Raw genomic sequence first — 140513 nt, 5'->3', positions numbered from 1 at the left:
ACTGTTCTGTTGTGAAGCACAGAGTAGCTATGGCAAAGATAGGTCCAAGATCTTTGTGCATCTGCACCTCCACACCTGCAGGTAGGCCCGCTCCTGTAACAATCAAAGCATATGCGTTTTGAGAATGTACTTTATTCTCACATCACAGATAAAAACAGATTGCTGTGTATTTTTAAGTGTAAGCGAGATGAGACTATACACAACGATTACATTCATGGCATATTACGCCACATCACAGTTTTTTTATTTGTAATTTTATTTATTTGTAGGGGGTGGATCAGCTTTAATATTGCAGATAGATTGTTGCTTCCATCAATGTAATTGTCTGCATCATTTCCAATCCTCCATATATGTTTTTGGGTAAATATATATACAGTTGAAGGTTTACATACACCTTAGCCAAATACATTTAAACTCAGTTTTTCACAATTCCTATCATTTAATCCTAGTAAAAATTCCCTGTCTTAGGTCAGTTAGGATCACCACTTTATTTAAAAAATGTGAAATGTCAGAATAATAGTAGAGAGTGATTTATTTCAGTTTATTTTTTTTCTCAGTGGGTCAGAAGTTTACATATACTCAATTAGTATTTGGTAGCATTACCTTTAAATTGTTTAACTTGGGTCAAATGTTTCGGGTAGCCTTCCACAAGCTTCCCACAATAAGTTGGGTGAATTTTGGCCCATTCCTCCTGACAGAGCTGGTGTATCTGAGTCAGGTTTGTAGGCCTCCTTGCTAGCACACGCTTTTTCAGTTCTGCCCACAAATGTTCTATAGGATTGAGGTCAGGGCATTGTGATGGCCACTCCAATACCTTGACTTTGTTGTCCTGAAGCCATTTTGGCACAACTTTGGAAACATGCTTGGGGTCATTGTCCATTTGGAAGACAGATTTGCGACCAAGCTTTAACTTCCTGACTGATGTCTTGAGATGTTGCTTCAATATATCCACAGAATTTTCCGTCCTAATGATGCCATCTATTTTTTGAAGTGCACCAGTCCCTCCTGCAGCAAAGCACTCCCACAACATGATGCTGCCACCCCCATACTTCACGGTTGGGATGGTGTTCGTCGGATTGCAAGACTCCCCCTTTTTCCACCAAACACAACGATGGTCATTACGGCCAAACAGTTATATATTTGTTTCATCAGACCAGAGGACATTTCTCCAAAAAGTACGATCTTTGTCCCCATGTGCAGTTGCAAACCGTAGTCTGGCTTTTTTTATGGCGGTTTTGGAGCAACGGCCTTTCAGGTTATAATGATATAGGACTCGTTTTACTGTGGATATAGATACTTTTGTACCTGTTTCCTCCAGCATCTTCACAAGGGCTTTTGCTGTTGTTCTGGGATTGATTTGTACTTTTTGCACCAAAGTACGTTCATCTCTAGGAGACAGAAAGTGTCTCCTTCCTAAGCGGTATTGTCACGCCCTGGTCTTAGTATTTTGTGTTTTCTTTATTATTTTGGTCAGGCCAGGGTGTGACATGGGTTAATTATGTGGTGTGTTTTGTCTTGTTTTTTTTGTAGGTATTGGGATTGTGGTATAGCGGGGTTATCTAGAAAAGTCTATGGTTGCCTGAAGTGGTTCTCAATCAGAGGCAGGTGTTTATCGTTGTCTCTGATTGGGAACCATATTTAGGCAGCCATATTCTTTGAGTGTTTCGTGGGTGATTGTTCCTGTCTCTGTGTTTGTTTGCACCAGATAGGCTGTTTAGGTTTTTTCACGGTTTATTGTTTTTGTATACTGTTTGTGTTTTCATCTTTATTAAAGATGTATACAAATAACCACGCTGCATTTTGGTCCACCTCTCCTTCACCGGAAGAAAACCTTAACAGGTATGACGGCTGTGTGGTCCCATGGTGTTTATACTTGTGTACAATTGTTTGTACAGATGAACGTGGTACCTTCAGGCGTTTGGAAATTGCTCCCAAGGATGAACCAGACTTGCGGAGGTCTACAATTTTTTTCTGAGGTCTTGGCTGATGTCTTTTGATTTTCCCATGATGTCAAGCATAGAGGCACTGAGTTTGAAGGTTAGCCTTGAAATACATCCACAGGTACACCTCCAATGTTGTCAATTAGCCTATCAGAATCTTCTAAAGACATGACATCATTTTCTGGAATTTTCCAAGCTGTTTAAAGGCAGTCAACTTTGTGTATGTAAACTTCTGACCCACTGGAATTGTGATACAGTTAATATAAGTGAAATAATTTGTCTGTAAACAATTGTTGGGAAATGACTTGTCTCATGCACAAAGTAGATTTCCTAACCGACTTGCCAAAACTTTGTGGAGAGGTTGAAAAATGAGTTTTAATGACTCCAACCTAAGTGTATGTAAACTTCCGACTTCAATTGTATCTATTTCTCTATATACACATATACACTAAAAGTTTGGTGTCACTGAGAAATGTCCTTGTTTTGAAAGAGAAGCTATATTTTTGTCCATTAAAATAAGATCAAATTGATCAGAAATACAGTGGAGACATTGTTAATGTTGTAAATGACTATTGTAGCTGGAAATGGCAGATTGTTTATGGAATGTCTACATAGGCGTACAGAGGCTCATTATCAGCAACCATCACTCTTGTGTTCCAATGGCACGTTGTGTTAGCTAATCCAAGTATATCAATATAAAAGGCCAATTGATCATTAGACAACCCCTTTTGCAATTATGTTAGCACAGCTGAAACTGTTGTCCTGGTTAAAGAAGCAATACAACTGGCCTTTTTTGATAAGTTGAGTATCTGGAGCATCAGCATTTGTGGGTTCAAATACTGGCTCAAAATGACCAGAAACAAATAACTTTCTTCTGAAACTCGTCAGTCTATTCTCGTTCTGAGAAATGAAGGCTATTCCATGCGAGAAATTGTTAAGAAACTGAAGATCTTGTACAATGCTGTGTATTACTCCCTTCACTGAACTGTGCAAACTGGCCCTAACCAGAATAGAATGAGGAGTGGGAGGCCCTGGTGCACAAGAATGGTGCAATATTAATCCCTCAACTGAATATGTACCTTTTATGCCATATCTTTGGTGACTGATTTTGAGTTTCTTAGTCATTTGAATGGGCATAGTTAGAGTGCCACAATACTGAAATGCAGCAACTCAAAATGATATCAATTATGTTAATTGATGCATCATAAAGTATGTTTATTTAGTTGACCAATCAAGTTCAAATTACTTTTTTTTTTTTCATATCCACTTCTAAAATGCATTGCCAAAACATGCTCTGCACGCCGGTTGAGAATAGGTTTAAAGGGTTTAGATATATTATGTTCTATATGGCTTAATGTGTTACTGCATTCTAGATGCAAGCCATAACCGGTGTGGTTTTGCTATTTATCTCAGTCTAAACATTCAGTTGTGATTTTCAGGTGCTCTGTGCCAAAAGGGGAAAGTCTTGATTCCCAGCGGTATAGAGGCTCTGAGTGGACCGTATGTGCTCATTCCATGTAGATTTACATTGGAGCCTAAATTTGAGACATCCCTCTCTCGTCCATGTAAAGGAACATGGAACAGAAGATTTGTGAAACCAGTGTTAATGGCACCCACAAGAGATGACTTGCTTGAGAAGGACTGCACCAGTATCCTGAACATCCCTTATCCCACTCCCTACCTATCCCAATATTTCTTCAACCTTGACAAAAGTCTTCCATTTGTGTTTCCTGAAAGCATCAATATTGATGTTAAAGGTACATTATTACTGTTTAAAACAGTTATGTGTTATTTCTGGTGGTTGAGGTTAGTTACTGTGTTCACATGTTTATGCAGGTGGTTAATTAAGTGGAGGAATGATCAATTGGGTGGAGAAAGAGTGTCTAAGTTGTCACTAAATTCAGGAATACTACTTCAGCAAAAATGACACAAATGCTACTCAATACATTTTCATGCATTAGAATATGCCAATTATTTGTGCCATGTCAGTTACAGTAATACATTGATGTAGCCTATGTCTGCTTGTGTTATAAACTAGATTACATCTTTATCTCCTGAAGACACTCCTCCCCAGCCCACTCTAATCCCAGCTACAGTGAACGTGAATGCGAGGGAATCAGTGAGTATGATCTGCTCTACTGTAGCCCCCTGTCCCATTCTCCTTCCAACTGACATGGACCCCCAGACTAGGTGACAGTGTGGAGAAGAAGGAAAAACAAGAGACTGGACCAAACTGAAGTCATGAGTTTTACTCTGACCTTCTACTGCATCATACCTCCATCATGGACAGACAATCTTCTGCACTGCTCTCTACAAACGAGAAGCTGGCAACAGTGATGTACCGTCTGAGAAAGGTCTCACAATCACTGTTCGATGTATGTCCAATTGTTATTCTGGTTATAATGGAATAAGTTAGGCCACATTTGTGTTGATAGGAAAGTCATGATGTTTTTCTTTTCCCCCAGACCCTCCCAAGTACACCTCGGTGTCAGTCCGTCCCTCTGTGTTAGAGGGCAGCTCTGTGACTCTGACCTGCAGCAGCAATGCCAACCCAGCAGTGAAGACCTACAACTGGTACAGAGTTCATGGAAAACTGTTCACATCACCGGGGTCTAAAAGAGTTCGTACTCTCCAGGTGTCTGCAGACAACAGACAGTTCTACTGTGAGGCCAGCAATTATCTTGGATTGCATTCTACTATCATTCAACTAGGTGTGCCATGTACATAAAAATAAAAAAAATAAAAACTATATTGTAGCATGAACCAGATTGACCCACTGCTAGCAATGGGTCAGGGTGAAATGGTGCCCACCACAAAATTTAGTTAAAAAATGGAATTTTCTCTAACTTTTTACAGCCCTTCCCAGGAACACATTAGCATCAGTCAGTCCCTCTAGTTCAGCGGTAGAGGGCAGCTCTGTGACTCTGACTTGTATAGCAGCAATGCCAACCCACCAGCGAAGACCTCACACCTAGTACAGAGTCAATGAGAGCAAGATGGTCCCAATGGATTCTAGATCTCAGTTTCTGGTCCTGCAGGATATCGGTGAGAGTTCTGTTCTGCTGTGAAGCACAAAATAGCTATGGCAAAGATAGTTCCAACTTCTTTGTGTATCTGCACCACTGCCCCTCCACAACTACAGGTAGGCATACTGCTGTAACAATACAAATGTACTTTATTTCCATCATAGACTAAACAGATTATTGTGTATAATTAAATTTATTAAGATTATGCTATTACCTTTATAAATTTGTTAAGACTATTGGTAAACATACAAAAAGTAAAGAGACTGGATTTGGTAAGTAACAAACTCATATCAGTTTCATCCATAATCTGTGGAATGGTCATTGTCCTGTGGATTCTATAAATATATCAGGTAAAATGGACTTACTGTAATTGCTAAGCAAGTAGAATCTTGTATTTCATTATTTCATGGACATTCTTCAGAAATAGTCTTTTATATATAAATTATATATATATATCATCTTGGTTAACCCAGAACTAAAATCTAGCGTAATTTGGTCATTGGTAGTCTGTGAGAAATGAATATATATATATATATGGTAATATATCAGTTTCAATATTTCCGTTCCAATCTTTCTCTTCATCTCTATTCACTATCAGATTATCCAGAGGACTGAAGGTATGTCTGTAGCACTTCATCTAGAAATTACATAATAATTGGTCATTTCTTTTTGTCTGTACAAGTTTTGAACACAGTAATAGGTATCTTATTGTAATTACCTAGAAATTACATGGTAGTAGTCTTTATGTTTTATTTGCCTGGTGCTTAAATACTGTATTACAGAATTACCTATTGTGTGACATGTCCCCATGTCTGCCAACAGGCAGTAGGTAACACATACGCCACACTACAGATCTCCAACGTGACCTCTACTTGTGAGGTCATACAGGCAAAAGCACTCTTTAGGCTAGTATTAGTGATTTGCACACCAAAGAAATCAAAGTAGTTCTAGCACTTTTGGAATTGTGTATACAATTATAATTTATTTGACCACACATGACATACGCGTGTGCATGGATGCGAGCATGCACGTGTTTGTGTGTGTGACAGAGGAACGAGTGTGGCTGCAGAGGAGCACGGACAGAGCCCAGTGGCAGCGATATGTGAACGCTGCAGAGGGGAGAGCGGCAGTATCACCATGAGCGTAGCTCTGCATTCACGGTTTCCGCTCAACCTGAGAGACGTGAATACAGGGACTGTGGTAATAGACCTCATCAGAATCGTTTTAATCTCAGATAAATGTAAATAACAAGCTTAAATCAAGCTTTTCACCTTGTCATCTCCAAATATTTTAGTTTATCCATCCATTTCCACCTTTTATGTTTCTTTCAGTTCATGTGTATTTCAGATTTTATTGCAAATTTCTATACAGCCGTCTACAAAATATCGCAGCACCCCCACCCCCAAAATACTTCCCGTGGCTAAGCAAGAGGGAACTACGTATAAACATGTGAGTGTCCCTCGTGTTGAGGGTCAGAATGGCGGTTGTGTTGTTGAAAAAACCACACTACCCTCCTGTGTCCAATAAGAAAACACACTACCCTCCCCTGTGTCCAATAAAAGACCACACTACCCTCCTGTGTCCAATAAGAAAACATACTACCCTCCCCTGTGTCCAATAAAAAACCACACTACCCTCCTGTGTCCAATAAAAGACCACACTACCCTCCTGTGTCCAATAAAAAACATACTACACTACCCTCCTGTGTCCAATAAGGAAACACTTTCCCCTCCCCTGTGTCCAATAAAAAAAACACACTACCCTCCCCTGTGCCCAATAAAGAAAACACACTACCCTCCCCTGTGCCCAATAAAAAACCACACTACCCTCCCCTGTGCCCAATAAAGAAAACACACTACCCTCCCCTGTGCCCAATAAAAAACCACACTACCCTCCCCTGTGCCCAATAAAAAACCACACTACACTCCCCTGTGTCCAATAAAAAACCACACTACCCTCCCCTGTGTCCAATAAAAAACCACACTACCCTCCCCTGTGTCCAATAAAAAACCACACTACCCTCCCCTGTGTCCAATAAAAAACCACCTTCCCCTCCCGTGTCCAATAAAAAACCACCCTCCCATGTGTCCAATAAAAAACCACCTACCCCTCCCGTGTCCAATAGAAAACCACCTTCCCCTCCTGTGTCCAATAAAAAACCACCCTCCCATGTGTCCAATAAAAAAACACCCTCCCCTCCCCTGTGTCCAATAAAAAAAACACCTTCCCCTCCCGTGTCCAATAAAAAACCACCCTCCCATGTGTCCAATAAAAACCACCTACCCCTCCCGAAAAAAACCACCTTCCCTCCTGTGTCCAATAAAAACCACCCTCCCATGTGTCCAATAAAAAAACACCCTCCCCTCCCCTGTGTCCAATAAAAAAAACACCTTCCCCTCCCGTGTCCAATAAAAAACCACCCTCCCCTGTATCCAATAAAAAAAAACACAACCCTCCCCAAAGCAAAAAATAAGTTGCACGCTCTCCCCTATTTTGGTCCTCCCCTCCCCTAGAATTTTTTGTACGGTCCTTAAGTCACTTTGGATAAGAGTGTTTGCTAAATGGCATTTATAATATATATACTGTATATATTATATACGCAACAATGAAGGGTTTACAGTGCCTTTCAAAAGTATTCACCCCCTTGCCGTTTTTCCTATTTTGTTTCATTACAACCTGTAATTTAAATGGACTTTTATTTGGATTTCATGTAATACACAAAATAGTCAAAATTGGAGAAGTAAAATGAAAAAAAATGGAAAAGTGGTGCGTGCATATGTATTCACCCACTTTGCTATGAAGCCCCTAAATAAGATCTGGTGCAACCAATTACCTTCAGAAGTCAATAATTAGTTAGATTGCACACAGGTGGACTTTATTTTAAGTGTCACATGATCTGTCACATGATCTCAGTATACATACACCTGTTCTGAAAGGCCCTATAGTCTTTAACACCACCAAGCAAGCGGCACTATGAAGACCAAGGAGCTCTCCAAACAGGTCAGGGACAAAGTTGTGGAGAACTACAGATCAGGGTTGAGTTATAAAAAAAGATCAGAAACTTTGAACATTCCACGGAGCACCATTAAATCTATTATAACAAAATGGAAAGAATATGGCACCACAACAAACCTGCCATGAGAGGGCCTCCCACCAAATCTCACGGACCAGTAAAAAAGAGGGCATTAATCATAGAGGCAACACAGAGACCAAAGATAACCCTGAAGGAGCTGCAAAGCTCCACAGCGGAGATGGGAGTATCTGTCCATAGGGTCACTTTAAGCCATACACTCCACAGAGCTGGGCTTTGCGGAAGAGTGGCCAGAAAAAGCCATTGCTTAAAGAAAAAAATAAGCAAACATGTTTGGTGTTCGCCAAAAGGCATGTGGGAGACAACCCAAACATATGGAAGAAGGTACTCTGGTCAGATGAAACTAAAATGTAGATTTTTGGCCATCAAGGAAAATGCTATGTCTGGTGCAAACCCAACACCCCCCCATTACCCCGAGAACACCATCCCCACAGTGAAGCATGGTGGTGGCAGCATCATGCTGTGGGAATGTTTTTCATTGTCAGGGACTGGGAAACTGGTCAGAATTGAAGGAATGATGGATGGGGCTAAATATAGGGAAATTCTTGAGGGAAATCAGTTTCAGTCTTCCAGAGATTTGAGACTGGGATGGAGGTTCACCTTCCAGCAGGACAATGACCCTAAGCATACTGCTAAAGCAACACTCGAGTGGTTTAAGGGGAAACATTTAAATGTCTTGGAATGGCCTAGTCAAAGCCCAGACCTCAATCCAATTGAGAATATGTGGTATGACTTAAAGATTGCTATACCCCAGCGGAGCCCATCCAACTTGAAGGAGCTGGAGCAGTTTTGCCTTGAAGAATGGGCAAAAATCTCAGTGGCTAGATGTGCCAAGCTTATAGAGCCATACCCCAAGAGACTTGCAGCTGTAATTGCTGCAAACGGCGGCTCTACAAGATATTGACTTTGGGGGAGGGATGAATAATTATGCACGCTCAGTTAAGTTTTCAGTTTTTTTGTCTTATTTCTTGTTTGTATCACAATAAAAAAATATTTTGTATCTTCGTAGTGCATGTTGTGTAAATCAAATTATGCAAACCCCCAAAAAATCTATTTTAATTCCAGGTTGTAAGGGAACAAAACAGGAAAAAATCCAAGTGGGTTGAATATTTTCACAAGCCACTGTATAAATTGTGTAGGGAAACATTTATATCAATTCATCATCAAAGAGACTTTTATTAATTTTTGAATTGTACATTTATGATATCCACATTAAAGTCTGCTTTTAAACCTTCTTTGAAATGTGGCCCATTGAGTAGTAGCTATGGAAAGCAGGAAGTTATGCAAAATGTCAAATGTGTAATATCCATCAGCCACATATGTCTTGAACAGTTATTGCCCCATTAATCTGGAACTCGTTGTAAAAACTAAACTTGAAACTTGAATATTTCATTACATTTGTGTATTTAAATATAAAAAGGAGAAGTAAAGAGAAATATTGCAAGGGGCTATAGCTTTGTGTGTAACTTACTAGCCACTGGATTATATATTTGTATACATTTAAAGGAATCAGCAGATGTTGCCCTCCTTGTGAAGCTTGATATATCTCACTAGTAAATTTGAGTTAAAAAAATCTGATGATAATTTGATATTACAGAGGAAGGCTAGCGCTTGGGGGTTGACGCTTATTCAGTGAAGGAAATGTCTGTGTCTTGCAAACAGCAGCGCCACTCCTTCTTACTGTCTACTACAGTGACAGGCAGCTGGACAACAGAACACAACTTCAGGTGTCATCTATAAAGCCTGAATTGTGCATTGGATTTGAACAGATGACCATCGCGTGAATACTGGTAAGAGGTTGCAGACACTATTTCTGTTTGTACTATTTCTGTTATGGTAATTAATGCGACTGTTATGGTTTTGCTATGTGGAGTGCAACATGTTAAAGTGTATGTTGACAGGTGTTGATATTTTCGGATGAGTTGGATTTGGGAACACATTTCAGATATTTATTGCATCAAATTAAAATCGAATTGTAGATATTGTCAAGTTCAACTAGGTTACATTTTCTTTAGTGTGGCAGGTATAGGCTAAATCTACATTTTCCCAAAATCAACCTAATCAGCTCATAGCTCTATACACTTAATACATTTCTATTGGTCAGTATTTTCAATGGAAATGAATATACACCCAAAACATGAACCTGTTTGACTTTATTATGCTCAATTTAGGTATTTATACCTACTCAGAATCAACACCTTCTTCATTGGCTTTAGGGTATAATTGAATCATGTATTTTTTATTCTATATTTATTATGTGAGAAATATGTTCATATTACTATGATTCAAATCTCATTCTGATACAAATGATTGTGGTGTAGCCAACATGTCAAATAAAAAAGTAAGAAAACTCACAATGTCTTGTGGAGAATAGGGTCAATGTGGTTTCAGTACTCTACACTCAATCTGTGTGGAATCATTCTATTAATGACAAATCAAAACTAAAATGTCAACATTTTGATGTGTTTAACTTTAATTAAAAGTTATTTTCACTGTTAGTTTTATGTTTAAAAAAATAAATAAGACAATGTTCTGAATGTGTGTGTGTGTCTGTCTGTCTGTCCAGACAGTGAGCTCATCTTGCCATTTCTGATACAGAGAATCATGCACATCACAGGAGCTGAAAGACTCATCCTCATTGGTTATCTACTGCAAGGTGGGTCGCTGTGGGAAAGGCTGGGTCTGATGCACTGCTTTCTGGCGTCTCCCATTGCACGTTATCATTGACATTTTATAGGTTATCTGTAGCTAGGCTTCCATCCAATTGGAGACACATTATCATGTGAATATTTAAAAATCTGCATGAAGAAAATATGAGAATGCGATGGAAACACTATGAACTTTAGATTTTTATTTGGTACTTGAAAATGTAAGAAAACAAGTACATGTTGTGTGCACTATGTCATCTTGCACTGATTTCTATCTGCAACAAGTCCATTTGGTGGAAAAACACCACTGGTGGGAAATTGCACATATTTTCTTTATCGGTTTTTAGAATATTCACATGAAAATGTGTCGCCAATTGAATGTAAACCTAGCTACTGCCCTCATTATTTATTTTTTATACGATATGACTCTACTCTCATGAAAACTGGATGGAAACATGGTTAGTGTTCTGATCCTTATTAAAAGCCCAGCGCAGTCAACATTCAGTTTTTCCTGTGTTTTGTATCATATTTATACAACAGCTGATGAACTAACACTGTAAAAATGTGATTGGTGTTATTTCCTGATAGTTGCTGGTTGAAATTCAGGACCTTCTAAACAGCAGGTTTTGCGTGGGTGGAGTTTTGGCTTCGCTGGTGACATCACCAGGGGGGTCAAGTTAATAGGTTTGAAACGCTCTTTGTTATTGGTCTATCTGCCAATAACTTCGTTTTAAGGTCGCATATACATTCTCTGCTCAGGTGGATTGATCCACACTGTGGTTAATGCACCATTTTGTTCCCTTCCCAACTCCAAGACAGTCCTAGCAAAATTCTTGCTTCAGAAATATATATATTTTTTTAACTAGACAGTAAGTTGCTTTATTGTTAGCCAGAAATAATGTCAAATTGAGATAAAAACATTTGCACTTTGTTTTTAAAGCGATAGTTTATACAATCCATGTCTACTAGCATTGCTACATCCCCCCAAAATACTAGCCAGATCATTCTGCACATGGCTAAATAACTAGCCCACTTTTACGGTTTGTAGGGAAAAACAACACCCTAGTGAAGTTGAAAAGAACCTAACACCCAGTCTAATAGTTTGTTGTGTGTATTTCAGGTGTTCTGTGCCTAGACTTTGCAGCTCTGATGCCTCAGAATATAGAGGCTCTCAGTGGATCTTGTGTGGCCATTCCCTGCTCATTTACACTGGGATCTGGATATGAGTCGTCCCTCACAGCTTCATGTAAAGGAATATGGAGGAAAGGGTGGAGAAGAGTACACGTGTTTGATTCTAGTCTCACAGGAACAGGCTTAAACACCATTCAAGGGAATCTAACTGGGAACTTGCAGCAGAAGGAATGCACCACCATCCTGAATGACTTCACATCTTATTTCAATGACTACTTTTGTTTCAGACTTGAATGTGACAATGCTCTGAAATATAATTTTCCAGGACGTGTCACAATTGATGTTAAAGGTAGAGTATCATTAAAATATGCTATTTCTGTCTTGTGATGTGTTGTGTTCACTTAAGTTGCAGGTTTGAACGGGCTGTATTTAATGTACTGCTCATGTAATAAAAGTCTTTCTTTTTTTTTACTCCCTCAGAGTATCCATCCAAACCCACTCTAAGTCCAGCAACAGTGGATGTGATGGAGGGGGCCTCAGTGAGTTTGATCTGCTCTGCCGCAGCCCCCTGTCCCTCACTCCCTCCAACTCTGACATGGACCCCCACACTGAGTGACAGTGTGGAGGATTTGCAGGAGACTCCGAATCGAGTCATAACTTCTCTCCTGAACTTTACCGCTTCACATGTCCACCATGGAGAGAAGATCTCCTGCACTGCACTGTACAAACGACAAGCTGGCAAGAGTGATAAATCATCCAAAACTGATCTGACAGTCACTGTTCTTTGTAAGTTGATTCATGCATGGTAAGTTTGATTCATGTATGGTAAGTTGTTTATTTCTATAGAATTTGACAACTTTCTGTGCACTCTCCCTCAGACTCTCCCAAGAACACCTCAGTATCAGTCAGTCCCTCTGGTTCAGTGTTAGAGGGCAGCTCTGTGAGTCTGACCTGCAGCAGCAATGCCAACCCAGCAGTGGGGAGCTACAACTGGTACAGAGTTATTGGAGAACAGGTTTCAACAGTGGGGGCTAGCAGAATGCTAACTGTCCAGGCACCAGCAGATGACAGTTACTTCTACTGTGAAACCATCAATGACCATGGAGCCGAGAACTCATCTGTCGTTCAACTAGATGGAATATGTATGTACACAATGAAACCAAATATGAACAATATTTTCAACGATGGACAGTATCATAACACACACTAAATTGACTCTTGACATACAATATCTATTGTTTCTTTCCCCCAGACCCTCCCAAGAACACCTCAGTGTCAGTCAGTCCCTCTGGTTCAGTGGTAGAGGGCAGCTCTGTGACTCTGACCTGCAGCAGCAATGCCAACCCAGCAGTGAAAAACTACACATGGTACAGAGTCAATGGGACTGAGGCTGTCACTTTAGGATCTGGAGAGAGCTTCACCTTAGACAGTAAAGCAAGTGATAGTGGGGAGTACTGCTGTGAAGCACTGCATGCCCTTGGTGCGGAAAAAGCCACAGTTGTTCAGCTGGATATTCAATGTAAGTTATATACATTATACTTTTGCAATGGTATGATAAGGGATGTAGTTTAAGGATTTTGGGCACTGGCCAGCCACATTAGTAGACTGCAATTTTTACTAGCCCGGGTCCAAAATATGTGCCACGCAATATTTGAAAAGACAAAATGTCAGTAGCTGGCAGGCTAGTCGGGCACATTTTCTAGTAGCGCGGTCTGAAAAGTACTAGTCACGGGTTAGTGTGCTAGCTTAATTTCCATCCCTGGGTATAATACAGTATAGCTCCTAGTGTAGGGCCAGAAACATACAGTAGAAGCATCAAGACGCTGCTAACACTTTACCATAAGGCTACATTATTTGGCATCAACTAATGTATCGTTAAATTGTGTCAATGCATTTGGTAATCATTTACTAATGGTAAAGGAACATGTCATATTTAAGCCATCATTTTGAAACGGTACATCTAGAACCTTTCACTAATATAGTTGATTCTAATCCATAACCTTATTGTAAAGTGTTACCAAGATGCTGTGTTACCAAGATGCTATAAACAGTCTATTTATAACTGGTTGAATATGACTCTGTGTTGAGGCACACATCCAGCTGCTGTGACCAGCCACACCTGGTGTGTGGCCAACGTCTGGGTCATGGGTTCACGCCAGTGCCCAGACTGTCTGGTCCAATGACAGTGAGCCATTGTCCTGTTGCGTGACAACCATGAATCTTTACTGTGTGTGTGTGTGTGTGTGTGTCAATGGACCTCCATCACTGAAGCCTGTTGTTGAGTTTGTATGGCAGTGTGAATATGTTTATGCATGGCTGTTTGTTCTGTATTGCCATTGGCAATCTAGTCAAGATTTGTGTTTTATCTCAAATGAAGGGTTTCCGAAGACAAACCTAGAAATCAAAATTATTATTGCCCAAATCCAGCCTCCATTTACAATCCTGCAGCGTGTTTATGTGGCCTAGTAAACACTTGGAATTACGGTCCAAAAGGGTGCCAGGTTTGATTGCCCTAACTTAGCCAGATCATTGCCATGAAAAAGCTAGACCTAGCCTATCAAGTTGGATACAGCCCACTTCTGGTGTAATTCAAAGTAGTAACTGGGCCACATCTACAGTATATGCCAGCCCAAGTTTGGCCCTTATTGTGGAAAGGATCTGGTTTAGGTATGGCAACTGAATCTGGCTCACAGCTGGCTTTATTGTATAGAATTACAGACATGTAGCATGGGAAGTATGGATAGGCAGACTAACACCACTGTTGAGAAGTGTATAATACACTGTTTTCTTCTAGATCCCCCCAAGAACACCTCAGTGTCAGTCAGTCCCTCTAGCTCAGTAGCAGAGGGCAGCTCTGTGACTCTGACTTGCAGCAGCAATGCCAACCCACCAGTGAAGAACTACACCTGGTACAGAGTTGAGGGATGGGAGAAGGACATTGTAGGGTCTGAAGAGAACCTCAACATCTTCAATGTAACCAGGCTTTCAAATGAACAGTACTACTGTGAGGCTCAGAATGTCCATGGACTGCAGAACTCTGAGGCCATCAATATCGATGTGACATGTACGTACTGTATAGTATTTATTCTACTGATTTATGAATCACAATCATTCATTAATGTGAATGAACTATTAACAATAGTTGTGTCCCCCCTGTCTGTTCGGGGTAGTTGCTTCAGAGATCCAGAACACCTCTCGCTGCATCAGGATTTCAGCTACATCTCAGATCAGATGTTTCTGTGATATCTTTGGAAACCCTGCTCCCACAGTGGTGTGGCAATTGGCTGGAGAGTCTGTCAATCACTCCACTAACACCATCATCAGGGAGGAACCAATGGGCTTAGCAGGCCTGAGGAGCTCCCTCACCATCCGCCAATCACAGGAAGAGGAAATACCGAGTCTGATCTGCCTCAGCTCCAACATTGATGGTTTTGACAGCTTCTCATTTAACTTAACATCAATGGAAACATATGAAGGTACAGATGGGAGATGTTTGTCCTGCTTTACAACAGAACTAGTTCCTAACAGTCCCCCCGGTCCCACTAACCATACAAGAGCTTGGAACTATAAGGGTCTATCTTTATTTTTGTCAAAATTGAGTTATTGACATAGCCTTGTTCTGTTCAATGTTCTCTATGTATATAGTAAAAATACCCCTATTCATGTTGTTCAGTTCAAAAGAATACAAGATAAAAAATGTCTGACACCATTCAAACCAATGAGGATTCGGAACTTTAAAGCCAATTATCTCAGAAACATCTTTATGCAGATAGAACCTCATAGTCCCAAGCTCTCACATCGCCAAATAAGACGGATATTTAATACAAAGAAGGAATGGCGGTGCTTGTTTTACACCTCATTTGTTTTCTCTATGTTGTGATTGTGCAGGTTTCCACCTAATCTCTCTGTTGATCGGGGCTGGTGTGGGGGCAGGGGTGATGATGCTCCTATGTACCCCACTGCTTCTCATCTGCAAGTAAGTGACTGACACAGGGGCCAGGGCAGGTACGAACATGTAAAAGACTATTTGGATAGATTGGTCCAATGTTTGTCTGGACTGGTATTTGACGACATTATCTTAACATCTCTGTTGTTTTGCTCTTGGGCATAGGAGAGCCAGGCAATCACCAAACAAAAGACAGGAGGACACAGCAGAGTTCATAGTGACTGATGAGGTAAGTAACTACACCGACATTCCGACATTGCACATGCGTATGTGCTCACAGTCTTAACAATGTGGAAAGGCATTGATATACATATTTCACAGGAGACTGTGCATGATATTACATATCCTAGGTGCCACACACATTTCAGCACTGGTGTTGTTGTTGCAGTGAAAGATGGGAGGTAGCTTGGCTGGTGGAAATAAAAATGTAAATATGCAAAACTGTGTGCATGAAGAGGAACTCAAGTCAGTTTAGGCTGCAGTGGTTCATTACTGTAATTGAGTCTTTTGCAGCCATATTGTCTGGATCTCATGTTAAACAACTAACGAACAACTAGCCCTTTCCTATCCCGTGGTTGATTTGCTCATATGATTGTTTTGCATTGTGTTTTGTGTGGAAACCAGGCAGTTACAGCTAATAGGAGTCCACACAAGAAAAACTCTGCCAGTTAGCTTATAAACCCGTCTAATGTGATGCTTACCCCTCAGGCCCTCTTTCAGGAAGAGGACAATGTCTATGCCAATAAAGCCATGCTGGATGAGGCCCTCGGGCCCAACAGGACAGTGGACAGGGAAATTGACGACACAGACCTACTCCACTACGCCAACTTGAACTTCTCCAAACTCCAGGCCAAGGTGGCCAAGCAGGGGGAGGGGGAGGGAGAGATCAGGGGAGTCGCCTCCAAAACGGCAGAGTATGCAGTGATCCGTCTGCACTCCACAGGTAGTATCGAGGGAGGGGCTGGGAAGAAGGAGGCCAATCCTGCTCTGGAGCAGGGGGATCAGGCTGTAGACCATGGAGCTAAAGTCTTAGAAGAAACTCAGGCAGGGCACGAGAGTGATGGGGAAGAAGAAGTTGCAAAGGATTCTGCGCTGCCAGAGCTACAGGGCATGACTAATTCTGCCCTCAGGGTCCAGGAGTCTACAGAGGCTCCACTGGGACAATCTGAGCAGCACAACACAGCAGAAACCGCTGTGGATGAGGTGACACTGCTTTCTGAGTAGAAAGATTCATCTAATGGTGAAGAGGAGGTAAGGTATGGGAACATATGTCATGGTCAGGTCATATCTGAGGCAAATTAGGGAAAATCTCAGTTAGATAGGAGGAAGAGGAGGAGAGTATAAAGGCACAGTAAGCTGCTGTATAGAGGGAGTAAAGCTTATGTGCAGATAAGCTAGTGCAAGGTTGTAAAAAATCACCCATAATGCACTGCAGAGACATCATCGTCACCTTTCAAACTGTAGAAACACTATGTCCACCTTTTTTTTAACACCAGTTAGTCTACAGTGTCTGTTCATTAGTTAGATTTTGATCTCTATATATACAAGTATGTGGACACCCCTTCAAATTAGTGGATTTGGCTTCAAATTAAATCCAATTAGGGAATACATTAGATTTGGTCCTGCTGATCTACACAACCAACTCCACATTTTCAAAGTGAAAGAACAATTATACAATTTTTTAAATTTACAATTTAATAGAACATAAAAAACAAAGATGTCTTGATTGCGTATGTCTTCACACCCCAGAGGTAATACTTGGTGGAAGCACCTTTGGCCGCTATTATAGCTGTGAATCATTTTGAATAAGGATCTACTAACTTTGCACAACTCTTAGGGTAACACATACCCATTGTTTTTGTCAAAATAGCTCAAGTTCAGTAAATATGGTTTGGGAGTCATTGATGGACTGCAATGTTCAAACCTTGTCACTGATTGTAAAAGCAGATATGTCAGTACAATCCACAATACTTGAAAATGCAGAGGGTTTCACTCTGTGTTGTGTAGTTCTGGATTTGGCCTGTGGTTTTTCATTTAGGATAAAAAGTGCATTTATTTTCCGTGTTTTCTTGCAGTATTACTTAACAGCCTTGTAGCAAACAGAATGGAGGATTTGGAGTGTTTTAAAAAAAAACACAGGCTTCCTCCTTTTTACTTTTCTATACAGGCCAGTAATGTGGAGTGAATGCAATGTTGTTGATCCTCCTGTTTGTGGCAGCAACATTGTGTTATTGGTATGCTTGACCCCGGCAGGGATTGGGGAGTTTGTCAGGATCATAATAAATATGAAAGTAGCAAAGCCCAGATAAAACGTTATAGAAACCCTCCCAGTCTTCTGAATACCAAACACTGGGATAGAGTTGTATTTTTCAGCGAGTCAATTAGACACATTTTAATCTCAAAGACAAACAAGAATGGCTTTCCAATAGCTGTTGAGTGTTTCTGAATGGTCCAGTCTCAGTCCTGACTTAAATCTGCTGGATTCAATCCAGATTCAATCTGTATCGCCGAAGTCAAATCAAATGAAAATCAAATCAAGAAGCTGATTTTCAGTCTCTCAGTCGCAGCTTTGATGCACCTGTACTGTCTCCGGAAGATCCATGTTAAAGCTTGATTGAAATTTAAAGGCAATGTTCCTGCGTTCGCGGAGACTGCATTCACGTTAAACGCGGCAAATGTCGGCTTTATCTGAAATGACATTTTTAAGTAGATCTTCTGTGATACTTCAGTGATACGGATTGAATCCAGCCCAAGGTTTGAATATTGCTGTCCATCAATGACTCCCAACCAAATTTACTGGGCTTGAGAAGTTTTGACAAAAACAATGTGTATATGTTGCCCTATGAGGTGTGCAAAGTTGTTAGAATCTAATTCAAAATTATTCACAGCCCTAATGACTGCCAAAGGTGCTTCCACCAAGAATTTACTCTGGGTTGTGAAAACATATGTAATTAAGACAGCTCCTTTAAATGTTTTTATTTATTAATTTGGAAAATGTTTTATAATTTTTCTTTCACTTTTAAAATGTTGTGTAAGTTGTGTACATCCGTAGGAAAACAATCAAATTTATTTTTTTTAAGGCAGCAAAATGTAAAGACTGTGCAGGGGGTGTGTAGACTTTCACTAGGCTCTGTGTAAGTTATTTTTATTCTGACTTTTTAACTGTGTTTTTATAGATTAGTGTCATTCCTTACATACATTTTCAATTAATTCAATTTAATCTCGCAACAGTTTTTAAGAGTGTGATATTTTTGTTTGTTTTCCCCTGAGTTGTTCCGCTTCTATGAATATGTAACTTAGTGTTACAGAAAATGTGTATTTATGAACTTACAAATTGTGTGTGATGGTTAAGAATCACTTCAACATGTTGTATTTTTGTTATTAATGTTTTTTTGTGTTTAAAAAAAATGTATTTGCAATGAATACAGGTGAATATAGGTTACAAGCAGTCAGTAATTTCAGCATGACGCAGTAATTATGTAAAGTAAGAAGACAGTAATGATGTACATTACAATGTTGAACAAATATTAAAACATGGTGTCAGTTGCATAGCATCTACACAATAGCACATCCTGAAATATGGGCAATTCCTAAACAGTGAAGCATTTCTATTTTGACAGCCAAGTAAGCACATATTGCATTGATGTAACACACGATGTTCAAACCCACTTTGAATGACGTCAATAAATTCTGTTTCCTGCCATTTTGGTCTTGACTGACTTATTATTTAAAAGTACAGTTAAGGCAACAACCGGCACATGAATGTGTTTTTATTGCTAACAATCCAGATATAAAGCACTAGTCAAAAGTTTGGACACACCTACTCATTCAAGGGGTTTACTTTATTTGTACTATTTTCTACATTGTTGAATATTAGTGAAGACATCAAAACTATGAAATAACACATTTGGAATCATGTAGTAACCAAAAAAGTGTTGAAAATATATTTTATATTCTTCAAAGTAGCCATCCTTTGCCTTGATGACAGCTTTGTACACTCTTGGAATTCTCTCAACCAGCTTCATGAGGAATGCTTTTCCAACAGTCTTGAAGGAGAGTGGGGCAAAAAAAGTATTTAATCAGCCACCAATTGTGCAAGTTCTCCCACTTAAAAAGATGAGGCCTGTCATTTTCATCATAGGTACACTTCAACTATGACAGACAAAATGAGAAAAAAAATCCAGAAAATCACATTGTAAGATTTTTAATGAATTTATTTGCAAATTATGGTGGAAAATAAGTACTTGGTCACCTACAAACAAGCAAGATTTCTGGTTCTCACAGACCTGTAACTTCTTCTTTAAGAGGCTCCTCTGTCCTCCAAAAAATAGTAAAAATAAAGAAAAGCCCTTGAATGAGTAGGTGTGTCCACACTTTTGACTGGGTGTGATACAAATATTTACAGATATTTACAAACCTTAATACTTTTTTTTGACTATGAATGAAACTTCCTCTGATATTTTAACATCAGTATACTGGGTTGTGTAGTCTTCTTCATCTGAGCTGCTGCGGCTTGCCCTGCAGTGGCGAGGGTCAGAACTACAGACTGTCTGGTGTCCTGGCTTTGCTCTCAACGTGACCTCAGAGTAGCTGATCTCCACGTCATCCTCACTTCTCCCTGTCTCTGTGTCCATGTTTGGCTCGATGGTGGGCTTCAAAGCACACGCTTTCTTAATGTTCTCGTAGTCATCGCATTTATCAGTCTAAATATAGAAAGAGATTTATACAAAAAGGATCCCTAATGAAGCAGCTCAAATGTTGATATTTTGTAAACCTGGAGAATATTAACTGTCTTGGGCAGTCAGATTTTTTTGTAAATTATTTTTAACAAATATCTTAAGGCTGTGTGAATTAATTGACCTTTTACAAACTATCAAGTGCTAACATCAAGGTCCAGTAAAACACATGAAGTCATTTTCCATTTTCTTTGCGGTTGTGATACTCCTTCTGCTACTGCTGGACTGTCTGTACAAACGTCCTTCTAAACGTTCTCTTGCTTTTTTTCCCATCAGTATTTCTCCTACTACACATTTTCTATGATGTAAGATGCACCACCAATAGAATTACATCATTTACAGGATATCTGTGTACTCTTACCTCAATATTCTGTTTCAGTAACTGTCACGGATGAATAGGAGTGGAATGTTTGAGTCAGGTGCAGAGAACAGAGGGTTCAAGAAAACTAGGTAATTTATTCCGGCACAAACGGTCATGCCCAAACACAGGGCGGGAAACCCTGACCAACCCAAAACACAGGGTAAAACGGTCCGGAGCACAAAACCACATCCAACACAAAACACAGGGTAAAACAGTCCGGAGCACAAAACCCCATCCAACACTAAACACAGGGTAAAACGGTCCGGAGCACAAAACCACATCCAACCCAAAACACAGGGTAAAACGGTCTGGAGCACAAAACCACATCCAACACAAAACACAGGGTAAAACAGTCCGGAGCACAAAACCCCATCCAACACTAAACACAGGGTAAAACAGTCCGGAGCACAAAACCCCATCCAACACTAAACACAGGGTAAAACGGTCCGGAGCACAAAACCCCATCCAACACTAAACACAGGGTAAAACGGTCCGGAGCACAAAACCCCATCCAACACTAAACACAGGGTAAAACGGTCCGGAGCACAAAATCCAACACTAAACACAGGGTAAAACCAACCCCACCAACACTAAACACAGGGTAAAACGGTCCGGAGCACAAAACCCCATCCAACACTAAACACAGGGTAAAACGGTCCGGAGCACAAAACCCCATCCAAACACTAAACACAGGGTAAAACGGTCCGGAGCACAAAACCCCATCCAACACTAAACACAGGGTAAAACGGTCCGGAGCACAAAACCCCATCCAACACTAAACACAGGGTAAAACGGTCCGGAGCACAAAACCCCATCCAACACTAAACACAGGGTAAAACGGTCCGGAGCACAAAACCCCATCCAACACTAAACACAGGGTAAAACGGTCCGGAGCACAAAACCCCATCCAACACTAAACACAGGGTAAAACGGTCCGGAGCACAAAACCCCATCCAACACTAAACACAGGGTAAAACGGTCGGGAGCACAAAACCACAGCCAACCCAAAACACAGGGTAAAACGGTCCGGAGCACAAAACCCCATCCAACACTAAACACAGGGTAAAACGGTCCGGAGCACAAAACCCCATCCAACACTAAACACAGGGTAAAACGGTCCGGAGCACAAAACCCCATCCAACACTAAACACAGGGTAAAACGGTCCGGAGCACAAAACCACAGCCAACCCAAAACACAGGGTAAAACGGTCCGGAGCACAAAACCACATCCAACACTAAACGTGAACATAAAATAATCCCGCACAAACTAGAGCGGGCCTAACAAGCTTAAATAGACTAGAAAATCAAGAAAACACAAATAGGAACAGGTGCAACTAATAAGACTAAACTAACAGAAAAGGAAAAAGGGATCGGTGGCGGCTAGTAGGCCGGTGCCAATGACCGCCAAAGCAGGGGAGCCAACTTCGGCGGGAGTCGTGACAGTAACAGTGGCGTTTTGGTTTGTTAGTATATTTGCAACAAAGTGATTATGACACATCACTTCAAAGTTTCCATTCAAAATGTTCAGTTTAACTTTATATTCAGTTGAACTGACATGTGGTTACATAGTTACAGAGTAACTATTCAAAAAATTCAATTGAATCATAATTTGACTAGTTTCCTTAAAAAGCACTCATTATTATATGCAGGCCTATCTTAGCTGCAGTTACAGTGTAAAGCTGAATAATAACATTCTGGTGATCAAAGAAGTTACTGTGTAACTTCATGGCATAAGGGCTAATGTGTGATGTTGCCCATTGTTTTGGTTTACACATTTGTTATTACAGTTGACTGACCTTTTCCTTCAGCTTTGGCTTGGCATCCTTAGCATTGACGTCACCCTCTCTCGCTTGGTCTCTAGGACCCAAGCTATCCCTGGAAGACAAGTTGTGTCATTGTAAGCATTTGACTCATATTTGTTGTCGCATCAGTTTATGTACGTTTTGGTCGACTACTAGAGTCATTTTCACAGTAGTGGTTTCAATACATTACTACATTAGTGTAGGATAATATAAATGTATGATGTATTTTCTGTCATTTGTATTTTTTCCCACATCATATGCATTCACTGTTTGGAATGACTGAAGAATGCTCTCTATGGTACTGTAGTACGGTGTCCATTTTAGGACACCATCAGCCTCATAAAGTTAGGCTTGAGCCTGGGGGTGCCCTAAAATGGATACCGTACTGTAGCTGTCAATGTAAAAAAGTATTAGTATTATTATAATCATTTTGTGGTACTTTTTACCCCTTTTTAGTGATATCCAATTGGTAGTTACAGTCTTGTCTCATCGCTGCAACTCCCGTACTGACTCGGGAGAGGCGAAGGTCGAGAGCCATGCGTCCTCCGAAACACGACCCCGCCAAGCACTGCTCGTATAACCCGGAAGCCAACTGACAGAGGAAACACTGTACAGCTGGAGACCGAATTCAGCGTGCATGCTCCCGGGCAGCTACAAGGAGTCACTAGAGCGCGATGGGACAAGGACATCCCGGGCCGGCCAAACCCTACCCTAACGACACTGGGCCAATTTTGCGCCACTTCATGGTCTCCTGGTCGCGGCCGGCTTCAACACAGCCCGGGATGGAACCCAGATCTGCAATGCATTAGACCGCTACACCACTCGGGATGCCAATGTGATGTGTTTTAATTTGAACCTATTCCGGTTTCATCTGCCTTCCTCACATTCTCAGAAAAATTGTCAATCTTACATCTCCTGGCCCCTGAATTGCAGCGAGGCATAGTTGACTTCATGTTCCTGTGTGTGTCCTGTGTGTCCATCTTTGTTTCTGATTGGATGGCTAGGTGAAAGACCCTGAATAAATTAGACGGAGTACATTTAAATAATGTCAAGTATTGAAATAGTTCATTCATTCCTTCTCATTCATAACTGTACAATGTATATGCTATGCTCCGTCATTCATGACTTACTGAGTACTGAATACTGAATGATTGTAAATAGTCATTGATTGACTATAGAGCTACAGTATATATAGCATATAAAGGCCTCTTTCTTCCATATTTAACCCCTTCAAAAACATTTTTGGATTTCTCTCACCTGCTTTCCACCTGGTACCTTCAGAACACTACGCAGTGTACATGTCAGAGGTCGAACTTTAAAGAAACAACAAACTAATTGAATCACTCTGCCAAGGCTGACAGGACTATATATCTTCCTTTAGATGTTCAAACTGAGACAGAAAGTAGTGGTGATCTACAGTAACTAGTATAATGGAATGCCATTGTGAGTGAGGGATGTCTCCCTGTATGTCTCCCCATCTAGACGTGTGTGTCTGTGTGTGTGTGTGTGTGTGTGCATGCAAATGTGGGTGCTTATATGTGTGTTTGTCTACAGTGTGTTCTTGTCTGTGTGACACCATGCCTGATGCTCTTACGTGCTGTCTGGACCCGACGTCCTGCTGGGATGGGGATGCTGCGGTTGGGGTAGGGGCTCTGGGTGGTACGGGCCGTCTGGTCACAGCTGATCTCTGCTGCTCCCCGGGGGGTCTGATGCTGCTGCACCCCCTTCACTCACCAGGTTCTCACTTGTGCCATTACGCCAGCCCTGACAATGACACACACCCAAGTAAGAAGACACACAGGCATAGGTGTACACACACACACACACACACACACAAACATGCACAATTAACTAGGGGTTTTCACAAAATGAACTACAAAATAAATAGAAGAGAATAATGCAGTATTTGTGAAATGCAACAGTACCAGAAAACCAAAGTGAACACAACATGGCAGTTTATTTGATGTCCCCTGCTAGATCGATTTGTTTCTCTTGTGTCTGAAAAAACGCTAAACAAAAAGTGAACATTTCACACAAACAGTGGTGTTGTGGTGAGTTTCCTGTCATTGCTGACTGTAGTCAACTGGTGTGATAAGAAATATATGTATTTTATAAATAAGAGGAGTGACGTGAGTGAGTGTTGAAGGAGGACTCACGTGTAGACCAAAATGATGAGTAAAAGAACAAGCGGAACACAGCAGAAACGAAGGACGAGGGAGGACATGGAAGACACTTCCTGTGGTGAGAGAAGAGAGGGAGGAGACATGATAAAGAGAAGTGTGTCAATATTGGACCATTCAGACATTTTGGCTACAGTCTGGCATTTTGTGTAGAACTGTGACTAAATACCAATGCCACCAAAATGTTGTTACATACTGTCTTACTGTATGCATACAACCAATTTCACATCTTGAAGGATGGTTTTTAAGACCTGTATCATCATTGATTCACACATTTAGGTAGCATATCAGGGGAGAATGAGATATGCAACACTCTTAGAAAAAAGGTGCTATCTAGAACTGTGAAGGGTTCTTCGGCTGTCCTCATAGGAGAACCCTTTGTAGAACCCTATTTGGTTCCATGTAGAACCTTTTCTACAGAGGGTTCTACCTGGAACCAAAAAGGGTTATCTTATGGGGACAGCTGAAAACCACTTTTGCAACCATATTTTCTAAGAGTGTAGGCATCATTTGAATATTAAAAGTGAGATAGAAATACTGAGGTAAAAATGTTAACCAGTTGTGAATAAGTCACTGCATTCTCTTTTGATTTTCCAAAGTGGCTGTCAGTCACTATGCACTCACGGTTGAGAAACAGCTTGACTCTTTCCGACCCCCCCCCCCATGTCATTGGTGGCGACACAGTAGTACGTCATGTGCTTGTCCGGGTGGACAGTGATGTTCTGGTGATTGATGATGAAATGCTCCCTTTCCTCAACCAGCCTGTACCACTTGTAGCTGTTGAAAGGGGGGTAACTGTGACAGTGGCAGGTCAGTGCCACAGGGCTTCCCCCATCACTCTGCCACCTATTGGTCATGTTGTGAACGACCTCTGTGAGCTTTGGCTTATCTGTGATGGAAGATAATGGAATAAAACGATTCTTATACATTTGAATAGAAAGATTTTGTCTTTAGTTATACTATTAGAATAATATCAGTTCAGGCTCTACACAAATAACCACACATGTCTTTATTCCACACAGTTATAGAGGACCTGAACACATTTAAAAGAATGACTCTGATCTCAAATGTAGATCTGAGAGGATTGCAGTAGGCAGTATGGTTCCTCTCCTTCTATCTTGCCCTCTGATAGGCCAGGTGGAATTATCACCTTATTAATAACATCTATTCATTCCTCTCAGATCTACATAGGGTGTTTGTCCTAGGGGAAGTTGTCATGAAGCATCGACAGAGATGTACTCACACTTGACTTCAACTTCAACCTGTTGGGATTTAGGCAGTACACCTGTACAGTACACTATGGGATGGGGCTGTGGACATCACCATCAACTTCTGGACCAGCCCCACTATCCTGGTCTCTCCTGCGCTGATCTGGATCCAGGTGTAGGTGTTTGCATGGAGGCTGGAACGAGCCATGCAGGTAAGAACCAGCTAGCTGTTTTCAGTCAGGACCGTGTCAGGGTGAGCAGAGGTCGTCACATATTTGGGGCTGTCTGTAGGTGTCATAGTAGAGAGAATGCATCATGGAAAATGTTTATATTGGATATCGAACATGTTTTAATATTTCATCATAATGAAAATAGAATGATGGTGATGATGCTGCATTGTACTCACATGTAATCTCCAGCTCCTGCTCTGTGCTGCTATTCCCCTCAGAGTTCTGGGCTCTACAGGTGTAAACTCCTCCTTGCAGAAATGTAACATTTAAAAGAACCCCAGACAACATTGGTAGAATGTTGGAGGAACCCAAGAGCTGGTTGAGGCTGCATTTGAAGAGGGGAGCTAGACATAGGTGAGTCAGAGGGACGAGGGGTCCATGTCAGAGTGAGCTGAGAGACTGGGAAACTCTACACGGTGCAGGTGATACTAACCAGGTGGCCCTCCTGGGCAATACGCACCATAGAAAGCAATGGTTTGGTTGGGCCATCTGTGGCTAACTAAAAAGCAGCATTCCCCAAGTGAGGATGGCTTTCACTTCAGCAATAATAAATTCATGAACTTCTTTCAGGAAAAGATCATGATTATTAGAAAGCAAATGACGGACTCCTCTTTAAATCTGCGTATTCCTTCAAAGCTCAGTTGTCCTGAGTCTGCACAACTCTGCCAGGACCTAGGGTCAAGAGAGACACTCAAGTGTTTTAGTACTATATCTCTTGACACAATGATGAAAATAATCATGACCTCTAAACCTTCAAGCTGCATACTGGACCCTATTCCAACTAAACTACTGAAAGAGCTGCTTCCTGTGATTAGCCCTCATATGTTGAACATAATAAACGGCCCTCTATCCACCAGATGTGTACCAAACTCACTAAAAGTGGCAGTAATAAAGCCTCTCTTGAAAAAGCCAAACCTTGACCTAGAAAATATAAAAAACTAGCGGTATATATCGAATCTTACATTCCTCTCAAAATGTTTAGAAAAAGCTGTTGCGCAGCAACTCACTGCCTTCCTGAAGACAAACAATGTATACGAAATGCTTCAGTCTGGTTTTAGTCCCCATCATAGCACTGAGACTGCACTTGTGAAGGTGGTAAATGACCTTTTAATGGCATCAGACCGAGGCTCTGCATCTGTCCTCGTGCTCCTAGACCTTAGTGCTGCTTTTGATACCATCGATCACCACATTCTTTTGGAGAGATTGGAAACCCAAATTGGTCTACACGGACAAGTTCTGGCCTGGTTTAGACCTTATCTGTTGGAAAGATATCAGTTTGCTCTGTGAATGGTTTGTCCTCTGACAAATCAACTGTACATTTCTGTGTTCCTCAAGGTTCTGTTTTAGGACCCCTATTGTTTTCACTATATATTTTACCTCTTGGGGATGTCTTTCGAAAACATAATGTTAACTTTCACTGCTAATGCGGATGACACACAGCTGTACATTTCAATGAAACATGGTGAATCCCCAAAATTGCCCTCGCTAGAAGCCTGTGTTTCAGACATAAGGAAGTGGATGGCTGCAAACGTTCTACTTTTAAACTCGGACAAAACAGAGATGCTTGTTCTAGGTCCCAAGAAACAAAGAGATTTTCTGTTGAATCTGACAATTCATCTTAATGGTTGTACAGTCGTCTCAAATAAAACTGTGAAGGACCTCGGCGTTACTCTGGACCCTGATCTCTCTTTTGACGAACATATCAAGACTGTTTCAAGAACAGCTTTTTTCCATCTACGTAACATTCCAAAAATGATGCAGAAAAATGTATCCATGCTTTTGTTACTTCTAGGTTAGACTACTGCAATGCTCTACTTTCCGTCTACCCGGATAAAGCACTAATTAAACTTCAGTTAGTACTAAATACGGCTGCTAGAATCCTTACTAGAACCAAAAATGCGATCATATTACTCCAGTGCTAGCCTCCCTACACTGGCTTCCTGTTAAGGCAAGGGCTGCTGTTTTACTGCTAACCTACAAAGCATTACATGGGCTTGCTCCTACCTATCTCTCTGATTTGGTCCTGCCGAACATGCCTACACGTACGCTATGGTCACAAGACGCAGGCCTCCTAATCGTATCCTAGAATTTCTAAGCAAACAGCTGGAGGCATGGTTTTCTCGTATAGAGCTCAATTTTTATGGAATGGTCTGCCTACCCATGTGAGAGACGCAGACTCTGTCTCAACCTTTAAGTCTTTACTGAAGACTCATCTCTTCAGTGGGTAATATGATTGAGTGTAGTCTGGCCCAGGAGTGTGAAGGTGAACGGAAAGGCTCTGGAGCAACAAACCGCCCTTGCTGTCTCTGCCTGGCCGGTTCCCCTCTTTCCACTGGGATTCTCTGCCTCTAACCCTATTACAGGGGCTGAATCACTGGTTTACTGGTGCTCTTTCATGCCGTCCCTAGGAGGGGTGCGTCACTTGAGTGGGTTGAGTCACTGATGTAATCTTCCTGTCTGGGTTGGCGCCCCCCCTTGGGTTGTGCCGTGGCGGAGATCTTTGTGGGCTATACTCGGCCTTGTCTCAGGATGGTAAGTTGAAGAAGATATCCATCTAGTCGTGTGGGGGCTGTGCTTTGGCAAAGTGGGTGGGGTTATATCCTTCCTGTTTGGCCCTGTCCGGGGGTATCATCGGATGGGGCCACAGTATCTCCTGACCCCTCCTGTCTCAGCCTCCAGTATTTATGCTGCAGTAGTTTGTGTCGGGGGGCTAGGGTCAGTTTGTTATATCTGGAGTACTTCTCCTGTCTTATCCGGTGTCCTGTGGGAATTTAAGTATGCTCTCTCAAATTCTCTCTTTCTCTCTTTCTTTCTCTCTCTCGGAGGACCTGAGCCCTAGGACCATGCCTCAGGACTACCTGGCATGATGACTCCTTGCTGTCCCCAGTCCACCTGGCCGTGCTGCTGCTCCAGTTTAAACTGTTCTGCCTGTGGCTATGGAATCCTGACCTGTTCACCGGACGTGCTACCTGTCCCAGACCTGCTATTTTCAACTCTCTAGAGACAGCAGGAGTGGTAGAGATACTCTTAGGGCTTGGGACTATTTTTTCAACGTTTTGTTAAAAATCGCGCAAACTATCAACGTCCTGCTACTCATGCCAGGAATATAGTATATGCATATGATTAGTATGTGTGGATGGAAAACACTCTGAAATTTCGAAAACTGGTTAAACCATGTCTGTGACTATAACAGGACGTGTTTAACAGGCGAAACCCCAAGGAAAACTGTTCACCCTCAAAAAAAGAAAAATCAAACCTGCCAGTTGGCTGTATTGTCTATGGCAAGGGAAAATATACACCTCCCAGTTTTACAAGTCCTACAGCTTCCACACGATGTCGCCAGTCTTGGCAATTTGCTTGAAGTTGTTCCTTGGTCAAATGAAGAAGAGGCACACTTCATATCATCCGGTACACGACAGGATGTTTTGGAAGAGAGAATATCGACCATCATTTCAAGACGTGGAGCTATTGAATACACATCGCCCCGCGATCAATTTGATCGATTATTAACGTTTACTAATACCTAAAGTTGGATTACAAAAGTAGTTTGAAGTGTTTTGTCAAAGTTTATAGGCAACTTTGTTAATTTAAAAAAATTACGTTGCGTTTTGTAAAGCAGTTTTTTCCTGGATCAGACGGGCTTCATAAATTGATATTTTGGTTATACATGGACGGATTTAATCGGGAAAAATACCCAATTGTGATGTTTATGGGACATATAGGAGTGCCAACAAAGAAGCTCGTCAAAGGTAATGAATGTTTTATATTTTATTTATTTCTCTTGTGTAGCGCCGGCTATGCTAATTCTTTTGTTTACGTCCCCTTCAAGTATTTCGGGGTGTTACATGCTATCAGATAATAGCTTCTCATGCTTTCGCCGAAAAGCATTTTAAAAATCTGACTTGTTGGCTAGATTCACAACGAGTGTAGCTTTAATTCAGTACCCTGCATGTGTGTTTTAAGGAAAGTTTGAGTTTTAGCGAGTACTATTAGCATTTGGCGTTGCTTTGTTAATTTAAAAAAATGACGTTGCGTTTTGTAAAGCAGTTTTTTCCTGGATCAGACGGGCTTCATAAATGGACATTTGGGGTATACATGGATGGATTTAATCGGAAAAAAGACCCAATTGTGATTATGGGACATATAGGAGTGCCAACAAAGAAGCTCGTCAAAGGTAATGAATGTTTTATATTTTATTTCTGCGTTTTGTGTAGCGCCGGCTATGCTAATTCTTTTGTTTACGTCCCCTTCAGGTATTTCGGGGTGTTGCATGCTATCAGATAATAGCTTCTCATGCTTTCGCCGAAAAGCATTTTAAAAATCTGACTTGTTGGCTAGATTCACAACGAGTGTAGCTTTAATTCAGTACCCTGCATGTGTCTTTTAATGAAAGTTTGAGTTTTAGCGAGTACTATTAGCATTTGGCGTTGCGCATTTCCATTTCCTGTTGGCTAGGTGGGACGCAGACGTCTCACTTATCCCTAATTAATGATCAGCTATGAAAAGCCAACTGACATTTACTCCTGAGGTGCTGACTTGCTGCACCCTCGACAACTACTGTGATTATTATTATTTGACCATGCTGGTCATTTATGAACATTTGAACATCTTGCCAATGTTCTGTTATAATCTCCACCCGGCACAGCCAGAAGAGGAATGGCCACCCCTCATAGCCTGGTTCCTCTCTAGGTTTTGGCCTTTCTAGGGAGTTTTTACCTAGCCACCGTGCTTCTACACCTGCATTGCTTGCTGTTTGGGGTTTTAGGCTGGGTTTCTGTACAGCACTTTGAGATATCAGCTGATGTACGAAGGGCTATATAAATACATTTGATTTGATTTTGATTTGTGGAGAGGAGGAGAGTTTTGAAATAACCACCTGTTCAAATGTTTGTCAGAGAGGACTGAAGATACGATATACACATTTCAAATATGAACACAAACATGAATATAGAGGCTGCCGTGTATAAAAGTCCTCATGAATAAGCTAACCAAAATATCTTATATAATTATATAATATATAATAATAATTTTTCTTAGTCCAAGATTGCGTAGCAGTCGGACATCTGTTTTTGTCTTGTCCCATCCAGTGTATATATTGTTTTCTTCGTATATATTTCGCATATATTTTTAATCCCACTTTCCATCTATGGACTGAACATACTCTCCTGCAACCCGCCTCACCCAAAGTGGTACGGATCTGCTATTTTTATACTTTAGAACGGGAACCCACACCAGAAGCTAGCCAGCTAACTAGCTAGTAGTCAGTTACCCACTGCTAGTGTGGGTGCAAATATAACACATAGACAAATGCATAAGGTGCTAGGATAGCTGGACATACCAAGGCCAGAGGGATATACAAAGGAGGGGGTCAGTCAAATGACTAACTGATGACCAATAGACATAGTTCGCATATTGTTAGGACGTAGAGATGCAGAAGGAATGACAGAGAAGACACATAGTCTGTTGCTCTGAGATAAAGACACACATACATAGTAACATATTGAGCTAAGTGCAGAGCCAAAGCATAGTGCTGTAAAATAGAGGAATGTATAGTATTTTTAGTATAGCTGGACACGCTAGAAACTGAGGAGACACATAGTCGGCTGATCCTAGATAATACACAAACAAAAGAATGCATTTAGTTAAGTGCAGGAACAAAGCAAGGGTCTTGTCATCATTATAATCTGACGGAAAGCAGGTATGGGCGTTATTGAGCTGAACAAGCAGGATGCACGGATTGGAATGTAACGTAATTTACATGTGGGATGGGCTCATATGCAATATGTGGATAAATACTGGAGCCAGGGCTCTGGAAAAGGTGTGTGTTCCGCGGAGCACTCCGACTTGTTATACTCTTGTATTAAAAGTCTATAATTGAATTCAAAGTTCTTCATTGTGTCATATTTGAACCGGTTTTCTACTACAGATTTGGCGAGCTTTGCCAGGAGAGTCAGGGACTGAAAAACGTTCTTGGCTGGCAGCGGGATCTTTGGACAATCTGGGCAAACAAGGGTGGCCACCCAGCTATTAAAAGGTAAGACGACAGTAAAATGTTTGCGTAGATCGCTTCAGAGATCCTGCCTCAGCAAGAGGAAAGTCAAGTAGGTCTCTCTCTAAAATGTCCTAAAAATTATAGAAACGAAGGAACTTTTGAATTCAATGAATTGCATGCATGTGTGTAAGCTTGGGAATTGTATAGCAAATCATGTCTAGTGAGTAAGTAGGCGGGGGCTGTGAACTTCGCTGGTGTCGGGTGTGTTATTCGGCATGCTGGGGTTGGGCGCAGGGCTGCAGCTACCTGCTTATAAGGTTTGAATAAAATAAGTAGTTATAGAAATCCTGCGATACCGCTTCAAAATATTTACCTGAAGGACTGTATGGGTAGGCTACTTTATTGATAAGTAGATAGGGAAATATTCGTGGATACCGCTCCATGAAAGAGGTCTGAAACGGACGGATATTTAGAACACAGGAAGAACGCTAGCCTGATTGTGCGAAGTTCAACTGAAAAAGGAAATCCTGCGATACCGCTTCAAAATATTTACCGGAAGGTCTGAATGGGTAGGTCACTTTATTGATAAGTAATCCTGCGATACCGCTTCGAAATATTTAGCTGAAGGACTGTATGGGTAGGCTACTTTATTGATAAGTAGATAGGGAAATATTTGTGGATACTGCTTCAAAGAAGGACTGTACGGGTGAATATTTTTTCCGGAATGGAGCGAGCGGTCGCATCCGCACTTCGGTCCGCAGGTAGTATAACTTTTCATTACATTTCATTACATTTCATTATAGTACAACGGTTTGATTTGTCTAATCTTAGCAATTTCTTCTTAGCTAGCTACATAGCCGTCTTTGTATCAAAGATAATTGCGTAATTATCGTATTTCGTCGTCCTAACGTAGTCTACACTGCTATCTGCCCAGCAGCTAGCCAGCTAGCAAACGTCCACCGTCTACCGAATAGCAGCACTGTAGAAACTATTACACTCAACTGAACGACTTGATTAGTGTAGTGTTAGCTAGCTACATAGTTGTCTTTGCTGTCTTCGTATCCAAGATAATTGTGTAGTTTAGAGTGTGTAGTTTTAGAGTGATTATCTTAATAGGTTAGCTAGCCAGCTATTTGTCGTCCTTAACGTAGGAGACACTGCTAGCTAGCCAACAGCTAGCCAACGTCTACCGAATAGAACTTCCGCACTCAACAACCCGGTCGCATTCCGCTTCGCTCCACAGGTAGTATCATATTTTCATTTAATTTCATTACAGTACAACGGTTTGATTTGTTTGATCGTAGCTAGCTACATTTTCTAGGTTAGCTAGCCAGCTATTGTCGTTCTTTTAACGCAACGTAACGTAATCAACACTGCTAGCTAGCCAGCTAGCCCCCGAATAGCAGCACTGTAGAAACTATTACACTCAACGGAACGACTTGATTAGTGTAGTGTCAACAACGCAGCCACTGCCAGCTAGCCTACAAAGTCAACAACGCAGCCACTGCCAGCTAGCCTACTTCAGCAGTACTGTATCATTTTAATCATTTTAGTCAATAAGATTCTTGCTACGTAAGCTTAACTTTCTGAACATTCGAGACGTGTAGTCCACTTGTCATTCCAATCTCCTTTGCATTAGCGTAGCCTCTTCTGTAGCCTGTCAACTATGTGTCTGTCTATCCCTGTTCTCTCCTCTCTGCACAGACCATACAAACGCTCCACACCGCGTGGCCGCGGCCACCCTAATCTGGTGGTCCCAGCGCGCACGACCCACGTGGAGTTCCAGGTCTCCGGTAGCCTCTGGAACTGCCGATCTGCGGCCAACAAGGCAGAGTTCATCTCAGCCTACGCCTCCCTCCAGTCCCTCGACTTCTTGGCACTGACGGAAACATGGATCACCACAGATAACACTGCTACTCCTACTGCTCTCTCTTCGTCTGCCCACGTGTTCTCGCACACCCCGAGAGCTTCTGGTCAGCGGGGTGGTGGCACCGGGATCCTCATCTCTCCCAAGTGGTCATTCTCTCTTTCTCCCCTTACCCATCTGTCTATCGCCTCCTTTGAATTCCATGCTGTCACAGTTACCAGCCCTTTCAAGCTTAACATCCTTATCATTTATCGCCCTCCAGGTTCCCTCGGAGAGTTCATCAATGAGCTTGATGCCTTGATAAGCTCCTTTCCTGAGGACGGCTCACCTCTCACAGTTCTGGGCGACTAACCTCTGAGGAAGTACAGTTCCCGCTCAGCCCAGTCAAAACTGTTCGCTGCTCTGGCCCCCCAATGGTGGAACAAACTCCCTCACGACGCCAGGACAGCGGAGTCAATCACCACCTTCCGGAGACACCTGAAACCCCACCTCTTTAAGGAATACCTAGGATAGGATAAAGTAATCCTTCTCACCCCCCCCCCTTAAAAAGATTTAGATGCACTATTGTAAAGTGACTGTTCCACTGGATGTCATGAGGTGAATGCACCAATTTGTAAGTCGCTCTGGATAAGAGCGTCTGCTAAATGACTTAAATGTAATGTAAATGTAAATATGTAGAAAAAGGAAGAACGCTGGCCTGATTGTGCGACGTTCAACTGCAAAAAGAAATCCTATAATCTAGATTTATGTTGTGGAAGGGAATTAAGTCCAGAGAAAGAGACTGTTTTGTTTTTAGGTAAAAACAAAAGGATTGAATGAATGAATGGAAATAAACGAATGAATGACAAGGATTGTGCTGTCTATAACATTTGAACTGACTTAAATGGACCTCAATTAGACAGAAGTACTGTGATTAAAGGAAAATATGAATGTTTTTACAGCCATAACACCGAAGGGATTAATGTAGGAAACACCACTGTAGAATGTGATACTATTTGGGTGCTAGAGACTGCAGGGGTTAGTAGAGATAAAGGGTTGATAACGAATAGAAAAGGGTTGTGTGGACTTAGCATTGGGGAAATGGGGAGCTATGTTTGCTAGGATGGCCATTATGCTGGGAGGGGGGGTTATTGGCTCTGGGTATTGTGTTTTGTTGTGTTTTACCCTTGGTGAAATCATTTGTGGTCCAGACAACGGTTAAACAGATGTCCATGAGTAGAGCTGACCCTCCGGTGATAGTTAATCCTGTGCCAGGGAGCCCAGGCCACTATACTGATGAAAATGGACAGTTATGCAATACGGTTGGTGGACCCCTTGACTGCCCCTTTGGTAATCCAAACTGCCTGTATGGAGTGGTCCCTGGAGGTGGTTACGCTTGCCATGGTTTTCATAGGGATGATTTACCTATATATACTGTCATTCCGAATTTATAAGAAAGTCTACTGATACATATCTACAAAAAGGGTATTTTCCATAGTAAATACAGGGGTACTATGTATGGTTTTAATATATCTATTTTTGCTTATGGCCTTGTGTTAGTGTATGTTTTGTTGAATATTTTTATAGGTATATCGATGAATATATCTGATTTCTTTTAATTAAAAAGCTAGTTTTGCCTTCTAAATTTTAGGTTAATTTCAAAACATGAAGGTAACAGTGGGATATCCCGGTTACAAGTGTCTATGAACCATGTCCTTAATCTTTTAACAGAGGTGGGTATCATGTTTGTTGGAGAGGTGTCTGAGAGGGAGGATCATGTTGACAGCTTAAATTTAGAATGATGTTGTGTCAATTTTATTTTGAATTATTTTTTTCTTTTTCACATAACTGAGATAGCCTTGCCTAAGGCTTTGTACTTACGTGCTCATGCTTCAACAAAATGTAATGTATTATTTTTATTGTTTCTATACTTAACTGGATCTTTTACTCTTATGAAATACTAGAGATGTTTGGTCCAGTTGGTTTATATATTTTACTATATTTTATTGTCTATCACAGGTATTCTCATTCACCGTCCTAGGGTTATATTTGTATTATTATGGGGCTATTTAGCCCCAGAGGGGGGATTTGTGGGTGCAAATATAACACATATACAAATGCATAAGGTGCTAGGATAGCTGGACATACCAAGGCCAGAGGGATATACAAAGGAGGGGGTCAGTCAAATGACTAACTGATGACCAATAGACATAGTTCGCATATTGTTAGGACGTAGAGATGCAGAAGGAATGACAGAGAAGACACATAGTCTGTTGCTCTGAGATAAAGACACACATACATAGTAACATATTGAGCTAAGTGCAGAGCCAAAGCATAGGGCTGTAAAATAGAGGAATGTATAGTATTTTTAGTATAGCTGGACACGCTAGAAACTGAGGAGACACATAGTCTGCTGATCCTAGATAATACACAAACAAAAGAATGCATTTAGTTAAGTGCAGGAACAAAGCAAGGGTCTTGTCATCATTATAATCTGACGGAAAGCAGGTATGGGCGTTATTGAGCTGAACAAGCAGGATGCACGGATTGGAATGTAACGTCATTTACATGTGGGATGGGCTCATATGCAATATGTGGATAAATACTGGAGCCAGGGCTCTGGAAAAGGTGTGTGTTCCGCGGAGCACTCCGGCTTGTTATACTCTTGTATTAAATGTCTATAATTGAATTCAAAGTTCTTCATTGTGTCATATTTGAACCGATTTTCTACTACACTAGCGGTCATCACCGTTAACTCGGACATCAGCCAGCCTCAGCCCGGTCAATTCCTGCCAGTATGCACAGCGTGATATCAACCCAGAGCATATTGGACTGCTTTTTCTCAACCACATCTCCGGATTCCTACCGCAAACTCTGCACCTTTACACCGGACCATCACAGCTAGCTAGCTGCTATCCGAGAGGCTACTGCTGGCTAACGTCTCTGTCCCGAAGCAAGCATCAGATAGCCTGGAGCTAGCCTCGAGTTAGGCCCATCTCCCAGCTAGCCGAAGAAGTTCATCAGCCAATTCTTGGGCTAAAATACTTTGTTTGCCAATTGGCCTGGACCCTTTACTGTAGACACAGAGCCCAGCCGATCCATCATGACTGGTCTACCGACATAACCGTCCGAGGTGGTTTTAACAGGCTCTTCCGTTGCGACGTCCCCGGATGCCAATCTGCTAGCCCCGGCCCGCCAGCTGTCTGAATCACCATGTCTCCAGCTCGCCTAGTGTAGCAGCACTACTGAATTGGCTCCCTGACTTGTCTATTGCTACTCACTGGACCCGATGATCACTTGGCTACACATGCCTCTCCCTCATGTCGATATGCCTTGTCTATTGCTGTTTTGGTTAGTGATTATTGTCTTATTACACTGTAGAGCCTCCAGCCCTGCCCAATATTGTCACATGCGGTGACCTCACCTGACTTAACTGGTGCCTCTAGAGACAAAACCTCTCTCATCGTTACTCAATGCCTAGGTTTATCTCCACTGTACTCACATCCTACCATACCCTTGTCTGTACATTATGCCTTGAATCTATTCTTCCGTGCTCAGAAATCTGCTCCTTTTACTCTCTGTTCCAAACGAACTAGACGGACAGTTCTTATAGACTTTAGCCGTTCCCTTATCCTACTCCTCCTCTGTTCCTCTGGTGATGTAGAGGTTAACCCAGGCCCTGCAGCCCCCTGCACCACTCCCATTCCCCAGGCGCTCTCATTTGTTGACTTCTGTAACTGTATAAGCCTTGTTTTCATGCATGTTAACATTGGAAGCCTCCTCCATAAGTTTGTTTTATTCACTGCTTTAGCACACTCGGCCAACCCGGATGTCCTAGCCGTGTCTGAATCCTGGCATGGGAAGGCCACCAAAAATCCTGAAATTTCCATCCCTAACTATAACATTTTCCAACAAAATAGAACTGCCAAAGGGGGCGGAGTTGCAATCTACTGCAGCGATAGCCTGCAGAGTTCTGAAAAGCTATCCAGTTCTGTGCCCAAACAATTCGAGCTTCTCCTAAAAATCCACCTTTCCAGAAACAAATCTCTCACCGTTGCCGCTTGTTATAGACCCCCTTCAGCCCCCAGCTGTGCCTTGGACACCATATGAGAATTGATTGCCCCCCATCTATCTTCAGAGTTCGTACTGTTAGGTGATCTAAACTGGGACATGCTTAACTTGACTGCCCTTGATCAGCACAAAAACATCTTTTGGCGTTCCGCATTAGCATCGAATAGCCCCCGTGATATGCAACTTTTCAGGGAAGTCAGGAACCAATATACTCAGTCAGTTAGGAAAGCTAAGGCTAGCTTATTCAAACAGAAATTGGCATCCTGTAGCACTAATTCCAAAACATTTTGGGACAATGTATAGTCCATGGAGAAAAAGAGCTCCTTCTCCCAGCTGCCCACTGCACTGAGGCTAGGAAACACTGTCTGTCACCACCGATAAATCTACGATAATTGATCATTTCAAAAAGCATTTTTCTACGGCTGGCCATGCTTTCCACCTGGCTACCACTACCCTGGCCAACAGCTCAGCACCCCCTGCAGCAACTTGCCCAAGCTCCTCCCCCAATTCTCCTTCACCCAAATCCAGACAGCTGATGTTCTGAAAGAGCTGCAAAATCTGGATACCTACAAATCAGCTGGGCTAGACAATCTGGACCCTCTCTTTCTAAAATGATCCGTCGAAATTGTTGCAACCCCTATTACTTGCCTGTTCAACCTCTCTTTCGTATCATCTGAGATCCCCAAAGATTGTAAAGCTGCTGCGGTCATCCCCCTCTTCAAAGGGGTAAACACTCTAGACACAAATTGTTACAGACCTATATCCATCCCGCCCTGCCTTTCTAAAATCTTTGAAAGCCAAGTTAACAAACAGATCACTGATAATTTTGAATCCCACTGTACCTTCTCCACTATGCAATCTGGTTTCCGAGCTGGTCATGGGTTCACCTCAGCCACGCTCAAGGTCCTTAATGATATCATAACCTTCATCGATAAAAGACAGTACTGTGCAGCCGTCTTCATTGACCTGGCCAAGACTTTCGACTCTGTCAATCACCGCATTCTTATCGGCAGACTCAATAGCCTTGGCTTCTCAAATGACTGCCACGCCTGGTTCACCAACTACTTCTCAGATAGAGTTCAGTGTGTCAAATCGGAAGGCCTGTTATCCAGACCTCTGGCAGTCTCTATGGGGGTACCACAGGGTTCAATTATCGGGCCGACCTTTTTCTCTTTATATATCAACGATGTCGCTCTTGCTGCGGGTGATTCCCTGATCCACCTCTACGCAGATGACACCATTCTGTATACAACTGGCCCTTCTTTGGACACTGTGTTAACAAACCTCCAAACGAGCTTCAATGCCATACAACACTCCTTCTGTGGCCTCCAACTTCTCTTAAATGCTAGTAAAACTAAGTGCATGCTTTTCAACCGATCGTTGCCCGCACCCACCCGCCCGACTAGCATCACTACTCTGGACGGTTCTGACTTAGAATATGTGTAAATGACACAATCATTTCCCTAAGCTAGAAATGCAGAAATATTTTTAGAGGAAAACATAATAAAGCTTACCAGCTTGTTTGCTGCATTAACCAAGGTTGCATATCTTCCAAGTCTTCATTGTCTTATTTGTCCATTCATCAGTTGCCTTCATTTTTTGGGCATCTAACTTGACCTTTAGCTTTATTGTTGCACCACAGAACAGGCACTTCTTTGATGAGACTCCTATTGATGTGTTACAACTAGGACACAGCTTACAGCTGGAGCCAGGAGCCATTCTGCATGAAAGGTGGATACGAAAGTGTCAGAAAGAATAGCCCTATACACATAACTTTGACTGATGGAATGCACCAGGGGAGATCCACTCTGGCACGGGGCTTGAATTGTGAGATACGAATAGCAATTCATAAAGAGAGTTTTGCCAACTAAGGAGATGACGTTGAGTTCACATTAAACGTCAAGCCCTGACCCTTCTCAACCCCATTAAAGAAGTGCTGTGTGTGTGTTTGAAGGTGACATGGGTTTCAATGACTGAGTCATATGGGTCAGATCAGATAATGGACCTTGCCTGGTACTAAAACTAAGCTTGATGCTTTAGTTATTTTCTGTTTAGTGTTTTTGTTGCACCTTACAGAACTGTTCGTTTGTCGGTTTGTTGTGTTTGTTCAGTATTCATCTTCATTCAAATTATTATGAATACGTACCACACTGCATTTTTGTCCTCTTCTCCTTCTTTCGACGACACATGTCACACTGTAATGTAAAAATGTGTCATACTAACTGTTGACTACTATTGTAACCTAGATATAGGTTACCTGCCATAGCCTCAGGTGCATAGTGAGTGTTGTTAGTTGACAGATTAAACAGTACCTGGGCCAGTGGGATTTGGTTACTTATTTTAAGCTACAATTTTTTGAATAATTTACTCCAGTTGGTTGGCATGTTTAAACAACCACCTGGTTTGGTTTTTGAAAACACAAGAAATGGGAAGAAAGCTGAATTAAAAGAGAAAAGGTCTCCACTTAAAATGCAGCCAGAGGATGGATGGAGAGAGAGAGAGAGAGAGAGAGAGAGAGAGAGAGGGGGAGAGAGAAAGAGAGAGAGACAGAGCGAGCGAGACCAAGGACCTGTACTCTGGAGCGGGATTGATTTGGAGGTGGAAGGTCTGTCATGGTCTGGGGCGGTGTATCACAGCATCATCGGACTGAGCTTGTTATCATTGCAGGCAATCTCAACGCTGTGCGTTACAGGGAGGACATACTCCTCCCCCATGTGGTACCCTTCCTGCAGGCTCATCCTGACATGACCCTCCAGCATGACAATGCCACCAGCCATACTGCTTGTTCTGTGCGTGATTTCATGCAAGACAAGAATGTCAGTGTTCTGCCATGGCCAGAGAAGAGCCCAGATCTCAATCCCATTGAGCATGTCGGGGACCTGTTGGATCGGGGAGTGGGGCTAGGGCCATTCCCCCCAGTAATGTTCGGGAACTTGCAGGTGCCTTGGTGGAAGAGTGGGGTAACATCTCACAGCAAGAACTGGCAAATCTGGTGCAGTCCCTGAGGAGATGCATTGCAGTACTTAATGCAGCTGGTGGCCACACCAGATACTGACTGTTACTTTTGATTTTGACCCCCCCCCCTTTGTTCAGGGACACATTATTCCATTTCTGTTAGTCACATGTTTGTGGAACTTGTTCAGTTTATGTCTCAGTTGTTGAATCTTGTTATGTTCATACAAATATTTACACATGTTAAGTTTGCTGAAAATTAATGCAGTTGACAGTGAGAGGACATTTCTTTTTATTGTTGAGTTTGGCTCTATTAGGCAGGGGTGTCAAACTCATTCCACAGAGGACCGAGTGTCTGCGTGTTTTTGGGTTTTCATTTCAATTAACACCTCGACAACCTAACCAGGTGAGCGGAGTTCCTTAGTAATTCGTGACCTTGATTTATCAATCAAGGTTGGAGCAACAACCTGCAGACACTCGGACCTCCCATGGTAGGAGTTTGACACGTGGATTAAAGTAATGAACCACTCAAACTAGTTTAATCAGGTGTGTAGATTTCTAATTTCCTTAATGTTGTGGCTCTTGTCAAATACTTTCTGCAGCACACACTACAGGTCAACATGAGCTGCCAAAATTATTCTGACGTGTGCCAGGCCTTCCAGTCCCAAAATAGAAGGGATTTCGACCGTCAAGAGCCCCCCTCCACCCTTCTAATTTCCCGCATTTTGTGGCCAGAGTCAAATACTTTCCATAGAACAAACTTCACATCAGGGTAGGATACCCGAAATTAATAATTAATGTGTGTGTGTGTTATATTAAACATAGAGGATGAAGTCAAATGTAGGCAAGCAATAAACATTTCAGAACAACTACTAGTCGAATAAGACATCTGAAGACAGTAGCCTAAACATTGGATGTAGGCTAAACATTGGTACCGCTTCTTGAAAATAGAATTGTGTAGATATGTTAAAGAAACCAAACATTTGTCAATGTTATATTTTATTTTGTGCATTAATTTCATTCTTACTTTATTTACGACCAGAACCGTAATAATAATCACCATACTTACTTCACAAACAATAATTATACTAGTTGACTTTACGGACACACAGTAGGCTACTGACACTCGCTCCGCGGTGGTCGTGAATGGCTGGACACCCTGCGACCCAGACCCTACTGTTGTCTATTACACATACTAATGCCTCGTTCAAATGCTATCGGAGTTCTCGGAAATTCCTAGTTCCTACTGGGATGTTTCACTTGAATGACCCCCCAAATAGGAATAACAAGTGGGAAATGAGAAAATTATGTTGCCAATCTTATTGGTTTAAACATTGTTCCGAATTCAAAAGCACTTGAACACAATCATGTCGGAGTTACAACTTTCCATTTCCCCATTTCACACGAAAATGTGAAGCCAGCATAATACAGCGTTTAAGTGCTCGTCTGTACTAGGAAACTGACATTCTGACTTGCTAACTGTTTGAACGCGTTACAGTAGCCTAAGTTTATAACATGATTGGCATGACCGTAATAATCATCATGGAAAGGCCTTGGAAGTGCCATAAGTGTAAGCCAAAATAATTCATGATTTTACATTAACTTGTTTAACATGTAATAAATGTATTATGAAGACAATTGTGTAATTTAGGCTCCACGAAATATGTAATGCGTAATGACGAAAATCGTGTACTGTTGCCTATACGAAAAAATGCCCTTTCTGATTACAAGTGCACCAGTATCCCAAAGTATTAAACGAAATCAAGCATAGAAAACAGCATTGGCATTAATAAAACAAATTTTTCCCCACGAATTAAGTCGCACGTAATGTGTATATTTTCTCACAAATTCTGTTCAGCAAGTCTAAAAAAGTACATATAGGCATACAACTATACATTTTAAAACAGGATTAAATGAAGACAACATTTTTGTATATTCATAACGACGAATTAGGCATAAAGAAGAACAACAATTAAATATAGGCTATCGTGTCAATGGTTGTTGCAAAGGCTTGTGTGGAGCCTAGTGGTTAAATTAGTCTTTTCGAAGGAAATTAAGTAGCACATAAATTCGTGTCTTTTCTCACGAATTAAGCAACACAAACACGCACAAAATTAGCTGAAATGCATTATGTACACAAATGCACGAATTGAATGTGAGATTGTGTTGCCACCACTCATGTTATCTACATTATTAAATGTCCATGTGGGCTGTGCTATGTCGGTAAAACCCTATCGTTCTCTCAAACAGAGAATCAGTGAACATACAAATTCAATTAGGAGAAACGACAGGGATTATACAGTCGCAGTACATTCTAATGACCTAAACATGACATTTCTGCCTTTAGATTTTGTGGCATAGAGAAGGTTAAGATATCAGACAGGGGAGGTGAGATTAATAATACTCTGAGCAAAAGAGAATGTTTTTGGATTTTCACCCCTCCATACACTATTTCCTTAAATTCTTAAATTTGAAATGCCTGTGTATTTGATGTTGTACATTTGAAAATGAATTATGCCCCTATTTCAGATTACTCTGACGTTTTTCTTACACTGTACCCAAGGATTTATGAAAGCTTGCTTGGTAGGTTGATGTCCTCATTGTGGTTTTACAGACGTGTTTAATACGTTTTATGTACACACTTTATTCGAATATTTATGAAATGCATATTGTTATATTTGGTAGCAGTGATTTGTTTTTCACCTCGCCTCCAACCCCATTCGATGCGTGGAACGGATGTGGGTGGGGCTAGGTCTACATAAGGGTGCTATTTTAAAAAACTCACAAAAGTTTATTAAAGATCAGTGGTACTATCAAGAGCAGTGTGCGGGTTACTTCCTTTCCCTCATACATTTATAAATACACACAACCATCAAAAGTAAGGTAGTGCCTCAATAAATAGGTTTAGGGTTAAATCAAAATGCCAAAACATGAAAGGACAGAGGAGAAAACCTCTACTTCTCCAAACCATGTCTTTGTCAGTCCTTCCCCATGGTGACACAAGACAGAATCATTACAAAATTAACATTACATTAACTTCCTTAAAAAATATGTATAACCCTCCCAAAAATACTTGCTTCGGCTGACACAGGGCTGAAAAATAAAGAAGTACCAAAACTATTACCTACAGTAGATTGAGTTAAACAAAGTCTCTGTATCATCACAAAACATTCAGTCTGGAATATGAGAAAACACAGTAGTGCTGTATAATAGAAGCCATAGTACTGTGTGCTATCTCCCATGTTTCTAGACAAAATTGCTGTGTCACTTTCCACCAAAAATAGCCTTGACGTTGGAGTAAAGCGCTGTATCTTCATCTGTCTCTCGTACTGGCTTACCGTTCTCTTTCTCCACGTCCTTCCCTATCATCTCCTCCCCTTCCACCTCTTCCATCACACCACTCCCCTCTCCACTATCTTTTCCCCCCTCATTCTTCTTCTCTCGTTTGATTTCGACGTAATCTGACTCTGTGGTAGTGGTCTTCTTCTCTGCCTCCTCAGGTGTCTTCTTCTTCAGTAGGGAGTAGTTGATACTGGCGTAGTCCACCTCTTTTGGTTCTTCCCCTGGGGCAGAGTGTCCCGCAGCGCCACTGGTCTGGAGCCCTCCGTTTTCAGTTCCCTCCCTCAGCTCCACCTGCAGATGTGTCTGTTCGCCCATCACTGCCTGTCCTGCATCTCTCTATGGAGAACATTACAGAAATAACTGTGTTAGGAGTCTTTTGTTAGCTTGGTGGTCCCAGACCTGTTCGTGTTGTCTTGTAAACTCCTGTTGACATGTCAATGCTAACTGAATGTTGGTGAAGCGAAATAAAGAAAAAAAAACGGATACTGCACCTGTTGGTCTTCACATGCCACCATTTCCAGGTTCGTGAAAGAGCTTTTGGAGTCTAAGTTCTTTGGGGTCCTCTCTTTGCGTCTAAGGAAAATATTACAAATTAAATTACTCAATAACTGTATTTTGGAGGGGTTAGCAAGCACTTCCATTACAATATGGTGAAAGGCATTGGCAGTTTTGACAATTAATCTGATGTTCTTGATAGTAAATATAGATATGTTAGACAATCTGCAATTGATTTTTAAAACAACATACTCAGTGAATAGTATCTGTTCGACAGTAATAGGATGCATGTACTTTTTATATTTCCCTGTCAAACACAGGATGATACAACAGATGGTGGATGAGAAGGCTGCACCAATCACAACTGCAGTAATCAGTGGTGGGTTCAACAGCATAGCCAAGATGTCTTTAGATACTCCCTCTACAAAGAGAACAACACATGCATGATTTTAGAAGTGGCTCAGAATACTAAGAATCATCTGAAGAAAAAAGCATATTTTCTCAATCAAAGCATGTACTGTACATCTATATGTTGCATTCGTATTGGGTGGGACTGGGAAACTGTGGCTCTCTAACAAAGTATCTTAACTTATATCTTTACATCCGTGTTTTTCTTCTTATTCTTTTAGGGTGACTTGCAGCTTCTCTCTCACTCTGCCCACTTAATTTCTGCTGAAGCACAAGGTCAAATAATGTACAGTACTTACGTGTCACATTCAATTTCAGTGTCTTGTTGGTGGTGACGCTTCCATTGAAGGTCACCAGACATGTGACCTTGGTGCCGTGATGCTTAGCTGAGGGGGTAAAGGTCAAAGTTGAGAAGTGGGTTGTTGTGAAGCCGGTCAGATCCTCTCTCCTTTGTGTAGTGGTGTTGTCTCTGAGCTCAGTGATGTTGTCTCCTGTCCCACTCCATATCCATGTGATGTTAGGAGGAGTTCCAGAGCAGATCCCCGGGGCGGTGCAGGTCAGGGTCGCTGGTTCTCCCTCTGTCAGAGGAGGAGTCAACACTGAGGGATTCTGGGTCAGAGCTGGAGGTAGGAAATAGAAACACAGACTGAGGCCTAAATTCAATCAGGATCGTGGAAGATTCACACAATAGCATGATTTACATTTAGAGGCAATGTTCCCGTATTCATGGTAAATGCACATGTCGGCTCATTGGAATTTATCTTTACATTTAAGTCACGCTATAACATGGATTTTGTATCCATATAGAAAACAGCACAAACATATACTCATAGAAAGTATGAAATCATAGTACCGGTTTAGAAAAATAAACACTTTGAAATGGGAGACTTGGGGAAATCTTGGGCTTTGTAAATTGGAGGTACTTATGTTACAGTAAGTGTACATGATTAATGACACTAAAGTAATACTCTTGTCACTGTAACTAACAGTAATAGTCATGCTGTACCTTTTACTGCAATTTTAATTTTCTCTGTGGATGTAAATTTACTTCTTGTTCCACTGTTCAATGTCCCGGACAGTCTAAATTTATAGTCTCCGTCATCAGTCTTAGTGATGTCGTTGATGATCATACTGCAGTTCTTCTTTGTCAGGTCTGTCTCCAGTAGTGCTACTCGCCTTCTATAACCCTCCTGAGCTATAGAGGAGTTTCTTGAGTGGAAAATAGAGTCCATGTTGAATTTAATAGAACATTGTGCATCAGGGCATTTAAGCCACATTGCTATGCTAGCAAGGAAGTCATCAGGGTGAGTGAACGAACATGGAATAACAGCACATAGTCCAGTCTGTGGTGTTATCTCTGCTGGACTGAAGGTGATGTTGTATGCTGCTGCAGTGGCCTTCTCTGACGGAGGGAAATTAATATAGTCATGAGTAATACAAGACGCACTGATACTACTTCACTTGATCGTTGGGATGTTGGGATGTGTGTCATATGTATATTAACAATAGTAGTGATAAAAGGAACCTTACTTTGGCATGTGGTTCTCTCTGTCAGAGAGAGAAGTAGAGCTGCCCAGATGAGGACCCACATCCTGCCTCTACTGCCTCGATGAATCAACCACAACACCGGGGTCTCTCTCCTCTTTCTCCTCTTTCTCTAATGGTCACTATCTATGTCTGTGTCTACTGGTATGGAGCAGGAGACAAGTGTGAAATACAATATGAAATGGTGTTGTGATAATAACAATAAATATAGCAATACACATCGGATATTAATATTTCATTACACCTTTATGAGTGCTACAGTGGCATTCATAACAACCTTCTTAGCACTTTTATTCAACTAAGATGTATTTTTCTGTAATGCCTAGAGATTGTAACGAGATTCTTCCTGGGAAGGAGCGGAGGACCAAAATGCAGCGTGGTTGAAGTTCATGGTTTTTTTTATAAGAAAAACTATACATGAACAAACTACAAAAACAAGAACCGTGTAAACCTGAAACAGTCCTGTGTGGTACAAACACTGACACAGGAGACAACCACCCACAAAATACCCCAAAGAATATGGCTGCCTAAATATGGTTCCCAATCAGAGACAACGATAAACACCTGCCTCTGATTGAGAACCACTCCAGGCAACCATAGACTTTCCTAGACAACTATACTGAACACAACCCCATCAATCGAATAAACCCCTAGACAAGACAAAACACAATAAATCACCCATGTCACACCCTGGCCTAACCAAAATAATAAAGAAAACGCAGAATACTAAGGCCAGGGCGTGACAGAAAGGATGTCTAAGAAACATTTATGTTCAAGGTTCATATGAATGCCTTCTTCACAATTGCTCATAAATATATTTAACTCCATTCAAAAATATTTATTCTTATGCTATTTAAAGCCTTATGAAGGAATGTGTTGTAATTCCATACATTAATAATATTACCATTACATAGTCATAATCGTGTTTTAACAGTCATTCAATGTAACAAGAAAAATATATATAATGGTTCAATAGCTTGTCTTTTGATCCATGCAGAGAATAAGACTGAATCAGCACATTACCTCTCTCTGCGTGCTCTCTCTTCCTATTGACTGTGAGCCCTGTGTGAGTCTCTGATGGGTGTGAACTGTCACTTCATGTCCCCAGTCTGTTACTCCTCCCTCTAACCTGGTGCTGCAATCCAGGAAGTCCCTCTGTACTGCATACCACCCAGCTATACTGTCCTGTATCTAGACCATAATCAACCCAAACCCATCAATTCATACTGATCAACCAACACTACAATCCCCATCGCTTTTATATTTAGATAAATTATAAAGTAAAACTATAATTTGTACCTTATTCAAAAGCAGTAATACTATAATGTTGTGTCTTTTTAAAGCAAATGTGCATGTAGTCATAAATCAACATAATTCAATCCACGCTACTATGCCTCTTTTAGTAGATTTGGTAAATGCTTGATTTTACAGTCCTGTGTCAGCTCGTACTGTATGTGCCTGGTGGTTGTACATTTTCAAAAAGTAATATTTACTAGTTGCACAACGAAGCAAGTTTTGAAGGTGTTTTTGTAATGTTTTTTAAGGAAGTGTAATTTTACTTTTGTAATGTTTCTGTTTTTTCACAATGGGGAAGGACTGACAAAGACGTGATTTGGAAAAGTAGAGGTCAAACGATTTCTTGTTTTTTCTCTATTCCTTCCGTTTTGCATTTGAATTGCAAAACTTTCAAGGGGGCAAAACCATTCATCTTGAGACGACGGGGGAGATTGTGTACGTTACTAATCACTGAAAATATCAAAATACCCAATGGATCATGATGGTTTCTAGTCAAAAAAAAGTAGGGGTGCAAAAACATACATTCGCACCCCTATTTTGAAAGTGGGGATGCAGCTGCTCTGTTTGCTACATTGCTCTGGCGCAGCCACTGTTTTGTTTTCAGACCCCTTGACTTTTCTTTTTCCACATTTAGTTACATTACAGCCTTGTTCCAAAATGGATTTCAAAGAAAATCCTCATGAATCTGCACACAATACCCCATAATAACAAAGCAAAAACTGGATTTTAGAAATGTTTTAAAATTTATCAAAAAAATAAACAGAAATACCTTATTTACTTAAGTATTCAGGCCCTTTGCTATGAGACTCAAACTTGAGCTCAGGTGCATCCTGTTTCCATTGATCATCCTTGAGATTTTTCTACAACTTGATTGGAGTCCACCTGTGGTAAATTCAACTGGATCGGACATGATTTGGAAAGGCACACACCTGTCTATATAAGTTCCCAAAGTAGACGGTGCATGTCAGAGCAAAGACCAAGCCATGAGGTTGAAGGAATTGTCCGTAGAGCTCCGAGACAGGATTATGTCGAGGCACAGATCTGGGTCTGCAGCACTCAAGGTCCCCAAAAACACAGTGTGATACCGTCATTCTTAAATAAAATAAGTTTGGAACCACCAATACTCTTCCTAGAGGGAGAAGAGCCTTGGTTAGGGAGGTGATCAAGAACCAGATGGTCACTGAGACAGAGCTCCAGAGTTCCTCTGTGGAGATGGGAGAATCTTCCAAAAGGACAACCATGTCTGCAGCACTCCACCAATCAGGTCTTTATGGTAGAGTGGCCAGACGTTTGCCTCAGTAAAAGGCAGGCACATGACAGCCCGCTTGGAGTTTGCCAAAAGGCACCTAAAGGACTCTCACAACATGAGAAACAAGATTATCTGGTCAGATGAAACCAAGATTGAACTCTTTGGCCTGAATGTCAAGCGTCACGCCTGGAGGAAACATGGCACTATCCCTACGGTGAAGCATGGTGGTGGCAGCATCATGCGGTGTGGATATTTTTCAGTGGCATAGACTGGGAAACTAGTCATGATCGAGGGAAAGATGAACGAAGAAAAGTACAGAGATTCTTGATGAAAATCTGCTCCTGAGCACTCAGGACCCCAGACTGGCGTGAAGGTTCACCTTCCAACAGGACATCGACCCTAAGCACACAGCCAAGCCAACCCAGGAGTGGCTTCGGGACAAGTCTCTAAATGCCCTTGAGTGGTCCAGCCAGAGGCCGGATTTGAACCCGTTCGAAAACCTCTGGAGAGACCTGATAATAGCTGTGCAGCGACTCTCCCCATCCAACCTGACAGAGCTTGAGAGCATCCGCAGAGAAGAGTGGGAGAAACTCCCCAAATTAGGTGTGCCAAGCTTGTAGAGTCATATCCAAGAAGACTTGAGGCTGTAATTGCTGCCAAAGGTGCTTCAACAAAGTAGGGAGTAAAGGGTCAGAATACTTATGTAAATGTGATATTTCAGATTTTTATGTTTAATACATCTCAAACGTTTCTAAAAACCTGTTTTTGCTTTGTCATTATGGGGTATTGTCTGTAGATTGATGGGGGAAAAAACATTTAAACCATATTAGAATAAGGCTGTAACGTCACAAAATGTGTAAAAAGTCAAGAGGTTTGAATACTTTCCGAATGCACTGCATATTTCTTGTAGAGCTGTTGTGAAAGAAGTGGTCAAGGAAGTGAGTTTGTGTTTATACTGGGCATTCTGCCCCTCCCACCCCCACCTAGCGTCCACCAATCATGTCAATGCGGAGCTATTTGGAGCCCTCCGCATTGTTACAAGATTGTGGCGGTGCATGGCTATGTGGTATGGAGCAAAATTTGGCCTCTGCATGCCTCCGGGGGATCCACAATTGCGTCACACCATCCATATGGCACCTCCGACCACATTTCCAGATAATGCATAAATTGTCTGTTAAAAGCGCTTCATGGTCAGAATCTGCATTGGCCATACAGCATTTACAGTGATATGGCCTCTGCAGAAGTCAGGGCGTTTATACTTCTTGCTCTTTGTGGAGCAGCACAGAGCTGTTGTGAAGGAAGTTGTCAAAGAAGTGAGTTTGTGTTTATACAGAACCTCACACCCCCACCTACCGTCAGCCAATCATGACAATGAGGAACTATGTGGCGCCCTCTGCATTGTTACAAAATGTGGGAGGCACGGTATGGAGCTCGATTTAGCCTCTGCATGTCTCAGGGGTTCCGTAATTGCGTCACACTCTCCATATGGTCGTCACACTCTCCATTTGAAGCCGACCACATTTTCGGATCAAGCATAAATTGGCTTTTAGAAAGCAATAGCTGCACCACTGGTGTTTAACATGAAAAGGCACCTGAACCTGAAAAGGAACCGCTTTGTGGTTGCAATGTAGTAAGGTATCTGTATGCGCCTGTAACGGTTGTCTTGGGAAGAAGGAGAGGACCGAAGCGCAGCGTGGTAAGTGTTCATCTTATTTTAATGAAACTGAACACTTTCAAAAACAAAACAACAAAGTGAAAACCGAAACAGTTCTATCTGGTGCAGACACACAAAGACTGAAAATAACCACCCACAAAACACAATAGAAAACAGGCTACCTAAATATGGTTCTCAATCAGGGACAACGATTGACAGCTGCCTCTGATTGAGAACCATATCAGGCCAAACACAGAAATAGAAAATCATAGAAAAACTAACATAGACAACCCACCCAACTCACGCCCTGACCATACTAAAACAAAAGACAAAACAAAGGAACTAAGGTCAGAACGTGACATCGCCTATCAAGTCCATGTTCCTAGCTCAACAGTACAGAAGTAAACTCAACATAAAAATAAATGTGCTCTCACTGTCAACTGCGTTAATTTTCAGCAAACGTAACATATGTAAATATTTGTATGAACTTAACAAGATCAACAACTGAGACATAAACTGAACAATTTCCACAGACATGTGACTAACAGAAATGGAATAATGTATCCCTGAACAAAGGGGGGTTCAAAATCAAAAGTGACAGTCAGTATCTGGTGTGGCCACCAGCTGCATTAAGTACTGCAGTGCATCTCATGGACCAGATTTGCCAGTTATTGCTGTGAGATGTTACCCCACTCTTCCACCAAGGCACCTGCAGGTTCCCGGACCTTTTTGGGGGGATTGGCCCTAGCCCTCACCCCCCGATCCAACAGGTCCCAGAAGTGCTCAATGGGATTGAGATCCGGGCTCTTCGCTGGCCACTGCAGAACACTGACATTCCTGTCTTACAGGAAATCATGCACAGAATGAGCAGTATGGCTGGTGGCATTGTTATGCTGGAGGGTCATGTCAGGATGAGGCTGCAGGAAGGGTATCACATGAGGGAGGAGGATGTCTTCTCTGTAACGCACAGCGTTGAGATTACCTGCAATGACAACAAGCTCAGTCCGATGTTGCTGTGACACACCGCCCCAGACCATGACAGACCCTCCACCTCCAAATCGATCCCGCTCCAGAGTACAGGCCTCGGTGTAACGCTCATTCCTTCGACAATAAACACGCATCCGACCATCACCTCTGGTGAGACAAAACCACGACTCGTCAGTGAAAATCACTTTTTGACAGTCCTGTCTGGTTCAGCGACGGCCCATAGGTGACGTTGTTGCCGGTGATATCTGGTGAGGACCTGCCTACAAGGCCTCAGTCCGGCCTCTCTCAGCCTATTGCGGACAGTCTGAGCACTGATGGAGGGATTGTGCGTTCCTGGTGTAACTCGGGCAGTTGTTGTTGCCATCCTGTACCTGTCCCACGGGTGTGATGTTCAGATGTACCGATCCTGTGCAGGTATTTTTACACGTGGTCTGCCACTGTGAGGATGATCAGCTGTCCATCCTGTCTCCCTGTAGCGTTGTCTTAGGCATCTCACAGTTTGGACATTGCAATTTATTGCCTTGGCCACATCTGCAGTTCTCATGCCTCCTTGCAGCATGCCTAAGGCACGTTCACGCAGATGAGCAGGGACCCAGGGAATCTCTCTTTTGGTGTTTTTCAGAGTTAGTAGAAAGGCCTCTTTAGTGTCCTAAGTTTTCATAACTGTGACCTGAATTGCCTACCGTCTGTAAGCTGTTAGTGTCTTAACAACCGTTCCACAGTTGCATGTTCATTAATTGTTTGTGGGTCATTGACCAAGCATGAAAAGCAATGTTTAAACACTTTACAATGAAGATCTGTGAAGTTATTTGGATTTTTAAGAATTCTTTTTAAAAGACAGGGTCCTGAAAAAGGGAAGTGTTTTGTTTGTTGCTGAGTTGATACTGTATACTGTATTCTCCACATGTACAATCATTAATTTTCTTCCCGTGGACCTTCAGACGAGTCTTGTGAGGCCTGTGGGCATCAATGAGCAAATCAAGCAACATGTGCATGTGTGTGAGAGGCTCATCTTTCCGTAGACGGGTCATGATCGTTTTTTTTTTAGGCCAAACCGCGGAGCCGCAGTCATCGACTCAAGGGGTAACCCCTTAGACTAGAGCAAGGCATGGTCTCATAAACCTTTCTAAGTATCCGTGGGGTCCACATGTACTTCACTGAAGCTGCGTTTCACTTTCTCACTTTTGTCTTTCCTGTAAGCGTTTGTTCTTTCCTGCATCTCTTCCAAAATAAGTCTGCCATGCACTGGACTTCCTTCCAACACTGTCTTATGTACATGTCTGTTATTTGAAAGAGTCCAGCTGGTAGGACATGTTTCGAATTTAACATTAAAATGTGATTTGGGGTGAGGGCTTACACTGGTGTCCAGGCGCCTCTCGGTGTCAGCCACTCGTCTCTGCCTTTGGCAAAATGTCAGTGTTCTCGTCGAACAACATTGCAACATTGCATTTTGGCCACAAATGTTTGGAAACGTGTACGCTCATTGGGTATGTACTTGAGAACCGAATGACTGTCTATCCAGGACACCAAGTCATCCAGCTTCAGCAGCAGCTCTGTACACAACATCTTGTCCACCTTCACACTCAGTACTACAGCAGCCAGCTCCATGTGAGGGATGGTCATCTGATTCAGAGGTGCTACTCTGGCCTTCCCCATGACAAGAGACACATGAACATCACCCCTTTGATTCATCAGGTCTCACATAGTTTACTGTTCCATAACCTTACTCACTGGCATCTGAGAAATGGTACAGTTGAGCTTGAGTGAGTGTGTAGAATTCCTCTACATGTGTGGTGCTGGTCTTTGACTATAACATGAAAGGTAAATGTGTCGGTCTCCACGCAACACTGCACTCCCAATGCTCTTTCAATGGGGAGTTTGTCTTTGTCCAAATTCAACTGTTTAATCTCTTTAGCTCTATCAGCTTCTGAGTTGGAGGATAGTACAGTTCGGCTATTGCTCACCCACGTGGAGAGATGGAATCCTCCTTTATGACGAGCTGTGATCTCTTTGGCAAGTTGCACTGCCTCGTCTTCAGTGGAAACTTCAGGCAGTCGTCAACATACAAATGATTTCTGATTGTGTCAACAACTTCCAGATGGCAAACATTCATCTGCAGTCTTCTTTAGTGCATAGCTTCTGCAGCTCGGTGACGAGGCAGCTCCAAACAAATGCGATACTCAACAGGTGAGAGGTTAGTGTCACCTACAGGCCACTATAGGAACCTCAGGAAATCAACATCATTGGGATTCCTTTACCTGGTGAAACGTTGCTTGCACGTCATACATCATTGCTACAGGCTCCTGGCGGAATCGTGTGAGCCCACCTACAAGACTGGGCCTTAAAGAATCTCTGAGTTCACTGGGGTGCCTTTGTATGTACACAGTCAACACAACTCATTGTCCCCTTTTTGGGTGATATAACCCATGATGTGGAATATACCATACTTTACCATCTATACGTTCTAGCTGCTCATCCGGCAGTCTCTCGGCCTACCCCTGGTCAATGACACCAGAGAGGAAACCTTTCTATTCGTCGTGGAAGTGTTCATTTCTCTTTCAGGTTTAGGAGGCTCTGGTCAGGTAAGGTGACGTCATCCTTCCTGAAAGGGAACCTTAGACTGTGATGGCCCTCCTGTAACTTCACATAATCATTCATTATATTCATAAACCTTTTGTCTTCCACTGACATATTGTTCTGAGTGTAGACTTCAGGTCACTCGATGAAGTTGTCTTTCTCCAACTCGGAGACTTCCAATCCTCTGATAACATGAGTGTGCATTGACTTTCCTTTCACTTGATTCATGGTCTTTAACACCATTTTGTCTCCTCTTCCTGTGACGCCAAGCTGTACCATCAGTCTCTCTGTGCAGAATGTGGCTGGGCTTTCTGGGTCTAGGAAGGAATCCGTCTGGATAACCTTGTTGTCTTTACTGTGTTTGAGCTGTACTGGTACAATAGCAAGATCACATTCTTTGTCCATGGCCCCAGTATGCACACATGTTTTTCAGAGAAATCAGTGCACTGCTCACTGGTGCTTCTAATGACTGCGCTGCTGTTCCTCAATATATGAAGCACACTTGGGGTGAGTTTGATTACATACACTGCATGTGAGACACATATTGCAGTCTCTTAACATGTGCCCCCTTGACAAGCAACCAAAACAGATGCCCTTTTCCTTTAGGAAACCAATCTTCTTCCTGTGGCTCAGGAAGAAGACACAGCTCCAATTTGGGACCATTGTTACAGAACACACATGTGATGTCTTGGGTTTTGGGGAGGGGGGGGTTGCTCCCTGTAGTTGCTCCCTGTGGTTGCTCCCTGTGGACTTGTGAATACACATGTGAATGAGCCTCGACTTCTGGATTGTGTAAGACCTTGAATATCGCCGAACACTGGACGTGTGTGGCTATTCTCACCTGTTTTTCAATTAAAAGGACGATATCTGGGAGTCTAGCACACCTTCCATGGCACTGCTCCTGTAACTCGCAAGCAACTGACCTCCACCTCTCCCTGAGCTTGTAGGGTAATTGCAGGATGATATTCTTAAAGTTGGAGGCCAGATCCATGTCTTCCATACCTACCATTGCATTACAACAACCTCTGAGGTAAAACGCATAGCTCTGTAATGCCTTTTAGTCTTTGGATTTAATGCTAGACATGCTAAAAGCTGCTACATGTATGCATTGGCAATCTTGTATTCATTCCTGAAGTTCTCCGTCAATAAGCCCTATGTGGAGCCATGTGTTGGCAGTTCTTAACTAGCTCTCAAGCCTGCCCTCTGGTGGATTGTTAGAGGAAGTGCATTTTGTCTTGGCTAGTTTGGGCTCTACCCTCTATACCATATTCAAATGACTGAATGAAAGACCTGTACTGTAAAATGTCACCATCATGTCTCTGGGTGGCAGAAAGGAATGATGTTGCTATTTGACTAACGTAGCAGTAACTTAATTCTGTCTATGGAGAATGGTGACGAGAGGGTTTTCTTCTATGTTTTCCTGTGAAATGTCCTTAGCACCGTCCTGTGAATTGGAGAGTCTTACCTGTTCTACCGTTGGCCCTCTATGCGAGTCGGTCAGCACAGAGTGTCTGCCTGGGCCCTGTCCTGTATAAGTCTGCAGACTTGGGTTAGAGTCTTGTGCAGCAGTGTGCTCTCCATGAGCTGCTGTCCGAATCACATTGTGTCCTGACTGTGCTGATTGAGCTGAAACACGGTGAGCCTGGGCTGATTGAATGTCAATGTACTCAATAAATTTGGGTCCTGCTTTTGGGTACGCACACTTGGTGCATGTCTGGCAGCAGTGCTCTTCCTCCCTGTGTGAAATTCAAGGTCTGACAGCCTGCATCTCTGCCATTTCCTCAAAGTAGTTATTCACGCCATCTATTGTTGTCGACTTGGCATTTCTTTCCCTACAGATGTCTAGACGATGAGCTTTGCTGAGGCAGCTGCTTTTTCAGTTTGCAGCTCAAGTCTCCTTTCTTTTTTCTCAGTTCCATCTTTTGTCCGTTTCATGTTTTGCATGTTTTCTTTAACAACTTAACAACTTTAACAACTAACAACTTCTTTAACAACTTCCATTTCTTTGAATGCACGCTAAATGTAGCCGTCACCTTACAATATATCCATCAGTAGCGATTTTAGCATGTAAATCTTGGTGGGGCAAAAAAAATCATGTGGGATGGATGCCAGCAAAGCCACCACAAAACAGAACACTAAACAATACATTAATTGCACTATAACGGTGACAAACGATGCCCACAAACTATTTGGGCCTACATAAAGCTGCCCCAACAACGGCAGTCCCAACAGCAGTCCCAACACCTTACCACTGATATACCTGGCTTTCAATGGAGCCTTGTTTGGCAGCGAAACAGTTCATTCAGCCTCATTTTCTACGTTAAAAAAAACATAGCTGATATGGCTGACTTGCTTAAACAAATGTGGTTTCTACTGACAATTGAGATGTACAAACTATGGCATAAGGGGACGACAAGCAGATAAGAGGCAATCCTTAATTTGGATTATGACATTAATGAGCGACGGACGCGCTCAATATACGACTAATTATTGAATTTGCGATTTCCAACTCGCTGTGAGCACCGATACGTTTTATCTATAATTTCTCTTCATATGACAAGTATTAAAAAAGATTTGTCAGTAGATTGTCAACTTGATTCATTATGATGACTGCTAGCTCAGACTTTGAAAGTAAGATGTTGACATGATCAGTCCAATCAAAGCTACTCTACATATAACGTGATTTGACGCCATTTTATCTGTGGCCAATGACCTTGAGCCTTCTTAGAAGGGGAATTGTAATATAACTCTATGGCAGGACCCAAAGGGCTGACATTTTGGAAGTCTATCCTTACTAAAGGACTTAAACTATGCTATGACGTACTGTTCCCATGAGTGACTGCTGGTTCGCACTACCACCGCAGAAAGCACTGAGCTAGGCTGAACACCTGCATTTTGGAGCTGCCTTTCTCAAGAAAACAAAAAAGAGACCATGTGTGTATGCAGCTTTATTAACTGAATTATATATATATATGTATATCTTTTAGATTGTTTGTAAACTGATATGTGACACGTATTAATGCCAAAATTACATACAAAGGCAAGCCACCAAAATATATTTATTTACAGTGGGGAGAACAAGTATTTGATACACTGCCGATATTGCAGGTTTTCCTACTTACAAAGCATGTAGAGGTCTGTAATTTTGATCATAGGTACACTTCAACTGTGAGAGACGGAATCTAAAACAAAAATCCAGAAAATCACATTGTATGATTTTTAAGTGATTGATTTGCATTTTATTGCATGACATAAGTATTTGATACATCAGAAAAGCAGAATATTTGGTACAGTACCTTTGTTTGCAATTACAGAGATCATACGTTTCCTGTAGTTCTTGACCAGGTTTGCACACACTGCAGTAGGGATTTTGGCCCACTCCTCCATACAGACCTTCTCCAGATCCTTCAGGTTTCGGGGCTGTCGCTGGGCAATACGGACTTTCAGCTCCCTCCAAAGATTTTCTATTGGGTTCAGGTCTGGAGACTGGCTAGGCCACTCCAGGACCTTGAGATGCTTCTTACGGAGCCACTCCTTAGTTGCCCTGGCTGTGTGTTTCGGGTCGTTGTCATGCTGGAAGACCCAGCCACGACCCATTTTCAATGCTCTTACTGAGGGAAGGAGGTTGTTGGCCAAGATCTCGCGATACATGGCCCCATCCATCCTCCCCTCAATACGGTGCAGTCCTCCTGTCCCCTTTGCAGAAAAGCATCCCCAAAAGCATCCCCATCCCCATGTTTCCACCTCCATGCTTCACGGTTGGGATGGTGTTCTCCAAACATGGCGAGTGGAGTTTACGTTCTTTTCTTACATCCGTTATTAGACAGTGGCAACGATGATGATTATGAACATGGTCATTTGCCTGCTAATACCTGCAACGCAGTGAAGAAAACGGTGACAACAATAACGTCTAATGTAACTGGCCGCTCTAACAGTACCAATGGCCCCAGCTTGGCCCCCTTGTTGAAATGGTCTAGAACCGCCACTGTAGCCCATGTGCCTCACCCTAATAATTTGGTCTATTTTCACCAACGCTGTATTGTAAACACATTGTTCGTGGCCGATGTGTGCTTGTTTGAAAACTTTTTTTGAACAGCTTTGACAGTGCTACTGATACTAGTAGTGGCGCTTGGCTTGCACGTGAAAATTCAGAACACACAACATTCTATAATAGAATTGTGTTATTTGACGTGTCAAATTAATAGCTTATTTAACATTTCAAATAGTGTTATATGACGTGTATATTTTTTGACACGCAAAGACCCAAACAGCGTTCAATGTGCCTCACCCTAATAATTTGGTCTATTTCCACCTCTTCATTTCACCTATCCTGTTTTAGAGAAATGTAATCATTGAATATTGTTAGAGCTTTCATTGTCTTATTATATGCCCCATTTATTTATCCTATGATTCTGACTTGGTGTACAGGAAGAACACTGTAAGAACGGCCCATGTTCTGAATTTTGTCACTGTACATTTCAAAAGTACTGAACAAATAGTTATATTGACTACATCTGTCGTCGCTCGCTCATTAATGTCTTAATCAAAATTTCGAATTGCCTCTTATCCTCTTGTCGTCCCCCTATGCCATAGTTTGTACATCTCAATTGTCAGTAGAAACCACATTTGTTTAAGCAAGTCAGCCATATCAGCTATGTTTTTTGTTGTTGCAGAAAACATCCCCATAGTCCATAACCGCTCCTGTTTCCAGGAGACAAAGGGCTGTGATTCGTGTTAGTTGATGGTTCAATCAGGTTGGTACAATGCTGTTTGTACTTACACATCAGTTACAACAGTGGAAGCTGGAAATGCTGTTGAGATGTTAAGTACACAAACTCACCAGCATTTTCTCTTGTCACAATAGAGATTGTGAGAGTGTCCAGTCCAGTTATTCTGTTCCAAAGCTGTTGACCTGTTCTTACTCCAGGTGATAGATGGTGGTGGTGGGTAGCTGTCAACACTGCATGTCAGATTCAGGGTATCACCCTCTCTCACTGTGTTACTAGATCTTGGGTTCCTTCACAATTAGAAAACAAAGTGCATATGCAGGTAATCATGTCCATGAAATAGGGTCCACGTCGCGTTGCCCTGGCAACCGCTCCACGGACAAACAGAGCGAAGCCCTGGCCTTGGTGAGAATTCTCACACCCATGATGGCATCCACCATGCAGGCCACCAGGGGCACAGGAATGGCCCAGACCATGGTCTTCAAAGCATCCATCTTCTGGGTGACCAGAACAGGGGAGAGAGTGGGCAAGGCCAGGAGGAAGGTGTGGGCCCAGATCACTGGGAGGTCCCTGGGGAACTCAGTCGGGGTCTCAACTTACTTTTGAGAGTTAGAATAGTAGAATAACCAATGTGTAATTTCGAAATTTGCTTGCGCATCAGCAGTTTTTCTCTTGTTATGTCAGTCACTGGCAGTCACTCAATTAGCCCACGTCAGCAATTTAAGTTAGTATAAACATGTTGTAATAATGGTTGATCGGGACCCATTGATCACTCGCACTCAGATATCATATTAAAAACCACAAACATTTATCTTCACCCTATGGCATAATGGATAGAATTGCAGCAAACTTGCTCAAAAACGCCAACATGTTCTCTATGCCCCATGGCAAACATCTGTAGAATTGCAGGAAATTAAATCTAAAACATGCATTTTTTTTCTCTACGCTGTCAAGAGGGGAGGCCTAAAATGTTGTGTTGGCAAGGTGGGGGAAACCACATTTTGTTTAGGGCCCCTAAAAGGATAGGTCCAGCTCTGACTACATGTGTGGGTATGGCTGTGGGTATGCAGACCCGTGAGCCCTCCATGATCAGTTCAGATTTATTGTGGCCTCCACCCCCATCAATGGTGCCCATCCCTGATTTATACCATTGGTAGCCTATAATTACTGTTGAACGAATTTTGCGGAGATGGTAGGTTGGAAATAGCTAAATTTTTTTTATTTAAAACATTCTTTTATCAGATTTCTGAGAACAAACAACTTAAAATACACAAAGCCATTAATTGAGGTAGTGCCTCAATATAAAACAATACTGCAATAATGCACAAAAATATTCTCATATACGGGTTCGCTGACAATGTGATAGAGGAATTCTAAATTCCTTTTATTCTTTAATTGCCAAAATCAATTAGCACTCATTTCTAATTCATTAATGAATTATAAGTTCATTAATTATGCATGAAGTAGAATGAGACCAGTCTTAAAAGCCAAAGGTAACAGCGTTTATTACGAGAGAGTACTGACCCAAAATACAAAGAACATTACATTTTAAAGAAAGAAGACATAAAATGATGTCATCAGTTTCACACCCTCTCCCAGCCTTACAATGGCGTAGTATTCGGCCCTGGAGATAGTTTCACTCCCCTCATAAACTACATTCCAACCTGTCTAAAGGATATACTTCTCTCCACTAATGGAATCCAACCAAAACATTCTTATCTGTTTGAAAAACTATCTTATCCCTCCTTCTTAAACTTTCCCAGGAGACACAGACACAATTCATTTCTGCTTACATTTTCAGTAACAGTTCAACTAAAAACCCATACTTTTCAAATCATAACATAATAGTATTAGCATAAATGGTTCTAATCATTAATGTATACATAATTGATCATCTAAACTATAATTTCCTCTAACAATCCTCCCTTTGATCAAATATTATACATTCAATTCTACATCTAGTTTTATTTAATCATAAAAAATGAAAGTATAAACGAACTTAACTAACCTTTTTATAGAGGTTTATCAGATTATCATATGAATAGACAAATAATCAACAAATCAATTATAAATGTTTATCCAACTCGTCACATTTCATTAATAAATTCTAACCTTAACTCCAACTGTTTTTAAACCTACATCATCATTTACATTTACATTTAAGTCATTTAGCAGACGCTCTTATCCAGAGCGACTTACAAATTGGTGCGTTCACCTACATCAGAATCATAACCCTTCCTTCCGGGTTTTTCGTCACGACCTTCATTAAAAAAACAGTTTAATCATGGAAACCAATTACAATCTAATTCCCCTTCATCTCAACACTAGCCTCATCAAACATAAATTCCCCACAAATGACAGATCCGGATTCGTCCACTTCCTCTGTAGACATGCCTTCAGTCCTCCATGGGTCAGAACCTGGAATCGGCCCATAACGCACCATCTGTAGTGTCATTGATCTTTCCAGAGTCCTGGAAACAAGGCCTCACACACAGGGAATTAGACAACAGCCGCATAAAATTAAAACAGTCATACAGGTAGATACAGCCCAAAACACCGTGATTACAACACTTTTCCATTTTCCAAATGTACTATCAAACCAATTAGTCAGGGAAGGATTCACCCCAGAGTTTTCTGCCAACTCGTGAGCCAGGGTGGTCAAACCAGCTAAGGCTTTGGTCACAGATCCGTCCGGAGCTGTGTTATTCGGGATGAAAGTACAACACATGTTCCCGAAGATCACACATACTCCTCCCTTTTCAGCCAATAACATATCCAATGCAATTCTATTCTGCCAAGCCATCAGGCTGGTTGCTTCAGTCTGTTCTGCCAACCCTTTAATCGCATCTCTGGAATAATTGATAAAGCGCTGTTGATTATAATAAATATAATTAATCCAGTCTACATTCTTATTGAGAGTAGACCACCAAAAAATACTTGACTCTAATCCTGCTAGTATCTGATTTCTTGCCTTGAACTCATCCGGCACACCTCGTGGAACCCCAATGTTATCAATATATACTCTTTCGCCAAAAGACCTAGATGGAGCATCTCTTCTCTCTCGTTTTGGCTAACTTCATGTCTTGGTGTTGTATGAGTGTAAAAGGCATTCCTAAATGTACTAAAGCACATAGTCCAGTCCAATCAGTCAGCAATACCGCACAAACTCATTCCCCCGCACAACCACCAGATGTCGACACTGGCCCATTTTATTTTATTGAAGTCCCCAGAGTTCAACCAGCCTGTCAATTCAGACATGGTCTCGTCAGTGGTCATATTCTCTGTACCAACTTGGTTCCTGGGGATATAAATAGTGCAAATCAATACAACTGTCATTATTTGGCATTCCTGCTTTCATGAACAGCTTTACCATACATGCCATTCCCTTAGGGGAATTAATTCCGTTCAGTGGAAAAGGGATAGTTGTTAACTGGGGTTTAGCGTTCGCACAGGCATAACATTCTTCTTTAGCCACTGATCTGGCCGTATATTGAATCCATTCCAACCATAAGTTGGACTCCCCAAACCCAGTCTCCACTTCTATAACTTCTTTGAGGTCTTTGGTCTGAACTATTCGTACCTTTATACAATACTTCCTCTGTTCAGGAACACAGTCCAAAACGCCAACCCTTACTATACTCCACCTGGTCCCAAATTGAGTGTATGGGTTTACGTAGCCATCCCTTTCAGTGTGAGCTATGACCTATCCACGATCAATATGGTGATTTACACAAATACTTCCCATAGAGTCCCATGGTTCTAGACTGCCAAGGGGTGAATGACCCCAATTGATATACACAAAATTCTACTGAGAGATCCTTGCCCAATTCCACCCTCACTTCCTTACTATTTTGTTTCAGTGACCTTCTGAGAATCTTAGGTAACATCCCATTTCCCTCATCTAGCACATGAGTCAAATTATCCTCTTTGGCACTTTCCGGGGGATCATGGTGAATCAGGAATATGGCCCCCACAATAAAACAGCTCAGGACGGTCAGTGCGCACGTGAAGCCCCACCCTCTCCCCGAGAACATATCAACAGCCAGAGGCCAAGCCATCACTTCACTTCTATGAACGCTCACAGCTGGGGAAAGGTCGGGTATAGGGAATCTTCAGAAGGAGTTTGACCCCCGTTCCATATGGGTCACGGTTCCTCTCCTACTCCTGTGATCGTCCGACAGTGCTAGTGTGACTTACCCTCTTACAATGTGTGATATGTACCCAGGTAGCTCTTTCGGCTAATCTCACAGCGAAGGCAGTCACCAGTAGTACTTGGAATGGTCCCTCCCACCGAGGCTGCTTCCAGTTTTTTTTCTTTAGTGATTGGATCCAGATCCAGTCTCCTGGTTGAATCTCGTGTGCCACCTCCCTCTGTAGTTCTCCTGCTGGGCATAAAACTTTTGACCATACAGGTTTGGTTAATAAAACAGTTTCTTATTCGTCAAACCAATTAACATTTTTATTTTTTTATTAGTTAATTATCCCGTAGGTCACATCCTATTCTAGAACACTATTTACCCATCCCCCTTTTGTTACCTGGCTCTGCCCAGGTAACAACCTTTCCTTATTCTTATACAATGACTTAGATAAGATTTAGTGAATTATCCTTATGTCTGAAATTCCATTTAGGAGTGTCCCTTTCATTTTCCACATGTCCAATTCTCACTTTTGTCTCCACTCAGTAACTTATCTACCCACTATGTTATCTTTGCTCGTCCTGGCCCCCCTTCTAAAGCTTCTCTGTTCTCCAACCTTCAAGGTCTCTGCAGTGCGGGGGAGGGCTCCTCTGTATGTTTCTCATGTTTTCTAAATTTGAACTACATGTCCCTTACTATTTGGCTCCATCCAAACCCATGGACCCTCTTTTAGAAAAAAAACATATCTATGAGTGGCTTTTCTCCAAATTCCAAATCTTAATCCTAACAATAATCCTAACTCCTCATAGATGTCCTATATTCCTGTTAAATATAATACTATTTAACCTCTTCAGTCGACCCTCTACTTTTTTGAACATTCTGTTAAAAATCGCGCAACATTTCAGCGCCCTGCTACTCATGCCAGGAATATAGTATATGCATTTGCTTAGTCTGTGTGGATAGAAAACACTCAGACGTTTAAAAAACTGGTTAAATCACTGCTGTGGCTTTACCAGAACGGCATTTACATCGAAAAGCACAGGAAAAAATTATCACTGAAAATGGGGAAAATATATCCATGCGCTACTTGAACCCATTGATAAACGTGAACCACAATTAATTGACTGAGGTTGCAGTACCTACAGCTTCCACAGGGTGTCTAGAGTCTTGTCATTTCCCTTCAAGTTTTTTCTTGGTCAAACACATACAGGACACCGTATCTAATCCGGTCTAGGACCGGATATTTTCGTTGAGTTTCTAGCCGGACATTTTTCTAGACGGACAGCTCATAATCTTTACATCGCCTCCTGATGAATTTTATCGCTTATTAACGTTTACTAATACCTAAAGTTGCATTACAAACGTATTTCGAAGTGTTTTGTGAAAGTTTATCGTCGACTTTTTGAATTTTAAAAAATGACGTTACGTTTTGAAACAATGTTTTTTTCGTTTATCACACAGTCTACATATAACGATATCTAGGCTTTATATGGACCGATTTAATCGAAATAAAGACCCAAATAGTGTTTATGGGACATCTAGGAGTGCCAACAAAGAAGATGGTGAAAGGTAATGAATGTTTTCTATTTTATTGTGCGGTTTGTGTAACGCCGAAATGCTAATTATTTTGTTTACGTCCCCTGTGGGTCTTTTGGGGTGTTGCATGCTATCAGATAATAGCTTCTCATGCTTTCGCCGAAAAGCATTTTAAAAATCTGACTTGTTGCCTGGATTCACAACGAGTGTAGCTTTAATTCGATACCCTGCATGTGTATTTTAATGAACTTTTGAGTTTTAACTAATACTATTAGCATTTAGCGTAGCGCATTTGCATTTCCAGAGCTCTAGTTGGGACGCAAGCGTCCCGGGTAGAAGCAACAGGTTAAAAACTTATAATCTAATAAATGCTAACCATATTAAAAATCCTTCCTACACTAACAAGCCCTCTCCTTGGGGACCCTCAGTATTCTATCTGACAATAACATGGATTTAATGTGTTGCAAAGTGTGGAATAAAACTTTGGTCCTGTAAAACAGAGTAAAGCAGAACAAAGCATTCTTATAACCCATCTGGTCCTCTCAGCTATTCTTATCCAGCACCAGGTGGGCACCATGCCACCCTTCACGACAGGGAGAACAAACATACATGGGTCATCCTCAGTCAGTCTTATCCTCCCCTCAAAGCATGCTTCACCTCAGCCTCTCCAACTGGAGCATCAAGCAAAGGCATCATGCCTGAAGCCTTCACCACATCTGTAACAGACTTCTTAAAACACGGTATGATGCAAGCAGCACATCACATCAATAACAAATAATACAAGAATTAGGGTCAGAAATCCAGTAACCACCATACCAGTATACTTACCAAACCAGTCTCCCAACCAGGTGGACAGTCAGACTCCTCTACCCCCGCCATGGTCCTCATCTCAGCAGATAGTGCATCGAGCCCATTTAACCTCATAGTCCGACCAAACCCGTATGCGGTAGCGTAACTACAGCCTCAAGCTCATTAGCAAAACGCAACGTTAGCGATTTCTAAAAATCGCAAATGAAATGAAATAAATATGCCTGTTCTCAAGCTTATCCTTTTCTTAACAATCCTGTCGTCTCAGATTTTCAAAATATGCTTTAGAACCAGAGAAAATCACTAATTTGTGTAAGAGTGGTGATAGCTAGCTTAGCATTAGCGTTAGCATTTAGCACGCAACATATTCACAAAAACCAGCCAAGGAATCAAATAAAATAATTTACCTTTGAAGAACTTCAGATGTTTCAATGAGGAGACTCTCATTTACATAGCAGATGTCCAGTTTTTCCTGAAAGATTCTTGTGTAGAACACATCGTTCCCTTTTGTTACTATGCATATGGCTACCGAAACTAACCGAAAATTCAGTCACCTACATGTCGAACTTTTTTCCGAATTAACTCCATAATATCGACTGAAACATGGAAAACGTTGTTTGAATCAATCCTGAAGGTGGTTTGTCATATTTCTCTCCGTTGAAAGCACCGTCCTTGTAGCCTGGTTTGTTCTGAGATTTGAATGGAAAAATACCGGGACCTGACTTTTGCGCACCGATTGCCACGCAGACACCAAGCGGGACACCTGGTAAATGTAGTCCCTTATGGTCAATCTTCCAATGATATGCCTACAAATACGTCACAATGCTGCAAAGACCTTGGGGAAACAAGAGAAAGAGTCCGTTCATTCCTGTCGCATTCACAGCCATATAAGGCGATCATGGAAAACGTAGCCTCAGAAATCCTGTGCATTTCCTGGTCGGTCATACATCTTGGTTTTGCCCGAAGCATTTGTTCTAAGGGACTCACAGTGAAAATCTTTGCATTTCTGGAAACGTAAGACTGTCTTCTTTCCAAAACTATCAATTCCAAGCATATTCGAGCATCTTTTCGTGACAAAATATTGCGCTTAAAACGGGCACTTCTTTTTATCCAAAAATGAAATACTGCCCCTAGAGTCTTAACAGGTTAAGGCCCTTAGATATACTACCATCTGGACTGGTGTTATTAGGGATATACGTACAACATTGTTCACCGAACATCTTGCAGACTCCCCCCTGACTAGCAAGAAGCATATTCTAAGCAAGTCTATTCTGTATAAGACAGCCACAAATTGTCCCTACCATCAAAACCAGTCTCCGTGTCTAATTGATCAATAGCTGAATAGTCTAACATTAATTACCTGAATGGGATTTTTAGCAGAGTGGTGGCAGGTTCGGTCCAGGGGTGGTAGAGGAGTGTGTCTGGCCCCCTGGCTCGTCTGAGACCTGTGTTTTTGGCAGTACCTTAATAGAAAACACACCCACCGTGTCTGTCCCGGTCCTTTGTAGTCCGGGGGTGTAAGTGCCTGCATCAGAGAGCTTAATAGTTTTGATGGTTAGTAGGATTTCATCACCTTTACAAAGTTCAACAGTACTCCCAGGTTTCCCCCATCTCATGGAAAACCTATCCACCTTTGTGGGATTCCCTATGCCATAAGGATATCCTCTTCTCCAGTCCCAGAACTGTCCCAAGTTGGTTATCATGTAATCCCCATACGGACACCCTCCCCCATTACACAGGTAATGTCCCCCGTCTTTTGACACTCCTGTACACGGGTGTTAAAATCAAACAAAAATACCTCAATTCCTTCCCTGCCCTGTTGGCTCAAAATATGTTATCTTCCCCTATTTATTCTCAATGATGAATATGACTTTCTCTCTGTTACAATACCAACTCCCTAATAGCCCATCCAAAAAAAAACTTCACAGCTAATGTTATAAGACAGAATCCTGAACCACTTTCTCATTTGCGGTTCAAACAGTAATTCTAAACCCTCAACCAAAACTGCTTCATTTCTAATGAATTTACCTTAAAACTAGTAACTCAATATGACCCCATTCATTATACAAATGACTCTCCCCTGAGGCTGATCAGACCTCAGAAGCCAGTCATGATAAGGTCAAAAGGCCATACCATATTAGACACAAAGATCCCTTTATCCTTACAATAGAAATAGTCACCTGTATGATTCAAACCCATAAAAAAAAACATCTCATAAGGTTCCATATGTGAGCGTGCCTCTTTAAAATCTCCTTGCACTAAAACAAATCGTTCTAACAGTTGTTTTATATATATATAATTTGCAGACCTTTTTCAATTTGGTCGTTTAAAGCTGCACTCTCCCCCAAAATTATAATCCCAGGAGGCCTCTAAAAGTGAGCCACCACATCCCTAACTATCATTCACTAATGCTACCTCGAATCAGAAACTCAATAAGTGAACTATAACTAAAACCTAATGATAATTCCCCTTTGACTCAAATCAATAATCGTAAGTTTTAAACATCGTCTACGGATATGTTTACTTAAATGACCATGCTACCTTTAGATACAATTAACCCGATAACATTATTATCCAATGCATTACTTTTTCTCTCTGCCGCAAATGTCGTACATTTCGCAGTGTAAGGAATCCGTAATTTAATCCCCGATATTTAATAAATATGCATTTGCATTCCCTCATGGCTCTTTTAATTTACTTACTTATGGGTAACTTTCATCCGTTCCGGAACAAAGAGTTCTACCTAATCCCGCCAGAACACACTGTTCAACTAAGTTAAATCAAACCCAAAAATTGACTATAACCAATAAACAAATAAACAAAACACTTTTATCTCAACTTCTGAAAGGTTACTCGAAGCCTCGATACACACACTAATAGCCATACAGTTTGCTCCGTTATTCCCAGTCTCTGGTGACAAAAGTGTCGCGCTAGTGACGTCATCATCAAGCGCTCAACCTGCCAATTTGTAGCGACTTCAAATGGATTGTAAATAATTCTTGTTCGATTAACCAAACCTAATTTATCACATCTGTTCTAATCCTGAATTATAATTTACCACCCCAACCAACATCTCTAAATTCGCCAATTTTATAAAAGCTTTTCGATGGACATAAACCATAATTGTCTCTTTGTTATCATTTAGAATCCATTTTGCTCTAAATACCTGTCTCGTCTTTGACTTAGTATTTTAATTACAACTCTATTCCCAATACGTTATTCACTTGTCTAATTACAACTCAGACCAGCATTAGTGAGTGCTCGCCTTAAAAATGCCTTGTCTCTGGGAACAGGGAAATCACCTTAACCCAAACATTTACTCCTACAATGACACCCAATAATTCTTATGATCCCTTCACGTCGTTCGTTTTAAATCTCTTGATGTATCATGTAACTTATTTTTCTCTCTTCGAATTGTCGTCCCACAATATTTTTTTTCCACTGTCATACACTCAAACCACTGTGATTACCGTGCACTGTCCCTTTAAGATAAGACTTTTCATTTGTTCCCCGCAACGAGAACGGAAATCAGATCATTTTTAGAATACGTTACTTTTTGTTCAAATTCACTGGTTTTACCTTAAAAAACAATCACAACTTCTTACGATTAAACTATTCTTACCTAATTTATAGTCCAAAGCGTTGCACTATATAGCCCCATTGAGTGTCTAGCAATTCCATTGCTTGGCTATAGACACAAATCTGCCCGCCTTTGTATAATATATATTCCCTATTCAGATTGAGTTCCCCCCCATTTAACTTTAGGTAACTCTCTCTCTTCTATGATACATCTATTTAATTACGACTCCTATCTCAATACATTATTCCACCAGATCATTTTGGGCGAAATAGCGTTTTACATCGAAATTGTTTCGCCGTTATTTTTAATGACTTCTTTTATCAATTCTATCTGGAACACATAATATCCGTTCAGTTATATCTTTTGCAAACACTGGCGACCGTATTTTTCAGGCAAAACATGCAAATAGGTCAATTACGATCTAAAAATCAATTTTAGTTAAAACCTCGGCCGGGAACCGAACTGTGGATTCCCGTTGGCGAGACTGTTGCTCTCGCCACTATACTACCAGCGGTCTGAATTTGACCGAGACTCTCCGCAAATATACCCATTTTTACAGTTATCTGAAGTTGTTACTCCGACATCTAGACAACAGAAAATAACCCAAATTTAAACGCCCAATGTTTTCCCTCAGTTCCCTTTCTTTACTCGATTGTCGCCTCTGACTTCCCCACAGTTAAATGACAAAATGTTGACGATTTTTTCGTGGGGTGCTACACTCCCGGGCGAAATGTCCAATTTTGTTACAATTAAAACATCTTGTATTTTTCTTTTGACTCACCTTGTTCATTTTTCTCGACTTGGGTTGCTCCAGCAGCCGTATTCTTATAATCACAAATTCGTCGACTGGATTATCTCCGCATTGTTGGTATAATCGAGGAAGATATAGTTTGTTACCCTCACGCCCACCCAATTGGTTAACTTCTCTATCTGCGGGAACAGTGGGTAGTGTCTCTCGAACCTTGTTAAATTTAATCTCTTTTTCGGCGCGTCCCATTCTCTTTTTTGCTTCCGAAAGCCAAACTCCGGCTGTGTATAACCCTTGTTTATCCTGCTTTTTCACATTATTACCACATTCCTTATGTATTTGTTTTATAAGCGATTCCAGCTTTTCTACATTTAGGCGGCCATCAAAATCGTATTTTTTTCTCCATCTTAGACCGAAATCGATGTTTCTCCTGTCTCTCTGTTCCATGTATCGCTCGTCTCCCGTTAGTTCCGGAGCTTTCTTTGAAGCCTTTCTATATAATTTTAAATTCTATGTGCGTGCAGTTCTATAAATTTGTAATTTACCGTTACTTAGTTACTTCTAGTTACTATTCTGCTAGCCTATGTGTGTGTCCCTTTAAAAATAATCAGTATGTATTTTCCATCTCGGTCGGGTGCGTTTCTCATGATTTAAGTCTAGCTCTTTTATGGAAATCTTACCAATAGCTTTGACTTTTGAATCAAATTTTTAGGTCTAACCTAACAACTATAAGCCCAGGGTTTGTAAGGCCCTAGTTAAAATCTTATTTTCCGGTTGTGTCAGTAAAGAACTCTAATAATCGTTATCTCACGCCGCTAATTGTTAGATTTCCCTCTTGCATTAGATTTAAGTTACACTCCTTATTCGGCTAAACAATCCTTCCTTTTCTGTCTTAATCTCTCATGATTAAGTTTAGCTCTTTTATGGAAATCTTACCAATAGTTTTGACTTTTGAATCAGACTTTTAGGTCTAACCTAACAACTATAAGCCCAGGGTTTGTAAGGCCCTAGTTAAAATCTTACTTTCCGGTTGTGTCAGTAAAGAACTCTAATAATCGTTATCTCACGCCACTATTTGTTAAACTTCCCTCTCGCCTGGAACTGTCATGACTAAAGAATGGCTTTTATCTCATTTCTTTAGATTTAAGTTTCCCTCTCCTCCTCATTTGGATATTTTCCGTAGTATTAGTTGAATCGGGACGGTGATCAATACTGCCACTATTCACATGACCAATCCAGTTATCTTGCGCTTGCCGTCTCTCTACGCCCAGTATTTGTACAAAATCACCGTTCTATCTCCCAGTACCTATTTAATATATCCCTTCTTAATCTCGGGCTGGTGTGCCACTCATGACTAAGTTTTAGTTTATTTTCGGTAGTGCACATTACCATAGGTTATTTTCGAACCTGCTTCCGTGTATATCGGTTCTACAAAACCCATTGTATGATGATCATACACCCCTGTGGGGATAGCAAAGTTCCCACTATTGATCAATTCTCAGAACATCAATTAAAGAACTCAAATCCCCCCAAAATCAAGAATAAAGGCTACTTTACCTGGCTGCCGGCTGGGAAAAGCACTGTTCGTTTGAATCTAGTCACTCTCTCTGTCCTCTGTGATAATACGCAGGCCTGTTTCAATTTTTACCTCAATTCAGAGGTCAGGTCTTTAGTAAAACGAGTCAAAAAACTCGTCCGTGCACGTTTTCCAGCGTACTATCTTCAGGCACAGTGAGAGTTATTTAGATCCGGCATTCGAAGGACCAAATTGATAGAGGAATTCTAAATTCCTTTTATTCTTTAATTGCCAAAATCAATTAGCACTCATTTCTAATTCATTAATGAATTATAAGTTCATTAATTATGCATGAAGTAGAATGAGACCAGTCTTAAAAGCCAAAGGTAACAGCGTTTATTACGAGAGAGTACTGACCCAAAATACAAAGAACATTACATTTTAAAGAAAGAAGACATAAAATGACGTCATCAGTTTCACACCCTCTACCAGCCTTACAATGGCACAATGTCATGAAAACGATACATACGCTTCAATGGGGCAGAAGACCGCATGTTGTGGTGATTCTGGATGGCCAGATATCTAGCAACAATGACACAAAGCTGCCATCTGGGGAATAGTAGGTGGCTCGTTTCAGCTAGTTTTGTGTTTTTTTAGGTGCTTTATGCTAATATGGCAAGCATTTGCTAGCTAGCTAACCAACAACTGTAAAAATGTATTTGAGAGACAAGTGCTCATTGTGCAAATGTATTTATATTTTCAAAAAACATTGGAGATGAAATATAGTTTATATGTTGTCAACAATCGAAACCAACCCGTCTGTTTTACCCCATAGTTGTGCACTCGTCTGTTTGGTTGCCAAACAACCAACCCATCTATAGTACACAACTTTTATGTACTTTTTAACCATTTCATTTGAGCTCTCTGGCTAGCCCAAAATGAGAATTCTTTATGGCATTTTGACAAAATGTACTGCAGTATATCAGTATTCTACGTACAGAAATATATTGGTTACAACCACACATACTACATAAAATCCCCACCCATAAAAAAAATGAAATGAAAGAGGAGAAAAACAAGAAATGGTTTGACCTCTCGACTTTTCCAAACCACATCATTGTCAGTCCTTCCTTATGGTGACATAACAGAATCGTTACAAAAAGTAAAATGACTCTTCCTTGAAAAACTTTATAAAAACTTGACCAAAACTTGCTTCTATGTACAACTAGAAAATATTGTTATTGTAAATGTACAACCACCAGATACATACAGTACTATCTGACACAGGGCTGTAAAATAAATCATTTACCAAAACTATTAACTACAGTAGTTTCAGTTATTAAACAATGTCTCTGTATTATCATAAAACATTCAAACTTGATTCAGCACATGAGGAAACAACACCAAAACTACAGTAGTTTCAGTTGAGCAAAAGTCCCACTATCAACATAAAACATTCAATCTGAATTCAGAAAATGATATAAAAATCCATGGCTATATAATACTGCATGCTATCCCCCACATTACTAGTGAAAATATCTGCGTCACTCTCCACCACCCATAATAGCCTTGACGTTGGAGTAAAGCGCTGTTTCCTCATCTGTCTCTGCTGCTGGCTTACCATTCTCGTTCTCCTCATCCTTCCCCATCATCATCATCATTCCACTCTCCTCTCCTCCATCTTCATCCCCATCGTTCTTCTCTCGTTTAATTTTGGCGTACTCTGACTCTGCGGTGGTGGTCTTCTTCTCGGCCTCCTCAGGTGTCTTCTTCTTCAGCAGGGAGTAGTTGATACTGGCGTAGTCCACTTCATTTGGTTCTTCCCTTTTGTCAAATTTTCCTGCAGCTCCACTGGTCTGGGTCCCTCCATTTTCTGCTCCTCTTCTCAGCTCCAACTGCAGAGGGTTCTGTTCACCCCCCACAGCCTGTCCTGCATCCGTCTATGGAGTACATTACAGAAAGCACTGTGTGAGGAGTCTTTTGTTAGCTTGGTGGTCCCAGACCTGTTTATGCTGTATTATCAACTACAGAAAGCACTGTGTGAGGAGTCTTTTGTTAGCTTGGTGGTCCCAGACCTGTTTATGCTGTATTATCAACTACAGAAAGCACTGTGTGAGGAGTCTTTTGTTAGCTTGGTGGTCCCAGACCTGTTTATGCTGTATATTATCAACTACAGAAAGCACTTCGATACTACTATTGGCATGTCAATGCTAACTAAGTGTTGGTAAAGCTGAATAAAGAAAGAAACTGGTACTGCACCTGTTGGTCTTCACATGCCACCATCTCCAGGTTTATGAAAGGGGTTTTGGAATCCTTTGGGATCCTCTTTTTTTGCCTATTGAAAATATTACAAATTATATTTCTCAATAACTATATTTTGGAGGGGTTCACATGCAAGTCCATTACAATAAGGTGCAAGGCATTGGCGCTTTGACAATATATCTGATACTCTTGATAGGAAATGTGAATTTCTAAAGACAATCACCAACACTCATATAACACTAACTGTACTTCAGTAACAGAATGCATGTACCTTTTACATTTTCCTGTCAAACACAGGATGATACAACAGATGGTGGCTGAGAAGGCTGCACCAATCACAAATGCAGCAATCAGTTTTAGGTCCGACAGCATAGCTATAATGTCTTCCCATTCCTTATCTAAAAAGAGAACAACAACTCTGTATGGGAAATGGCTCACATTACTTCATATCCTCTGGAAGAAAAAAATAGCAATTTTCCTACTCTCAGCCTAAATGTACAGAACATTCTCAATATTGCTGTCGGGGATTTCTTCCGAAGAGGAGAGGCGAAAAGGATCAGAGGACCAATATGCGGCGTGGTAAGTGTCCATGGTTCTTTTAATACGTAAATGTACACATGAACACTACAAAACAATAAACATGGAAAACCTAAACAGTCCTATCTGGTGCAAAGACAGAGACAGGAACAATCACCCACAAACACACAGTGAAACCCAGGCTACCTAAGTATGATTCTCAATCAGAGACAACTAATGACACCTGCCTCTGATTGAGAACCATACTAGGCTGAAACATAGAAATACCCCAAAACATAGAAAAACAAACATAGACTGCCCACCCAACTCACGCCCTGACCATACTAAATAAATACAAAACAAAGGAAATAAAGGTCAGAACGTGACAATTCCAAACATTGGGTGGGATTGGGAAGCTGTGGCTCTCTAACCAAGTACCTTGACCTATATAATTACCTTCTTGCTTTTCTTGGCTCTTATTTTGGGTGACCTGCAACTTCTCTCTCACTACACCCACCACATTGCTGCTGACACACTCCACAGTGATGTTGTTGTAGTTTCCAACAAGCAGGCTGATGGTGCTGTTCACTGAGGAACCCAACACTGACGTTGTATTCTCTGTGTTGAGCTCCAGCAGTGGCCACTCTATGAGGGGTAAGGGAACCCCCTGACTGACACACACACAGGTCATGACCTCTGACTGGTCCACACACCCAGAGCCAGGAAGAATCACAGGAAGGTCTGGAGAAAGACAGTGAAAAGAGAGATATTAGTGATAGATTGATCCTATAAACATGGCAACATATTTCCAGATCATAAAAAATGAAATGAGTTTGTACTTACACATCACAGTGACAACGGTGGAAGCTGTCATTGTCCTGTTGCGGTGATGAACTGTACACACATACTCCCCAGCATGTTCTCTTGTCACATTGGAGATGGTGAGAGTGGCATTGTCAGTGTAATTCTGAAGTGGGGGACTTGTCCCGTTCTTACTCCAAGTGATGTCAGATGGCGTTTCACTGTCAACACTGCAGGTCAGATCCAGGGTACCATCCTCCTTCACCATTTTATGTCCAGTTATTTGGGGGTCTTTCACATCTTTGAGTGCAAAGAGTCTCTAATTTTACACATATTTTCTTTTACACATACTCTAAATTCAAACTATATTGGTTGAGGGACTAATAACAATGGATCATGATTAAAAAGGGAAAAAGTCAAAGCCATGACATAACTGGGTGTAGACTACATATTGTATCATTTGTTTATTATGAAGGTTAATCCTAGGTTTCAAAGATTCTCTGGAATAAGGTCTTTCATGTAAAATGTAGGATAGATGGTACTCACATGACACATTCAAAGTTACTGTCTCTTTAAATGTATATGTTTTCTGGAAGGTTACTTGACACGTAACCATCATGTTGTGGTGCCCAGCTGAGGGGGTAAAGGTCAAAGTTGAGAAGTGGGTTGTTGTCACGTTGGTCAGGTCCTCTCTCCTCTGTATGGTGGTGTTGTCTCGAAGCTCAGTGATGTTGTCTCCTGTCCCTCTCCATGTCCATGTGATGTTAGGAGGAGATCCAGAGCCGATTCCTGGGGCGGTGCAGGTCAGAGTCGCTGGTTCTCCCTCTGTCAGAGGAGGAGTCAACACTGAGGGCTTCTGGGTTAGAGCTGGAGACAGGAAATACAAACACAGAAGTGAGTTTTACATCTGTCTACAAAACATCAGTGACACATAATCATTAGTAGATGTGGTAGCAGTAGTGGTATGGCAAATATCTCAACAGATGCTACATCATGAAAAATGTTACAAACAAGTGAAGTAGTATTGAAGTGCTTTCTGTATTACTCATGACTTTATTCATGTCCCTCCTTCAGGACAACCACAACTACCACCACCACCAACAGCATCACCCTGGACCATCGCCTTCAGTCCAGCAAAGATAACAGGAGAGAAGGGACTATGTGCTGTAATTTCATGCACCTTCAATCATGCAGAGAACTTCAAACCTACTGCAGCAATATGGTTCAAATGTCCTAAAAATGGCAAATGTGATCAGGATGAAAATATAATTATCCACTCTGAAACTCCCTCTGAAGCTCAGGAGGGTTATGAACAGAAAGTGTCTCTACTGGAGACCGATCTGACAAAGAAGAACTGTAGTGTGATCATCAACGACATCAGAGAGAATGACACTGGAGAGTATCAATTCAGACTGCTAAGTGCATATACATACCCCAAGAAAGTGAAAATCACAGTGAAAGTTAGCAACTACACAGTGATGTAGCAACTACAGATTTCCCTTTTAAGTCTATCAAAAGTGTGCAAGTTTGAGCATGTGTCCATTAGACCTCTATGGATATTTTTTTTTAAATCAGCATGAATTAGATTGAGCAATAAAAGCCCACTTTTATTCCATAGGCTTGGATCCTCACTATTCAGCTTTTGCAAGAGCGCATTTTTCACTGGCAGTCCACTGGTTTCAAAAACAGCTTAAACTTCCTGAATTCAACCGTTATATGTTTCCAATACACATTTAGATTTGTGAAAAGCCGTCCACAACAACCACAATCCGTACGGTGCAAATAGCTGAATGAGAGAGGAGCAGTGTAATTCACATCAATGCGCTATGTAGATATCGATAATAAGTCATATCCGTATCCATGTAGACGACACCACTGCTGTCAGCCTTACCTCCAATAGTTTATTCATGTTGGATAATCTTTGGATGCCGACAGCAGTCCGCACCATTGGAAGACATAGCTTGGACTGTAACCTACAAAAGCCTATTCCTGCTCTTTTCCTGCGATTCATCAAACACATTTGGTGTGTCATCATAGTGGTCTCTAACTTGTAGTCAGACTCGCGCCTTTTCTCATTGCTGATTTGAATGTCATTGAGAAAACAGAGCAGTGTGAACCATTTTTTTTTGCAAACATCCTTTCTGAATTCAATCATCTTGTTTTTCAAAAGTATCTGTAATCTGATTACAATAATCTTGCTGGTAAAATGCACTTCCATCCCTTCCATGTAACGGATTATATATAATCCATTACTCCCCAACCCTGCTCCTCCTCAACCCTGCTCCTCCCCAACCCTGCTCCTCCCCAACCCTGCTCCTCCCCAACCCTGCTCCTCCCCAACCCTGCCTCCCCCAACCCTGCTCCTCCCCAACCCTGCTCCTCCCCAACCCTGCTCCTCCCCAACCCTGCTCCTCCCCCCTGCTCCTCCCAACCCTGCTCCTCCCCAACCCTGCTCCTCCCCAACCCTGCTCCTCCCCAACCCTGCTCCTCCCCAACCCTGCTACTCCCCAACCCTGCTCCTCCCCAACCCTGCTCTCCCCAACCCTGCTCCTCCCCAACCCTGCTCCTCCCCAACCCTGCTCCTCCCATAACAGGACAAGATGTCGTTACGGGGAAAACTCCCATTCAAAGTCAGCACATGCATGGTGCTCTCCTACAGCTGATTATTATATTAACGCTAGTAGTGATAAAAGGGACCTTACTTGGGCATGTGGTTCTCTCTGTCAGAGAGAGAAGTAGAGCTGCCCAGATGAGGACCCACATCCTGCCTCTACTGCCTCGATGAATCAACCACAACACCGGGGTCTCTCTCCTCTTTCTCCTCTTTCTCTAATGGTCACGATCTCTGTCTGTGTCTACTGGTATGGAGCAGGAGACAAGTGTGAAATACAATAATAAATGGTGTTGTGATAATAACAACATATAGCAATACACATCGGATATTAATGTTTCATTACACCTTTCTGAGTGCTACAGTGGCATTCATAACAACCTTCTTAGCACTTTTATTCAACTAAGATGTATTTTTCTGTAATGCCTAGAGAGGATGTCAAAGAAACATTTATGGTCACAGTTCATATGATGCCTTCTTCATAATACATTACAAGCCCATTTATAACTCCTTATGAGTGACTCCTTATAATACAATATAATGCTCAACATAGGCGCTAATAACTTCTCATAAATATATTTAACTGCATTCAGAAATCTTTATAGCTAGGCTATATATATATATAATATATATATAATGGTTCAATAGCTTGTCTTTTGATCCATGCAGAAAAAAAAATACTGAATCAGCACATTACCTCTCTCTGTGTGCTCTCTCTTCCTATTGACTGTGAGCCCTGTGTGAGTCTCTGATGTGTGTGAAGTGTCAATTCATGTCCCCAGTCTGTTACTCCTCCCTCTAACCTGGTGCTGCAATCCAGGAAGTTCCTCTGTACTATATCGTACAGCCATACTTGTACTGTATGGACCATAATCAACACAAACCCATTACCCAACCCTTATAACCCCATAAATCCACAACCATCACCAAACCTTGGTTAACACTGCAATCCAATCCCCTTGCCTTTTATATTCAGATGCAGTTGTATTTCACTATAAGAAAGTTTCTATAAGATTTCTAAGATTGGCTGTTTGTAACATGCAGTGGTTTAAAGTATTGAAGTAAACATACTTGAAAGTACTACTTAAGTATTTGGGGGGGTATCTGTACTTTACTATTTCTATTTTTGACAGCTTTTACTTTTCCTTCACTACATTCCTAAAGAAAATGGTATACTTTTTAATCCACACATTTTCCCTGACACCCAAAAGTACTTGTTACATTTTGAATGCTTAGCAGGACAGGAAAATGGTCCAATTCACACATTTATCATCCCTACTGCCTTTGATCTGATGGACTCACTAAACACCAAATTATGATAAATGTGCTATATTTCGTATTGGGTCACAAAAAAATGCAACTTTTACATTACTGTGTAGTTGACCAATAAAATGGTCTGACAGGGATGTGGACATACTCGGTATACATATCACGAAAGAAAGAAATGATCTCACTCCAATACATTTTTATAGAAAGTTAGCGAAAATAGATGTGATCTTGCTACCATGGAAAGGAAAATACCTGTTTATGGGTGGAAAAATCACCCAGGTTAACTCTTTAGTCATATCACAGTTGACCTATTTGCTTATGGTTTGGCCTACACCTAGCAACCTGCCAAAAAGATTCCCTTTTAATTGGAATAGCAAGCCAGACAAAATTAAAAGAGACTATTTATATAATGAATATGAATTCGGGGGGGCAGAAATTTTTAAATATTAAAGCATTAGACCTCTCACTAAAGGCATCAGTCATACAAAGGCTATACTTAAATCTGAACTGGTTCTCTAGCAAATTAGTAAGAATGTCTCACCCCATGTTCAAGAACGGCCTTTTTCCATTTATTCACAACCACTCACTTTCGGTTATTTGAAAAAAAAATCTTCTCCAAAATGTCGTAATTTTTAAGAACAAGCCATAGAAAGTTGGTTGCAATTTCAGTTTAATCCACCAGAAAAGACTGAAGAAATAATACATCAAATATTGTAGTTAAACTCAAATATGCTAATATATGCCTTTATTTTTCAATCAAAAAAATTAAAAAGTATAATCTTTGTCAATTGTATCATAAATAGGACTGGTGGAGTTATGTCACACATGCAGTTAACACAAATATATGGAAATATCTGCTCTACCCAAAATGACAACCAACTAATTGCAGCATTACTGCAAAAATGAAAGAGGCAAGTTGAAGAGGCTAATAGTAAGGAACTTGTCTGTCAGCCCTTCATTAAAGACTAAATTGGATAAAGAAAATTGTGATAAATAAAAATATATACGAGTTTCATTTAACTTCTTGGATATAGAGGGCGCTCTTTTAATTTATGGATAAAAAAACGTTCCCATTTTAAACAAGATATTTTGTCAAGAAAAGATGCTCGACTATGCATATAATTGACAGCTTTGGAAAGAAAACACTCTGACGTTTCCAAAACTGCAAAGATATTGTCTGTGAGTGCCACAGAACTAAAGCTACAGGCGAAACCAAGATGAAACTTCAAACAGGAAGTGAGCCAGATTTTTGAGGCGCTGTGTTCCAATGTCTCCTTATATGGCTGTGAATGCGCCAGGAACGAGCCTACACTTTCTGTCGTTTCCCCAAGGTGTCTGCAGCATTGTGACGTATTTGTAGGCATATCATTGGAAGATTGACCATAAGAGACTACATTTACCAGGTGTCCGCCTGGTGTCCTCCGTCGAAATTGGTGCGTAATCTCCAGCTGCATGTATTTTCCCATGTGATTCAGAGGAGAAACAAAACTGCCACGAATAACTTATCATCGAATAGATATGTGAAAAACACCTTGAGGATTGATTCTAAACAACGGTTGCCATGTTTCTGTCGATATTATGGAGTTAATTTGGAAAAACGTTCGGCGTTTTGATGACTGAATTTTCGTTTTTTTTTTCTCAGCCAAACGTGATGAACAAAACGGAGCGATTTCTCCTACACAAATAATATTTTTGGAAAAACTGAACATTTGCTATCTAACTGAGAGTCTCCTCATTGAAAACATCCGAAGTTCTTCAAAGGTAAATGATTTTATTTGAATGCTTTTCTTATTTTTGTGAAAATGTTGCCTGCTGAATGCTAGGCTTAATGCTATGCTAGCGATCAATACTCTTACACAAATGCTTGTTTTGCTATGGTTGAAAAGCATATTTTGAAAATCTGAGATGACAGTGTTGTTAACAAAAGGCTAAGCTTGAGAGCCAATATATTTATTTCATTTCATTTGCGATTTTCATGAATAGTTAACGTTGCGTTATGGTAATGAGCTTGAGGCTATAATTACGATCCCGGATACGGAATTGCTCGTCGCAACAGCTTAACGACCAAAGAATTGACAGCTGTGCCATATAGATTACAAAATAGTTGGGAAGAGATTTCCGATGTACCGATTCCATGGCACATGGTTTATGAATTGACAAGCAAAACAATGCCGGATTCAAAACTGAATTCTTCAATTTAAATTATTTTGCAAAATTCTTGCAACCAATAGAATGTTATATATATACAGTATATATGGGGGATAAAACCTTACCAGCTCTGCAGATTTTTCTGAGAGGAGGCACAGTCATTAGATATTTGTTTTTGGTACTGTCCATATGTAGCTGGTTTTTGGTCACAGGTCAAGGAATGTCTGAAGAATTGCAACATTTACCTGGAGCTAATGCTGCAGATAGCACTACCGGGTGATCAATAATACAATAATACTAATAGCAAAAATGTTTATCTTTCATTTACAATCTGTAGAAACTATGAGAATAGAAAGGTTCAGAACTTTTGTGAAGCATCACAGGACAGTTGAAAAAATATATGGCAAATAGAAATCCAATATGGATGGTGTTAAGAGATGGATGGGAGGGGTTGAATGGAGCTGAAGAGTGGGACTAATAAAAACAAGATAACAAATGTAAAATATACTGTGTCTGTAACATGTATATAGGTTCAGAACTTTTGGCCTATAGAACTGGATGGACATCAGAAATAGAGGAAGGTCAGGACTAAAGACAAACAAAATATTAATTTTGTAAAATAGATTGTGTCCTTGAAATGTATATAGTATGTATAAGCTGGAAGTGGAAGCCTAAGTGATGTTGTTCATTAGTTTAATCCAGTTTGGGGAGGGGTGGTAGGGTTTGTGGGAAAAAAATTAAGGAAAATATATTTAATTAAGATGTGTATATATGTATGTATGTGCGCTACTGACTCGGTACTACCTTTATTATCAATGTTAGAGGCTACTGGGTTGTATTCAATATATTTTTGTGATGGTTTTATACCACAATCTTTCACGTATACACACATATAAGACCCACGTTTGAAGAGTGCTGATTCCTCTTTCACCGTTACATTACGTTGACTTAATAACAAGAAGACATGGTAATAATGCAACTGATCACAGCCTGAAATGGAAGGAATTTGTTGCAACAATGCCTGATAAAGTATCAGTAATGTTTAAACTGTCAGATGAATTTCAGTTTCAATTTGTGTAGTTGTAATGGAAGTGCATCTAGTCATACATCAACATAATTGTGCATTTCTCTAAAAACAATATCACTGTAAAAGCCATGATGCCTTCTTCATCTTCAACTCAGTTTCCCATTACATTTTTATTGTGTTTAACCAGACCGGTTAGTGTGTCTTCACAGAGTTTGACCAAAGCTTACAATACTCTTTGGCCCTATTTTAGTTCCTTTTCACACTTTGAGACTGTGCTAAAGTGCAAAGGCCTTGCTACATTTGTTAGTTGGGGTTTTACTTCTCCTAAATACTTACATGCCACTTGGAACACAAGTCACTTTAATAATGCCACTTGAATAATGTTTACATATCTTGCATTTCTCATCTCATATGTATATACTTTATTCTATACTATCTACTACCTGTCTATGCCATTCTGACATTGCTCATCCATGTATTTATATATTCTCAATTCCATTCCTTTACTTAGATTTGTGTGTATTAGGTGTTTGTCGTGAATTTGCTAGATATTTCGCTACACCCACAAAAACATCTGCTAAGCATGTGTGACAAATACAATTTGATTTGAAAGTTCATCATCAGCATGCACCATACTACACACATTCACAAAGTTGGTCCCTAAACTAAAAGCCTTGTAGAGTTATTTTAGCCATTGTAAGTTATAGTCAAATTGATTGGAATTGAATTGAAATTGAGGATAAAACTAAGTGGGTAAACAACTAAGCAAAACATACTCAACTGATGCATTTGGCACAACTAATGTGATAAAACAAGGTTTGGTCTGCACAAATATAATCACATAAGCATTGTGGAAGCCTGCGCATTGGTTGTTTAAACTCTTTATTGTATCACAAAATATCAGCTATCACAGCCATGGTGTCAAATGCGTTGTACATCAGTTGTACAACCTGAGTGTGTACAGGTCCGAAGATATCTATTCAGTCAGATATTAGTGACTATTAGTAAAGATCCACCAGCACCATAAATGGCTGAAGTTATGTATGCTCTACCAATGACGTTTGGTTTGCTTTTTGTTGTTTTTGTAATACGTTGAGATGCACTAAAAACGGAGCTGTTAAGATGGAACGCAAGATCTGACCAATGTGAACCATATGCACAATTATTTAATTGAAATTTGAACTGCCCTCATGCATTAGTGCAAAGACTGAAAAAACTATTATACCAAGGGCCTGAATGTCAATGCAATATTTTAGGTTACTTTATGCCGACTTTAGCATCATCTACAACTGTGGCGAATTGTGCTGAAATTAAAATTTGTAGGGATAGGGTCTAGTTTCCTGAATTTCCGCCTGACTGTTGTGCCCAAAGTAAACTGCCTGTTACTCAGGCCCAGAAGCCAGGATATGCATATAATTGATAGCATTGGATAGAAAACACTTTGAAGTTTCTAAAACTGTTAAAATAATGTCGGAGACTATAACAGAATTGATACAATTCCAACTGAAATTATTTTTGTAGGTCCCAGGCTCTTATAATGGAAACCTATTCCTGTTCCAATGTAAATCTGTCTCCCAGATTGCAATTCCTATGGCTTCCACTGGATGTCAACAGTCTTTATTCAAGGCTTCAGGCTTGTTTTTGAAAAACAAGCAAGAATTTGGAGTTTTGGTTAGGAGAGCACCGGTACAATATCAATCTTTTGGCGCGCTTTTTGGGATATAAAGAAGGATTTTATCTTACAAAACGACCATTCATGTTGTAGCTGGGACTCTTGGGATTGCAAACAGAGGAAGGTCTTCAAAAGTAAGTGATTTATTATATCGCTATTTGTGATGTTATGAAGCCTGTGCTGGTTGAAATATATGTTGATGTGGGGCGCCGTCCTCAGACAATAGCATGGTATGCTTTTGCCAGAAAGCATATTGTAAATCGGACAAGCAGTTAGATTAACAAGAATTTAAGCTTTTAAATGATATAAGATACTAATATGTTCATGAATGTTTAAAATTGCGATTATTTATTTGAATTGCGCACCCACCAATTTCATGGAATGTTGTCGGCTGGTGTCCCGCTAGCGGGACGCCTGTCCCTAGTGTTGTACTGTGCAACAGTTTGTTGTCTCACCACAAAATTACAGAGTGAGAAGGGGGCACAAAATACAGATACTGACTCTCAACTCAGGCCTCTACAGATATTTTTAAATTTCTCGCAATTTGTAATGACAAACAGTAATTAGATACTGTATATCTGTGATCTGTAAATGTGCTCATAAGTATCAGAGAAGAAGATCTCCACTGAACAGAGATACCTAAGTGAGACAGGCAGAGGGCAGGTGCACAGTAGAGAGTGGTAAGTTGATTCGTAATCGATTATTCATCGATTTCACACTTCACAACCATTGAAGAAGATATTTTGTGGAAAGCGATCTCAGGTAAAGTGATCCTAGAAACAGCCACAGTGATCAGTGTTCGCTGATATTTCAGCTCTGTTTACATTACACACACACATATATTGTCTCAACGAGATACATTTTGGCCTGCTGTGCGAGTGCTACAGTTGTCACGCCCTGGCCATAGAGAGGTTTTTATTCTCTATTTTGGTTAGGCCAGTGTGTGACTAGGGTGGGCATTCTAGTTTCTTTATTTCTATGTTGGTGTGGTTCCCAATCAGAGGCAGCTGTCTAATGTTGTCTCTGATTGGGGATCATATATAAGTTGTCCTTTTTCATTTGGGTTTTGTGGGTAGTTGTTTTCTGTTTAGTGTCTGCACCTGACAGAACTGTTTCGTTTTGTTCAACTTTGTTATTTTGATGCGTTGTTCAGTTTTATTAAAAATCATGAACGCCTACCACGCTGCACCTTGGTCTCCTTCTTCATCCGACGACAGTCGTGACAGAACTACTCACCACAGAAAGACCAAGCAGCATGGTCAGGAGGAATGGACATGGGAGGACATTTTGAATGGGAAAGGATCCTGGATGTGGGAGGAGATCCTGGCTGGGAGGGATCGTCTCCTATGGGAGCAGACGGAGGCAGCAAGGAGGAAGCAATTTTACAAGGGGTCACGGCTAGCATGGAAGCCCGTTTTGTTGCGGTGTTCAGTTTTATTAAAAATCATGAACGCCTACCACGCTGCACCTTGGTCTCCTTCTTTATCCGACGACAGCCGTGACAACAGTGAAGTCATGTATGCCAGATTGATCCAAAAATGTCTGCATAGAGCTGCCAGTCTGCATGGAGCTGCCAGTCTGCATAGAGCAGCCAGAGCTGCCAGTCTGCATGGAGCAGTCAGAGCTGCCAGTCTGCATGGAGCAGCCAGAGCAGCTAGATCCGCCAGTCAACCAGATTCTTCCAGATCTGCCAGTCAACCAGATTCTTCCAGATCTGCCAGTCAACCAGATTCTTCCAGATCTGCCAGTCAACCAGACTCTTCCAGATCCGCCAGCCAGCCAGGATCTGCCGGAGCCAACTACCTGCCTGAGCTTCCTCTCAGTGCTGAGCTTCCTCTCAGTGCTGGGCTTCCTCTCAGTGCTGGGCTTCCCCTCAGTCCCGAGCTTCCCCTCAGTCCCGAGCTACCCCTCAGTCCCGAGCTTCCCCTCAGTCCCGAGCTACCCCTCAGTCCCGAGCTGCCTCAGTCCCGAGCTGCCCCTCTGTCCCGAGCTGCCCCTCAGTCCAGTGGGGTTCTGGGTGAGGACTATTAGGCCATCAAAAGCCACTGAGTCACAGCACACATCACTATTGAACTATATGTGGGAACAGAATATGTGAGATGAAGATGACTGGCTTCAATTGGATGTGTATCAGGCCTGACGTTTGTTGAACACTGGTCAATGGTGACAACCACTGGATCAGGAAGAGAGAAGAGATCCCTCATTTCCTCCAGATCCAGGGTCAGAAATAGAGATATTTAAAAGTACAATACACACCCCTTTCCCTGACACTTCAACTGGCAGCGGACACAGTGGAGAAGAACTATAATGGACAGATCTAGAACAGGTACAAGTTAGCCTGGTATCCAAACTGATTGCTCTGCGTTACACAGGAAAATAGTGGTGAGTGCAGCATTCAATCTGGTTTAACCAGGCTACCTATGAGTGTGATATAGGATGACATGCAGAAGGGGAGCCCCAGAAAATGTGTTACTGTGTCCCAAGCATGAGAGCAGGGCAAACAATTAATGGTGTAGAGATGGAAATAGAAACATTTAATCTAGATGATACAGTACAGTAACTAACACATTGCACCTGTTGTGAGGGAATTGTTTGACTATGAACAATAGAGTAAGAGCCTGGAGACCAACAGCTGCTGATAATACAAAGATCTTTTTACATTGTCCACTGGGCCATGTTCTGACCCTGCAAGTAGCTACCAGCAGTCCTGGGTGGCGAGATGTGACTGGGGCTCCTCCTGGAGGCCGGGGGGTTGACTAACGGAGACGTCATTTCAGATGATTCAGGGACAGGGGGAGATCAAATCAGATCAAATTTGAATAGTCACATGCGCCAAATACAACAGGTGTTGCAGTGAAATGCTTACTTACGAGCCCCTAACCAACAATGCAGTTAAGATAAATACGGATGACGGCAGCAACTACCCCGAGATCAATTCCAAATAAATCGCGATTCTTCCCTGCCGTAATCCCCCCTCCCTGAGGCCCTCTCATCCCTGGAGCGCCTCCCCAGAAACTGCAGGGCGGCGTAGTTCAGCTCTTGCCTCTCCAAGTCTGCCATAGAGCCCACAGGTTGATCATCCCCGTCTTCTCCCTGTTGAAGGTACGGAAAGAGAGAAGGCCCATTCAGAATCACAGGTTATATCTGCACAGTGCCACCAATGCCATTGACACCTCAGAACATTCAGAGTATAAAGGGATAAATAAAATGACAGACATTGAGAGAGGAGAAAGGAGGGTTAGTAGTTATTGGTGAGCAGAGGCATAAGACAAGGAGATTGAGGCTGTTTAGCATATCCTGTTAGTATCGAGGTAGCCATGAAACAGTAGTCGTGGAAATCAAAGGCAATACAGCACATGGAAGAGAGCAGACAACTGTGGGCCAGATCTGGTTGTTGGTGACACATATGTGGCTCAGTTCTAGCACCACAATGTGTCATATGGCTCAGATCTGGTCCAAAGAACTTCCCATAGTTATTGGTCTACTTTTGGTCTGAATGTGGGCCACATTGCCAGGCAAGGTCTGAACATTTCATGCTACAGATCCACTTCAGGACCGTAACACCAAGTGGTTAACTGGGTAAAATGGTAAGTCGTAATATTGTAGATTAGGGCCGAATTTGGGCAATTGTATAATTTTGCTGTCTGGGATGTGTGAGGGATGCTGTCTACCACTGAGACTTGGAGTTGGGATTGGGGCTGGGTTGTTTAGGAACCTTACCGTGCTCTCCTCTAGAATGGAGTTAAACTTTGGGGGTGAAGATGAGCGTGGTTGACAGTGCGGCTGTGTTGCTCTCTTCCACGTAGTCTGAGGTATAGTGGGGTTCAGGCAGGTAGTCTGTACATCCATTGGATCTCTGGGCTATTCTCTGGACAGTTGTCTGGAGGATGCTGTAGCACGCCAACGTCGTCAGCAACTTTCTCCGCAGGGATGTCAATGTGGGCTGGTGTGGGGAACAGAGAGGACATAAGTGAATGAGTTAAAATTCCCCAATTCACAACATTTACCTATTCTCATTCAAACGAAAATAATTATAATCACAGCTAGGGCAATCCTAGGCTGGTCCCATATCTATTTGTGCTTGCCAACTCCTACTGTCATTGTTATCCCATGTCAATCCAAACAGTGGCCACAGTAGTTGGCAAGACAGCACAAACAGATATGATACCAGGCGAGGGCAATCCAGCCGATAAAAAAAGCTTCTCAGGGTCTCTCAGCAGGCTTACCCAGCACCTTGAGCTCAGAGAAATCTGGGTAGGTGTAGATGTTGGCACCGCCCAGGTCGGCACAGAAGTAGTACCTCCCTGAGTACTCTGTACCTATATTACTGATGAGCAGGGTGCAGTTCCTCTGGTGCACGTCCCCAATGAGCTTGGTACGCCCTTTGTAACTTCCACGCACAATGTCTTGAACACCACAGACGGGAAGAGCTGGGAGTAAGGCTTGCCAAAGCACCAGATGTCGTGGATGCCGCGGTGTGGCCGGATACATGAACGTGAAGTAGATGACCACGCAGGAGTTGGTCATGGCCGAGACGTCCCTTGGTACCCAAACATTCCACTGGGATAGGGAGGGGAGATTAGAAATGGGAATATTGAGAGTGAAACTGTATATCAATGAACAATCTACAATACATGAACAGTTTCAAAAGTAATCACTGAGAAAAGATGAGCAGAGAGAACAAAGGGAGAGAGAACAGAGGATGATATCATGATGTTCTCCCTGGGTGAGATGGTAAGAGCAGAGACCCTATGTGGAGGAAGCATATGCCTCACTCTCACCACTGGCAACACTTTAAGTGAGAGGGACAATGTTGAGCCAAGATGGACGCCAGCCAGCACATCAGCACATTAGGCTGATTTCCTGCTGCCATGTGTGCCAGGACACTGTATCTACTCTGTACCCGTTTGTTTTAGTGTTGTTGGCTGTAAGTTTGACACACTCTAAAAGTCAACTGGGTCAATGCAGTAAAACCACCAAATCAGTTTTACTGTGCAATTGCATATCTAGATTACTGCTTTTCTAGTATTACATATGTAGTCTTTCAATTAATTTCCGCAGTCTGAGTTATTGTGGTGTAGTTGAGTAGTTATTCACACTGACATGAGGGAATGAGAAACATAAGAGTTTTACCTTTGATGACCAGCAACAGGGGCAGAAGCAGCTCCAAACACCACATGGTGTCTGTTGAATCCTCCACCAGAGACCTCTGCAACAGACATCGGACCTCAATTACACATCAACTACTTCACACTTGACCATTCTGTTTTGGACCAATGGAGCCCCATGCTATGTGATATATGTCAATATAATGGTATATTCAATATATAAGTAATACGTTACCTGTAGTCAACTAATGTCAGTAGCAGTGACATAACTGAAATGGTTCATGTCACTCTTTTTTTTAACATATTCTAATGAGCCTATGTTGCTTTAATCTCAGGTAACAATGACATATGTCAAGATGATTGTGTGTAAAAAGACAATAGACATATCTGAGGATCACCTTGAATGCTGAAGGTGGGAAAAGTAGCCAAGCCAGAAAATGTCTGATTCTTCAGCTTGGTGGTGGTAGTAGTAATAATGTTCACTAGAGGGCGCCCGATAAACTCCCAGACAGCTCTACAGTCCTCTGCCTCAAAAAGTATGTCTTTACCCCTATCGCATTTGCCATTCGTAGGGCATTTGTACCATATTGCTGTTCCTACCAGGTGGCGTGGCGAGAATCCGTCTCCACACCACGTGCTCTCACCACTGGTGTCCCCCAGGGCTCTGTTCTAGGCCCTCTCCTATTCTCGCTATACACCAAGTCACTTGGCTCTGTCATAACCTCACATGGTCTCTCCTATCATTGCTATGCAGACGACACACAATTAATCTTCTCCTTTCCCCCTTCTGATGACCAGGTGGCGAATCGCATCTCTGCATGTCTGGCAGACATATCAGTGTGGATGACGGATCACCACCTCAAGCTGAACCTCGGCAAGACGGAGCTGCTCTTCCTCCCGGGAAGGACTGCCCGTTCCATGATCTCGCCATCACGGTTGACAACTCCATTGTGTCCTCCTCCCAGAGCGCTAAGAACCTTGGCGTGATCCTGGACAACACCCTGTCGTTCTCAACTAACATCAAGGCGGTGGCCCGTTCCTGTAGGTTCATGCTCTACAACATCCGCAGAGTACGACCCTGCCTCACACAGGAAGCGGCGCAGGTCCTAATCCAGGCACTTGTCATCTCCCGTCTGGATTACTGCAACTCGCTGTTGGCTGGGCTCCCTGCCTGTGCCATTAAACCCTACAACTCATCCAGAACGCCGCAGCCCGTCTGGTGTTCAACCTTCCCAAGTTCTCTCACGTCACCCCGCTCCTCCGCTCCCTCCACTGGCTTCCAGTTGAAGCTCGCATCCGCTACAAGACCATGGTGCTTGCCTACGGAGCTGTGAGGGGAACGGCACCTCAGTACCTCCAGGCTCTGATCAGGCCCTACACCCAAACAAGGGCACTGCGTTCATCCACCTCTGGCCTGCTCGCCTCCCTACCACTGAGGAAGTACAGTTCCCGCTCAGCCCAGTCAAAACTGTTCGCTGCTCTGGCCCCCCAATGGTGGAACAAACTCCCTCACGACGCCAGGACAGCGGAGTCAATCACCACCTTCCGGAGACACCTGAAACCCCACCTCTTTAAGGAATACCTAGGATAGGATAAAGTAATCCCTCTCACCCCCCCTCCCCCTTAAAAGATTTAGATGCACTACTGTTCCACTGGATGTCATAAGGTGAATGCACCAATTTGTAAGTCGCTCTGGATAAGAGCGTCTGCTAAATGACTTAAATGTAAATGTAAATGTAAACTTGACGTGATCAGGGTGAGTGAAAGTACAGGAAATAACAGCACATAGGCCAGTCTGTGCTGTTATTTCTTCTGGACTGAAGGTTTGCAGTATTTGTTTGCAGCTGCTGGAGGTGCCTGTCCTGATGGAGGGGAATTAATAGTCATGAGTAATAAACACTTCACTTGTCTGTAACATTTTTGATGATACAGAAACAGTTTCGATTCAAATGAGTTTTAATTGCCATACCATTACTACTACCTCATCTATACATCTACTAATGATTAAAGGAACACTACTTTGAAATGTTGCTCTCTCTGCCAGAGAGAAGAGTAGAGCTGCCCAGATGAGGACCCACATCCTGCCTCCACTGCCTAAATGAGTCAACCACAACACCAGGGTCCGTCCTCTTTCACCTCTTTCTCTGGTCACCTTGTCTGTTTCCACTGGCCTGGAGCACAGAAAGAGTATAGAATAACATGATAATGTTATGATAATACACATCTCATTGCCAGCTGTGTAAGTGGAATACATAGGCATTCATAACATCTATCATGAACTTTTTATGACACGTTTATGATGGGTTCAACCTTCTTAGCACATTTTTTTAAGCTGTAATTTAATGCGTGGAGGGAAGATATCAAAGTCCTAGTAAAAGCTTTATTTTACTCTAGTTGTCTGGAGTTTATTTAGAAACCACATGGTAACAGAGTAATTACAGACTTTTTACCTAAGTCATTATGGAGATTCATTGTAACAAACAAGAAAGTACCAATTGTTTCTACCAAGGAACAATGAGATACTAGTTTTGTTAAATCATTTAAAGTAATGTTTAGAGTTGTCAATTTTTCCCAAGTACTTTAACAGTTTTTTCAAGCCGTGCAGAGAATAATTTATATATTTTTTATTTACAAACAGTGGGTTAACTGCCTTGTTCAGGGGCAGAATGACAGATCTTTACCTTACCAGCTCGGGGATTAGATCTTTCGGTTACTAGCCCAACACTCTAACCACTAGGCTACCTGCCACCCCAGAATAAGACCAAATCAGTACTCTACTGCTTTCTCAGTGTGCTCACTCCTCCTGTTGATTGTGAGCCCCGTGTATGAATCTGGTAAGACACGGGTGGGGGCCTATGCATTTATGTAAACAACAGGAGGTGCACGATATCTACGGAAGTCTCAAAGTTTTGCTCGCCTGAGGTAGAGTATCTCATGATAAGCTGTAGACCACACTATCTACCTAGATAGTTTTCATCTGTATTTTTCGTAGCTGTCTACATACCACCACAGAGCGAAGTTGGCACTAAAACTGCACTCAATGAGCTGTATTCTGCCATAAGCAACAGGAAACGCTCACCCAGTAGTGGCGCTCCTAGTGGCCGGTGACTTTAATGTAGGGAAACTTAAATCAGTTTTACCGATTTGGTTGAAAAACAAGAAAACGTAATAAAACTTTAAATTGATTTTGATTTTTTTCCCTCTTAACTTTTCCATTTTATTTATACAAATCTGAAACTTTACTAAGAAGAGAAGTGTGAATTATTTAACATAGAAATGGTCTCAGTGCACTGAAAACTCTCAATTTACGTTTAGGAGTGTGGGGGAAGAACAGATGCTCAATAATCTTGTACGCATGGCAATGACCTCATGCTCTTTCTGAGAGTATCCAATGAGATGGCTTCACATTCTTACCTTGTACCCTTTGAGAACCACTAGTTACTTCTAGCACTCAGAGAAAGTTAATCTAGGCCTATAGTAAGCATCTTTTTGGACAGTATCTGGGCTTATAACAGATACATTGATAAATAAAGTAACCTTTTCATTAAAAAGTACTTCTATATTCTGCATCTTTGAACTAGATGTGAAATATATTAGCTGAGAGACACACCAGCTATGGTCCAGGGGAGAACTGCATTCCCACATCCTTCAGAAAGATCTACAATTTATGAAGAGAGAAACAGTGTCATTAGAGCAGTCTTTGAAGTCTTGCAATAAACACACTCCAACCCTCACACAACACAATTGCAAGCTGTGCACGAGTTAATATGGTCTACTAGAAGAAATATCTGCAAGTTTTTTCTTTAAATTATAGCACCTCTGGTTCCCTCCTTTTTGGGTGACCTGCAACTTCTCTCTCACTCCTACCATCGCATTTCTGCTGACACAGACCACAGTGATGTTTTTGGTGTGGTTTCCAATAGGCAGGCTGATGGTGTTGAGCTCCAGCAGTGGCTACTGTATGAGAGGTAAGGGAACGCCCTGAGTGACACACACACACACAGATAATGACCTCTGCCTGGACCACACACCCAGAGCCATTGAGCATCACAGGACGATCTGGAAAAGGACATTGAAGAGAGAGATATCAGTGATAGATTGATGTCAACACGACAGATAAGTGATTCCATGAAACCCCACCTCTTTAAGGAATACCTAGGATAGGATAAAGTAATCCTTCTCACCCCCCCCCCCCCCCCCCTTAAAAGATTTAGATGCACTATTGTAAAGTGGCTGCTCCACTGGATGTCATAAGGTGAATGCACCAATTTGTAAGTCGCTCTGGATAAGAGCGTCTGCTAAATGACTTAAATGTAAATGTAAATTCCATGTCATATCAATGTGTAATTTTCAATCAAGTTTGTATAATTCTGTTTGTACTTACACATTAGAGTTACAAGAGTGGAAGCTGGAAGTCCTGTTGAGGTGTTGAGCACACAAACTCCCATGCATGTTCTCTTGTTAGAGATTGTGAGAGCGGCCAGTCCAGAGTTTTTCTGTTCCAATGCTGTTGACCTGTTCTTACTCCAGGTGAAGTTAGATGATGGTGGTGGGTAGTTGTCAACACTGCAGGTCAGATTCGGGGTATCACCCTCTCTCACTGTGATAATGCCAAAGATTTTGAGTTCCTTCACATCTTGAAAATAAAGTGAATATGCAGTTAATCATGTTCATGAAATATGTGACACACTCTATCATAATCAGTCAGACATTGCAATGGCTAATTTGCATGCACACCAGTGGAGGCTCCTCAGAGGACGAAGGGGAGGACCATCCTCCTCAGTGAATTTCATAAAAATGAAAATGGTAAAACATTTAAGATGTACTTTTTAGATGAACAATACTAAATATATGTCACCAAATAGTTAATTAAAACGCACTGTTTTGCAATGAGTAGCCTCAACAGCACTCTGTAGGGTTACACCATGGTGTAGCTGGAGGACAGCTAGCTTCCGCCTGCTTTGGGTACATTGACTTTAAATCAAAATCTAGCAGGCTCATCGTTCTCCCCCTTCCATTGAGTTACACAATAATTATGACTTCCGGAGGATATCCTCCAACCTATCAGAGTTCTTGTAGCATGAACTGACATATCCTCCAAATCAAAGGATCAGATAATTAATCTAGTACTGAAAGCATAGGCTACAGCTAGCTAGCAATGCAGTGCTTAAAATGTGGTGAGTAGTTCACTCAAAGAGAGAGAACGTGTAACGATTCTCCTCTTCGTCTGAGGAAGAGTAGTCAAGATCGGACCAACACGCAGGGTGGTAGGTGTCCATTTTAATATTTTAATATAACAGAACACAAAACAATAATACCAACGAGAATGTAAGAAACGAAACAGTCCTGTCAGGTGAAACAACACAAAACAGAAAACAACTAACCACAAACACAGGTGGGAACAGGCTACCTAAGTATGGTTCTCAATCAGAGACAACGATAGACAGCTGCCTCTGATTGGGACCCATACCAGGCCAAACACAGAAATACAAAACATAGAACAAAAACATAGAATGCCCACCCCAACTAACGCCCTGACCAAACCAAAATAGAGACATGAAAAAGGAACTAAGGTCAGGACGTGACAGAAAGACATTAGTTGAACAGTTTTGAACAAATTAATTTCTTCAAAAAATTAAGGAGAAGTAAGAGAGAGAGAGATATTTCGTATTTTTTTTTCACTTTCACTTACTTAGCTAGCAAATGTAGCTAGCCAATTTAGCCCACTCAAAATCCCCGCTCAAACAGAGGGATGCTATGTTAGCTGGCTGGCTATGACTTTCCAACAGAACACCGGAATTCCTTCAAGCCAAGATAAGCTTTTAGTTTGACTAATTTATGTTGTAAGTGCTAAACTGCCTACTAACTGTACACTGTAACATTACTGCATGATTGTAGGGGGTTTACTAACGCATTAGTTCTATGAACTATGTTGACTATGACATGACTTACTAGTTAAAAGGGTGCAACGATGTAGGCTTTGTGTAGTGGCTATGATATGGTTTGATTTGGAAAGGTTTTTTCACCTGGTCACATACAGCTGATGTTTTGTGCATTGGACCCCACAAGAGAAGAGGGTATAGATATGAGAAGGAATTACAACCGGGCTGCTATAAAAGTGAACAGTTTACGCATGATCAGGGGTGTATTTATTACGCCGATTCTGTTGAAAACGTTTCTTAAACGGAAGCAAACGGAACGAAATGGGGATAAAAATACCTGAATTTGTCCATTAGATTCTCTCGTTTATGATTGTTATACTAATGATTACAACCTAGATCAGCTAGATGCAGGCAAGCGTGTGCAAGGCGGTATTGAATGTGCTTCTGTCTGTCCGGGTGTCACTTGTCACCCCCCAAAATGATCTCGACCTGTGTGCACCTACGTCATAGCAACCTCATGATGGGTATAGGGAACATTTTTATATCAGGTCGTAGCCTAAACCTATTGCTGTTCCATTGAACTGGGTGAATAGAATATGAATGACAGTCTTAAAATATGCTGCAATAGAATGAGGCCATGCTCATGAAAAAAAGAATCGTCCTCACTCATTTTATACCGCACCGACCACCACTGATATATACTGAGTGTACAAAACATTAAGACCATATTCCTAATTTTGAGCCTGACACCTAGTACCGTACCCCGTTCAAAGGCACTTCAATATTTTGTCTTGCCCATTCACCCGCTGAATTGCACACATACACAATCCATGTCTCAATTATTTCAAGGTTTATAAAACTATTGTTTCCATCAACCTCCTGGTCAGAGTAGTGGGTGAAACCATTCACTTCAGAAAAGAATGTGATATTAATAAAGTTTCCTTTCATTATGTGTTGTCGAATTCATAAAAATATTTACTGCCATTGTCGTAAGGTTGGCAATACGAGAGGTCTTCTAACTTACCTTTGTTATATTATTTTCCTTGAATGAACAACTAGTGGGTTTTGAGTGCTTCTCCCCTATTTGGAAAGTTGGTCTGCCTCATCTTCAATCCGAGAGAGATATTCTGAGGGCAGGTTCATGTCTCCTTATTCTGTACACAAAAATTATTTAAAACTGTATAACACAATAGTGTCTTTTGAAAACTGGTTCATATATCCCAAAGTCATTAGCGAATGTGACTATATTTATTTAGCCGTTAATGTATTTAAAGCCTATTTCGGAAAATTAATCAAGTTAGATTTGGGTAAATCATTTTAGGCGAAAATTGAAATGGATCCTAAAGAGGTTTTAAAGAGGGATTACATGATTCAATTTGAATAATCAGGAGAGATCAGCCAATGAATTATACTTGTAAGCAAATATTTCTGCAGGTGGCAGTAAATCACCAACCTTAGCTTTATTCCTGTTCATATAACACACTCTAGGTGGCAGAATGTACCATTGCACCACCAAAATAAAATCATCACAGGGGGCCGCAGTGGCTCATAGGGCTGCATACCCACATGTAGTCAGAGCCCTGACTCTGGCTCTGACTACATCTGACTACATGTGTGGGTATAGATGTGGGTATGCAGACCTGATTTTTTGGGGGGCCTCCACTCCCATCAAAGTTGCCCATTCCTGATTTATTCAATTGGTAGCTTATTGCAATATTAGCAAATAACACCCCCCAAAAATATGACATTTCCAGAACAACATAAAACTAGCTGAAACAAGCCACCTACTATTCGCCAGATGGCAGCTTTGTGTCATTGCTGCTAGATATCTGGCCATCCAGAATCACCACAACATGTGGTCTTCTGCCACATTGAAGCATGCCTATCGTTTTCATGACATTGTCAGCTAACCCATTTATGAGAATATTTTTCTATTCATAAGTGTGCATTATTGCAGTATTGTTTTATATTGAGGCACTACCTCAGTCTTTTTTTGTATTATTTTTTGTATTTTTGTTTGTTCTCTGAAATCTGTTAAAAGAATGTATAAATGGTACATTTTCCAACTTACCATCTCCACAAATTTCATTCATTTGAATGAAATTTGTGGAGATGGTAAGTTGGAAAATGTACCATTTATACATTCTTTTAACAGATTTCAGAGAACAAACAAAAATACAAAAAATAATACAAAAAAAGACTGAGGTAGTGCCTCAATATAAAACAATACTGCAATAATGCACACTTATGAATAGAAAAATATTCTCATAAATGGGTTAGCTGACAATGTCATGAAAACGATAGGCATGCTTCAATGTGGCAGAAGACCACATGTTGTGGTGATTCTGGATGGCCAGATATCTAGCAGCAATGACACAAAGCTGCCATCTGGCGAATAGTAGGTGGCTTGTTTCAGCTAGTTTTATGTTGTTCTGGAAATGTCATATTTTTGGGGGGTGTTATTTGCTAATATTGCACACTAAAAAATAAATGCTACCTAGCTAACCAAACAACTGTAACACCGTATTTGAGAGACAACAAGTGCTCATTGTGCAAATGTATTTATATTTTCAAACATTGGAGACGAAATATGTGACATGTAGTCAACAATCTAAGCCAACCCATCTGTTTTACCACATAGTTGTGTTCACATCTGTTTTGTTGCTAAACAACCAATATGTCTAAAGAAAACAACATTTAAAAGCATAATGTACTTTTTTTCTTGATTCTTTCATTTGAGCTCCCCAACAGTGTATCAGTATTCTATTTACATAAATATATTGATTACATCCACACATACTACCTAATATCCCCACCCACTTGTCAAATCAAAATGCAAAAATGAAAGGAAAGAGGAGAAGAAAAAAGAAATGTCTTGACCTCTACTTTTCCCAACCGCGTATGTATCAGTCCTTCCCCTTGGTGACAAAACACTGTCATTACAAAAGTAAAATGACTCTTCCTTGAAAAACTTTATAAAAACTTGACCAAAACTTGCTTCTATGTACAACTAGAAAATATTCTTATTGAAAATGTACAACCACCAGATACATACAGTACTATCTGACACAGGGCTGTAAAATAAATCATTTACCAAAACTATTAACTACAGTAGTTTCAGTTATTAAACAACATCTCTGTATTATCATAAAACATTCAAACTTGATTTGGCACATGAGGAAACAACACCAAAACTACAGTAGTTTCAGTTGAGCAAAAGTCCCACTATCAACATAAAACATTCAATCAGGATTCAGAAAATTATAAAGGAACACATGGCTATATAATACTGCATGCTATCCCCCATGTTTCTAGTGAAAATTGCTGTGTCACTCACCACCCATAATAGCCTTGACGTTGGAGTAAAGCTCTGTATTCTCATATGTCTCTGCTGCTGGCTTACCATTCTCGTTCTCCTCCTCGTACATCACACCACACCCCTCTCCTCCATCTTCATACCCTTCTTTCTTATTCTCTCGTTTGATTTTGGCGTACTCTGACTCTGAGGTGGTGGTCTTCTTCTCTGCCTCCTCAGGAGTCTTCTTCAGTTGGGAGTAGTTGATAGTGGCGTAGTGCACATCTTGAGGTTCTTCCCCTTTGGCAGAGTTTCCTGCAGCTCCACTGGTCTGGGGTCCTGTGTTTTCAGCTCCCTCCATCAGCACCACCTGCAGAGGGGTCTGTTCGCCCCGTACAGCCTGTCCTGAATTCGTCTATGGAGTAGATTACAGAGAGCACTGTGTGAGGAGTCTTGTTAGCCTGGTAGTCCCAGATCTGTTTATGCTAACATAATGTTGGTAAAGCTGAAAAAAGAAAGATACTGGTACGGCACCTGTTGGTCTTCACATGTCACCATCTCCAGTTTCGTTAAAGCGCTTTTGGAGTCTGAGTCCTTTGGGATCCTCCCTTTGCATCTAGGGAAAATATTATAAATAAAATGTCTCAATAACTATATGTTGGAGAGTTTAGCAAGCATCTCCATTACAACATGGTGCAAGGCATTGCAACTTTTGACAATATATCTGATACTCTTGATAGGAAATGTGAATTTCTAAAGACAATCACCAACACTCATATAACACTAACTGTACTTCAGTAACAGAATGCATGTACCTTTTACATTTCCCTGTCAAACACAGGATGATACAACAGATGGTGGCTGAGAAGGCTGCACCAATCACAAATGCAGCAATCAGTGGTGGGTTCAACGGCAGAGCCAAGATGTCTTTAGATACTTCCTCTATAAAGAGAACAAAGCATGTATGATTTTAGAAGTTGCTCACCATACTTTGTATCCTCTGATTTTCTTTTTAAATGAAATAATAACATTACATTTTCTCACTCAAAGCATATAAATCCTCTATGCTGCAGACATATTGGGTGGGATTGGGAAGCTGTTGCTCTCTAACAAAGTAACAATTTATATCTTTACCTCCTTGCTTTCCTTGGCTCTCTTTTTGGGTGACTTGCAGCTTCTCTCTCACTCTGCCCACTTCATTTGTGCTGACACATTCCACAGTAGTGTTGTTGTGGTTTCCGACATGCATCCTGATGGTGGTGTTCACTGAGGACCTCAAAACTGATTTAGTGAGGGAGTACTCCTCAGTGTTAAGCCAGCCTATGAGAGGTAAGGGAACCCCCTGGCTGACACACACACAGGTCATGACCTTTGCCTGGATGACACACCCAGAAGCATTGAGAATCACAGGATGATCTAACGAGAGACAGAGGGGGAAGATATATCATGGACAATTTAAAAGTAAACATGTTTCAAGCTATTTTCTGTTGTTGTACTCACACATCACAGTGACAACAATGGAAGCTGTCAGAGTCCTGTTGAGGTGTTGAGCTTTACACACATACTCCCCAGCATGTTCTCTTGTCATGTTGGAGATGGTGAGAGAGGCCAGTCCAGAGATATTCTGTTCCAAAGCTATTGTCCCATTCTTACTCCAGGTGATAGATGGTGGTGGTGGGTAGCTGTCAACAAAGCAAGACAGATTCAGGGTATCACCCTCTCTCACTGTGTTACTACCAGAGATCTTGGGTACCTTCACATCTAGAAAATAAAGTATATAATCAGTTTATCATGTTCATGAATTATAACTGTTGAAGCACAACAAGCTGTTGGGTTGTGCAAAGTAAGGTCAGATGATGTAGGCTACTTACGAGTCACATTCAAAGTCACTGTCTCCTCAGTGGTGATGTTCCCTTTGAATGTCACTTGGCACGTGACCTTGGTGGTGTGGTGCTCTGCTGAAGGTGTAAAGGTCAAAGTTGAGAAGTGGGTTGTTGTGACGCGGGTCAGATCCTCTCTCCTTTGTGTAGTGGTGTTGTCTCTGAGCTCAGTGATGTTGTCTCCTGTCCCTCTCCATGTCCATGTGATGTTAGGAGGAGTTCCAGAGCAGATCCCCGGGGCGGTGCAGGTCAGGGTCGCTGGTTCTCCCTCTGTCAGAGGAGGAGTCAACACTGAGGGCTTCTGGGTCAGAGCTGGAGGTAGGAAATAGAAACACAGACTGAGGCCTAAATTCAATCAGGATCGTGGAAGATTCACACAATAGCATGATTTACATTTAGAGGCAATGCTCCCGTATTCATGGTAAATGCACATGTCGGCTCAATAGGAATTTACCTTTACATTTAAGTCACGCTATAAAATGGATTTTGTATCCATGTAGAAAACAGAAGAAACATATACTCATAGAAAGTATGAAATCATAGTACCGGATTAGAAAAATAAACACTTTGAAATGGGAGACTTGGGGAAATCTTGGGCTTTGTAAATTGGAGGTACTTATGTTACAGTCAGTGTACATGATAAATTGCACTAAAGTAATACTCTTGTCACTGTAACTAACAGTAATAGTCATGCTGTACCTTTCACTGCCATTTTCAGTTTCGTCTGGTATGTAAATTTACTTATATTTCCACTGTTCAATGTCCCGGACAGTCTTAATTTATAGTCTCCGTCATCAGTCTTAGTGATGTCGTTGATGATCATACTGCAGTTCTTCTTTGTCAGGTCTGTCTCCAGTAGTGCTACTCGCCTTCTATAACCCTCCTGAGCTATAGAGGAATTTCTTGAGTGGAAAATGGAGTCTGTTTCGACTTTAATAGAACATTGTGCATCAGGGCATTTAAGCCACATTGCTATGCTAGCAAGGAAGTCATCAGGGTGAGTGAACGAACATGGAATAACAGCACATAGTCCAGTCTGTGGTGTTATCTCTGCTGGACTGAAGGTGATGTTGTATGCTGCTGCAGTGGCCTTCTCTGACGGAGGGAAATTAATATAGTCATGAGTAAAACAAGATGCACTGATACTACTTCACTTATTTGTAAAAATAAATCATGTGACAGTATCTGTTGGGATGTGTGTCATATGTATATTAACAATAGTAGTGATAAAAGGAACCTTACTTAGGCATGTGGTTCTCTCTGTTAGAGAGAGAAGTAGAGCTGCCCAGATGAGGACCCACATCCTGCCTCTACTGCCTCGATGAATCAACCACAACACCGGGGTTTCTCCTCTTTGTCTAATGGTCACTATCTATGTCTGTGTCTACTCTTATGGAGCAGGAGACAAGTGTGAAATACAATAATAAATGGTGTTGTGATAATAACAACATATAGCAATACACATCAGATATTAATGTTTCATTACACCTTTCTGAGTGCTACAGTGGCATTCATAACAACCTTCTTAGCACTTTTATTCAACTAAGATGTATTTTTCTGTAATGCCTAGAGAGGATGTCAAAGAAACATTTATGTTCAAGGTTCATATGAATGCCTTCTTCACAATTGCTCATAAATATATTTACCTGCATTCATAAATATTTATTCCTATGCTATTTAAAGCCTTATGAAGGAATGTGTTGTAATGCCCTAAATGAATAATATTACCATTACAAAGTCATAATTAAGTTTTAACAGTCATTCAATGTAACGAGACAAAAATATATAATGGTTCAATAGCTTGTCTTTTGATCCATGCAGAGAATAAGACTGAATCAGCACATTACCTCTCTCTGTGTGCTCTCTCTTCCTATTGACTGTGAGCCCTGTGTGAGTCTCTGATGGGTGTGAATTGTCACTTCATGTCCCCAGTCTGTTACTCCTCCCTCTAACCTGGTGCTGCAATCCAGGAAGTCCCTCTGTACTGCATACCACCCAGCTATACTGTACTGGATCTAGACCATAATCAACCCAAACACATCAACCAACCCATCAAACCCCACCAATCCACACATACCACCCAGCAATACTGTACTGTATCTAGACCATAATCAACCCAAACACATCAACCAACCCATCAAACCCCACCAATCCACACATACCACCCAGCAATACTGTACTGTATCTAGACCATAATCAACCCAAACACATCAACCAACCCATCAAACCCCACCAATCCACACATACCACCCAGCAATACTGTACTGTATCTAGACCATAATCAACCCAAACACATCAACCAACCCATCAAACCCCACCAATCCACACCTATCAACCAGCCTTGATCAACACTGCAATCCCCTTGCCTTGAATATTCAGATGCAGCTTTATTTCATAAGAAAGTTTCTATAAGATATCTATAAGAAAATGTGTTCATATTTCAAGATTGGCTGTTTGAAACATGTGCATGTGAATTACATGGAGAATGCCTTGCATTGGATAGAGATAAGCTGGCAATAGTCTCACTGTTATTGATGCCCTCTGTGGTCTGAGAAATGAAGCCCTGTACCCAATATGATAGATCTGCTGCAAGAAGGGTACTGCCATATTCTGTAGTAACTGACATATTCTATTTCAACTGACATAGTAACTATAGTAAGTATAGTGTGCTAAATGCACTTATTATGGGCTGTCACGCCCTGACCTTAGTTATCTTTGTTTTCTTTATTATGTTGGTCAGGTCAGGGTGTGACTAGAGTGGGTATGTTAGTTTTTGTATTGTCTAGGGGTTTTTGTATATCAAGGTTTTTTGTAAGTCTAGGTATATGTAGGTCTATGGTGGCCTGAATTGGTTCCCAATCAGAGGCAGCTGTTTATTGTTGTCTCTGATTGGGGACCATATTTAGGTAGCCATATTCCTTGAGTATTTTGTGGGTTCTTATTCTATGTTAAGTTGCCTGTCTGCACTTTTCATATTACCTTCACGGTTTGTTTTGTTACTTTGTTAGTTTGTTCAGTGTTCTTTCTCATTAAAAGAAGAATGTATGCTTATCACGCTGCGCCTTGGTCTCCTAATTACAATGACCTTGACATGAGCGGAAGGTAGCCTAGCAGTTAAGAGTATTGGGCCAGTAACCGAAAGTTTGCTGGTTTGAATCGAAGGGGCCGGCAAAGGGTAAGAATATGCAGGGTAGGGTTAAATGCAGAAGACACATTTCGGTTGAATGCGTTCAGCTGTACAACTGACTAGGTTATCCCTTTATTATCAACGTTAGAGGCTACTGGGTTGTATTCAATATATTTTTGTGATGGTTTTATACCACAATCATTCAAGTATACAGACATATAAGACCCACGTTTGAAGAGTGATGATTCTTTCACCGTTACATTATGTTGACTTAATAGCAAGAAGACATGGTAATAATGCAACTGATCACAGCGTGAAAAGGAATTTGTTGCAACAATGCCTGATAAAGTATCAGTAATGTGTAAACTGTCAGATGAATTTCAGTTTCAATTTGTGTAGTTGTAAAGGAAGTGCATGTAGTCATAAATAGTTTACTTCATCTTCACATTTTGTGATATTTGTTATTTGTTAGGTCGGGTGTTACTTCCTCGAAAAACTTACACTTAAACTCTACACCATGTTCCTTGAAATATACAGTGCCTTTGGAAAGTATTCAGACCCCTTAGCCTTTTCCACATTTTGTTACATTACAGCCTCATTCTAAAAAATGATTAAATAAATAAAAAATCTCATACATCTACACACAATACCCCACAATGAGAAAGGCAAAAAAAATGTTTTTATCAATGTTTGCTCATGTATTATAAACAAAACAGAAGTACCTTATAAGTATTCAGACCCTTTGCTATGAGACTCGAAATTGAGATCCGGTGCATCCTGTTTCCATTGATCATCCTTGAGATGTTTCTACAACTTGATTGGAGTCCACCTGTGGTAAATTAAATTGATTGGACATGATTTGGAAAGGCACACACCTGTCTATATAAGGTCCCACAGTTGATCGCGCATGTCAGAGCAAAACTAAGCCATGAGGTCGAAGGAATTGATTGTAAAGCTCCGAGACAGGATTGTTTCAAGGCACAGATCTGGGGAAGGGTACCAAAAGATGTATGCAGCATTGAAGGTCCCAAAGAACTCAGTGGACTACATAATTCTTAAATGGAAGAAGTTTGGAAACACCATGACTACCTAGAGCTGACCACCCGGCCAAACTGAGCAATCTGGGGAGAAGGGCCTTGGTCAGGGAGGTGACCAGGAACCTAAACAACTCTCAAACCATGAGAAACAAGATTCTCTAGTCTGATGAAATCAAGATTTAACGTCTGGAGGAAAGCATGGTGGTAAAAGCATCATGCTGTGGGGATGCATTTTAGCGGCAGGGACAGTGAGACTAGTCAGGATCGAGGGAAAGATGAACGGGTCAAACTACAGAGAGATCCTTGATGAAAACCTACTACAGAGCGCTCAGGATGTCAGACTGGGGGGAAGGTTCACCTTCCAACAGTACAATGACACTGGGCACACAGCCAAGACAACGCAGGAGTGGCTTCGTGACAAGTTTCTGAATGTCCCTGAGTGACCCAGCCAGAGCCCTGACTTGAACCTGATCTAACATCTCTGGAGAAACCCTAAAATAGCTGTGCAGCGACGCTCCCCATCCAACCTGACAGAGCTTGTGAGGGTCTACAGAGAAGAACGGGAGAAACTCCCCATTTAGAGATGTGTCAACCTTGTAGCTCTAACGGTTTTCTTCTTCCTCTGACGAGGAGTATGAAATATCGGACCAATATGCAGCGTGGTAAGTGTTCGTCATATTTATTACACTGAACACAGAAAACAAACGAACAAGAGAATAAAGGAAAACCGAAACAGTCCCGTATGGTGAAGACACTGAAACGGAAAATAACCACCCACAAACAAAAGTGGGAAAACAGGCTACCTAAGTATGTTTTTCAATCAGAGACAACGATTGACAGCTGCCTCTGATTGGGAACCATACCAGGCCAAACACAGAAATATAAACACAAGAACAAAACATAGAATGCCCACCCCAACTCACGCCCTGACCAACCTAAAATAGAGACATTAAAAAGGAACTAAGGTCAGGACGTGACAGTAGCTTCATACTCAAGAAGACTAGGCTGTAATCGTTGTAAAAGGTGCTTATCAGATGGCGCCGGAGGGGATGGCTGCCGTTTTATGGGCTCTTAACCAACCGTGCTATTTTGTTAGTTTTTTCACATTGTTTGTAACTTATGTTGTACATAATGTTGTTGCTACAGTCTCTTATGACCGAAAAGAGCTTCTGGACATCAGAACAGCGATTACTCACCTTGAATTGGATGAGGCGGACGAGATGGATTTACTCCAGACACCCGACAAGGCCCTCATCCTGTCAAGAGACGGAGATATCGCAGAAGGAGGTCGGGGTGCCTTGTAAGGTTCCGACAAGGAGTGGCTAATCTGCCTTTACCATCGGTACTATTGGCCAACTTACAATTGTTGGAAAATAAAGTGGACAAAGTTTTTGCACGTATAATCCTACTAAAGGGACATTAAAAAGCGTAATATCGTATGTTCCACCGATTTGTGGCTGAACGACGACATGAATAACATACAGCTGGCGGGTTATACACTGTATCGGCAGGATAGAACAGCAGCCTCTGGTAAGACAAGGGGTGGCGGTCTATGTATATTTGTAAACAACAGCTGGTGCACGATATCTAAGGAAGTTTCAAGGCTTTGCTCGCCTGAGACCACCTTTAGACTGTAGACCACCTTTACTCCACACACAGAGACGCAAACAAAGCTCTCCCTCGCCCTCCATTTGGCAAATCTGACAATAATTCTATCCTCCTGATTCCTGCTTACATGCAAAAACTAAAGCAGGAAGCACCAGTCAATAAAAAAGTGGTTAGAAAAAGCAGATGCTAAGCTACAGGACTGTTTTGATAGCACAGACTGGAATATGTTCCGGGATTCTTCTGATGGCATTGAGGTGTACACCATATCAGTCACTGGCTTCATTAATAAGTGCACAGATGACATTGTCCCCACAGGACTAAGATCGAATCGTACTACACTGGCTCCAACGCTCTTCAGATGTGGCAGGGCTTGCAAACTATTACAGACTACAAAGGAAAGCACAGCCGCGAGCTGCCCAGTGACACAAACCTACCCGATGAGCTAAATTACTTCTGTGCTCGCTTCAAGGCAAGTAACAACTGAAACATGCATGAGAGCATCAGTTGTTCCAGACGACTGTGTGATCACGCTCTCTGCAGCCGATGTGAGTAGGACCTTTTAACAGGTTAACATTCACAAGGCCGCAGGGCCAGACGGATTACCAGGACGTGTTGTCTGAGCATGCACTGACCAACTGGCAAGTGTCTTCACTGACATTTTCAACCTCTCCCTGTCTGAGTCTGTAATACCAACATGTTTCAAGTAGACCACCATAGTCCCTATGTCCAAGAACACTAAGGTAACCTGCCTAAAAGACTACCAACCCGTAGCAGTCACGTCTGTAGCCATGAAGTGCTGTGAAAGGCTGGTCATGGCTCACATTAACACCATTATCCCAGAAACCCTAGACCCACTCTAATTTGCATACCGCCCCAACAAATCCACCGATGATGCAATCTCTATTGCACTCCACACTGCCCTTTCACACATGGACAAAAGGAACACCTATGTGAGAATGCTATTTATTGACTACAGCTCAGCGTTTCACACCATAGTGCCCTCAAAGCTCATCACTAAGCTAAGGACCCTGGGACTAAACACCTCCCTCTGCAACTGGATCCTGGACTTCCTGACAGGCTGCCTCCAGGTAGTAAGGTTAGGTAACAACACATCCGCCATACTGATCCTCAACACGGGGTCCCCTCTGTTACTCCTTGTCCACTCATATCTGCATGGCCAGGCACAACTCCAACACCATAATTAAGTTTGCTGATGACACAACAGTGGCAGGCCTCATTACCGACAACGATGTGACAGATTAGAGGGAGGAGGTCAGAGACCTGGCCGTGTGGTGCCAGGACAACAACCTCTCCCTCAATGTGATCAAGACAAAGCAGATGATTATGGACCACAGGAAAAGGAGGGCCGAGCACGCCCCCATTATCATCGACGGGGCTGTAGTGGAGCAGGTTTAAATCTTCAAGTTCCTTGGTGTCCACATCACCAACAAACTAACATGGTCCAGGCACACCAAGTCAGTCGTGAAGAGGGCACAACAAAACCTATTTCCCCTCAGGGGACTGAAAAGATTTGGCATGGGTCCTCAGATCCTCAAAAAGTTATACAGCTGCACCACCAAGAGCATCCTGACTGGTTGCATCACTGCCTGGTATGGCAACTGCTTGGCCTCCGACCGCAAGGCACTACAGAGGGTAGTGCGTACGGCCCAGTACATCACTGGGGCAAAGCATCCTGCCATCCAGGACTTCCAAACCAGGCAGTATCAGAGGAAGACCCTAAAAATTGTAATGACGCCAGCCACCCTAGTCATAGACTGTTCTCTCTGCTACCGCACAGCAAGCGGTACCGGAGTGCCAAGTCTAGGTCCAAGAGGCTTTTAAACAGCTACGACTCTCTGTTTATTATCTATGCATAGTCACTTTAATATCTCTACCTACATGTACATATTACCTCGACTATCCGGTGCCACCGCTCATTGACTCTGTACCTGTACCCCCTGTATATAGCCTCGCTATTGCTATTTTACTGCTTTATTTTTTATTTTTTATTTCACCTTTATTTAACCAGGTAGGCTAGTTGAGAACAAGTTCTCATTTGCAACTGCGACCTGGCCAAGATAAAGCATAGCAGTGTGAACAGACAACACAGAGTTACACATGGAGTAAACAATTAACAAGTCATTTAGCAGACGCTCTTATCCAGAGCGACTTACAAATTGGTGCTTTCACCTTATGACATCCAGTGGAACAGCCACTTTACAATAGTGCATCTAGGTCTAAGTCAATAACACAGTAGAAAAAAAGAGAGTCTATATACATTGTGTGCAAAAGGCATGAGGAGGTAGGCGAATAATTACAATTTTGCAGATTAACACTGGAGTGATAAATGATCAGATGGTCATGTACAGGTAGAGATATTGGTGTGCAAAAGAGCAGAAAAGTAAATAAAGAAAAACAGTATGGGGATGAGGTAGGTAAAAATGGGTGGGCTATTTTCCGATAGACTATGTACAGCTGCAGCGATCGGTTAGCTGCTCAGATAGCAGATGTTTGAAGTTGGTGAGGGAGCTAAAGGCTCCAACTTCAGCGATTTTTGCAATTCGTTCCAGTCACAGGCAGCAGAGAACTGGAACGAAAGGCGGCCAAATGAGGTGTTGGCTTTAGGGATGATCAGTGAGATACACCTGCTGGAGCGCGTGCTACGGGTGGGTGTTGCCATCGTGATCAGTGAACTGAGATAAGGCGGAGCTTTACCTAGCATGGACTTGTAGATGACCTGGAGCCAGTGGTTCTGGCGACGAATATGTAGCGAGGGCCAGCCGACTAGAGCATACAGGTCGCAGTGGTGGGTGGTATAAGGTGCTTTAGTGACAAAACGGATGGCACTGTGATAAACTGCATCCAGTTTGCTGAGTAGAGTGTTGGAAGCTATTTTGTAGATGACATCGCCGAAGTCGAGGATCGGTAGGATAGTCAGTTTTACTAGGGTAAGTTTGGCGGCGTGAGTGAAGGAGGCTTTGTTATGGAATAGAAAGCCGACTCTAGATTTGATTTTCGATTGGAGATGTTTTATGAGTCTGGAAGGAGAGTTTACAGTCTAGCCAGACACCTAGGTACTTATAGATGTCCACATATTCAAGGTCGGAACCGTCCAGGGTGGTGATGCTAGTCAGGCGTGCGGGTGCAGGCAGCGAACGGTTGAAAAGCATGCATTTGGTTTTACTAGCGTTTAAGAGCAGTTGGAGGCCACGGAAGGAGTGTTGTATGGCATTGAAGCTCGTTTGGAGGTTAGATAGCACAGTGTCCAAGGACGGGCCGGAAGTATATAGAATGGTGTCGTCTGCGTAGAGGTGGATCAGGGAATCGCCCGCAGCAAGAGCAACATCATTGATATATACAGAGAAAAGAGTCGGCCCGAGAATTGAACCCTGTGGCACCCCCATAGAGACTGCCAGAGGACCGGACAGCATGCCCTCCGATTTGACACACTGAACTCTGTCTGTAAAGTAGTTGGTGAACCAGGCACGGCAGTCATCAGAAAAACCCGAGGCTGCTGAGTCTGCCGATAAGAATATGGTGATTGACAGAGTCGAAAGCCTTGGCAAGGTCGATGAAGACGGCTGCACAGTACTGTCTTTTATCGATGGCAGTTATGATATCGTTTAGTACCTTGAGCGTGGCTGAGGTGCACCCGTGACCGGCTCGGAAACCAGATTGCACAGCGGAGAAGGTACGGTGGGATTCGAGATGGTCAGTGACCTGTTTGTTGACTTGGCTTTCGAAGACCTTAGATAGGCAGGGCAGGATGGATATAGGTCTGTAACAGTTTGGGTCCAGAGTGTCTCCCCCTTTGAAGAGGGGGATGACTGCGGCAGCTTTCCAATCCTTGGGGATCTCAGACGATATGAAAGAGAGGTTGAACAGGCTGGTAATAGGGGTTGCGACAATGGCGGCGGATAGTTTCAGAAATAGAGGGTCCAGATTGTCAAGCCCAGCTGATTTGTACGGGTCCAGGTTTTGCAGCTCTTTCAGAACATCTGCTATCTGGATTTGGGTAAAGGAGAACCTGGAGAGGCTTGGGCGAGTAGCTGCGGGGGGAGGGGGGGCGGAGCTGTTGGCCGAGGTTGGAGTAGCCAGGCGGAAGGCATGGCCAGCCGTTGAGAAATGCTTGTTGAAATTTTCGATAATCATGGATTTATCGGTGGTGACCGTGTTACCTAGCCTCAGTGCAGTGGGCAGCTGAGAGGAGGTGCTCTTGTTCTCCATGGACTTCACAGTGTCCCAGAACTTTTTGGAGTTGGAGCTACAGGATGCAAATTTCTGCCTGAAGAAGCTAGCCTTAGCTTTCCTGACTGACTGCGTGTATTGGTTCCTGACTTCCCTGAACAGTTGCATATCGCGGGGACTATTCGATGCTATTGCAGTCCTCCACAGGAAGTTTTTGTGCTGGTCGAGGGCAGTCAGGTCTGGAGTGAACCAAGGGCTATATCTGTTCTTAGTTCTGCATTTTTTGAACGGAGCATGCTTATCTAAAATGGTGAGGAAGTTACTTTTAAAGAATGACCAGGCATCCTCAACTGACGGGATGAGGTCAATGTCCTTCCAGGATACCCGGGCCAGGTCGATTAGAAAGGCCTGCTCACATAAGTGTTTTAGGGAGCGTTTGACAGTGATGAGGGGTGGTCGTTTGACTGCGGCTCCGTAGCGGATACAGGCAATGAGGCAGTGATCGCTGAGATCCTGGTTGAAGACAGCGGAGGTGTATTTGGAGGGCCAGTTGGTCAGGATGACGTCTATGAGGGTGCCCTTGTTTACAGATTTAGGGTTGTACCTGGTTTCTTCCTTGATGATTTGTGTGTGATTGAGGGCATCTAGCTTAGATTGTAGGACTGCCGGGGTGTTAAGCATATCCCAGTTTAGGTCACCTAACAGAACAAACTCTGATGCTAGATGTGGGGCGATCAATTCACAAATGGTGTCCAGGGCACAGCTGGGAGCTGAGGGGGGTCAGTAGCAGGCGGCAACAGTGAGAGACTTATTTCTGGAGAGAGTAATTTTTCAAATGAGTAGTTCGAACTGTTTGGGTATGGACCTGGAAAGTATGACATTACTTTTACTTTACTGCTGCTCTTTAATTATTTGTTACATTTATTTCTTATTTTTGTAGGTATTTTTCTTAAAACTGCGCTTTTGGTTAAGGGCTTGGAAGCATTTCACTGTAAGGTCACATGTGACAACTAACATTTGATTTGTTTTAAACAAAGTACTGAGTAAAGGGTCTGAATGTACATTTAAAAAAAAAAAACTTTTTTTTATACATTTCCCAAAATTTCTAAAAACATGTTTTTGTTTTGTCAGTATAGTGTGTAGACTGATGAAAAAACTATTTTATACATTTTAGAATAAGGCTGTAATGTACAAAATGTGGAAAAAGTCAAGGGGTCTGAATACTTTCCGAATGCGCTGTATATGTTGTTTATACTCAGTTTATGCAGAGTTTAATAAACTATAGTTTTATAAAAGCACTTCTTTATAAAACACATTGTTTAATGATTCGGACTAGGCACCTTAGTTCCAGTGAAGGGAAATCATGAGGCTACAGCATACAATGACATTCTAGACGATTCTGTGCTTCCATCTTTGTGGCAACAGTTTGGGGAAGGCCCTTTCCTGTTTCAGCATGACAATGCCCCCGTGCACAAAGCGAGGTCCAAATAGAAATGATTTGTCGAGATCGGTGTGGAAGAACTTTACTGGCCTGCACAGTGCCCTGACCCTCAACCCCATCGAACACCTTTGGGATGAATTGGAACGCCGACTGTGAAACAGGCCGAATCGCCCAACATCTGTGCCTGTGGCTGAATGGAAGCAATCCCCGCAGCAATGTTCCAACATCTAGTAAAAAAGCCTTCCCAGAGGTGGAGGCTGTTGTGGAGGCTGTTACAGCAGCAAAAGGGGAACCAACTCTATACTAATGCCCATGATTTTGGAATGAAATGTTCGATGATCAGGTGTCCACTTACATTTGGTCATGTAGTGTATTGTCAGTTACCACATTTCCACCCACAATGTTTATGCTGGTAAATTCATACCGTTTAAAAAATAATAATGACAACTGTGATGGAATCAGGACATTTCGATGATACAATTTTCTAAATGCAGACAGATCATTTGTTCGTTCAACATGGTGGGATATTTTTGTGTCGGTAAAAATGTATTATGCGAGAAATAGCAGTATATCTGCAGCAAGTCAGTTTGGTGGAAACGTGCACATTTCATTCTGCATGAAAATCTGTCGCCAATTGGATGGAAACCTGGCTGGTGGGGTAAAGAGTAGAGCTAAAGTAGAATAGTGTTGGACCAATTAAACAAAGTGTTTTCATACCAATTCATTTTTATCACTTCCCATAGAAATCCCTGGGCCAGAGAATAGTGACGTTGCAGTCTATCCGTTGATAATTGTTGATCTGTTCCTCAGCCTTAATGTGGCCCTCCTTGTCTATCTGACCAGTGTTTGTAAATGGTGAAACAAGATTACAATCCCACAGTTTCATACAGGGGGACATATGGCATACGTTCAGGTGCCAATGAAATGCTTATCACTGTTATATTTAGATTTTTTTTATCAACAAGTTATGCAAGGTAGGACTGTCTGAGCGAGATAAATTATAATCAAGGACAACTTTAAGTTCCGTTCGGCTAACTGAAATTTGCAACCAGAGAATGTAGCCTAGCGGTTAGAGAGGCAAACCAGCAAACAAATTCCAGATCCGATGAGGGAAAAGTATTTTGTGAAGTGAGCTGGCAACTGGAGGGTTGCTGGTATCAAATATTTGATGCCATTTCGTGCCCTTGAGCAACCCCCCACAACAGCACCCAGTGGCAGGTTAGTGTTTTTGGCCTGAATCTCGTTCTCGAGGCAGCTCTGCAGAGTGGTCACTAGCTGAAATGGCCAAAAGTCATAAAATGTGATTTAATCCGACTAAACCCTAACCTTAACCACACAGTTAACCCCAATGCTTAACCTAACCTCAAATTAACACTACACATCTCTGCAGCTGACCCATCTAGCGAAATTCGCTCTATTCTGTAAATATCAACCTGTCGCAAATTGTGGCAGCCCCCCCCACACCTCTCCAAAATATTTCTGTATGTGTATGTATGTGTGTCTTTCGGAGGGGTTGGCTTAAAAAAGGAAATCAAATTTTGGTTGTGCAATTTTGGTTGTGCAACTGACCAATAAAGTGATATAGGCCACCCCCGGGGCGGCCTATATCACCCCCGGGGCGGCAGGGTAGCCTAGTGGTTAGCACGTTGGACTAGTAATCGGAAGGTTGCAAGTTTAAACCCCTGTGCTGACATGATACAAATCTGTCGTTCTGCCCCTGAACAGGCAGTTAACCCGCTGTTCCTAGGCCGTCATTGAAAATAAGAATTTGTTCTTAACTGACTTGCCTGGTTAAATAAAGGTAAAGTAAATAAAAAATATCAATCTTAATAAACAGGTTGCAACATCCTCTGCTTGTGATTCTACTTCTTTCAGTACTGCACAAATTGGCTCTAAAATCATGTCAGTTAACAGTGTTTCTGTGACTTAAATAGCCAAAGGGTGAACAGAAGATAGTACCTACATCTCATTGGACAAAGCAGACTTGTCTCCCGAAAATGACCTCATCACCCCGAATCCATAATGATCCTCTGCTTGTGATAAACTGCTTGATTTAGCTTTTTTTTTCAATTCCAATTATTTTCTATTGCAATATGTTTTTTTTTGTTTGTTTTTTTTAACCCCTGAAAGCTTTTTTAAGTGAAATAATTCAACCTCTTTTTTAGAATAATGTCACAAGATTTTTGCACACAAAAAATATATTATAAACGAATTGTGTAGTATTTTATGTAAAAGCACATTAGGAAGCTACAAGTTTTTATCTTCCTCATGTTCAACTATGTTGCAAATATTATCAAGTCAAATGGTTTAAAATAAAGCTTTGTGAGATGGACCTACTGCAAACAATGAGGGGTGGTGTGGGGGGAATAACTGTTACATACTGTATCAATAAAGTCATACTAATACATGGAGATATAGAATGTATTCAGGGTGTATTTTCCATACTGTTTTGGTTATGAGAAAACATATCAACTATATAGATAACAAACTGAACTGGTCACATTCTCTGTTGTTTACTTGATTTATTTGTTGTTTGGACCCAAAGAAAGATGGCTTTGCTTGAGGCGGGACAGACTTGTAAAAGAAAGAGAATGATCAAACATCATCATAGAGCTCTTGTTGTCATTAAGTAATAACAGTGCTAATTTGCAGAAGGATTGCAGAATTCTGATCGGAATTATTGTGTCAAAGATATAAAAAAAAAATCATCACAATAATAATAATAATGAATACCACAAAGTAAAGAAAGTACAAATCTGCTTTACAACACACTATGTGACAAACAAATTAGAGAAGACATGAACAACGCTTCTCCATTTTTGTTCCCAGGTTTAGACAGAAATAAACTCCCCATGAGGCGTTCAAGAGAACTGACGACAGTAAGTGTTACTAAACGGATGTCCATATTGGCATGTCTCAATGTTGGGCAACACATCTTGAACACTCTGCCATTAGGTCTAGTGACTTAACCATGTCAGAACAATGACATAAAATATGTTATTAACAGTCATGACAGCTGACATAAGCTTGACACCGTCATGGCACAAGTCTTTGCTTCAGTCGGGTTATTGGCTTAGCATACCGCTAGCCAACTAATTTACATAAATACCCATTTGTGTCATGACAGTGTAAAGGGTTGTCAGTATTTTGACATCAGTTTTCATGACCGAAAATGACATGTGTTATGTTATGACAGCGTTATGTCACCCTTATGACAGAGAAGTCAATTAAAGTGTTACCGAACCTGTATCCGACTTGCCTGTGTAAACCATTGTTGCAATAGTGAGCATGTACATACCGTACGTAGTGTATTTACACATATGGCTGACAGCATAATAGTCATGCAGGGTATTTATTTACATAATGTATACTGGTATCCTTTTACCCATCCATATGCAGCGTATTAATATTGTATTAACAGTCATTGTTATCTAGTGTTGCCATTAGTGAGCTTGGAGATTACATTACATGAGTTGATCAAGTATATTTGAATAGCACAACCAACTGGTGTAACAACTTCAATGTTGTGCCACTCAAATGCCTCATCTGATACAACCCTATAGGATTAGGCATCGATTTCACACTTCACAACCATTGAAGTAGACATTTTGTGAGAAGCGGTCTCAGATAAAGTGATCTTTTGAAACAGCCACAGTGATCAGTGTTCGCTGATCTTTCAGCACTGTTTACATACACACATTGTCTCAACGAGATACATTTTGTCCTGCTGTGCGAGTGTTACAGTGGAGTCATGTATGCCAGATTGATCCAAAAATGTATTCTAATCCATTGGTTCCCATTTAAGGATAAGTTAACACTTACCCTTAGCAAAACATCGTCCAAAAATACTAGTAATTAAATCATGGGCAACGGCATAAATAGAACATTCTGTGTTACCCCGGCATATTTCCTCAAGAGCAAAACACAATGCAATCAGTGCTTATAATGCATAAAAACAAAAAAATCAGGCCACTTCTTGCACGAGCAGAACCTTGTGTTCGAGGCTCCACAAACCTCTAAGAGTATCCATTTTCTCTCTTTATATAAAATCAAAGAAATATTCATTTCTCATCATCATCAAAAGCCACGGAGTCACAGCACACATCACTATTGAACTATATGTGGGAACAGAATATGTGAGATGAAGATGACAGGCTTCAATTGGATGTGTACCAGGCCTAACGTTTGTTGAACACTGGTCAGCGTTGACAACCACTGGATCAGGAAGAGAGAAGAGATCCCTCATTTCCTCCAGATCCAGGGTCAGAAATAGAGATAAGAAAAGAAAAAGCACAAAACACACCCCTTTCCCTGACACTTCGACTGGCAGCGGACACAGTGGAGAAGAACTATAATGGACGGATCTAGACAGTTAGCTTGGTATCCAAACTGATTGCGCTGCGTTTCACAGGAAAACTGGTGAGCGCAGCGTTCAATCTGGTTTAACCAGGCTAGCTATGAGTATGATATAGGGTGACATACAGAAGGGGAGCCCCAGAAAAGCAATGCCAACAATTAATGGTGTAGAGATGGAAATAGCAACATTGAATCTAGATGATACAGTACAGTAACTAACGCATTGCACCTGTTGTGAGGGAATTGTTTGACTATGAACAATAGAGTAAGAGCCTGGAGACCGACAGCTGCTGATAATACAAAGATCTTTTTACATTGTCCACTGGGCCGTGTTCTGACCCTGCAAGTAGCTACCAGCAGTCCTGGGTGGCGAGATGTGACTGGGGTTCCCCTTGGAGGCTTGGGGGTCGACTAACGGGGACGTCATTTGAGATGATTCAGGGACGGGCAGAGATGATGGGAGTTCTTGGTGTGACGGTGAAGGTTGGGGATGGTGTCTATGGGGGAGGGGGGAAGAAGTTTGAAGAGGGGGCGAATGATGTGAGGAGGGGGGCGACAACATGGCTGCCACTGTGTCCCGCGGTGACGATGGGTCAGGGAAGGATCGCGATTCATTTGGCCTTGATCTCGGTGTAGTCGCTGCCGTCATCCCCCCTCCCTGAGGCCCCCCCATCCCTGGAGCGCCCCCGAGAAACTGCAGGGCGGCGTAGTTCAGCTCTTGCCTCTCCAGGTCTGCCATAGAGCCCACAGGTTGATAATCCCCGTCTTCTCCCTGTTGAAGGTACGGAAAGAGAGAAGGCCCATTCAGAATCACAGGTTATATCAGCACAGTGCCACCAATGCCATTGACACCTCAGAACATTCAGAGTATAAAGGGATAACATGACAGACATTGAGAGAGGAGAAAGGAGGGTTAGTAGTTACTGGTGAGCAGAGGCGTAAAACAAGGAGATTGAGGCGGTTTAGCATATCCTGTTAGTATCGAGGCAGCCGTGCAACAGTAGTAGTGGAAATCAAAGGCAATAGAGCACATAGAAGCTGATCTCAGACAGCAGACGACTGTGGGCCAGATCTGGTTGTTTTGTGACACATACAATGTGGCTCAGTTCTGGCACCACAATGAGTCATATGGCCCAGATCTGGTCCAAATGTATGAGATGCGAACTGGGGGAGGGTTGGCTCTTTGCTTATGGGCCATCTCTGGCTTGAGTTATGTGGCCCTAACAACTTCCCATAGTTACTTTTGGTCTGAATGTGGGCCACATTGCCAGGCAAGGTCTGGACATTTCATGCTACAGATCCACTTCAGGACCGTAACACCAAGTGGTTAACTGGGTAAAATGGTAAATCGTAATATTGTAGATTAGAGCCAAATTTGGGCCATCGTATAATTTTGCTGTCTGTGATGTGTGAGGGATGCTGTCTACCACTGAGACTTGGAGTTGGGATTGGGGCTGGGTTGTTTAGGAACCTTACCGTGCTCTCCTCTAGAATGGAGTTAAACTTTGAGCCCAGAAGCTCTGTCTTAAGCTGTGCAAGAGTAAGGGAAGAGAAAACAGAGACAGAAGAACGCAGAGAAGCGATGAAGCAGAAAACAGTGGTCTGGAAAGGCTATGGTGGCAGCTACACCAGTGGTACTGTGATAGATAGCTATAGTGGTACTGGGATTCTCAGGCTAGGCCAGTAGTTGGCTGGGGAAGTTTACATTTTCTCTTTAACATAAGAGGTCATATAGGTTTTTGATTATTTATGAATATCTCCATGGAATGAACCTTACTTTACATCAAAAATAGGACATGAATTGAATGGGTATAGTATAGTTTCAGTATCAGCAACGGGTAAGCTATCATTCTCACGTTTAAGACAGATCTGAGAATGGTCATTATCATCATTATAGTCATCATCAACATGTCTCACCACTTTCTTCCTCAGACATTGTTTGTCCTTCTTGACTGTGCTGTAGTACAACGCTGGGTTCTCCAGTTTAGAGACCAGGTCCTGCCCAGGGTTGCCATTCTCTCTGGGGGGTGGAGTCACAAGATCAGACTCGGTCTCATGGCCACTAACTAACTCAGGGTGACACTCCAAGCCTGGGCATCCATTTTAAAACAAGGGCCTGCATCCCAACGCAGTTAATAATCTACAGGCCTATGGTTCATGGTTGTGGTCGACGTTCATGGTTGTGGTTATTGGTTCATGGGTTTAGTTGCGGTTGAGCCGACACCCTCTCTTGGAGCGACTTTCAGTAAAAGCTTTTGTCGGAATGTGATGTATTGGTATGCTGAAGCACCTTAGTTAAGTAGGCTACCGTGGCTGTATTTTTAGCATAGCAGGTCAAGGGTACAAAGCAGTATCAAAGCAGGGAATTGAGCCTGCAAACTATAGGCTACGGTTAGTCTGGCTTGCTAACCCAATCCACCAGGCAGCCATTTTGGATCTCCATCTCAGAGTATTCCAGAAATGGGACTAGGGATGGCAAATTAATTGAACTCGCTCTGGCGTTAGCATAACTTATGACTAATGATTCTCAAGTCCGTTCATCGATCAATCATTCACTCATGAATACACAGAGGTGTTTTAGAATGGATGGCGAGGCTGAAGTGTTTCCTTATCGTCAATTCAAACAGGAAATGACCTGTACCTGTAACTCGCATCGACCCCTGTCACAGTTAGTGAAGGGTGGATACTCACTTCTTGTTGTTATGGCCCACATATCTCACTGCTGCGATGATGAAGGCGATGACAGCCACTCCACCGATGGTGCCAACAATCACTGCCATCATGTACTTCTCTAACATCGGACAAGAACATCATATTGAAGACAATATAGAAACATAAAATACTGTTTAGCTAGGTCCTGGTACTATAACGTATTTACATTCAAGATAATGCCATTGCCATATCAAGCCAATGGGGTAGCCAGTTTATGCTCTTACTTATAAGGTCAATCTAGATATCATATAAAGGTACTACACTTCTGATTTCAGTTCAATCTCTCATGTATGCTTGGCTATACAACGTATAGCATTTTAATTGTATGCATTTGTTTCTGTGTTTAACCATAAACCTGAACTTGTGTACTCACTCTCCTGCTGTAACTCCAGATGAAAGCTCTCCGACCCGTATATGTTGCTAATGCTGCAGTGCACATTGACAGCACCGTTGCCCAGGCGCTCGCCCTTCTCCCGTAGTTTGATCATGCCCGTGGACGTGTGGCCGTCCGTATGCGTGTAGTAGTTGTAGCGGCCGTCCGTGTCGTTGATGGTGATGTTCTTGTCGGGGAGGTAGAACTCGATGATGGGCTCAGGGTTACCCGTAGCCATGCAAACACACTGGACTCCCTCCCTCACCACTGTGCACTTGGACTCGTCCAGAAGGACTGGGGCGTCTGAAGAGAGGGTGGAGGTAGGGCTATGACTGACATGTAGAGTGGGATGGCATGGTGTAGCATGGTGTAATTTAGGTGGTACAATACGATATGATATGATACCACATGACATGATGTCCCACTCACATTCCACAGTGATGTTGAGGGAGCTGCTGGCTCGTCCGTGTTCGTTCTCTGCCAGGCAGCGGTACTGTCCGTCTCCCTGAGGGGTGAGCTCCAGAAGCTCCAGCACAGACACCTCCTCGGCCGTGATGGTGCCCACCAGCTCCCCGTCCTTCAGCCAGGTGAGGGTGGGTGCGGGATTGCCTTGGGTACTACATTGCAGGGAGATGGAGGAACCTTCCAAAACGGTCAGGGAGCCATTTACCACTGGCTCACTGGGAGGGTCTGCAGGGAGGATAGAGAGGGGATGAAAGGTAGAGTTATATGAAAGGAGTTCAAATGTTTTACTGTCTATAAACAAGAGCAAGAAGCTATGGGCCAGGTTTATCACATGACTAATACATCGTTATATATATTGAGCATCACTACTTCACAGGAGAGGCATTTGACTGCAAACATTTAATTATTTCAATCAAAATAAGTTTTGGTGCAGAAATGCCTTCTTGATCATGTGAACTTTCATGTGCCTTAATAACAAACGTGTATGCCATCTGTAAATATTAATACAATTGTTAAATTACGAGCCTAGTTGGTTTAGCCACAGAAAAAGTCAGGAACCTTCCCACTAGCCATGATTGGCTGAGATAATTGATGGGCTGGAGAGATGAGTTCGGATTGGTCTGCCATGTAGCATGCTTCTGTCTATAATGAGCTGCTCAATATGTCTAGGTAATCTTTTCTTAAGCAGATTTGTTTTGGAAAGATAGTTTTACACTTTCTGGAGGACTGAGTTTTGAAATCAGTGTAATTCCCGGTGGAAGCAGAGTATGATAGCTAAGGAGATGGAGATAATTCAGGCGTTTGATAGCAAATGCGGAGGGAGTCGAAAAGAAAACAGTCTGTTGTGTAAAACTAAGGGCAACCATGTCATCCGTGACAGAGAGGGAGAAGCGTTCATCCATGTACTGTATACAGGTAAGAGAGTATAGCTAGCTACATTTTCAGATATTATACATTTCTAATTTTGTCAGGAAGTCATTTTCATTGCAAGTTAAAGCGTACTGTTAGCTGTGTAGTAATATTATTCGTATCTCAGAGCCATTTTCTAGTTTAGCTACCTGTAGATTCATGCAGGGTACTAATGTACGAGTTGGGATAATGTTTCATTGTTTAGCTAGCTAGTTAGTTATCTACATGTCTAAACAAAATACTCCACTATGCAAGTAACCATTTCCCTGTACAGTTTATTTGTGCATTATTTGTGCATGTGACAAATAAACTTTGATTTTATTTGATATAGTGTGTGTTTACCAGAGACTGTAATGTGAAGAACAGCATGAACTGCACCATAGTCCGATATAACGTTAGACCAACGAGACAGTGTCCAAGTTCTAAAATTCTCTGGTAGAATGCATTGCTTTTACATTCACAACCGTAAGCTATTTTCTGTAATTAAGCGAACCGTTAACTTGTAAATAATGATCTTGTTGTGAGTTTATTTTCCTGGAATAATTCATTGATAACTGTTTACAGACATGTTGATAGACCAGCCTTTCGTCTTGAAATCTTGCCTCACGTGTGAATCCTTAAAGAGATGGGTGGGGCTATGTCTTAAGAGGGTGTGAACAATGCTTAATGGGTGTAGACAAAGAATAGCTCTCCAGTAGGTCTACCAAAACATTCAAGTGTAATTTTCTTAGAAGTGAGGTTATAAGTTTATCAACTTTTAAAGCAGAATGACTTTGCCATTGTTCCTCAACTGCAGTGTGTGATATACTATTTTCTAGCTCCGAGTCTTTAATTTTATCCAATGTAAAAAAACACAATTTAAAATTTGACTAAATAAGACCGAACCAAGTTGGTCGGTCACATATGTCACTGCAAATGACATAAACTAAAATGTCAGCTTGGTTGACATACTGTATAACTACAATGGTTAAATGTAACTATTTTTGATTATTCCAGAAACACCATGTTGCACAATGACACTTACACAAGACAGCCAGGTACATGGATGTGTTCATGGCGCCGTAGCCATTATCTCCCACGCAGGTGTAGATGCCCTCCTGAGAGGGGTTTAAGTCCTCCAGGGAGAGCGAGGCGTTGGAAGCCGTGTCCCACAGCAGCTCCTGGTCCCCAAACAGCCAGGAGATCCTGGGAGGAGGGTTACTGTCCACCTCGCAGAGCAGTGTTACCGAGCTGCCCTCCATCACCTCCACGGACACGTTCACCCACACCGAGCGAGGGGCATCTGGGGTGAGAGGAAGGGGAAGGTGGGGTTAGACTATTAAAAGTGACAAGTGTATAACCTGGTTAAACCCGACCTAACACTGCACTCATCATTGTTTCAAAGAAAAACAAAAGGTGAAACGTAGACAAACAGGTTTGGATGCCAGGCTAACATACCCAATGCATACCATGTCACAATCTTGCAATATATTTCTAAATGAAGTTACTATCCTTCTACTTTAGATGTAGAATAATGGATGACTGTAGATAATGACAATGATTATACAATGTGTAGGCTACCCTGGGGCGGCAGGTAACCGAAAGGTTGCAAGTTCGAATCCCCGAGCTGACAAGGTACAAATCTGTCGTTCTGCCCCTGAACAGGCAGTTAACCCACTGTTCCTAGGCCGTCATTGAAAATAAGAATTTGTTCTTAACTGACTTGCCTAGTAAAATAAAGGTAAAATTAAAATATCAGAAATATGTGTAACACTGCTAATTTACATTGGCGTAGTCGGCAAGATTAGTTTTTCTATATTAATATAATCCCCCACATTACATAATGTGTCCCCTGTTGTGTCCCAATGACACGCTTCTCACAGAATTTGAGGATTCAAAGCTACAGGTTCGGTGACAACAGTCAGTTGGTCACTTACACTTGACATCCAGAGAGATGAGTCTCTCATAGACCAGGGTGGTGTTGGGGTAGTAGACCCTGCAGCCCAGCAGCTGACCATTGTGTATGGGCCTGGGGGTGAAGATGAGCGTGCTGGACAGCACGGCTGTGTTGCTCTCTTCCACGTAGTCTGAGGTATACTCGGGTTCAGGCAGGTAGTCTGTGTACATCCATTGGATCTCTGGGCTATTCTCTGGACAATTGTCTGGAGCATAGCACGTCAACTCCAGATTCTCGTCAGCGACTATCTCCTCAGGGATGTCAATATTGGGCTGGTCTGGGGGACAGAGAGGATATAAGCGAATGAGTGAAGATTCACCATTTCACAATATTTACCAATTCTCATTAAAACTATAATAATTCTAATCCCAGCTAGGACAATCCTAGCCTGGTCCCAGATATATTTGGGCTTGCCAACTCCTACTGTCATTGTCATGCCAAACAGTGTCCACAGTCGTTGGAAAGACAGCACAAACAGATATGGTACAAGGCGAGGGCAATCCAGCCCTTAAATGTGACACATTGTAAACAATTGTAAACATAACCTCTCAGCAGGCTTACCCAGCACCTTGAGCTCAGAGAAATCTGGGTAGGTGTAGATGTTGGCACCGCCCAGGTCGGCACGGAAGTAGTACCTCCCTGAGTGCTCTGTACCTATATTACTGATGAGCAGGGTGCAGTTCCTCTGTTGCAGGTCCCCAATGAGCTTGGTACGCCCTTTGTAACTTTCATGTACGATGTCTGTGCGCGTCTTGATCACCACAGGTGGGAAGAGCTGGGGGTAGGGCTGACCAAAGTACCAGATGCCGTGGGTGCCGCGGTACGGCCGGATACTGGACGGGTACATGAATGTGCAGGGGATGACCACGCAGGAGTTGGTCATGGCCGAGATGTCCCTGGGTATCCATACATTCCACTGGCCACTGACATCTGAGGGAGGGCAGGAGGGATATGGGACAAAGATTGGAAATGGAAATATTGAGAGCGAAATTATATACTGTATCAATGACCCGTCAATCTACAATACATCTACAGTTTCAAATGGAATCACTGAGAAAAGATGAACAGATAGAGGGAACAAAGGATGATATCATGATGTTCTCCCTGGTTGAGATGGTAAGAGCAGAGACCCTATGTGGAGGAAGCATATGGCACCACTGGCACCACTGTTTAAGTGATAGGGACAAGGTTGAGTCAAGTTGGGCGCCAGCCAGCCATCAGAAAGCACTGGAACATTAGGCTGATTCCCTGCTGCCATGTGTGACAGTTGGAACCTGTATCTACTCTGTACCTGTTTGTTTTAGTGTTGTTTGCTGTAAGTTTGACACACTCTAAAAGTGGGTCAATGCAGTAAAACCACCAAATCAGTTTTACAGTGCAATTGCATACAGTTGAAGTCGAGAGTTTACATACACTCATGTTGGAGTCATTAAAACTCGTTTTTCAACCACTCCACAAATTTCTTGATAACAAACTATAGTTTTGGCAAGTCGCTTAGGACATCTACCTTGTTCATGACGCAAGTCATTTTTCCCAACAATTGTTTACAGACAGATTATTTCACTGTATCACAATTCCAGTGGGTCAGAAGTTTACATACACTAAGTTGGCTGTGCCTTTAAACAGCTTGGAAGACTCCATAAAATGATGTCATGGCTTTAGAAGCTTCTGATAGGCTAACTGACATAATTTGAGTCAATTGGAGGTGTACCTGTGGATGTATTTCAATGCCTACCTTCAAACTCAGTGTCTCTTTACTTGACATCATGGGAAAATCAAAAGAAATCAGCCAAAACCTCAGAAAAAAAACAGAACACCTCCACAAGTCTGGTTCATCCTTGGGAGCAATTTCCAAATGCCTGAAGGAACCACGTTAATCTGTACAAACAATAGTACACAAGTATAAACACCATGGGACCAGGCAGTTGTCATACCGCTCAGGAAGGAGACGCGTTCTGTCTCCTAGAGATTAATGTACTTTGGTGTGAAAAGTGCAAATCAATCCCAGGACAACAGCAAAGGACCTTGTGAAGATGCTGGAGGAAAGAGGTACAAAAGTATCTATATCCACAGTAAAACGAGTCCTATATCGACATAACCTGAAAGGCCTCTCAGCAAGAAAGAAGCCACTGCTCCAAAAACACCATAAAAAAGCCAGATTACGGTTTGCAACTGCACATGGGGACAAAGATCGTACTTTTTGGAGAAATGTCCTCTGGTCTGATGAAACAAAAATAGAACTGTTTGGCCGTAATGACCATCATTATGTTTGGAGGAAAAAGGGGGAGGCTTGCAAGCTGAAGAACACCATTCCAACTGTGAAGTATGGGGGTGGCAGCATCATGTTGTGGGGGTGCTTTCCTGCAGGAGGGACTGGTGCACTTCACAAAATAGATGGCATCATGGAAAAATTTGGTGGATATATTGAAGCAATATCTCAAGACATCAGTCAGGAAGTTAAAGCTTGGTCGCAAATGGGTCTTCCAAATGGACAGTGACCCCAAGCATACTTCAAAGTTGTGGCAAAATGGCTTAAGGACAACAAAGTCAAGGTATTGGAGTGGCCATCACAAAGCCCTGACCTCAATCCTATAGAAAATGTGTGGGCAGAACTGAAAAAGCATGTGCGAGCAAGGAGGACTACAACCGGACTCTGTCAGGAGGAATGGGCCAAAATTCACCCAACTTACTGTGGGAAGCTTGTGGCAGGCTACCCTAAATGTTTGACACAAGTTAGTAAGGCGATGCTACCAAATAGTAATTGAGTGTATGTAAACTTCTGACCCACTGGGAATGTGATGAAAGAAATAAAAGCTGAAATAAATCATTCTCTCTGCTTTTATTCTGACATTTCACATTCTTAAAATAAAGTGGTGATCCTAACTGACCTAAAACAGGGAATTTTTACTAGGATTAAATGTCAGGAATTGTGAAAGACTGAGTTTAAATGCATTTGGCTAAGGTGTATGTAAACATCCGACTTCAACTGTATGTAAACTTCGACTTTAACTGTTTCTGGATTACTTCGTTTCTAGTATTACATTTGTAGTCTTGAAATTAATTTCCCCAGTCTGAGTTGTGGTGTAATCGAGTAGTTATTCACACTGAATAGGGAATGAGAAACATAAAAGCCTTACCTTTGATGATTAGCAACACTGGCAGAAGCAGCTCCAAACACCACATGGTGTCTATTTAACCCTGAACCGGAGACCTCTGCAACAGACATCGGACCTCAATTACGCAGCCACAACTTCACCCTTTACCATTCTGTTCTGGACCAATGGAGCCCAATGCTAAGTGATTTATTTTGAATATGCCAATATAGTGACATATAACTAATGTCAGTAGTGGTGACATGTAAATGCAATGGTTAAATTATACTTTTAAAAAAAAAATATTATAATTAGCCTATGTTGCTTTTATCTCAGGTAACAATGGCAAAAGTCAATATGATTGTGTGGAAAAAGACAGTAGACATTACTGACTATTACCTTGAATTGCTCAATGGGCGAAAAGTAGCCAAGACAGAAAATGTCTGATTCCTCAGCTTGGTGGTAGCAGTAGTAGTAATGTTCACTAGAGGGCGCCCAATCACACCCAGACACCTCAACAGCCCTCTCCCTTATCTTCTCTGTAAAAAATAATAATAATTAAAACACACACAACAATTGACATGAGCATCAGGCAATGTCATCAGCCCTGCTGCCTGAGACGGGTTCTTCACAGGCACTGGCACATAGACATGGTGACGCACACTCTCTCTTTCTCTCTCACGCTCTCACTCAGACGGCATGGTGTGAGTGCCTGTAAAGTCACTCATTAGGCTATTCATACGTAAGTCCCAGGTCTTCGACAGACAGTCACTGTTGGGCCCTGTTCAGAACCATGACACAATACCCTAGTCCCTAGGCCCCTATCCACTACATGACATCATGGCGTCAACCATCATCATTTGGTCCGTTGGTTGTTTGGACCATTTAGTCTGTATCTACCAGTCTGTGTCTCCCCCTGTATGTCATCCATGATGCTATGGAGGCAACGACTTGTCTTTAGCCTCCCTCCGAGCAGCCGGCGGCTGCAGATGGTGGGCCTAAGAGTGGATTGTGTTGGAGAGCTCCATGATTAACACATCACTACGTCCCCAGACAGTCTATAGGCTGATAAGCTGTGTTCCTACGGAAAATAAGGGCAAATTCTGTTGGTTTTATGCAGTTTGGCAACAACAGGGAGAGGGTATTCTGGGCTGAGGGACACGAACATCCCGTTCTCGAACAAGCGATTGTACGCACACAAACAGCATGCTCATGCGTATTTCCAAACAGTGTCAACACTTATACACACACACACATTTGAAATCCAAAGTAAAATGTACGGTCCACATACAGATCACTTATAAAGTTGACTTGGACCCCTTTCAACCAAACCATGAGGCTCTAGGTTATGGCAATCATAGCCAAAACATTGCGTCAAGCTGTACCATCTGCATTAGACAAAACCCCAAGAGAGGGACTGTGTCTGAGCTGAGAGTCAACACGTCAGCCATGTCAGGAGGAACATAATAGCCCGGAGAGCAGGGCACTGACACCACCAGCAACAACAACGAGAGCCATTGATTGGCAGACAAACGGCCAGCACAGAGACCAGCCACAGACCACTTGCCTCATACCAGCTTCAGCACCAGGCTCCGGCTCCCTCTCGGTTCCTTCCCTCGGGTTCTGTCGGTTCTACGTTCTCCCTCGAGCGTGTGCTTCCCTTGTGGGTCTCCACAGGTGGAAAAATCCTGTCTGTCGGGTTCTATGGATTCTAGGACAGGGGACGAGGAGAGAAAGAGGGACAGTGGCAGAGAGAGAGATGGAAAGAGGGAAAGAGAGACTGTGTGAGCTGCAGACTGTGGTGAATGTGTGTGGTGGGTAGTTTTGAATATGAATTCAAACATTTCTCTGCCTTTTCCTAGGCCCACTACACGCATTCCTCCCCTCTATCGCCCTCTCTGCTATTGCCCGTCTCTCTGTCTCAGACCATGGACCAGGCTTTTGACTCTCACAACCAGGTCAAATGAACCCTGCTAGCATTAGATACCTTCCCTGCTAGGACCTACTGTATCCACAAAGATCCAGTGACCTCTGGGTGAATGTAAGTTGAGCCATAATATCACTATGACTAGTGAGTATGACTAGATAAGTATGACTGGGTTTATACCCATACAGATGAGAATGTTCTCAATTTCCAAACAGTTCCATTGGAATCATACATCCCCACAGTTAGAGGCTTTAGTTATTGTACGGTGCCCAAGTTGACTACCGTTTGCAAACAAAATGAGTAAATATTTAAAAAACTAAGCCAAAAGATGCAAACCTGGGATTCTGATCTAAAAACAAAAAACAATGGTTCTTATTTTATTACAAAAAAAATAAGACATTTGGTGTTGTAAAATGTTTTGAGCATTCCGTTGGACCACACACACACACACCAAATATTTTCCTGCACAAGGTATGTTTGTGGATGTGGGATGACAACATGGTCCAGCAAGCAACTAGAAGGACCCCCTACATATCAACGCAACAAAGAATACTTCTATTTCATGGTGGAACGGTTATTACAGTTTAAGTGGCGTGAGTCACTGTCTCCAAGAGCCATTAAGCCATAGGCCAAACGATGACATCCACCAAGCCATGGATGTTTTCAAGGGAATCCCTACACAAACACACTTGAGGATGGACTGAGTAGGCCTGGGTGGCGGAAGGTTGGTAGAGTCAGAGTGAATACCTCATTCACAGACTGGAGCCTGTACAAATGAATGTGCAGCATGCCACAGACCCCTACACACATGAGGCACACGGCGTGCCAACACACTTCGCACAGTGGCCCTTACGGCGACACAACAGCTATGTGACCTTCCTCTCCGCCTCCTCCTCTCTCCTTCCCCCATCCCCTCATCCTCCTCCACTCGCTGTCGTTCCGTTGGGACAAAGCAGTGTTTCCCTGCGCCATGGTCATTGTGTGTGTGTGTGCCTGTGTGTGTATGTATGTACGTGTGTGTGTGTATGTACCACTTGGGGGAGGTTTCCTCCTAAGTAATTTCAAACATTTACAGAGCTTAGAGTGTACAGTCGTGGCCAAAAGTTTTGAGAATGACACAAATATTAATTTCCACAAAGTTTGCTGCTTCAGTGTCTTTAGATATTTTGGTCAGATGTTACCATGGAATACTGAAGTATAATAACAAGCATTTCATAAATGTCAAAGGCTTTTATTGACAATTGCATGAAGTTGATGCAAAGAGTCAATATTTGCAGTGTGGACCCTTCTTTTTCAAGACCTCTGCAATCCGCCCTGGGATGCTGTCAGTTAACTTCTGGGCCACATCCTGACTGATGGCAGCCCATTCTTGCGTAATCATTGCTTGGAGTTTGTCAGAATTTGTGGGGTTTTGTTTGTCCACCCGCCTCTTGGGGATTGACCACAAATTCTCAATGGGATTAAGGTCTGGGGAGTTTCCTGGCCATGGACCCAAAATATCAATGTTTTGTTCCCCAAGCCAATTAGTTATCACTTTTGCCTTATGGCAAGGTGCTCCATCATGCTGGAAAAGGCATTGTTCGTCACCAAACTGTTCCTGGACGGTTGGGAGAAGGTGCTCCCAGAGGATTTGTTGGTACCATTCTTTATTCATGGCTGTGTTCTTAGGCAAAAATTGTGAGTGAGCCCACTCCCTTGGCTGAGAAGATACCCCACACATGAATGATCTCAGGATGCTTTGCTGTTGGCATGACACAGGACTGATGGTAGCGTTCACCTTGTCTTCTCCAGAAAAGCTTTTTTCCGGATGCCCCAAACAATCGGAAAGGGGATTCATCAGAGAAAATGACTTTACTCCAGTCCTCAGCAGTCCAATCCCTGTACCTTTTGCAGAATATCAGTCTGTCCCTGATGTTTTTCCTGGAGAGAAGTGGCTTCTTTGCTGCCCTTCTTGACACCAGGCCATCCTCCAAAAGTCTTTGTCTCACTGTGCGTGCAGATGCACTTCCTGAGCAAGCTCTGTACTGGTGGTGCCCCGATCCCACAGCTGAATCAACTTTAGGAGACGGTCCTGGCGCTTGCTGGACTTTCTTGGGCGCCCTGAAGCCTTCTTCACAATTGAACCGTTCTCCTTGAATTTCGTGATGATCCGATAAATGGTTGATTTAGGTGCAATCTTACTGGCAGCAATATCCTTGCCTGTGAAGCCCTTTTTGTGCAAAGCAATGATGATGGCACTTGTTACCTTGCAGGTAACCATGGTTGAGAGGAATAACAATGATTCTAAGCACCACCCTCCTTTTGAAACTTCCAGTCTGTTATTCGAACTCAATCAGCATGACAGAGTGATCTCCAGCCTTGTCCTCGTCAACACTCACACCTGTGTTAACGAAAGAATCACTGACATGATGTCAGCTGGTCCTTTGGTGGCAGGGCTGAAATGCAGTGGAAATGTTTTTTTGGGGATTCAGTTCATTTGCATGGCAAAGAGGGACTTTGCAATTAATTGCAATTCATCTGATCACTCTTCATAACATTCTGGAGTATATGCAAATTGCCATCATACAAAATGAGGTAACAGACTGTGAAAATTAATATTTGTGTCATTCTCAAAAATTTGGCACAACTTTATGCATGTTCATCTGCTAATCTGACCACTATCGCATTGCCATTGTTAGCAATGTTGGCACAGCAACATTTCCAAACTGCTATACTTTAGTTAATGGCATAGAGACAAAAATAACACATTGATGAAATGTTTTTATAAAGTTTTTTCTTATTCATGATTGTTGGTTTCTGTGTGTTATACAGTAATAACAACATTACACTGCTAGAGGTCACAGGTCTGTATTGTGATAAATACTTAGGTGAAATGTACACACTAAGGTCATCCACACAAAATTACCTTAGTGTGGACCTTCACTCTTGGAACATTCACATTGTAAAAATGACTGCAACACAAATTCCCCTTTAGGAGTCTATGGGAGAGTTTCAATTGGTTTTGCTCAATTCCTGCTTCCTCTCCTCTGTTCAGGGAATCTGGAAACAAATGTGCTTGTATGAAATGAGACTCCCCTTTTCCACTTGCGCGTCATCAGGCAAATGACGTTTCTAGGGGTGGAATCCCCAAATAAATGTGTAAAGTGATTTTAAAAAACAAACAAAGGTAGCTTGTGCAAGACATTTTAAAGGTTAAAGGATAAGTAGTGTATCGTTTTTAAAAGTGTGCATGCTTTTCTCCTTCGAGAAAACAACAGCTGATTCAAAGGGGGTGTGGCGGCCGTTAAAACGCTTCCGTGCTATGCGCCGTTGGGACGCTCTTGTGCGTCCTCTGCTGAAGTAGATCATCGAGGAGAGGAGGACACTTCTTCATTCGCCAACTAACGAATTTACGCTCTCCTCCACCACTTATCGTTTTCCGGGTCACGGAGGAGAGGAGGACAGCTTACTTTTTATCAGTTGAGAATCTCCCTAGGGGTACACTCCACCACTCCTCCTATTCTTCATAGTGTTTCACATAGCCTGTGCGGGCTGTATTATCCCAGCGCCAACACAGTAGTAAATAGGCAGAATAATCACAGGCATCCTTAGCCCTATAATTTCATTCTAACAATTATTCTTCAAAGAGAAAATCATAGCCTACACTAGGCCATATGCAGTGTGCACTATGTTCAGGACATCTAGTGCAACAATGAGACTATCGACACAGAATCAGTAAGGCCGAAACAGGCCATGACACCTTGCCATATTACCATGACTCATATTCCATATTCCAAATGATCAACCAATAACAAATGGCCCCACTGTCCTCAAGAGAAGGAGCCAGCTCAGCCAAGATTATTTGTATTATTAATATCATATACTGCATGTATGTGAAGCTCGCTGGTGGCTCATATGAATAAAGGAAACACTGTAAGCGGAACACTGCCCATTGTGAGGCAGAAACTGGAGGAATTTTCCGGAACAGGCCAGCTCACAGCTTGCGTTGCTGTTCGCCTGTGACGCGCACTGGTCCACAAGCTCTGGCCCCCACTAAAATACTCCAAGGAGCAGATGGTCTTAAAGCACACCCGCTCCCCCCTCCCACACACACAGCACTCGGAGCTGCCTGTGAGAAGCCCACCCCTCCACCGTCACTCCACATGACACAGTCTGTGTGAGGTAGAGTACTGCTTATAAGGCCACAATTACAACCTGTAAAATGATGACAAAATGTAGGTGTGACATGTACATGTACAGATTTTTGGTTCCAACCACTGTGTCTTTGTGAGATGCAGAGTAGGTGAACAGATGATCTCCGCATGTTTTTGTTTCCCCTGTGAAGCATGGAGGAGGAGGTGTGATGGTGCTTTGCTGGTGACACAGTAGGTGATTTATTTAAAATTCAAGGCACACTTAACCAGCAAGGCTACGTTGTCATTCTGCAGCAATACTCCATCCCATCTGGTTTGCGCTAGGTGGGACTATCATTTGTTTTTCAACAGGACAATGACACATGACACAAAACACACCTCCAGGCTGTGTAAGGGCTATTTGACCAGTGGTGGAGTGCTGCATCAGATGACCTGGCCTCCACAATCCTCTGACCTCAACCCCCTTGAGATGGTTTGGGATGAGTTGGACCGCAGAGTGAAGGAAAAGCAGCCGACAAGTGCTCAGCATATGTGGGAACTCCTTCAAGACTGTTGATTTGTTTAACACTTTTTTGGTTACTACAATATTTCCATATGTTATTTCATAGTTTTGATGTCTTCACTTTTATTCTATAATGTAGAAAATAGTAAAAAAATAAAGAAAAACCCTTGAATGAGTAGGTGTGTCCAAACCTTTGACTGGTACTGTATGTGTGCGTACTGCCCAATACATCACTGGGGCCAAGTTTCCCAGGACCTCTATACCAGGCGGTGTCAGAGGAAGGCCCTAAAAATTGTCAAAGACTCCAACCATCCTACTCATAGACTTTTCTCTCTGCTACCCCACAGCAAGGGGTACCGGAGTGCCAAGTATAGGTCCAAGAGGCATCTAAACAGCTTCTACCCCCAAGCCATAAGACTACTGAACATCTAATTAAATGGCTACCCCCCCCCAACTCACCCCCATGCTGCTGCTACTCTCTGTTATTATCTAATCATGGTCACATTAATAACTCTACCTACATGTATATATTACCTCAATTACTTTGACTAACCGGTCCCCCCGCACATTGACTGGGTACCGGTACCCCCTGTATATAGCCTTATTATTGTTATTTTATTGCTGCTCTTAATTATTTGTTACTATTATTTCTTATTTTTGTAGTTTTTTTCCGTAAAACTGGATTGTTGGTTAAGGGCTTGTAAGTAAGCATTTCACTGTAAGGTGAAATACCTGTTGTGTTTTGCGCATGTGACAAATAACATTTGATTTGATTTGCATGCGGGAGTGTATTTTCTGAGTGCATTTGTGTGTGTGTTTGTGCACCTGCATGCATTCAAGAGTGCATTTGTGTGTGTGTGTGTGTGTTTACTAATGTGTGTATCCTCTACCTGGCAGCCGTGTGTCTCTGGACCAGTATCCAGTAAAGTGCTGCCAAATGCAGTCCCAGCACAGTGGGCAGATGGTGAGCCACAGGCCTCCTCGCTCATTAGAGTGCTCTCTCTTCCGCCCTGCCCAGTAGGGGGCGACAAACAGAGCAGTCACCTGCATAGCCCCACAGGCAGGAGGCCAAGACCTACTGCGGAAAGATACGTATCGCCATTTTCAATTCTCCCCCGAACCTTCCCAATGTCCGAATCCCTTCCCACACTGCTATTATTTCCTTTTGTACAACATATAGACTGAAGGAGTGTGTCAGTTAATACCATGTTCCTCACTCCTATGAAGTATTTTGTTTGCATCAGCGGTCACGCAGGAGAAGAGCCAAAGAAAGGACACATGGACCTTATGGCACAATAAGCTCAAAACAGTCCGTCCGAATTTCGATTTGGAATCTTCATCTGCTGTTGTATCTGCTTTCAGAATTCTAAGTAATTGTGGTGAGACACTGGCAAAAGCTCTGGTAAAAGTAGGAACTGTTCATTTCTGTGTTGTACTTGGAGGAAAATCTGTCCTGTGATTATTGCATGGCTTTCACTAACCCCCACTCACGCAAATGCAAACACACACACACACACACACACACACACACACACACACACACACACACACACACACACACACACACAAATGCAGATACACACAAACTCACACAATACTCAATCACTAGATCACTCACTTGCTCATTTGCCACTTCACTTACACACTCACCTTAGAATACAAGGTAAAAGACACATTCTCGTTTCACTCTCAATGTCTTACCAATTTCAAGTCATGCCGCTGAGTATTAAATGAAAAACAACTGAAATCCAACACATTTGCTGTGTCACTGTATTAATGAGGACACATTGAACCATCATACAAACACTGCTCCTCATACCTTCAATATTACTGTAGAAAAGCAAGAGTCGTTCAGGTGTAATAACTCATCCAAAGTCAGCACCTAGACCAGTGGTTCCCAGACTTTTATGAACCGCGGCACACCTCCATGTGATAAACATTTCTACAGAAAACCTAACATTCCCCTATTAATTTATTTAGTGGTAATGACCTCCATCTAATCTGATCCATACTACAAATCTTCTATTTTCTGTGACTATTTTTAAAAATAGATTAAATAGGGTTTATATTAATTATTTTAATTGTTTGCATAGTTCCTTACTCATTATGAATCACTTGAGTGTAGGCTACCCCTTTAAGAGCGTCCAAGAATCCACCGCAGGAAGAAAAAAAAAAATGTGCTCAGGTAAAATAGTTATTTCGTTGTGAACGGTTTGCGCTAGAGAGGAGCGGTTTTCTGCATTGTAAAGGTTCAACCACGGACACAAAGCCATGGTCGGTTTGTTTCTATGGTAGAGGCTGTGGTACAGCTCAGCCTAATCAGACTTGCCTGTGCTAATGGTTCTTGCAGGCAAAGTAAAATTATACAAATGACTTTTCTCTTGATGAGAGGCCTGAACACATTGGACTTGAAAAACAATGACAGAGATGTAACCATGTGCCAATGCCAATATTGTATTCATGTATTGTCAATGTATTAGCTGAGCGCACTGGTGCTCACAAGTCAAAATTCCACGTGCATTCCACAGGTCAGGTCACCCTCAAAAGAATTCTGCACACCGGTTGAAAACCACTGACCTAGACATCTCTAACAAAAGGTATGACACACAGAGAGGCCAAGAAGCACAGAGCAACCAAGTCAATAGCTTTCATTAAATAATCATGGCCATGAAACCAACTAACTCCATGGACCAACTGACTCCAACTATCTCCATGGACCAATTAACTCCAACTAACTCCATGAAAATGATATTGTTCAAGAGCTTTTACTCACCTGTGCAGTCAGGTGAGTGTCACAGGCGTTTCTCTCTTGGGCTTCTAGCCTTAGTGCCAACAAGCCTGTCCCCAACAACAAGCACATGTACTACTATACTCTAACCATCACGCCACCGCTCACGCTGCCATCAAGAGACCTCTCGCCCCTCTCTGTACCATGCCCCATCAAGAGGGGAGGAATAAACTGCCCTCCCTCCTTCTCTCCCATATGGAAATCAGTCTCCTCAGTGTACCAACATTGTTCTGTGCCTTCGCCTCGAGGCCCAGCCATTCATAAATGCACACCCCGCACCGCCCTGGCCACAATGACCTCCACTGTTCCCACTCATCCCAACACATGTGGGTGAGGCTTTGAGCTCCAAGACCCTTTCCATCCAACACGGCCATTAGTTTAACATTGGATGGGTCCGAGCATATTCGTTTGTTTTGGATTGATGGAGTGCAATGTCCTTGTTTGAGGTCACTACTACGCCAAAGGGGGTGGAAGAAGGGGGACAAACAGGGTTAAGACAGAGATGGGAATTCAAATAGCAATGTCATTGTATGGAAATGGTTGTTGTTTTGTGGTAGAAGACCTCTCAGAGGCTAATATAGTATATGCCACTCATGTCCATATGTAATCTATAGACCTTTTTGAACTATAGCTACGGTACTTGTAGCTGCCACCTAAACTGACCAATAGAGGGCTTGACCAATACATTTGCCACCACAATCTTCTAAACGGCTGGATATTGAGAATAATGAAAGTCACTAAACTTCTCCTGTGGCTGAACCATACTGAACTGGTTTTGAGGGCACAGTGAGGAGCATGTGACCTCAAACTGCATCACTTCCTTTGTGACCAGATCATAAACCATGAACACATTGTCAAAAATTCCCTTACAGTTCTCAAGAGGCCCTATTCTTTCCTCCAGCCCTATTTTCTATGACCTTGTCCAAGATTGAAGGTTGACAACTCAAATTTACTGTAAAGGAAGGTCAGGCAATATATTTACTGAACAAAAATATAAATGCAACATGTAAAGTTGGTTCCATTTTTCATGAGCTAAAATAAAAGATTTGCCAAGACATCCCATCCACCTGACAGGTGTAGCATATCAAGAAGCTGATTATACAGCATGATCATTACACAGGTGCACCTTGTGCTGGCGACAATAAAAGGTCACTCTAAATGTGCAGTTTTGTCAGACACAATGCTGCAGATTTCTCAAGTTTTGAGAGAGCATGCAAATAGCATGCTGACTGCAGGAATGTCCACTAGAGCTGTTGCCAGATAATTTTATGTTAATTTCTCTACCATATGCCACCTCCAACATCATTTTAGAGAATTTGGCAGTATGTCCAACCGGTCTCACAACCACAGACAACATGTAACCTCGCAGGATTGTCAATATGTATGGGTGGCTGGACAACTGACCAGCCACCCGGACAACTGATGAAACTCAGGACTATTTATGTCTGTAATAAAGCCCTTTTGGGGGGAAAACATAGGTCCTGGCTCCCCAGTGGGTGGGCCTATGCCCTCCCAGGCCCACCCATGGCTGCGCCCTTGCCTAGTCATGTGAAATTCATAGATTAAGGCCTCATTTATTTATTTAAATTGACTGATTTCCTTATATGAACTGTAACTAGGTAAAATAGTTGAAATTGTTGCGTTTATATTGTTGTTCATTATATTTACAAACATTTATTTCACGATAAAAACAGTCATAACAATAACGATGTGACGGATGATATGAGCCCTCTGAACATGACCCATTGACTACAGTGACTGTAACTGCAGTATGAGAACATTCACAAGTGTTTTGAGGGCCAGAGGAAAGGTCTAAATATGGTTAAATGCTGAAAACCAATCATACGCACATGGCATATATCCAGATATATCCACATCCTGATAATAATATTAATATTATATTAATTATGATATTGCGATATACACTGAGTGTATACAATATTAGGCACACCTTCCTAATATTGAGTTGCACACAGTTTTGCATTCAGAACAGCCTCAATTCGTGGGAGAATGGACTTTACGAGGTGTCGAAAGCATTTCACAGGGATGCTGGCCAATGTTGACTCCAATGCTTCCCACAGTTGTGTCAAGTTGGCTGATGTCCTGCGGGTGGTGGACCATTCTTGATATACACAAACTGTTGAGGTTGAAAAACCCAGCAGCGTTGCAGTTCTTGATACAAACCACAGCGCCTGGCACCTACTACCATACCCAGTTCAAAGGCACTTACATGTTTTCTTTTGCCCATTCACCCTCTGAATGCCACACATACACAAACGTGTCTCAATGTGACAAGGCTTAAAAATCCTTCTTTAACCTGTCTCCTCCCCTTCATCTACACTGATTGAAGTGAATTTCACAAGTGACATCAATAAGGGATTATAGCTTTCACCTGGATTTACCTGGTCAGTCTATGTCAAAGAAAGAGCAGGTGTTCCTGATGCTTTTCCAACTCCGTATACAGTTTATATTGCTCAGGCCTTAGAAAATAGAGCATGAAAACACAATGGTGAGGGGAGCTGCTCCCTGCGCCCCTTGACTGAACCTCTCTCCACCCAAGACTCCTCCACCCCTTCAACCCACCCTGCTACCACCCCCTCCTGTCCTGACACAGTAGCCATTGTCTCCCAGGCCCTGCTGGGTGAAAAGAACAGCACAGCTCGAGCCTGACACCGCACAACACTGGGAAGTCGATGTGCACAGATAATTGTCTTTTTAATCACAACAATCCTCTTTTCTCTCTGCTCTTGCTCCTCTCTCTCTCTCTCTCTTGTTGGATTTCTCTCTCTTCTGGTGGCATTAGCTAATTCGACCCATCGCCCTTCTTGTTCTATGATTTCTCACATTAGTCTTCCATTGTTTGGTCATGGCAGCATTCAAGTGAATCATGTTTCTTCTTCTGCTTCTTCTAGTTCACCATCATCCCCACCATCATCACCCACTACCATCACCAAATACACAAAGACACACTTACTCACTCTCTCTCTCACACACACACACACTATCCCCCTATTGTAGTGTATGATTTTGGGGGGGTTGGGCTCTTGCTGGACAGTAATAGCCAGGCCAGGGAGAAAGGGTGAGAGCAGAGCACACACTGAGAAAGGATCCACACCTACCCATCCACCTTTGGTGGACAGGAGAGATGCATGGTTGTCATTTGTGACCTCCCAAGTGGAGCAGCAGTCTAGCGGTGCTCGAGGCGTCACTAAAGACGTGGGTTGGATCCCGGGCTGTATCACAACCGGCCGTGATCGGAAGTCCCATAGGGCGGTGCACAATTGGCCCAGCGCCGTCTGGGTTAAGGGAGGGTCTGGCCGGGGGGTCTTTACAATTAAGCTGTCACTGTAAATAAGAATTGCCTACTTAAATAGAGGTTAAATAAATAAAAAATTAAGTTATTGGTACGCATACAGGGTGTCAGTAGAGAGACATCAATCAAATGTATTTATAAAGCCATTTTTACATCAGCCGATGTCACAAAGTGCTATACAGAAACCCAGCCTAAAACCCCAAACAGCAGACGTAGAAGCACGGTGGCTAGGAACAACTCCATAGAAAGGCGGGAACCTAGGAAGAAACCTAGAGAGGAACCAGGCTCTGATGGGTGGCCAGTCCTCTTCTGGCTGTGTCGGGTGGAGATTGTAACAGTACAACAATCAAATACTTAAGCTCTGACGGTACTACTCTCACTGATCATTTTTTTTTTTTTTTTAAGATCCGTAAACTCATTATTTTTCTCTCTCATTGATGAACATTTCTCATGATTTTCTGACACTACTAGCTTGCTATCTTGGTACATTCCAGACCTGGGTTCAAATACTGTTTGAAATCAAATACTTTATCTGATGCTTTATTGAAGTTGCCTGGTTTAATGGATCAATAGAATAATCAAAACAATGCAAGCCCCATCTGGCACTTTATGCAGGCTAGAGCAAACACTCAAAGTATTTGAACGATTTCAAATAGTATTTGAACCCAGGTCTGGTACCTTCTGCTACATTCTGCCATCCTGATATTATGACATAGAAATGAACATGTTGTCATTACGTCCATCTGTTCCAGCCATTATTGGGTCCAAAGGAATCAGGTCACTAGATTATTGGATGTCTGTTGTACACCCACTGTCACTACTGGCTTGTGTCCCTGTGGAACGGAGGAATTACTCCCCAAGGCACATTTGCTCCCCAATCTGTGCCCCACTTTGCCTCATACCCAATTCTGGCTTTATCTTGGGAATTAAGTAAACTATACTGAGATATAATGCCAAGATCAACTGAATTGTATTTGTTTAAACTGATTGTCCCAATGGACCCTTCTCCTGAGGCACCTCATCTTATTATCTAAAAGCAAAAATGGGATCACCCTCTCGAATAAGAACAGAATAAGAGAACAAAACTTTGTTGGGATATGAAACAGCACTCATACCCATCTAGCTATCCTAGATGTTCTGTTACACTGCTGCAAATAGACCCAAGCCAACATACTGTACACCCCTTAGCATTAATGAATTGGTGTGAGTCATGATGTTGTTTTCAGCCTTAAAAAAAGACCACGGATGAGGAGAGAAGCTCCGTTGCTATATCGAGGCTTCTAAAGCCTTACTGGTACCAAACCTCTACAGCTATCACATGAAAACAACTCGTATGTTATAAAAGGTCACCAACTCACTCTCACAGTGCCACACTCATCCTGTCACCAAAGCCTGAACGTGACTGCCAACAACCATGTGCTAAAACACTTGAGACACGAGGCTGAACTCGCAAACCATACCTTCTGAACTCGTTTGTGATGACCAATGAATTGTAATGGTACCCTGATACAGAGCATGCAATACAGTGTGAGGTATTAAAGGCAAACACAATGGGATACAATGGAAGCGTTTCAGCCGACTATCAAATAAAGTAGGATTACGCAAGAATACAGCCCTGAAAAGACTGATGCAATTAGAAATAGTAATCAAAGTCAATAAAAGTCAATTAACATAATTGCAATAAAATCGAGATTAGTAATCTAAAGCTAAAAGCAAACATAAGAACACAAGTCCCATACATTTAGTATAGCTCTTACCTCATCAGTTGATATGCACCCAGTGAAGCACTCAAATGCCCAGCAGATAAGAACCAGCAAGTCCTCCTCTCCTATGGCATCTGCCTTCTCTCCTACTCCCTCCCTCTTTCTCTCGCTCTCTCCCTCTCTCTCAGTGAATCAATCAAAGAAAACTAAGGGAAAACACATTACTTGTAATATGGATTCATACCCATTGGGTAAATCTGTCATAAACCACTTTCTTTATATAGGCAAAACATTACATTGTAGTGTCAAGCAGGTTGTAGTGAGTGAATAACATTGACTAAAAGACTGTTTGGCTTCCTTTGTAAAACACGTTTCAATATATACCACGGCTTTCAGTCAATCCACATAAAGGGCTCGAACCACTCAGTTTATAATTATCTATATAACTCTTAGAGTTTGCATATTTGATTTCATATCATTTGATCTATCCAAAAGCAGGGTGACACAGCAACATCTGGTGTGCTGGTGGAGCTGATGTACCAAGCAGGTGGCAGCAGGTTTCTTACCTTGTACAGTACCAATCCTCACGACTTGCCATAACAAAATGTGGCAACAATTCAAAATCCTGAACATATTTCAATAACAGGTATAAACAGAGGGCACTGTTCA

At 42.0% G+C, this 140513-nt stretch overlaps 3 protein-coding genes, 1 long non-coding RNA gene and 3 pseudogenes across 13 annotated transcripts; 2 read left to right on the top strand and 5 right to left on the bottom strand.

Moving 5' to 3' along the window:
- The first annotated feature begins 9710 nt into the window (after window positions 1-9710).
- On the top strand, window positions 9711-19485 carry LOC115141173 (sialoadhesin-like). Its single transcript, XM_029679883.2, has 11 exons — window positions 9711-9847; window positions 10624-10713; window positions 11826-12185; window positions 12317-12622; window positions 12715-12978; window positions 13089-13355; window positions 14631-14900; window positions 15007-15312; window positions 15725-15812; window positions 15948-16011; window positions 16491-19485. Exons 2-11 carry the CDS (start codon window positions 10662-10664, stop codon window positions 17004-17006), a joined length of 2493 nt encoding a protein of 830 aa, XP_029535743.1. The 5' UTR covers window positions 9711-9847; window positions 10624-10661; the 3' UTR covers window positions 17007-19485.
- Window positions 19258-40985, bottom strand: LOC115142062 (uncharacterized; annotated as a pseudogene).
- A 1157-nt stretch (window positions 40986-42142) lies between these two features.
- On the bottom strand, window positions 42143-48042 carry LOC115141172 (myeloid cell surface antigen CD33-like). Of its 4 annotated transcripts, none has more exons than XM_029679877.2 (7): window positions 47974-48042; window positions 46936-47091; window positions 46412-46807; window positions 45705-46025; window positions 45250-45418; window positions 44994-45075; window positions 42143-44838 (listed from the first exon to the last, which is right to left on the bottom strand). In XM_029679877.2, the coding sequence occupies exons 2-7, from the start codon at window positions 46994-46996 to the stop codon at window positions 44425-44427; spliced, it is 1443 nt and encodes a 480-aa protein (XP_029535737.2). In that variant the 5' UTR covers window positions 46997-47091; window positions 47974-48042; the 3' UTR covers window positions 42143-44424. The 4 variants fall into 4 exon arrangements, with proteins under 4 accessions (XP_029535737.2, XP_029535738.2, XP_029535740.2 ...); XM_029679878.2 differs by having other exon boundaries at window positions 46936-47088; window positions 47974-48032; XM_029679880.2 differs by lacking the exon at window positions 47974-48042 and having other exon boundaries at window positions 45292-45418; window positions 46936-47956.
- A 24455-nt stretch (window positions 48043-72497) lies between these two features.
- Window positions 72498-102134, bottom strand: LOC115127341 (sialic acid-binding Ig-like lectin 5). 7 transcript variants are annotated; one of them, XM_065000097.1, is made up of 9 exons: window positions 102082-102134; window positions 101477-101621; window positions 100934-101329; window positions 100226-100579; window positions 99855-100115; window positions 99489-99770; window positions 99170-99296; window positions 74023-74098; window positions 72498-73703 (listed from the first exon to the last, which is right to left on the bottom strand). In XM_065000097.1, the coding sequence occupies exons 2-9, from the start codon at window positions 101535-101537 to the stop codon at window positions 73308-73310; spliced, it is 1953 nt and encodes a 650-aa protein (XP_064856169.1). In that variant the 5' UTR covers window positions 101538-101621; window positions 102082-102134; the 3' UTR covers window positions 72498-73307. The 7 variants fall into 7 exon arrangements, with proteins under 7 accessions (XP_064856169.1, XP_064856172.1, XP_064856170.1 ...); XM_065000100.1 differs by having other exon boundaries at window positions 100226-100546; XM_065000098.1 differs by having other exon boundaries at window positions 101477-101618; window positions 102082-102125.
- Window positions 76069-76959, top strand: LOC115120618 (uncharacterized). Its single transcript, XR_010458463.1, has 2 exons — window positions 76069-76236; window positions 76417-76959. It is a non-coding gene; the product is annotated as an uncharacterized LOC115120618 (long non-coding RNA).
- LOC115127340 (myelin-associated glycoprotein-like) lies at window positions 87812-89743 on the bottom strand (annotated as a pseudogene).
- Window positions 102135-116506: 14372 nt separating the features above from the next.
- LOC115141170 (myelin-associated glycoprotein-like) lies at window positions 116507-134970 on the bottom strand (annotated as a pseudogene).
- Window positions 134971-140513: the final 5543 nt, after the last annotated feature.

The sequence above is a fragment of the Oncorhynchus nerka genome, linkage group LG14, assembly GCF_034236695.1.
Source record: "Oncorhynchus nerka isolate Pitt River linkage group LG14, Oner_Uvic_2.0, whole genome shotgun sequence".
NCBI classification, from domain to species: Eukaryota; Metazoa; Chordata; class Actinopteri; order Salmoniformes; family Salmonidae; genus Oncorhynchus; species Oncorhynchus nerka.
This window is presented reverse-complemented; position numbering and strand designations above follow the sequence as displayed.

Bases quoted from the DNA above. Each gene is read 5' to 3' on its own strand.
- LOC115141173 (XM_029679883.2), top strand. From the start codon at position 10,662: ATGCACATCACAGGAGCTGAAAGACTCATCCTCATTGGTTATCTACTG. The intron at 12,623-12,714 runs GTAAGTTGATTC...ACTCTCCCTCAG, and splicing joins TCTGACAGTCACTGTTCTTT to ACTCTCCCAAGAACACCTCA. The intron at 15,813-15,947 runs GTAAGTGACTGA...TCTTGGGCATAG, and splicing joins CCACTGCTTCTCATCTGCAA to GAGAGCCAGGCAATCACCAA.
- LOC115141172 (XM_029679877.2), bottom strand. From the start codon at position 46,996: ATGTGGGTCCTCATCTGGGCAGCTCTACTTCTCTCTCTGACAGAGAGA. The intron at 46,808-46,935 runs GTAAGGTTCCTT...TCCCTCCGTCAG, and splicing joins AGAGAGAACCACATGCCAAA to AGAAGGCCACTGCAGCAGCA. The intron at 44,839-44,993 runs GTGCAGTATCCG...TGTTCTCCATAG, and splicing joins TGGCATGTGAAGACCAACAG to AGAGATGCAGGACAGGCAGT.
- LOC115127341 (XM_065000097.1), bottom strand. From the start codon at position 101,537: ATGTGGGTCCTCATCTGGGCAGCTCTACTTCTCTCTCTAACAGAGAGA. The intron at 100,580-100,933 runs GTACAGCATGAC...GATTGAATTTAG, and splicing joins ACTGAAAATGGCAGTGAAAG to GCCTCAGTCTGTGTTTCTAT. The intron at 99,771-99,854 runs GTGAGTACAACA...GTCTCTCGTTAG, and splicing joins CATTGTTGTCACTGTGATGT to ATCATCCTGTGATTCTCAAT.